Source organism: Oreochromis aureus, linkage group 13 (genome assembly GCF_013358895.1).
Source record: "Oreochromis aureus strain Israel breed Guangdong linkage group 13, ZZ_aureus, whole genome shotgun sequence".
Classification (NCBI taxonomy): domain Eukaryota; kingdom Metazoa; phylum Chordata; class Actinopteri; order Cichliformes; family Cichlidae; genus Oreochromis; species Oreochromis aureus.
This window is the reverse complement of record NC_052954.1, coordinates 28,137,572-28,259,467: the sequence shown is the minus strand read 5'-3', so window position 1 is coordinate 28,259,467 and position 121,896 is coordinate 28,137,572. Positions and strand designations below refer to the sequence as shown.

Genomic DNA, 121,896 nt, shown 5'->3' with positions numbered 1-121,896 from the left:
TTGGTTTCCACCCTCTCAGTCCATCTACAACTTGCCTCACTGTGGACAGTGATGCTCGTTTTACAACAATTTCCAGTGCATGGCAGGCTTGAGCCTTGGATTATTCTTGAACAGCCTAACCAATTTCCTAACTTTCCTCTTATCCTCTCAATTTTAACCCAACTTAAATCTCTTTTCTGTCTTGCATGTTCACCGAGTTTGTTGGACTTTCTCTGTTCTGAGTGTTTTGGTCAATCAGAACGAATGCTGTTGTTTTTTTCTGGCAAAGACCACCACCAGTAGGCAACAGGTGAAGTGTCTTGTCCAAGGACACAACGGCCGAGACTGTCGGAGCTGGGGCTCGAACTGGCAACCTTCCGATTCCAATTTATGTAAACATCTGACCACAACTGGATATTCCATTTCTGTACCACTCTTTGCACGACACCAAGACAAATTCTCTGTTTGTATAAAAACTTGGCAATAAATGTAATTCTGATTATGACCTTCATGCTGATGTATAAATACTCAAAATACCCAGTGCATGTTCTTTGTGCACCACAGGATGAGAGTGGGTTTCTGCTTCTCACTTTCAGAAACGTTTAAAACTAAAATTACACTTCAATAAGATGCAGGCAGCTTCAGCCCGTATCTCTAGTTTCTCTGTCACAGTGCTTACTCATTCATATGCAGCCTGCCTCCCTGCTCCTGAAAAGCCTCTCTCACATTCCTGAGTGGCTGCATGGTAAGTCATCATGGCAGATAAAACAAGCACAGCGACGTGATCCAGGAATAGTTATATTAACTGTGATAATGCCGCAAAGACCGCCGTATTATCTACTTCTTCATTCAGAAGAAGTGAGATATTTACACAGTATTCACATTAACGTGTGAAAACCCAATTTAGACAGAGAAATTACTTCTCTCACCTCCTCATTATGTGTTGGTTTCAAATGACAGATGACTGCGCAGCAATGTCTGACTTTTCGAGTGGACAATAAAGAGTATTTTTTAGACAGGTGGTGTTTTATCAGCCCTGTTTTTCTTGTCTTTTTGTTTGAGTACAAAGACTGGAGGTGGCGAGAAGAAAAAAAACAATACCTGAGGCTTTCTGTCACAAACCAAGATCATTGTTTCGATTTGGCAGTTTTTTTTATTAGTGTTTTAAAGGTGTTGCCATATTGCCATATACATTTTAGAAACATTAAATATTTATATCTGTTTATAATTGGTTGGAGTTTAGATGTTCCCATGTTTGGACTCGAATGAATCGAATGAAAATAGAGATGAAGAAAATTTTAAGCCTAGATTTGGATTTCTAGCTTCCATGAGCAGAGAATAAATTGTTCTGGACGTTGGAGGAGTTCGGACTAGTGTATATAAATACTTGCAAATTACAACTTCAGACCAAATTAAAAGGACTTATGTTTTCATGCTATGAAGCACTCATTGCCAGCGGGAATTTATGCTGTCAAACCAAAGCCAGTGCAGTGCTAAAATCTTTAGATGTGATTACAAGAGGGCGTAAACTCGTCACAGGTTATCATTCTTCATTGATTAAAGCTGATTGACTAAAATACTTGGAAAATAATACAGATGGTGATTAACTTGTGCATTCAAACTGCTTATAGTTTTGTGCATTGACCTTATTTTAAACAGTTTATTGTGCGTATGTTGCATTTATTGCCATTAAAATATTTTCGGGACAGATTCTGGATCTAGTTTTCGCTCAGAGTAAAGATTAAAGTAACAGCGCTGAGAATCAGACCTTTAATTTGAAGTCATCCTTTAAATTCCTGTATCATCCCTCACTGTGCTGCTTTAGCTGATTTGCAGTGACTGAGTAACTGTGCTGGGGATCCCGTCACTGACCACTGGACCTGAACTGTTGGATTAGACGATGACAAACAGACCGTGAGCAGGAGCCCCGAGCCTAATGGGACCTTAGATGACTCTTTTTCTCAAATGTTGCTGGAACACAATAGCCCAGCCTGCAGTGGGTTTTCCACAGTTTTCCACCAAAGGATTCGAGCACACTACAATTTCTTTAAGTCCTCTTAATGACTAAAGTACTTTGCTTTGGCGCTGTGACATAATGAAAGCTTTCTCACTCCTCTCTCTCTCTTTTTCTCTTTCGCTCTCTCTCTCTCTCTCTCTCTCTCTCTGACTGTGTGTGTCTCTCTCACTCACTTACTTCTTTCCCCTCATTCTGCAGAGTGCAGCCAAACAGAGAGCAGCCTTGCTTCTGGTGCTATCTCTTTGGAGCCAGGCGGATGTTGGTAAGCACGTTAGACGCAGAAGCAAAAAAATTCATCAGGGATCTGGGGAGTGAGAGAGTCTGAAGGACTGAAGTAAAGAGGAGTGGAGAGGCAGACTGTCTCCCTCCTTCCCCGTGCTTTTCTTCAGCATCGCTTCACTTCGTCATGGATCTCTGGAGTAAAACAGTCCTGGGAATTAATGCACATGTCGCCCTTATATTATTCAGCTTGTATGGGGCAGTGAAAGCTGGTGAGTAGAATGAGATGTCATGTAAAGTTGTTTTTCAGTTTGCATTAATACAAGTAGCTCATTTGCCTTGGGGTTGGAGTTTTTGAGCTCTCAGAAATTTTGCATTCTGTGTCATCCATAAAAACTAACTTTTCTGTTCTACATGCTTTTTACAAAAACAATATCTGGATTTGGGAAAATGCACTCTAATCTTTTCATTGATTTTGTTTTGGTTAAAAGGAGGCACTGGGAACCAGTGCATGAAGCATGGGAGTGGAAAAAGCAAACAAGAAACAATTTCTTCTCCCAAACCTTATTAAGCAGTTGCCCTTGAGCAAGGCACCTGCTCCAGTGAAGCTGCATACTTTAGAAGCATGAACATTGTGAACCAGGGAAAAATGATAAAATAAGTTGTTGTTTTTTACTTTAATAATTCATCATTTATTTCCTCTTAGTGGCATATAGATATCAAAATGCTCAGAGTGTGATACAGAGAAAAAAGGCCTGTTTGTTTCTGAAAACTGACTAAAAACTTACAATATTCATCTTTTTCTCCCAGTTTGTGTTTTGCAAATTCTTTTGCAGTAAGAGGTTTCTTTTGATTTATTTCTCCCTTTTTTGTTTTAAATCACTTGCCACGTGTTTCTTCTGATTTGGAACTTTTGAAGGATAATTACTGATGATTTAGCAAAGCATAAAATATCAACTGTATGCATGAATCAAAGTATCCCGCCCTCACAAAGTGAAATATATCCCAAAATGCTTGTGTCACATAATCCCACTACACCACTGGGATCCAGATCACACACTGTTTTGATGGAAATGTTAACAGAGGGATCACTTTACATCTGAGTTGTTTGCATGTGCCACACACTGGCGTATCAGTGACAAAGCTGCTAACACAGTGGAATGAAGTGGGTAAATTTCTCCTCTCCTAGAGGTGATGCCGTATTAAACTGTATTTTGAGTCAACATGCCTGAACAAATACGATTTATTAAGCTTTTTAGAAAGCAGCACAGGCTTCATTCAGTGGAGGCAGCATTGGACAGCCAGATAAATGGTAGATATTACTACGTCAGGCATATATTCCCCTTGACAGACAACAGCCGCTGGACACGGAGATGTGCTGATATTATTGACTTTGAAAGAGTGAAAAAAAGAGATAAAGAGATTTCTCTGCCTTGGAGGAAATGGTTTGGACTGAGCAAAGTGCCTATCAGAAACTATAACTAAAACAAAAGAAAATGCAGTGGTCTCTCTCAAATCAATAAGGCATACTTGTAACCCATTTCTGCACTCTCAGAAAGCAAACATACAGTACATCATCCACTTAATAATCTCCAATGCCCAGACCTCTCTCCACATTTTATTTGACTTTGTGTTAGTGCTGAGCCAGTGCCATAGGCAAGGTCTGACTCAAGCTATTTGTCAGAGTGAACAAAGGAGGTAAAACCGTCACAAGAGGGCAGATGCTTCTGTTTCTGCAGCTGGTCACAGTGACCCTGCCGTCCACCCGCTGCTTCTCCCAGAAGTACTGAAGCAGCAATGTTCTTTTGGGAGAAGCAGCAGGTGGATGGCTGGACAAACATTTCTGTGACATGACAATTCAGGCTTCAGACAGGTCTGTGATGGGCAACCGGTTTGCCCTATGAAGACTTCTAATGAAAGAAAAGGCCCAACATCAACAACAGCAGGTGTTCTGATTAGTGAGTGCCAATAAAGATTTCAAGAGAATACATAAATTATCTCAGGTTATAATCAGCTCATTAACGTTGCAGGAAGTACTTTGATATTAGCCATATCCCCATCTTATGAATTCCAAAGGATACCAGTAAAAAAAAGTGGGTGTTAAAGTGTGCCCACATGGGAAGTGTTGTGTGGAACTGGCATGATGACCCAACATGGATGAAGATCAGTGACATTCTATCCCCAACTTTGAGGCGAGCAATTAAAGTAACTAAAATAAGAGCACAAGATACGAGAGATTGACATATGACAGAATAGCATTAAAGGGTTACCTAGGCAACTGGAACCTGGAATGTGCGTTAGTAACTAATTGTCAGCTTCATAGTGATGCAAAAAACTGTAATCGCTACCTGTGTGGTGCAACTTTGTGATGGTTTGCACACATGGAAGCTTTGCTAACAATGCTAACAATGGACATACAAGCACTGGAAATTTAATGTATTAAGAATTAACATAAGTGTCCAGTTTTAACATTCTTAGGGTTTTAGGGCTGTGTACGCTGATGCACATTGACTGAGGAATAGTTTAGAAATTTAAGTCATGTCTCTGGACCAAAGAACCACAATGAAGAACTTTTTTTTCCCTCCAGTGTGTTTCAATCAATTTGTGTTCACAATCTGTTTGTAATTTGCTCCTGATGAACTAAAACAGCTGCTCAGTTGGTGCCTTTGACTGTTTGTACGGTTATTTTCTGCAGATCACAGAAAGCGCAGATGCAATTTAGTGGTGGGATTTGTCCAGGATCACCAAGCTCCCTAATGAAGTCGTGGCTGTAGGAACAGCAAAGTAAAGACAGCTGATAACGAAAGCTCTGAGGAAGAAGGAAAGATGAAGCTGATATAGCTAATATCTCACTAACACTGCACCTAACTGTTAACATCTTATCAGAATCATTCACAGACCAGCGTGACTAGATATCCTGTTCCAAGTCTCCCTAGTCTCACCTGAAGAAAGACAACTGTGGTTCATTTTTGACTACAGATAAAACGACATCTTGTTTGGATGATAAAAGGCCACTTAACTAAATATCTGAAAAATTACTCACCTAAACACATTTTCCTTGTCTCCACAGGCCACTGTAAAATAAAAATGACTCCTCTTCTCGTTACATATGAGGCATGCATTAAATTCACATCCAACTTTCAATAACCGTTTGTTTCTCATTTCAAACCAACAGTCAAAGTGGTTCTTTTTACTCACAGGTTATAAGTCTGCCGTAACCAACGAGAGTGAATTTTTTAACAATGACAGCAAAGGTAACCTTAGAGTGCTTAAGAAAGCCAACCCATGATCCTTCCCTAGAGTATATATAAGAAAATTTTTGAGCAAAAAATTTTCCATTGTATTGCTGCATAATGATGAAGTTATTACTATAGCTATGATCCTACCACGAGTATGCTTTATTTATTTATTTCTCTGTCATCCATAAAATTAAAAGCTTAGGTTCTTTTTCAACCACAGCCTTCCTCCGTAACACCGCGCTTCAAAGACACATTTTTCCACTCCAAAATTGTCCCGCATAGGTTGTGTGAACCTGGCACATCCAGCTGAATGCACAGAACTACTTATCTCCTCCAATTATCTACACAACGTTCCTCCAAATACACATGCTGACAAACACAGACCGCTAATGATGAGACAAAGCGCGCGTCCAGACTGCTGTGTCTGTTCACACAAGACTTTAGAGACAAGTAGACGAAGAGAGAGAAAAACATCCCTCACACCTCTTTTCCGTGTCTAAAGTCCAACATGGGATCATTATCTCTTCACTCAGCTGATTTTGGACTCTGTGAAATGTGTGTTTCACCCAGGGCCTAATGACAGATAATACCACTTCTCTTCCAACCTGTGTGTCTGTGCGTAGGAGCATGTATGCGCTGATGTGTGAAACGTGTGCATCCTCTGACAAGAGGATGTGTGAACATGATGAAAGCAGAGCAAAGGAATGCTAATAAGAGATCTGCCTGTGAATGCACACATGATGGCTAAAAAATGTTTACATAATGCATGAATCACCAGTCTTTCACACATACTAATCACCAAGAAGAGAGGTTTCCAAACTGAAACATATATACGGTACTTAAGTGGCAGTAGGTGCTGCATCTCGTAAAAAGTGTTGTCTTCTTTAAATTCAGTTTCCTTTTATAGTTGATGTTGTGCAGGCACTTGTGGAGATTCTGGGGAAAACACAATAGAACCAAAAAAGTTTCCAATGACCTTATATAGATCACCTTATTTTCAGACAGGGTAAAAAACAAAAAACTGCGGATAGTTCAGCCTAATAAACTTAAACATGTTCAAAGGCACGGAGGCTAAAGCTTACAGAAGACTGACATTAATCTCAAGCATGGATATTATGCCAGTAGAAGAAATAAGGACAATATATGTACATAATTTAAAAAACAAAAGCAAATTGAACTTAAATTGCAGGAGCTGAAACAGTCATATTAAAGTGAAACTGCTATGTGAACCTTCCATGAAGAGTAGAAGTATTTCAGCCACCTTCTATTTTAACACAATAAATTAGCTGCCACACAGGACACGAGGTTCCTGCAGCACTTGATATAGCATACTACTGAGATATTTTTGCTTGGCAATATTGTATCGATACAGGAAAACCAAATATTGCTTTTCTATTAAATAAATTAAAATAACCTGAGGATAGTATGAACAAGAGAACTCATTTCATACATCACCATCTAATCTGCAATCACTCTCAGAGTGAGCTCTGCCAGTCAGGAAGCTGTCATTTCCTTGTTACCTGGAAGCAGGAGGTGAAAATTTACCATTGATGCTTCAGCTAAGCTACCAGTGCTAAAGCTGCTGGCCATAAATGAATAGACTGCTGAGTACTCTCTGCGGGGTTTTACAAATGATTGTTGTTGTTAATATCAGCATAGCAGCAATGTATTCATGTTTAATATACATTTGTTAGCCATTAGAAAATTAGGAAGCTCCATAAATGATGTCAACTGGGTAGTGACCGCATCAGTGAGCTAACTCGAAATTTTGAGTTATTTCCTCAAAATGTCGCCTTGTTTCAAGTTGCACTAATAGTTAGTGTATGAGGATTGACTCACTTTTGGAGCCAGCCTCAAGTGGCCACAAGAGGAAGTACAGTTTGGTCCAGCCCACATTCTCTTCATTTCTTGCTTCCAGGTTGTCTTTTGGTCACAAACAGACTGAAGATGGATTTTCTGACACAGCATATTTATGTGCTGCTAACATATTCTAATGTTCAAATATGAAAAACTGATTTTAACAGAAAACTTTGCAGCAATATCGAGTGTGTGTCTGTTTTTTTAAACACATTTTGGAAAATAAAATCCATTCAGTACTCTCAAGACGATTAAATCTGGTTGAAAATTGCATGAGCTGGGTAAATTAGCACCTGCCACAAGCCAAATTCCGGTAAATTATTTAAGTGGTTAGTATATTCCATTCATAAAATGAAAATCAGAAGTAATTATTTTGTCACTGGATGTTACATTTTCACATTTTATGATGTTAATTTCCCACCCTAGTCCTCAGATAGATGTAAGCTGATGAGTTCCCAGAATGGGTATCAAATAACACCCTGGGATGATGACCAGTACATCATAGGTCCAACACATCAAGATATTGATTAGCAATGTGGCATCACAGCCAGAAGGTCCTGGGTTTGAATCTACAGCCCGGCTGTCCCCCATTGCTGTGAATGTTGACGTTCTCCCTGCGCCTGTGGGGGTGCTGGATAGATACCATGACTTCTTCCTACAGTACAAAGACACAGACATTACATTAACTTTGATGCCAAATTGGCTGTAGGTGTGAATATGAGTGTGAAAGTTCAGCTCAGATTCAAAACTAGGGATTTTTTTTTGAATGAGTTTTAAAGACATTTACACTAGACAAAGTGGTAATTAATGAAATCCTGGATATGTGATTTTCCTTCAAGATTTGATTTCAGACTGTCCATTTCACATAGAATATCCAGATTAAATTTTTACTTTTCACTGTTTTGATATAAACATAAACCTGCAAATTTCATTAGTGAGGAAAGTGTTGTGCATTTCTTTACGCCTTTGATGTGATGGTGATGAATGATTCATGAGACACTGGTTTGTGACAGCAGAGATGAGAAAAGTGAGAGGAAGCTAAGGAGAACCCCTTGTCATATTTCTTCTTTAGTGTCATTTATGAAAATGTGTGTTCGGAGAAGGCGAGTCATGAATGTGAGTTGATGAAGTCAAGGCTACGTTACGGCGACGGCAGCCATCAGAGTAAACTTGGAGCTGTCAGTCAAGAATCAGGATTTATTAACCCAGAGACAAGTAGTTAAGTGATAAAACTGACAGTGCTGTGAGGTCCATCCATCTGAGTTTGTGACACACTGATATTTGCTCAAGGCCAATGCCCCTGAATCTTTGGCTCCCTAAACACACGCTCATTTATCACAGGGTCCTGTCATCACTGTAGATCATGTGTAGCTGGTCCAAGAATCTGTCAAACTCTGCTAAGATCATTCTGTCCGGTCACCGCATTGTTGTGGGTCCTAGTTTGTATAAGAAGAGAACTTCAATTTACTGGTTGAAGATTTAAACCTTGCTGTAAAGAATCACTTGAGCAAAGTGTGATAATCTCAACATACTAGAAGAATAAAGTGATGTTAAACCTAACTCAGGGCCAGATGCATTATTTTCAGATTTCTAAAACTCTCAAGGATCTCAAAAGTTTGATTAGCCAGATTTAAAATCCCATCATTAGCTTTGAGCGGAGTGGCTTCATAGTGTCATGGTTAATACATTCAGCTTACAAGCAAATATTCTTGTAATTCTTGTAAATATTCTCCCAGTAGGGGAGGGATGTGTGTCAGGAAGGCCATCTTGCATCAAATTTGTGTGAAATCAAATATCCAGACTCATCATGTGACATTTAGAACAAGAAAAGGAGATTCAGTGCATTCTTATTTAATTTGGATGTAAAATCAATCTTTGCACAAAAGGTTATTAGACATGTTAATGAAGACAGCAGAAAACAGAAAAGTTCTCATAAGAAGATTGGAAGAGTGTCCGTGAGTACAAATCCTTTCTCCAAGGGCACTGGCTTTGTTTTCTGGACCATGATAGTTTTGTGATATTTTTATATTATAAAGTCTCGCTGAAAACATTGTTGAAGGGTAAATAGGTAGGCCTCCATATTATATTTAAAAAACAAAACAAAAAGAGAAGCTGCTTTTTGTTTGTTTAACTTGCTCTTTGTTAAGCTTGTGGTTAGGATTAGAAAAAAAAGAAATTGGGTTAACCCCAAACAATAACCCCATGTTACAAAGCTCTATTTCTATTCTGCCAAGTCACACCCTGACAACATGACCCCAAAAACAAGATTTTCACAGTTTTTGAGCTTATTCTGTAAAAACACTACCCTTGTACCAACGCAGCTGTGACATTCTGCTCCAAGGCTGAGCTCATGCACTGTATCTCTCTCATTAGCTGATAGACATGTTGTACCTACATGCATTTCTTCATAAAAAATAGAAGGTGGAACTCCTCAGTTACATAAAAGCCTTTCTACAGTACTTCTGGGTCATAATTTATTATTTATAATGTACTGTTATAATACTTCTACTTGTTAGTTTTAATTAGTAAGCATGCAGTATTCCTTCTGTGTTTGGTGTTGTACGTATTTATTCTGCACGTACCGTACATTGTTTACCGGTCATTTATTACACCTGCCCTGACTGTAATGCATTAACTTCAGGTGGATTTAATGGATGTCGCTGACAGCTGAATGTCATCTCTAACATGCATATTTTACGAAGAACAGGGACAACGTAATGTATTCATAATTCAGAAATAATTTAGCTTGCCACATGTATGCTTTGTCATCCTCACATTCCTTTAGACTGCAAATCATCATCTGCAACTTACCACACTCAGAGCTGCCACTGTAATTAGATTAGATGCAGCATCGTGGCAAATGTGAGAGCGGTTGAAATGCCAAGACATAATCTCATATTGAACACCTCGGGATAAAGCTGAGTCAAAGCTAAAAGTTTGAGATGTAAGAGAAATATATATCTGACAAGCAATTTAACGATTCTGTAAATGAGGCTGAAGAAATAGCAGAGAAAGATGAGCGTGCACCTGCAGAGTACTTTTTCAGAAACTTTCTCAGTTCCGTTCATCTTATGTTGCTTCACTATATGATCAGTTTGAGAATAGCATCCCAGCAGCTGGCAGACATTCAAAGACAAAAATCTACACCACACAGCTGAGAAAACTCCTACTGTAACTAATGTGACCCCAAATTATGAATAGGCTAAAACTTGTGCATTTTACATAACAATAATTAGCTGGTGACATAAATATTTCTCACTGATTAAAATCTAGCATCATCTCATTTGAATTGTTTTCATCCTTCCCTCTCATGCATACTAATCCCACTTCCAGAAGCAAGCAGAGAATTGTTTGTAATAATCATAAAATCTGTCAGAGGCACAGGCAGCCATGGTTATAAATGCATCTGTCTGAGATGAGATAATGAGTAGCAAACATTGTTTCATTTAGGAAAAATCATATAAGAATATGATCAGTAACCTAATTCAGTTCAAGTTTAATGTGTAGAAAATAAGATTTCTCAGCAACATTTAAATAATTACAAATACATGCAAAATTGAATTTTTCTTCATAAATAAAAGAAGATATAACAATTATTGTTGCATTAACGTTGCATCCTGTCATGTTGTTTGGTTTTTGGTGTATTTGTTGACTTCTGGTTTCCATGTTTACCTTTTCCTCGTGTCCCTTTTGTTTTTGCTTTTTAGTGTATAGTGTCAGTTGTAGTATTAATTCTAGTTCTGGTGTCACTGCTTGTTACAGCCCGTTTAATTTTAATGATAAAGGTACACTACCCGGTCCCTTTGTCTGGTGCACCTGTTCAGCTGCTGGTGAACGTTCAAACCGAGCATCAAGATGGTTGAAGAAATATGATTTAAGTGACTTTGAATGTGAAATTGTTGCTGGTGCCAGACAGACTGGTTTGAGTATTTCAGAAATTGCTAATGATGCTCTAGAAATGAAAAGATATCCAGTGAGCAGCAGTTCTGAGCCAAAATGCCATGCTGATGCCAAAGATCAGAGCAGAATAGCCAGACTGACAAGCTGATAAGAGGCCAGCATCAACTCAAATAACCACTGTTACAAAGGTGTGCAGAAGATTATCTCTAAATGCACAACATGTCGAACCCTGAAGGGCCACAGCAGCTGCAGAAGACCACAGCGAATGCCACTCCTGTCAACTAAGAAAAGGAAACTAAGGCTATAATGTGCACAGGTCACTAAATTTGGACAGTCGCCACATCTGAATTCAATAGAGCACGTCGCGCTATGGGGATGTGGCAGAACCGGAGATTTGCATCATGGATGCTCAGCCAAGAATTCTGCAGCAAATGTGCAATGCTATCATGTCAATATGAACCAAACTCTCAGAGTAATGTTTCCAGCACCTTGTTGAATCTATGCCATGGAAAGTTAAAGTAGTTATGAAGGCAAAGTTGGGTCCAAACTGGTACTAGCTTTGATTGGTGAGTGTATATTCCAAAGATTCTCCTTGTGCTTGTTCCTTTTGTTGTTGTTTTTCCTGCCTTTGTCTATTCACATGTTTACATTGTGTTCACATGCTTAAAAAATTAAGTGAACCTTCAGACATTGAATCTTATTGAATGAAATTTTAAAGTTTTAAATCTCTACTAACATATATTGTGCACTTTGTTAAGAACAACATGACCAGGAAAAGGTCAGTGGAAACCAAAATAAGCATTAACCCTTTGAGGATTGGTTTAAAAAACATGGGATATACTTAGTTTATCCCAAAAGTAGGAAATGACTTAATATTATCAAGTTTTGAAGTATGTTTTCCCAACACTAGTCTTATATCCTCTCCTGTGTCAGAAGGCCTTACTAAAAATGTGTTTGTGTGTAACGATGAATCCCTGCCAAGTATAAAAGTGCTGATCATTAGTATACCTATGGACTAATCTACTTGTGCATTACTAGTTCAGGAAGCAATACAGTGAGACACAAGAAAGAAATGCTGATGAACGCTGTAAAATAAAATCTTTTGTTGATAGTTCTATAAACTCCTCGGGGTAGAGGCAGTAGCATGAAGCCATAATGAAGTATGGAGTGAAATATGGAGGTTAAGGCAGTTGGTGTAACTGACATATAAGTTATGCACTCAATCTGTTTTTAAAGTACAAATGTACAAAGATCAAATGGCTTCAGGTGTGTAGCAACAGCTTAAGTGAAGTCCACGCTGTCCTGTCTGCACTGTTGTAAATTTAGTGTAAATGTATCTGCTGGTAAAATCCAGTTTTTGGAATTTGCCTCTCGGTTATTTCCTCAGATGGGAAATAGATAATAAAAATGTCATGCTGTGTCAAAAAAGGGTTCCCGTTCACGCATATATCATTAACTAGTAGCTCCCAGTTATTTCAATAAATGATAGACTTAATGTGATGAGCTGAATATTCAGAATTTCAAAAATGCTAAACAGAAACCATCAACAAGCTCTGCCAGCAATGCACTAATGAATTGTTTTTGTTATTTTAGTATGTTCCTTTTGATTTCTATGCCGCACTACGTGAGCAGTTGGGAGTCCAATATTTCGTCAGTAATTGAAGTCTGTGACGTTTTGCATTGTTTTGCCATATTCTGTAACCTTTCCAGCACTGCAGCACCGGCGGTTTCAGTTTTCTGTCACTGCAGATGGGAGGAAAGTTAAACATGTATGCAGAGTATTGCTCTTCTGGTAATCAAAGGATTACGGTCACCAGCACATCTCAAGAAAAGGTCTGTTTCTCACTTGAAAACATTTTCGTAATGTATACAGCTCTCTTGATATGCTGCCAAAATCTTATTGAATCTAAATTTGGTCAGAAAATATGCTTCACCGAGCTGCTACTTTTTTCTTTGCCCTTGGCCTAAATTATATGCGAATGTGGCAGGGATTGTACCTAGGACATGCATGAGCGAACACAAGGTTTTGCAGCAGCATGAAAGACTTCTACCTGTCTTGTTCCCTAAATATTCCTGCAATGAGCACAAAGATACTTCGATATTGTTAGAATTCTGCACCATACACAGGGGTCAGGCCCTCCCACCAGGGGAGGAAGCCACAGTTTCTGCTCAGTGCAGGAGCCCAGTGGAGATTTAATGCGTAGCACATTTCTAGAGAGGACATGAACTACATATTTCTTTTCCTTTTTCTTCTTTGATTTCTCTCTGGTCTCTGTTTTATTTTATTTGTAACCAAGAATTTCCAGAAGCTCATATTTGCATACTAAAGAAAAACATTGTCTCTGTGAACTTATTTTTATCTGTTGCCCTTAAAGAATGCACTGCGAAAATTTCTCAGTGATTGTGGTTCATATTTTTTTAGATTTGAAGACGTGTCTAGGATGAGTGGTGAAACATCTTCCCAAACTCAAAGAACTCTGGTTGGCTTTATTCTACACGTCAACATGGACATGTTATTATGTCCATATCGATATGACACATCCCACAGCTGCCACAGATTTGTCGGCTGCACAACCATAATGCAATTCTCGCAGTCCAGCACATTCTAAAATTGCTCTACTGGTGACAGTGAAAACCATTTGAGTACAGTGAACTCACTCTCATGTTCAAGAAGACAGTTTAAGACAGTCTGAGTTAGATTAAGTGTTATCCTGCTGGGAGCAGAAGATGGGTACACTGTGGTCATAAAGGGATGGACGTGGTTAAGTAACAGTACTCATTAAAACGATACCCAACTGGTACTTAAGTATACCAAGAAAATATTCTCCCCACCATTTTACCACTACAGTGATACATAGATCCATGCTGTTTACACTAAATTCTGATCCTGCCATCTGAACTGATCTGATCAGGCAGCATTTTTCCAAGCATCCAGTTTTGGGGAGCCCGTGTGAATTGTAGCCTCAGTTTCCTGTCAGGAATGCAACCCAGTGTGGTCTTCTGCTGCTGTAGGCCATCTGCTTCAGTGTTTGATGCGTTGTACATTCAAACATGCTTTTTTGCATACGTTGGATACAACAATTATCATTTGATTTTCTGTTGCATTTCTGTCAGTTTGAAGCAGTCTGCGCATTCTCCTCTCACTTCTGGAATCAACAAGTCATTTTCATCCAGAGTATTGCCTCTGACGGGATTCTTTGTAAACCCAAGAGATGGTTGTGTAGGAAAATAACAGCAGTTTCTGAAATACACAGAGCACATCTGTCACAAATAACTATGTCATATTTAAAGTCGTAAAAATCACCTTTCTTTCCTAGATGCTCGGTTTGAACTTCAGTAGGTGGTCTTGAACATGTCTGCATGCCTACATGCTTTGAGCTGCATACAGCCATATGATTGGCTAAGCTGAAATTTGCGTCAGCAAGCAGTGATTGTATTTCTGAAGGTGTTACACGATCAACAGCAACAGCAATGTAACACAGTCTAACACAATACGCAGCCTCAAATCTAGCTCTACTTAACATCAGCATTAAGACATTATGTTTCATTGTTATGTATTTGAAAATAAATCTACTCATGTTGCCTCTTTTAAAAGAAAACAAACATAATGTAATACGCTTCCATTAATATTTTGTAAACTATGACTGGATACTGTGTTTGACAGTGAACTGAGCTACTGACCAGCAGTTTTTGAGTGGATAAGCATCCGTTTCAAACAATACCAGCATGCCAGGGGTGTTTATGACAGGCAGGACTGGAAACATTTTTTTTTAGCATTCAGTCGCAGCTCAGGAGCTATTCGATAGGCAGGTTCCTTTCTCAAGCTAGAGATACATGTTGGAATGAAGGCAGGCAAGTCAGAGCAGAAGAGAGATCTCCCCCATGAGATGCCCCAATCTGCTACCTATATACTAGCAAAAACGTGACATTACGAAGCTTATTTTAAATTAAAACACAACTGAAGACACACTTACTTAATTAGGTCTGTGTGCGCGCGCCATCATTAAAAAATGTGGTCCTGATCCCAACTGTAGTGGGAAGTACCACAAGGATGGATTTAAGTACTCCAACAGGTGTTTAGAAGTCTGTCTCTCTCACTTTGGACAGATTTGTCAATACAAGTAGTCCCTAGGTGCTCACAAATAGAAATATAAACATGGTGATGGGTAATGCTGCCGGTGTGATGTCACTGCAAAATGGTCTCTGGTTGCACATAATTCACAGTGATCCAAAGACTCCACTATTATCTGTATAATAATTTATCATCTAGTAATTCTTCAACATCTGCCCCTAAGCAATGCAAGACAGCCTGGCATCACAAAATCCGAAATAAATAATATGTCAAATGATTAAATGTTATCCCCAGAAATATTTTGCTTTTTCCTTGTATACTTTTGGTATCCTGTGATTTAAAAAAAATGTAAAGGTGAGTGGACAGCTCTCTCTCTCTCGATGTCCTTATGTTACACCAAAACTTTAATAACTCCAATGGCAGTAAAAAAGCACAGGTGTTATTGTTTGTGGTCATGCTACAGAACTCTTACCCTGCTAATGGAAACAACTTCCTGGTGTGTATTACTGAAACACAACCTGTTGTATTTGCAAAAAGCACTTACAATTTCTTGGAGGATTAAACATTCTTTTGGCCTTTTTACAGCTTTATTTGAAAGGGTACATTTAGGTGAACACACTCATGAATGTTTCTGCTATTTCACTGACAGAGTAAAGTGGACTCTATTTGGTGAGACAACACGATGACAGGATGCATGAGAGAATGTGTGTAAAGTTCATTCTTTTGGATATACATTTATTTCATACATGCCATGGGCATGCAGAGCACTGGGAGGGCTTCTCTTTTTATAGCGCTCTCAAAGTCACAGGAGTTTTGAATATAAGAGCTGTCAAGGCTAATGATTCACAATATCACTATTTAGGCTGAGGGCTGTCAAGCTAGCACTCCATTAGTAGCCCTAACACCCAGTCCGCTGAGAGCCTACACTGTCTGCTTCTACATGGTCTTAAAAATATGCTAAGGCTGGAAACCTAAATCTGGAAAAAAATGACCAAAAAAAGCAACATGGAGCAAACAGAATGAGTACCAGAGAATTGTGTGGTCTCTGTTTTATGTCTTAACTGAGCTCCAGTTGAGTAAGCAGTAAGTGTTCAGATCCAGCTTAATTAATTATGCACAATTCTGTGATTGTCTATGCAGCTTCACAGCTAACAATACGAGCTACTGGACCTATAAAATGTTGTGATTGAGTGAGTGCAGACCTAATAGTTAAAGTTAGTTAAACTTAAGTTTTCTTAAGAGAAGCCCTTAAAAGGTATTACAACCAGTAGAATCCAATTTGGAAAAATTACAGCCTCTATCAATCCACAGGTTTAGCTTCATATACATGAGAGTGTGAAACAAGCAGAAGAAGTAGTTCTATTGAGCTTAGTTAGCTTGTGACACTCTGGAGGCAGCTGACAGGTACAAGAAGGACAGTTGGAGTGAGGTTCTTGTAGTACGTGAAGCAAAAACTTGGATGTAGGAGGAGTTTGGCTAGGCCATCACGCAAGACTTTTAGCCAGCATCAAGGAACTTCTGAGAAACCGTCAGGTATCTGCGGAAGGCCAAGCAACCTCCTTTTCAAAGTGTATACAGTGGGGACAGAGTGTTGCTGACCTTAACTGAGGTTATAGTCAGTCGTTGGAAAGAATACTTTAAAGAGTGTGAGAGGAATTGAGGAGATCCTCAAAGTGGAAGCAGAGTAGGGGACGATGGGGATGACTTGCTTATCAGGGTGGCCGAGGTCACTGAAGTAGTCAAAAAGTGACAAAGCTTTGCTTTGGGTTTCTTAAAGCTGACTGACACACGTCTGCAGCATCAGATAGAAGTTAGGGATAGTGCCTCTGTATTGGTGGTCACCCTTTTCAAGAAGTGGAACCAGGAAATGTGGTCCAGTTTCAGAAGCATTGCACTCCTCAGCCTATGGCTTTATCCTGTGCTTTCTGTTGCTAAACGTGCATAGGTGAACTCAGTGAAGGTCTTTAATTCCAACACACAAAAAGCTGCATTTCAAATATGTAAATGAATGAATAACTGGACACTCTGAACAAAATAAATAAGAACAAGGTCTCCAAGTTCTCTTTAAATGGACACGAGAAATTTCAAATATATTTTAAATTACTAAAATGATGACATTCAAGAATGCCTGAAATATCTTGTACTATAATGTTTCATAGGAGTTCGAACAATATATTCAAAGATACTGTTTATTATTATTGCAGTTTTGAATTAATATATCTTTATCACGCATGTTTGCTGGAAATACAACCAACACCTAGTCGTCCTGCATCATCACATACTGCCTATTTGCTTTTAGTCCTTGATGCACTTAATGCAGCAATATGTTTCCTGAGAAATTAAAACAGTTGTGTTTTAAGGCACAAAGTCTGCATTTGGAAGTTAGCACGGTGGTGGGGTTAATGTCCTGTTTGGACGTTTGTGTTGCAAGTTTCTTTTTTTTTTTTCTTTTCTTTTTTACCTAAAACTAGCTAAAACTACTTGGTCAGGTTTAACTTAAATAAATGTTTGAAAAAAAAAAAAAAAAAAAAAAAAAAAAAAAAAAATCAGGAAAGCATGACGTATGATCCATATGTGACTAGTTGGAAGTGAGCTATCCATCCCACTATTCTCGACTACACACTGCCGCTAAAGGACACCTTGTATTCAAAATTAGCTTTGACAGCAACACAGAAATGGAAACCGACTACGTAATAACTTCTCTGCTTAAAGAATCAAATGATTTCTTACTCATGAAAACTTTATTTCTTATATTTGCATAATTTTAGACACACAAAGCCACAAATAGTACATTATTCCTCTCTTTCATATTAATTTCCAACCTTGGCATTCCTGGAAATCTAAATAGGTATTTTGTTTTCTATCAGTTTTGCAGTGTTACATAAGGTAGGCAATGGCACAAACACCCCGGTATGCCTAAACATGTATAAGGTTTTAATTTTCGGTGTTTCACAGAGGGAAGATCTGTTTACACCTTCAAGTCCAGACTATAAGTGTCTTTTTCATATACATTGAAAAGGGATGAAAAATGCAGCTGTCAGCTTCACCTCTCTCAGTTGTTAATTGAAAAGATAGACTAGATGGCACTTTCATTCAGGAAGGGGTGGGGTGCAAAACTAAAAATATATTGCAAAACATCAATTGTCATAGGAACAGGAACCGATCATGTATCGTTTTAAATCAGCAATCCAACTTCAAAAGATTCATTTGTATACAGCTGACTGTAGACAATTGTGGAAGTCCTTTCAAGTATCAAGGAGACATTAGTAGATTTTTATAATTATGCATTCTCTTTAAGTTGTTCCCCTTTATCAGCTGCCAGAAACAGGTGCTTTTGTTTGGAGATGAAGTGCACAGATGCTGATGTGGATCTTTCAGAGCAGAATCTTAAAAAAAAAAAAAAAAAAAAAAAAACCCACACACACAAACCATTTTATGCAAATAATTTTTAAACGGTATAAACACACAAATGCCTATTACGCTTTATCAAAAAGTTCAATTGTATTTAGCTTCCGGTCATTTTTATCCTTTGCATGCCAGTACTTTTGTTTATAATTCAGAGCAATTTGTACTTATTTTTTAATGCTTTACTTTTTACACTGTAAAAATCTCTGTACCGTGTTGTTTAAACACAATTAAAATGATGAAAGAGAAAGCAAAGTCAAACTTTCTGTGTAACTTCCAAGAACAGGCAGAAATCCAATATCAAAGCAGGAAGGCCAAGTCTGATTAAATCTTGACTAAACAAAGCTTAAGATGCTTCATTTATATAATCTCGCCAAGAGATATCTCTCTCCAAGCTCTCTAAGATATTTGGCTCCCGGCCACAAAGATCATCTAGCAGAAGAAGGATTTAGCTGAAGTCCAATCCTCAAGTCACTTCAGTGGATTACTGAACATTTTAGCTTGTTAAATAACTGTTTATCAGACATGAATGCAAAAAACAAAAATTGCATATTTCTTTTCCTCATTGCTTATAACTGGCAAAATGTTGCCTTGAACTTATGCTTGCAGTGGTTATTAAAATGAATGAAAAAATGTAATTATTTATATTCATGTAAACCTTGGAGCCACTGGGAAAGTTCAAAGATGCTGCTGAGTCTGTAAATTGAAAGAAAGGCTAAATGTTGTATTGTATCACACTCAGCATCAATCTAATACAGTCAATAAGAATTAGACAGTATGAGTAGCCTCACCTGACATCACTGATCCACTCCACCGCTGGCCATTATGTTAAATGGATGTGTTTTGTCAGATGGCAAGAACACTACACAGCTAATTTAAAGCCCAATAATCATGAACATTAGGCTCTATTATTGTTAAACATTTGCAACAATGACGAGGTGTATGCCCACCTATTGTTTTAAATTATGTGTTCTCTGTGTCCTGTGATTCTCAGAGGTGTGTCACAGTCCGCTAGTATCCAACCTGCCACCATCATCGTTTAGGAGCTCATCACAGTTATCCAGCAGCCATGGACCCGGCTTTGCCAAGCTGAACCGGAGAGAAGGTGAGTAACAGTAATTACTTCATTTGTCTTGGCTGAGATGTTTTTTGATCAATAAATCAAACTCCATTAGCTTTCCACAGTGATTCCCCTAAGTGTTGTACTTAGGGCACAAGGTAGGCATTACTTTTCATATTAACACTTAATCAGCGAAAGTGTGAAACTGGGATATGAACGACTCTGCAGATTTTAGCTACTTCATCCACTGCTGTGTTTCAGCAACCCATGTACAACTCTCAGTATGAAATTGGAGGGCATAACAAGTAGCTGTTGTTAAGAAGCTAGCTAAACTAAAGTTTAGTTTTTCTACATAGAATAGATTCACAAACACTTTATATTATGGTAAAGAAGCCCCCTAACACCTACAATATTAGAAAGTTAATGCCAATGATTTAACAGTCCTTCATGCACAAGAACAGCGTGATGCTTGAGAGCAAGATAGCTGTGAAATAACCGAGGCTCAAGGAGCAGCAGTCATCTCCCTCCCACACACTGGAGGCTTAGGGGGTAAAGAAAAGAAAGAAAAGCAATGCCTCTGTACAGGACAGAGTAGACAAAAGGTAATGACATGCAGTTGTGGCAGAGACTGCATGCAGAGCTAAAAAAAAAAACAAAAAAACAAAAAAACAAAAAAAAAAACACGGCAGTAGTGGATAAGTGCTCGTTGAGAGTCCCCCGAAGTCTATCGCAGCCTGACCCAGCCCTAACTATAAACTTCATCAAGAAGTTTTAGGCCTAATTTCCTGAACTCAAACTAGGAATGGTTTTCAAAGCAGAAAAGACAAATAGCTAAAAGTTCAGCCTCCCATTTTACTTTTGGAAACTCCAGGACCTGCAAGTAAGCCTGCAGTTTGAGAATGAAGTGTTCTATTATAATGTACTATGACTATATATTATGGGCTGATCATTCAAGAGTTTGAATCCCTTCTACTCACAAATTAAATTTGGCTTTGACATTTAGGAGAAATATGATCTCTCTCCCTCATCCCTGTTAGTACTCTCACTGTGGTTTTTAAACTCAACTGAATAACTTCACTGGGAGCTTTGAGAATAAGCTAATAATAACAAATTATTATGTATAGGCTAGAAGTTAGAAATGAGTGGACTAGAGTATAACCAATGTTGTAAGTGGTGGAAAAGGGACAAAAATTAAGAGGTTTCAAGGCAAAATTTAATAAACAACCTAAACCTAATTTAGCTAGAGTATAGAAGTTCATCACAAATCCAAAAAATAAATATAAACAGCAGAATCAAAAGTCATCCTACACACATGTGGGACGACGACGACAACAAGCAAGGAACACAAACAATCTAACAGAGGTCAGGGGAAGAATATGGCTATTTATACACTAAGTTAATTAGGGCAGAGTGGAAACACCAGGGGAACAAGACACAGCTGAACCAAGTCTGAAAATGAGACATGGGCAAGTACAAGTAAGGAACAAAAGACAAATGACTATCAAAATAAGACGGGAAGTAACATAACATATAAACATGTAACATAGAGACAACAGCTTGATAAGATATAAACATATACAAGCTTGGAATAAACTAAAGCACAAAGGCTTAAATATAACTGAACACTAACAGAAAATAAAATACAAAGTAGTGAGAACTAAAAACTACAAATCCTAAAGACTAAACACAGAATGATGATGGACTTGATGCAAAATAAAAGGAATTCAAAAACCCAAGAATACTAAAGTAAAAATACAAAACAAAGAAAAACAGTAACATAAACTGAACATAAAACTATATGAGACTGAGTTACACATGTATAGGAAACTTCATATATTAGGAATTTAGTATATTCCTCCCCTCTTTTTGAAGAAGTATTTTTAAGTGACATATTTCAATGCTCATATTTCAGTCTGTGCTTTCACCGGTGCCTTCTAGTATAAAAGGAATCCTGTGCTTGCAAGAGTTTTAAAATAGAAGGTGCGGTCCTCTAAAATAGATTCATGGAGCGTTCTCCTATTGTGTCAAAGATATTATATATTTCTTAAGGCTAATAAAAATCAAATAATGGATTTGAATGCTTCTGAAACCTTTTCATATTCCTGTGACTCACCACTGGAACCCCATGATGAAAAATAGAGTGGATGCAATAATTTATTTATTTATTTGATTATTCAAATCAATAACTTTTCCAGCTTATTAAATACTGTTATTTGGCCAGAATTGGGACATGGATGCAAAATGTAACCAGCTATGGAAATCCTTTCCACTCTGACCAAGTGATAACTTTTGTATCCTCCACACACATATGTATAGATTTTATTGTAGATAAACATCGTCATTCTGTGCTTCTTTAATTCCACTGGTGCATTGAGCGAATTTCCTGAACACACCTCAGTGGTAGCTGTCTTTATACCAGATGTATGCACTTCAGAACCCCGGGATCCTGACATCTCATACGCATTTACCAACATTTTGTTGTTTTAAATTAAAGCTTTTCATGACATCATACTCGTCATCTCAGGAAACAGGCTCAAAGGTAACATGCAAGTTTGGTGATGTAGTTAAGCCAAAGAGTGTTACAATAGTTTAACTATTCTATCCCTCCCTCTGCTATACTCACAAGTATTCAAATATAAAATTTATTAGTTTAACATCAATAAATTATTGCTGCATCATTGTCATTTTTTCACTCTCCAGATGACAGATGTTGAGCAGATGTAGAGGGAAACTCTCCTTTGTTTCTGCTGTGATGTTGCAGCAGCGCGTCTCATGGCGCAGCACGCAACATTAAAGACCCATTTCAGCTGGATTCACATCAACTGACACCTTCTGATTTGACTAATCTGCAAAGAGAATATTTTGCAAACAAATTACAAGATAGAGGTCAACAACTGAATGTGTGGCTACGTGGCCACTGGGAAGACTTTTTGGTGTATCATTCACCATCATTTGGCTGCTTTACACTCAAACCAGAGACATAAATCAAAAAGGAAATTTGATGTCTTTGTCTTTGACACAGCTCAGGATGTGAATGATTTTCACCACCTAAAAGACAGCAGGAAGCGCAGCCTGCAGGTTGCTGTTTCCTCGGTGTGTTTGATGGCAAAAGCTGTGAGCAAACACACCCACTGTGTTTCTCCACTTCTGTCAACCTGTTCCGTTTGTTTACGGATCCGAGTTTGATCTGCATAACAGAAGATGTGTTGCTTCTGAAAGAAGATTAACTACATCTGAATAACATCAGTTAGTTTTTCTTTTTTTCCACACGGCTGAAAAAATATCACCAAGGAGATGAAGATGGAATAAAAATGAAACTGAAGCTAATGATGTGGATCAGATTTTGTGCAAACAAGAAACTACCATTTCTAAATGAGAGCACTCATTTTACCTGTACACGTGTACTGTGCCACTCTATGGTACTTAATATAGCTCCACATATTTGATTTGGCAGATTTTTACTCTGGATATCCTTCGTGATGCACCCCCAAGTCAGTGAACTTTCACTTGTTAGGGAAATATGTAAACCACCATAGGGCCTTACTTATATTGATTGGTATATACACATGCACAGACAGATACAGCTGATTTGCATGCAAGGTGTACAATATGTATTAAACATGAGACAGTATGGAGCCACTGAGCTGAGAGGTTTAACTGTTTGCTAATACGAAATCTTGCAGGCTCTACTGTTTAGTATCAGTGAGGATTTAAGTTATTAGCACTTGCTAATAATAAGAAATGCTTCATTTACTTATCTCTTGCACTAACAACTTGGATCATTAAGGTTACAAAGCCTTATTAGTTTTCTGTTTTAGCTTTTATGTGGGTAAGAATCTAAAGCTGAATTGTTATGGATTCCTTAATAGATTGCATTTCGTTTTGAAAGTATTAACACAAAAATGAGAAAGAATCCAAAATGTGTCCATGTTAATAGATTAAATAACCAGAGCTGCTTTTATTTTAAAATCCCAACTGTTCTCCAAAGAAATCAGTGAATAAATCAGCAGCTTCTGTTCATTTACGTCTCCTCCAGCTGCTGCTAACACTCCTCATACTCTACAGTCATTCTCTAAGGAGCCACCTTATTCAGAGTTAATTTACCAGCACATTTAGCAGACTCGTATGGAACAACACAGATGTTTAAGAGAAATGCATTGCTAATTTTGTTTCGAATCACTGCACATCAGTCTTGTTGCACTGTTAACCCCAGCATTAGCCTGTGAGCAACCATGATTAGGTATGCAAATTTTGCCTAAACCTCTAACTGGCCTTCTTCATATCCTAAAGCGGTTATTGTTTCCTTATTTTATTTTATTTTTTTGCTAATTTAATTTAAACATTTGGGAACGAATTATTGGAAAACTAAAATTGAGCTTAGATGTATTTCTTATTTCTATGATTTCTAAAAAATAAATAAATAAAAATGAGCTGAAGGAAACTAACTGTTTAAATATTGGCGGATTTCCCACCATTACTGTTGTTTTTACTGTAATAGTAACAATAGTCATAAGAATGCTAATCTCTTCATACCACCTACCATCATGATATCATGTTTTTTTTCTTCAGTGTCCAGCGTGGACACCAGCAAACGCTGCCACCAGTGAAACTGTCACAGATATTAAACCAAACCTTCACAGTCCCAGGTTCTTGTTTACTTTTTTATTAAATTTTGGTTCTTGTTTAGATTTTACTGTTTGTTTTTTTATGTTTTTCTAAATTCTTAGTGTTTCATTCTCCTCCTTATCATTTCCCAAGTATCCTCTGTTCCTGCCTTTGTTCCTCCCATTAGAGATGCGATCAGAGGAGGCGAGGAAAAGACGCGAAGGGAAAGGAGTCAAAGCAAACAACATGTAACAGAATAAGACCTGTTTGACTTGGATCAATTATTTTAAAGTGATGTCAATTAATTATGATGTTTGATGGAATCAGATCATAAATAGTTTTGTTCATCACCCAACTACATCTCTACTTTATGACATATAATAGTAATAATGACATTTTTTACATTTATGACTACTTTTAATTCATTTCACAACACATGATGAGATATTATACCTTCTTTTGAATATACACAGAAACAGTGAAGGGCTGTCAAAGTCCAATGATATGTTATGAATCATATGAATAAAACCAGTGAGTTGCTAAAAGAGCCCTCGTGGTTTGTTTACAGTAGCGCTCCAGTCTTTGGGTTTGTCTGTCCTGACTTAATTGTTTCTACGTCCCCCATGTGCGTCCCCATGTGCGTCCCCATCTATGTCCCCATGTACATCCCCATGTGCGTCCCCATGTATGTCCTCCATGTGTTTTACACCTGCTTATGTGTCCTGTGTTTGGGTCCTCTCTCTCACACTCAGTACGTTAATTCCGATGTGTTCAACCTGAAAGCTTCAATTGCTACACACAGAAATTACTGCAACATTCAAGTACAGAAAAGATAACTTGCCATTTTTGGATAGGTTTGGTGAGCTGTGATATACAAGATTTGGACAGATAAGCACATCTTGAAAAAAAATAAATAAATCAAGCAGCTGATCAGACAGCCCAATCTTTTCTTTTCTTTTTTCCATTTGTGTTAACTTATGATCGATCAAATGTCCGCAAAGAACAGTACTTTTTAATCTTTAATTAGATCTGTCCAGTTTTTCTCAGCCTGACATAATTTATGCAGTGAGACTGACATGCTTGATGTCTTTTGTCCGTTCCTTGCTTTTCCCCATTTCAATCTTTTCCCTTTTTTCCTCACATAGCAGCAATAATGGGAAAACAGACGTTTGTTAGCTACATGCTGCTAATTGTGAAGCTGTCACTATTGTGGCGATCTGGACATGGCATTGAACACATCTGAACTACCAGATGAGGGTATTCAATCATCTGTCTCTTTGGACAAACATACAGGGTCCAACTTTGAGGTCCGCTTCAAAATCCTAATGTGTAATTGCACTGTAGTTAAGTATAAAAGCTGGAAATCAAAATGATAATATCTCTTTTGGAGGGAAATTGATTCCTCGAAGAACTATCAGATTCTGGTTCCAAAAGGGTTTAGCTGTGTGAAAGTAATATCACTGGCTATGCAAAATCATTTAACTTTTTCTACATTAAATTGGATTTGGGAGGCCTTTAATGTTCTCAGAGAAAATTCTGAAACTTTCTACTCCTTGAGAAGATACAAAGGATTAAGTGAGCAGAGCAGAAGTGATTTTTCTTTAATTTTTGCTTAATACTCAAATTCAAACTTTTAATTCTACTAATACAAAGTGGCTCAGCTGGCTTTAATCACAGACTCAAAAGTTTTTCACAAAAAAACAGACATTGCATTCATATATTTCTATTATCATTGTCTTTCATTATAAAAAGAATTGTGGTGGGAAGATAATGATACTGATGATATTTGGTGATATCTGTATGCATTCTCCTAAATCCACATTTAAGCCTTTCAATTCTGTGTATCACAGTACCTTACTATTCATCACAGGTGATTCTTCGTCAGCTATGAAAAAATGTGATAACCATGTATGTACGATGTTTATTTAGGAAGCTCTATACTGCAAAGACTGCCTGCTTACCTCTGCTTCCTGACTCAATTTAAATACAGTACTTACAATATCAGATCACAGGACACTTTAACATTAGCTGTACCTCTTATTCAAACTGAGCTTGGAAAAGCTGGATTTAAATACTTTGCTGCCTATAAATGGAATGAGCTACAAACAAAACAAAATAAAACACAACAAAAAAACAAAGAAGTATGATGTAACATTCTCTAATCTCTCTAACAACAACAACTAAAACAACTAAAACAATAATAATAATGAACAATAGATTTGTCAGCCAAAAAAACACGTATAATTGAGCACAAGCTGCTTTAACATCAGAATGAATTGTAGCTGTTTTTGATATAATCCTGCTTTCTTTATAAGGACCATTTCCTTTAACCTTCACAAAGTTGTTTGGTGCGTTGAATAATAATTTTTATGCTTTGATTATAATTTGGGATATAAAAAGTGACTGATGCTGCACATTTGAGTGAGATAGTTACAGAGCCCCTGACGTCCAAAAAGACATTTTTTTTTAAATATTATGTGTCCAAGTTGTTATCTTGATAAGATAGTTGTCTTATGAGAACCAATCATCTTATTCAAACTGGGCTTGCTGATTCATCAAATAGCAAATTGTTTTTTTTTTCTTACTAACAAAATATGTTTGAACACTTGTGTACTGTTTATATCCAGAGTTACATTAGATATTGTTTTGTTTTTTACCTTGATGACAGATTTGACTTTTTTATATTATTTTATTTATATATTACTTAATTGCTTTACCCATTATCCTTAGCGTACAAGGACAGCTGTAGGCTGCAGAAGACATTAGTGCAAAATATATAAATAGACATCTGTGAACAGATCCTCTCATAGGTTGTCCCCTGTGTCCACATATGGTCTAAAGATCAGTCATTACAGGGCAGAATAAAACAGCTGTCTATAAAGGACATGATCCTCCCATAGGTTTAATGCTGTGTTGACATTGTTTCTACTAAGGTTTCAGTGGAAACAACTTGTATTCACAGTGACAGTCACATCTATTAGTGCGGCAGATATATATAACAAGGTGTCTGTGAACATGGGAAACAACTCTAGTGTTGTTTGTCTCTTGCGTCTAATTGTGTTAGGTTTTAAATATCTCTTTGTGTTCCTCTACCACTCTGTTAAGGACTCTAAATTACCTTTATTCTGATTAGTGCTATACAAATAAGTTTGACTTGACTTGCCTATGATTACACTTACACTATATGGACAAAAGTACTGGGCCAGGACTCTTAGTCCTTAAATTATCCTACAGGATATATTTGAAATAAAGTGTTAATGACAAAATTGCAAACAACTTAAAAGAAAAACCAGGAAAAAGAGTTATGAACTCTATAAGTAAGGCAGTTAGGTTATGAGCCAAAAAAAATCTGATCTCCTAATGAGGGAGGAGCAGGATTTAGATGAGGAGTAACAACTTATCTCATTTAACAAAAGCATTTGTTTATAGTTTGTATGCAAAAACCATTTTTTTTTGGGGGGGGGGGGTAAAATCTATTGTTATCACCTAATTTCAGTTGAACGTGAGCCAGTACTGCAAACATAAAAATCACCTTTTGGTATTTCAATTATTCACCTGTCAAGCTGTTTGTTTATGTTTCTGCGTGTTTGTCAGTAAAATTATGCAAACATGTCTTTTGTTTGTCCTAAGGAAACATAATGAGGTAGAGGCCAAATAGACAAATGCTGGTGCTTTTATAGCTTTCTTTAACATTTCTGACAGGGAGAAATCATCCTGGGAGGAAGAATTCTTTGATTTTAGCTTGTCTTCACCTTATTATGAGCCTCTGCCATGCACGGAGATAATATGGAGCCCATGAGCTGGGCACGTAATTATTGTGTACTTGAATTGAAATGTCTTAGTTGCAGCTTTTATTATGCAGAGAAAATATTTTAAGCCAGAGATTAAACTCTTTTGACTACTCCAAATTAAACATTAAAGAAAGAAGCTGATAAAGCATTTGCATTTAAGGCGCTTCTACTACAAAAAAAAGTTTGTCTGGTGAAATTAGTTTAGGAAGGACTTGTCCAAATTTGCCTGAATGCTTTTTTGTTCTCGTTAATGATGAAATAGTATTTAAAGCATTCATCAGACATTTTTGTATAGCTGAGTGCTTCTTGATACTATTTAATTGATTGTATTCCCCTTTGGTTTTCTTTTAGTCTTAACTTTCTTGAGAAAAGTTTAAAGGTATTGTACTGTTAAGGTTTAACCATTTTTTTGAAGCTCCAAAAAATATATAATGAGATAGAAAAGTCAACTCTCAATTCTTCCGGTTATTAAGGGTGTTTTTCTTTCCCTCCCCTCTTTCTTTTTCTCTCTGCCCAGGAGCTGGAGGTTGGTCTCCTCTGAGTTCAGACAGATATCAGTGGTTGGAAGTCGACCTGGGTGGGCGGACACGAATCACTGCTGTTGCTACACAAGGCCGCTATGGCAGTTCTGACTGGCAGACAGCCTACCTGCTGATGTTCAGCGACACAGGGCACAACTGGAAACAGTATCGACAGGAAGGCAGTATAGGGGTGAGTTTGTTGTATAGGTCAGAGTCATCGGAGGTAGAGGAAAGTGAGCCTGAAGCGTGACTAAAGAAAACAACATTTTCTGGAAAAATCAAGGAAAGGTGGAAATGTATTAAGGTTTCCATCATCTACACTTATGTGAACATTCTGAGCTGTGGAAATAGAGAAAAAAATCTAAGTCTTCAGGTGTTTGCTATTAATTTACTGCAGAAGGAGAGCATCAAGAGAGATTTAAAATGTGGAAGTCAAACCTCTAGTGTTAAAAACAATAAAAAATCAGGATGGTGTTTCATTTATTTAATGTATTGGGTAAGACCGGTTTTCACTAATGCTAATCAGGAGAAGTTGTTCTATCCATCTATTTATTACCGTCTGGTTATCTGAAGTGGGAACAGCAGGCTAAGCAGGTTATTCCAGACGTCCTGCTTTCTAGGAATGCTTTCCAGTTCCTCCTGAGGGATCCCAAGGTATTCCTCAGCCAGATATATAATCTCTAGAGCAGGTTCTGGGTCTACCTCAGGGTCTGATGGGGCCCTAAGTAAATATCCACAGAAACACCCTCAAACTACTATAGTGTTCATGACCATTATGTTAAAATCTGACACCAACAGCAACACCAGTCTACAAAATCACAGGTAAAATGACCAGAAACCAACAATACACAAGACTATATTTACTGGTTATGAAGTGTTAATACTGTAACTATGAGTTTTATGATCGTTCGCCCTGCTAGCTATACTAACAAGTTGACTGCTTGTGTCACAACTCTAACTCCACGTGCTCAGCTCAGTAGTATCGTCATGTAACAAATGAGTTGTGAATCCGAATGCAGGATGCAGGGCGCAGGGTCTATTGATTAATATTTGATTATTATTGGCTCCACTCACCACTGTCTTACTTTTTTTCCCTCGTCCTCTTTTTTCTGTCACTCCCAGAAGGATAACTCCTCCTTGTTGTCATTACATTAGCTTAAACATGTACACAACTTCGACGGCAGTGAGTGTAGTCAGATGGAGCCCCTTGAGGGAGGTCAAGTCTCTTGTACACGGCCACTGTTGTAGTTTAAAGTTTGTCAGCCCTCGGGGGTCTCCCCACTGACCCGGGGCCCTAACAGTTTCTAGGTTTAACTAGTGGCAAATGGCACCTCTGGGCACATATGACAGATCCTAATTAAATGCCTGAACCATCTCAGCTGGCTTATTTTGACCTCTGACTTATCTGCACTGGAGATGTTGCCCTGAAGCGGGGAAAAAAATAGCATCAGTCTGCTGCCCTGTGGGTTAACCACACACCAAGACAGGAACTAAGGTCAGGTGCAATGTGAGCCAAGCGGGGTGCAGAGGCAGGGGCCTGGGGAGACTGACCTGCTGAATTGCACACTGATTTTGGGGAATTTTGATGTGAAGGGAGTTACTGTTTAAAAGTATAAAACATAAATTATTTATTTTATTGTAAAATGTACTTTTTAATTTTGTATTATTTAAATATGTGTCTTTAGTAAGGTGCCAAGCTTGCATCGCCTCTTCTGACCTGACCAAATTTAGGGGAACCAATTCTAAAAACTCCCCTGCAGTGTTAATTTAGGTGATGCTGCTTTCTCGTCATTGGCAGGCAAACATCCAATGGAGTTAAAGGTTGAGTGGCATTTAAAAGTTTTATATATATAAATTTTTCCCTTGAGCATGTTCCACATTATTTTGTTGAATTGATAAACCAATTTTTCGGGCTGTGGCAAGGACAGAAAAATTTAATATTTTATATTTCCAGTTTTTCTTCTTTTTTTTTTAATACTAAAAAGGAGTCTAGAACCACGTGGAAAGAAACTTTAGTGACAGTGCAATGCCATGGCACTGAAATTGAAGGAGCTAAATGAAATTCAGTTATTGTTACTTTCTTTCATAAACCTCTGTGTTTTTTCTCCTCTAAGTTCTGATTCCTTCTTTGGTGGAAGGAAGACTGGAACAATTATGTTATTATAACAGCATTAATAATTTAGAAACTGTTAAAAAATATATGACCGAGAGTGTGTTTTTAGGTGATCTTGGGCTTACATCCAAATGCATTGTCTTGACTAAAATGCTGGATCTAAAACAGAAATCTGCAGAAAGTAAGCAGCAAAAATATGAAAATATCAGAAGTCAGAAAAGAAGGAAGCTGTTCAGTCAACTTAATAAAAAGGTCACCTTTCCAGGAGTCTGCATTTCATTACTAGTGATATATTTGCTTGGCCAGAAACTGAATATTCACAACTACCTTCCAGTTTATTCAAATGTATAAAATCCAAAGTAATTAGCATCACATTTTCTGATCACTTTCTAAGATCTAACAACTTTTTGCTTTAACCACACCTAGCGGGTAATGATGCCATATTTGCCTTGCAGCAGATGATTTATGAAGAAAAGAATCCCAGCCATGTGGATGATGTGGCGAATAGCTTTTTTTCAAAGATTAGGAGAGTTAAGACTTTCACAGCAAGAGTAAAACTAATGTCAGCTTAATACTCCTTCTGAGGGAGAACAAAAAAGACTTCTCACAGCTTAAAAGCTTGTTGATTTCACACACAGCATAAGTCGGGATAAATCTCTAGCATGTCTCAGAAGTCCTTCCAAAGCTCTGCATATTAGTCAGCCTAGTTTATCACAGCTTTCAGGGTACAGAGTCGACTGCTGAGCAGCTTCATCAGTCACAATTCCTCCAGGACCTCTTTTTCCTTTAAGCTTAGAGGACAGAGTTTGTGAGGCTGAGTGAAGCGCTCATTCTTTAATTTTCGCTCTCATCTTCTCCTCTTTCATGCTTCACATCAGCTGTAAAGGTATAAAAGAGAAGATGGTGTTGGGGATATATACGGGTCTAATTAAGAAATACAAATTCTTTAAGTGTCAATAGAGGTAAATTTAATAGATTTGCATAACATATTTTCATTTCCTTCTGATGCTGCATGAATAGATTCTGAAATAAAGGCTTTTTGTGCTTTAGGCCAATTTTTTCTGTTTCAAAAGAACATTTAGAAACACTACAGGACAAAAGTCAAGTAAAACAGTGTTTTTAAGATGGGGTTATATTGTCTTTTAAACTCTAACATTTTTCTGTTAATGTTAGTGTAGCAGATTTGTCCTGGTCTGTGTTATGGCTCCTGGATGTTCATTGACTTTGTAGTGGTTAAAGTGTTCTGAAACAGCATTCTGGCACCTTCAGTTCACAAGCAATTAAACCTTATACACAGAATAACGCATATTATGATTTAATTAGTTAGTTTTTTGTGTGCTGCAGATTGACAGCATGGAGATTTCTTGCCCAGTAATAAGAAAATAATAACATCCCACAGCCCACTTACACCTTCAACACATCCCTTCTGTTTTCTCTTCCCTTGAATTTGTTCATAGTCAAAGTGTAAATAAAGTTTCGGCCACAATTTAAATGAAACAAATTTTCTTTTTTAAGAGGCAGGTCATTTCGAATGCAATTATTCAAGCAGCTCACATATCATCATATGTAAACATGCATACATTGAGCATTTTTGTGCAGTTTGTCACAAAATGTGTCCTCTATCAAATTCACATTTGTCCTACATAGTTGACACTTTGAGTGTCATCAGTGACGTTTAAAAAAATGGAAACTTAAACTATGCATATATTGTCTTGTTCATTTTAAACTACTTTTTTAAAGCAAGTGTTATCTAAACGTGCTTTGCTGAATTATGTTTGGTACACAGAGGCTGTGGCATTCATGGTCAAATGTTAGGATGTAGATCAAGGGTATTAGATATGAGTCTATATTTAAGGTGATGATGCTCGTTAGAGTCACTCACTGAATTCTGCCTTTTATACCAACTTTAAAGTGTCAAGCAGTTAAAACTCCTTTCATTTCATTGAATTCAGTTGGCTGGACCTCAAAAAACAGTGAATATGAGCTGATCACAACCAGCTGAAAAACCTACTGCAGCTCGCAAAACAAGTTATTATGAAAGTATTTGCTCCCTTTAGATCATTATACATATGTTAATGTAAGATAAAGACAACCTGAGTAATAATTTACTATTATTATTATATAACCAAACCTACCTGGCACTTCAAACAAGGTCAAGAAGTCCAATGCCGTGATTTGAATTAACGGCTAAGCTCACTCTGCACACCCTCCTGTCAGAGCCTCGAGCTAGCGGGGACTGAATGGTTTGTTTAAGGGCTTTCCAGCTGGGCAGATGTCCTCCATGTGAAGGACGTTGCTCACTGAGCCATCCTTTATTTTCTAGCAGAGCTACAATTCTGCTGTTTAGGTTGAGTTTACAGTATTTGCATATTAATTAAAAATAATGATCAGAATAGGTACACAAAGTAACCTTTCAAGTGAAACATTTTAATTGAAAAGCACCAAGAGAGGAAATATTAAGAAAAAGCATAAGCACTTGTATTTTAGGAAAAACAGACTAGGTTCTGCAATTTATAATGGAACTCATTTACTTATTAAAAGTCTTTTACTTATGTCCCTGTTGGGTTCTGGGAGGGAGAAGAAAAGGAAAAACAGTCAGCTAAAGGTTTGGAACATACATAGAGAAATTTTAATGCATCACGACCAAGCTGAACAGCTAAAACAAAACGCAGACAGGCTGTTTTAGGATTGCAGAGGTTAATAAATGTTATTCTCCACGGACCACGTGTTTACCAAAGCATTTAACGCACATAAAACTACAACTACTGCTTCACAAATCTAATTTTCTACCTGATTGAGAAACCATTCACCAGAAACGTGGCCCTATCTCAACAATATTCCCTCCATTAGGAGAAAAATCAAACACATCACTTCTCACAGATACCTTGGGGATAGTAGTTCAGCTTCAATGAAGAGATGAAATGTTCATTTTCTCTAAGAAGTCCTACTACAATAAATGTCCACAGGAGGAAATTTTAGTTATCTTTGTAGTGTCTCACAACCAAAAGATGAGTCGACTGATGCATGAACGCAAAGCCACAAAACCAGCTGTGATTTTATGTGTTTGTTTGTTTTCTTTAAGGCATTTGCAGGTAACAGTAATGCAGACAGTGTGGTTCAGCATAAGCTTCAGCACCAAGTGATCGCTCGCTACGTCCGCCTGATTCCTCTCAACTGGAACCCTAATGGTCGGATTGGACTCAGACTGGAAACCTATGGATGTCCTTACAGTCAGTTTTTGTTTCTCAGTACTTGTTTCCCTACACTTACAGACATTAACTGAAAGCATGACAGTAGATTAGACACTAATTTTGTTTTTGCATGAGGGACAAATTATATAACATTTTGTATTTACTGTATATTCCCATCTGATTGACTTATATTTTGCATATTTTCTTTTTCTTTTTCAGTGTCTCTTTTCATTTTTTGTTATGTTTAGCATCTAATGGGGAGAGGTTTGCATAGCCTTGTGAAAGGGTTGGACATCAATGCATTTGCTAACCAATTCTTAGAATTAAACAATAAATTTCATTGCTTTTACCTTTGGAACCTAATCAAAGATTTTTTCCCCCCCAAAAGGCATAAATAAACCAATGTGTACATAAAACAGGGGATGTAAATGTACCTTGGGGGTTGGTGAAGAGGCGGCAGATCAATGCTGATTACAGTAGAAATGAGCCACAGGTGAAACAGACAGTAGGAGCTCACCAGACACCTGCTGAGAGGAAGTGTGGATGGAGAAGGTTAGGGAGGAGCTATGGCCTTGCCTGGTTCAGCATGGTGTGAAAATATAACCTTGCAGCTTTAATGTTAATGGTGCTAATGCTAATGGGTTTAATTAGACTTTGACATGTTGCTGGCACCGCACAGACAGTTTGTGACTTTTCCACACTATATACCTCACAACTCTGTAACTCTGTGACTGTATGTGATCTCCCACTTTGTAAATAACAAAACTAAGGTCTTTCAGATTTCAAGCCCCAAAGATTCACCCCACATAAGGGCATCTTATATGAGTTTATTCTATTTAAATATTAAAATCTTATATGATTAAAGAATTAATTTTTCAGTTGATTTTTTTAACTGCACTAACTTGAGGGTACACACTTTGGTAACAGTGGTAGTATAGAAGATTTATGTAAAGCATATAATATACCAGCCCTGACAGACAAAGTTTTTGAAGGTATATTTTTTTTCTGGTGCTTTCAGCCTTTCTGTCACTTGTAGAAGTTCACATGCACTGGATCCAATAACTGATGTGTCTGAGTTGGCGTTTCTAATTTGACGCTTCAATAGAGACACTGTAGGCCAGAGATTTGTGTTCTTAAGCAACGCTTTTACCATTAGTGTATAATTTTCTTCAGAGTGACATGAAAGCTGCACAGTGGTCATTAATCTGCTTTCTATAGTCAGACATCATTTGAATATTAGCTTCTCCTTTTATTGATGCTTAAATATTAATTTGCCTCTGGGAAGCGTTTACTTTAATATTTTATATGTATATGAACACTGCAGGTAGAAGATGAAGAATCCAGAATGTATGTTTTGCAAAAGAAAATGCAAAATCTGCAGCATATCAGATGGGATTTCTGGAAAGCAGGGTTGCATAATTAAATATTTAATGAGTGCTATGAATTATGACAATTACAAGCATCTGAATCCAGGGTAACGATTTTGTGTGTGTGTGTCTTTTTAAAGATTCTGACGTGTTGAGTTTCAATGGCCAAAGCAGCCTCCTCTACAGGTTGACTCCCAGGCCGAGGCAGATGTCCAGTGAGAGCATCAGCCTGAAGTTTAAAACCCTGAAGAATTCTGGGATACTGCTTCACGCAGAGGGACAGAATGGGCACAGCCTCACCTTGGAGTTAGAAAAAGGAAAACTTCAGTTGCTCATCAGAAAAGGTACAACTCTGAGGTTTTTATTCATGCAGTGTGGAAACTGCCTGTGCTGCTGTTTTTATTGGACAAACTAAAACAACTAACAAACATTTTGGTGGTGAATTACCAGTAGCTATAAAATGAAAGTTGTTTTGATGTTGCAGCATTTTCTGGTGGATGTATTTCTTGAACGTTGCTTGGTCATCATTGTTGTTAGACAGGGGAGTTTGTGTATATGCATAATCCTACACTCTTAGATGAAAAGAGCAAAGACTTCCCGCTTGAAAGAATAATATAAAAACATGAAAACAAATTTTACTACAAGGGAAACCTTATTTTCAAGGTCAGGACTTATCATTCAAGGTCTAGAATTCTGGCCCACTCAACTTTACAGCACTCGTTGAAGTTTGTGGATTTTCATTTATGCATAGCTTTCTTAAGTTCTCACCACAGAATTTCAGTTGGATTGATGTCTGACTTTGACTAGACCATTGCAACACCTTGATTCGTTTTCTGGGAGCTCCCTCCCCAGACGCCTTAATGCACACTCACTTCCTGGGCCATTTGACCTCAGTAAATCACATGATGGGGTGGGGCTAGTTTTCACAGTGGGTTCACCCAAAACCTTGGCTGATTGTGACCCGCACCCGTTTTCACACCTTGGCTCCTGTGATTAGGTAGAGGATCAACAAGGGGTCCATAACCCTTTCGGGGGTACACTCCTATAGGACTTAAAATCTGGGACCTTCCGCCAGTTGCTCTTAGAACTGAAGAAGGTTCTCGGATGAAAGGTGAAACGTCTTCAAGAAACTTAAAGAAGTCCAGACGCTTTTCTTTCCAAGCTCCTGTAGACTACGATGACCTGGATGACTGAGAACCTTCACAGATATTCTGTTATAGATTTACTAATGTGGTTGGGCTATTGTCATGTTTCATGACCTAGTATCATTCAAGCTTTGTCTGGCAAATGAGAGATGGAATCATGTTTGATTCTAGAGTACTTGGATATTCAGATGAGTTCATGGTCCACTCAATGACTGAAAGAAGCCCAGATCCTGTGACTGCGAAACAAGCCCAAATCATCAACCCTCCACTACCATGTTTGACAGTTGGTATGAGGTGCTGATATGCTGTGTTTGGTTTTCACCAAACCATACTTGTTCAGTCTTTTTCTAATTGCAGTGTTATGATAACTTTAGAGTCTGAGATGTAGTTCGTCAGGCATCTCAAGCATTGTATTTTCTGACTTTGAGGTGAATTTGCTAGGACATCCACTCCTGGGAAGATTTTGGCATTGTGTAGTAACACACACCTGGATGCCAAAACCTCTGCTTTTATGGAGGTGATCACATTTGATGATGATCACTTAGGTGGGCTAGATTAGTAGCACCTGGCTGTTACCTACCCTCCTAATTCCTCTGGAAGCAATAAGGTTGTTTTTTCCATTACTGCACAGAGTCATGAGAAAACTTTCTTTTTCACAATATTTTATTCCATCACACTGCTATTTCAAAGAAGTTTGCTGTGTTACATAATATTAAAAGAACTGTAATATATATATATAGTTTCTAACGAAAAAAATCAAGTAAGAACCAGCTGCCACAAGGTAACCTTTCAATGGTTTATTTTATTGGTTTTTCATTTGGTTGGCAAACTTGCCAGATTATTAATGTTATCCCAGAGATTTTATGGTGGAGAAGAACACATTTATCTATGGTTTATGCTTCTTCAGTTCATCACTACAGGATATGCTGAATTGACATTTACCATGTGTAGTACAGTAATATTTCATAAAAGATATTCCTCCAAGTAATTCTCTGGTTTTAATTAAACGTCTAACCTTTATACTTCTGCTGCGCTTCGTTGAATTTATTTCACTAAACAGGATGTTCATTTTGCTTTTATGTGGATAAAATGAAAATATCATAGATCCTATCGGGGTTCAGTATGTCATCGTAGGGACTTGTTATTATTGTCACTCCCCAATCTCGGCAATGCCTCAATTAAAAACAAAAACCCACTCTGTCCATATTTGATTGGCTAGCTGACTTTTTGGACATGTTTTCTCTCTGGTATTTTACTTTTTGTCATTCCACTCCCTATTTCATTGGCTGCTGTGGTTGGGTTTATCTCTGCCCCTCTGCCCTCTGCACTCAGTCTCTTCTTCTGCCTTAATAGTTCTGCATTAGTAATATATCACCATCCTTTGAATATGTCATTCCAGTTCTCTACTTGCCTTTCTTTTTATGTTTTGTTTTGAAATGGAGTCATTTACCTTCCATTAACTGTGGGACTGTGCTTATTTGTCCTATTCTCTTTCATTATTTTCCTACCTACTTGCCCCCTTCTTCCTATATATGTGCAACCTGAAAGCAGTACTTTTAGGCTGCATATACAACTAACAACTTAAAAATATAAATTTCTGTGAAATTTATAATAAAGTTCCAAAACATAGGTGGTGCAGAGACAACACATTCTTCCACCTGAATTACACTAGTTTCAAAGTCATGCTGACCCATGAGACCTGACTGAAATGTCTAATTTACAACTGTGATTCCTGATTGTACTGCAGTGAAAACAAATTCCTCAGCTTGAACATGATCAACACAGATTGCTTAAATTTGTTGAAGGTTTTTAAAGAACTGTGTGAAAATAGACTGAGTTTATGTTTTTTCACTTTTTGGACATGCAAGCTTGAATGAGTTCATTCAAAAACATTTTTTGCCATGACAGAAATGTCACTGTTGGAATGGTGACAGTAAGGTTAATGATGTAACACGATCTTTTCTTTTTTTCCTTTAAGCTGCTACACAGATATGAGACTTTGTCATGAGTTTCTGGTGGGAGTTGTTGTCAGAAGCAGCTCTCTGTGATTTGTATTTGAATTTTGGCCTAAAGCAAATTTTGTTGCTGAATGTGTTTTTCTTTAAAGAGCATATGAATAAACATCAGTTCATCCAGAATCCATCCTTGATCTGTGGGTTTGTTCCAAGATGCTGAAAAGAATAAATGCAAAAGGCATGCAGCCCACTGAGATAATCACTATGAAAACATTCAAAGAATCAGGTTAAAGTTGACTGAGATGACTGAGCTTTTTGAACGCTGACCTCTTGATCATGACAGCCTTTGAAAAGCAGTTTTTTTACGCCATAGATCAACCTTGGATCAAACCTTGAGTTAATGTAAAAAACTGACAGGAGATTCTTCAAAACACTTCACAGGTAAAGAGAAGAAAGGACAGTGTAGCTTAACTTTCACACAGGGGATGAAACATGCATTTTTGGATGTCCCTCTTTTTCTGCACATATTCACAGAACTGCATGGAGAGAGTTGGCCGTGCTATGTCAGATAAGTTTTGTTCGCTCAGTGAATCACTCTGTGATAATTCAGCCCTTTATCATTCTGTGCACTTCTTTAAAAGTTTAACTTTCCAAATTACAGCAAAGGTAATAACTGACTGATTTGCACCTGTACCAGCATTAGATTGAGAGTTTTATTTGCCCACCTTCACAATGCAGCCTTCAGCAGTACTTAACAGACGATGCTTAGCTCTCGAGCCCAGTTTGAATAAATACGCTGGCTCATTAAAATTCATGTGTTCTTTCCAGAAGCAACCCATTTCATGGTTACTATACATTCATCAAATTCTTGGATTATAGTTCTCAGGGTCATACCTATTTAAGCTTGTAATTAAGCTGAGTTCTCTTTTATTTTGGCTTTTGATTATTTAGTGAAAGCAAATCTTCCAGCAGTCATTCTTCACTGATCTTGTGCCCTCTGGTCAAGTTTCTTTGTTAGGTAAAGAATGAAGACAGTGCTGCTTAAAAAATGTAGCACTTTTCTCTTGTAAAATAAAGAAGCTGCCTACCAGGTATAAAATATAAATATATACATATATATCATGGAAATATTGGAGGTTTTCTACATGTAAAAATAATCCCTTAGGAGACAGGTATAAAATATAAATGCCTTTTTTGCAGAAATATGTAATGTCAAGAAAATGACAGATGAGCAGACAACATCCCCAGAGTTTTCCCTATACCTCCTACAAATACACTGTAGATATTTGCAGTAATAACAAGTAAAGCTGTACTTTCTACCCTTTTTTCAGGCACCACAAAAGAGGGGAAAAAAAGCTCCAAAAAGGACTCCTTCAGGCTTCCCCAAAATAGTGAGGTTTCACTAAACAGAGGGGTCATGTCCCAAGGCTCGTAACTGTACACAACGGTATACATTTAGAGTTGTTGATAGAGTGTGTCTCCTTTACTCCCGTTCATTTGCACAAACAGAGTACAGTTCATTTACTGTCCATGTAGGCACACATGACAAATCAAAATGACAAAATGAGGAGTCTTAGGCGGCACATCAGAATGCCGAACATGTCAAAAGCGACTGGTCGTATTTTACTCCCAACAGGCAGCTGGGAATCGCCTGCATTATTATGAGCACTCAGAGCTTTTTATAGCACATGATGAATTATTACAGGTGTAAAATATTTAAATATTTCCTGTCATTTAGTGGCTGTTCTTCTCGACCCTGCTGCTGGATGCAGGTGATGACTCATTCTGCCAGCTCAGCTGTCACAGTGAATGGTGGGCTGCATGTCATGTTCAATACCGTCTTACAATATTGACTTACCTTGTTATTCTGCTCTGCCTGTATTGACTGATGCGAAGGTGTTGCAGGTTTACTCAGTCTTACGGGGTTGTAAATAAGCTGCTTAGCTTTCATCCAAGAAGCAACATGCTCATGTCAGAAGGAGCCAACTGTGTTTAATTTTACAGCCCACAGCTGAATCATTTCAGTGACACAGAGGCTATGTTTGACTCAGAACTGTAAACTGATTAGCTGTAAGCCCTGTGAGACTTGGATGATCTTGAGTTTGGAGCAGGCCCAAATTTTTTTGGATTTGGTTGCCATGTTTAGAAACTACTGAATATGTTCATTGATCTTCTGGATATTCCATATTACTTATGCTCTAAAGGAGCCAATTCTTTAACAATGTGACAACTTGAGTACATGTCCACTTACTTTACTTTTTGATACATCTCAGAAACAATCCAGCAGTAGAGTATTTCTACTGTAAATTCTTCATATTGTCCTGATTTGCGATGTTTCCTGCTTCCTTTTTTAAAAACTGTAATTTCTTCTTCTTTGCTTACTTTTTTTGCTTGCTTGAGAAACTTTTTCTCCTGGAGCAGCGGCTTGTGTTGTTAGCACATTTAGAGGTTGTTCATTATGCTTGTGTTGACTGATTGCGCACACCGTCTCAATCATTTACTCTAAATAGAATAAAATGAAAATACTGAAACAATTATATCAGTCTGTCATCTATCAGTGCCTTCTAACAAAATTAGATTTAGAGCTGCAGCGAAGTGCTGAAATGCAGAAGTAGACAGCAGATTATGAGGCGGTATTGCCCTGGGTAGCTGTCTGAAATGATTTAAAACAAGGACCTGCTATCTGAAAATTAAAACAGCTTTGAGGAACTTTTCACAGTAAAAATAACATTGGAAAAAATCTTTTTAATTCTGAGGGCATACTCTAAATTAAGATGATGTCATACTGAGAAATTTCCAAAAGTCCATCAGATACTTATACAACAAATATTCCCGAGAAGGATTTTCTGGACAGGAAAAAGCTTTTACGGTGGGATAAAAAATTCAAGAGTTTCAGATCTTTTGCTTATCTTCATGGCTTGTTCGAATAATTTAAAGATGTCATGTGAACTTTTCTGGTAAATAAAAATTATGTATACATTTAACAAATGTGCTGAATGCATTTCCTTGCATTTCCTCATAAAACATTTTTAAAGTTGACTTCTTGCACATTTTGAACTTGTATTGAATTGTTTACCTCCATGTTCTTTTTTCCCCCAAACCATCTGTCTCTCTCTTGCTTTCGGTGCCATGTTGATATAATAATTATAATAAATGTATTTGTCTCTTTGGCACCTGTTACCAGCTGTTTAACACTGGAATATTGTGAAACCATTGGTATGAAGGTGTATTGCATCACTGGTATGTGTGTGCATGAGAGAAGAATAATGTGGACTCAGCTGGCACGAGAGATGATGTTTGTTTTATTAATATTTAACTGAAAGCAGGATTCAGGATTCAAACTCTGGATTTAACAAGGTGGTGGAAACATTATTCAGAGGTTTTGGTCCATATTAACATGATCCCGTATTACAAAGGTCCTTTAATAAATTGAGATCTGGTGACTGTGGAGGCTAGTTGAGTCTGCAGAACTCACAATCATGTTCAAGAAACCAGTTTGAGATGATCTGAGCTTTGTGACAAGGGACAATATCTTACTGGAAGCAGCCATCAGTAGATGGGTACACTTTGGTCATTAAGGATGTACATGATCAGCAACAATATACTCATGTAGGCTGTAGACTTTAAACAATGCTCAATTGGAACTGAGAGGCCTAAAGTATGTAAAATATCCCCCAGACCATTACACCACCACCAGTATGAACCTTTGATACAAGGCAGGACAAGTGCGTGCTTTCACATGTCTTCAACCAGATTCTGACAACATTGGCAACATTTTTCCAATCATCTGTTGTCAGGTTTTGGTGAGCACGTGTGGATTGTAGCCTCAGTTTCATGTTCTTAACTGACAAGAGTGGCATCCAATGTGGTCTTTTTCTGCTGAAGCCAATCTGCTTCAAGGATCGATGTGTTGTGTGTTCAGAGATGCTCTTCTGCATTCCCTGGTTTTGGTTATTTGAGTTGCCTTCCTATGAGCTCGAAGCGGTTTAGCCATTCTCTCGTGACCTCTGGCATCAACAAGGCATTTTCTCCCTGAGAACTACCGATCGCTGGACATTTTCTCTTTTTTGGATGATTCTTTGTAAACCCTAGAGATGCTTCTGCAGACAAATCCCAGTAGATCAGCAGTTTCTGAAATACTCAAACCAGCCTGCCAGGAATAGTGCGACAATATCACATTCAAACTCACCTAAATCATCTTCCCCACTGCGATGCTCATTGTGAGCTTGACCAGGTTGTTTTAACTATGTCTACATGATTACATGCATAGAGTTGCTGCCATGTGATTTGGTGTAATGAGCAGCTGAACAGGTGTAAAGTGGCTTGTGAGTGAATATTTCACCCAAAACATAGAAGTTATTAGTATAGAAAAAAAACAGACTACACCTTTGCTCAGTTTCCCTGTTTCTCTTCATCCTTGTCCAGTGCAGACATCAGTCTGCTGATCAGTGATGACTACTCCCATCTCTTTCTCAGGTCTCTCCCTCTTTTGTGCCAACTATCTGTTTGACAGATCAATTATGATTGATGACTGAACACAGTGAACTTGGCCCCAGTCTGTCTCCCTTTCTCATTCACTCATTCTTTCTTTCCCCACACAGACAAAGTAGTCTCCTTTCAAACAATATCTAATTCATATTTAATGACAGAGTGCATTTAGCTCCCCCATCACTCAGTGAAAGTGCTTCACTCTGCTGACACTTTGGGGAGTAGAAAGAATCAGAAGCATTTCACTGGTCATTTTTTTATACCCATCTACCTCTCTTTCTCTTTTTCTCTACCCCATTTAGTGTTAATTACTGAATGTTTTGCCATCTGCGTTTTCTGGTTCTTTCTGAAATGTAGACCTAGCCTTGGTTTTGTTTCCAAGATATGAACCCTGGCAGAAAACTGTGACACCGTGGCACCACTTCAGAGACCTAGAAAACAGCGGGGAGTTCAAGTTGATGAGAAATTTGAAACTTCATTTCCAGAGAGGAGGAGGAGGAGAAGCGATAGCTCATGCTGTGCGGTTAGAAATAAATATGTCAGAGTCAAATTCTTTCACTACAGAAATCATTTGGAGGAAAAAAGAATTAAAATAAACAGTTTCTACATGGAAAAGATCCTGACAGCCTCCAGAAAGAAAAGTCAGTGATGTAATACTTATCGCCATCGGTAAAGAAAAAGGTTTTAAGATTCAAGCTTTCTCTCTTTTAACCGCTGTTACTACATGATTCTTCGTTTTCCTCCCACGCTCCAGGAAAAAGTTTGTCTCCTGACATCCGGTATCTTGTGACTCTGGGCAGCCTGCTAGATGACCAGCACTGGCATCACGTTGCAGTGGAGCATCACAGCAATCACCTCAAGCTCACAGTGGACAAAAGCACAGAGTGGGTGCACATCTCACCAACATTTGCACATTGGGACCATGATCAGGTATGTATCTGAGGATAGGATGATAACTCATGAAAAGACAGATGGCAGAAAGACACCCACCTCACAGCTGCAGACATTTTAGTTTTACTGTATTTTATTGTATCTGCTTGTTTGTGTGCTCTGTCTCCTGTACAGATGATACTGGGAGCACAGCAGGGCTTCAGCTATAGGTCATTCTATGGCTGTTTGGAAAACCCAGTTTACAATGGCCTGAACCTGGTAGACCTCGCTAAACAAAAAGACCAGCGGGTTACAGTGAAGGTAAACTTGCTCATAGTGTGCTGCTGAAAAAGCTATTTTGTGTATGTTTCACAATGTGTAGCAATGAGTCAAAGTAGAACTACCTAGTTATAAGTTAAAGTACTTGATTTAAACTTTAGAAGAATGGCCTGTATCTGTATAGCGCTTTACTTGGTCCCTATAAGGACCCCAAAGCGCTTTACACATTCAGTCATTCACCCATTCACACACACATTCACACACTCACACACTGGTGATGGCAAGCTACATCGTAGCCACAGCCGCCCTGGGGCGCACTGACAGAGGCGAGGTTGCCGGACACTGGCGTCACCGGGCCCTCTGACCACCACCAGTAGGCAACGGGTGAAGTGTCTTGCCCAAGGACACAATGACAATGACTGTCGGAGCCAGGGCTCGAACCGGCAACCTTCCGATTACAAGTCGAACAGCCAACTCTTGAGCCACGATCGCCCCACGATAGTTACTGACAACCGAATAAACAAATAAATAATTCTTAAAGGGGCGGATGTAAAAATAATGACACAATATTTTCTGTCAGGCATCTGTTATAATAAAAATGACACCTCAGACCAACATCTAGTCAATCTAAACTCCAGGTAAGGTCTGTCCTCTTGATGTTTGCCTGGAGGTCTCTGTCCAGGTGTTTCTTGACTGTCCTTTCTTTCTCTTCCCTTCATTGCATGTTAGAGCTTCTCTGGTGATGCTTGGTAATGGTTTTATGATGATCTTACCTGGCCAGTGGATCTGTAGGATTTTTTATGCAGCTGTTTTTGAATGTCACTGATTTCACACCGTGAGATTTAAACTTTAAAGTTTGACGCAGCAGCACTGTGGAGTTCCAGATGTTGATACACTGATAGCTTTTGAGTCTCTCTCCTTCTGTGAGGGCAGTATCTTCTTCCAACTTGCCAGTCCTGTTTGTCTGGATGGCATCCACCTCCTAGACTCATTACTAGCAGAGTGGTCTTACGTTTATGTCTGTGCTATATACATATTGACAGCATGGGCACATAGTGTATCTCATTTTTCTTGTCCTGTTTTTTAGAGGAAAGTTTGACTTTCTTTTTTTAATAAGATGTTCTCATTAATTCTGGAGGCCCTTCTGCTATCTACACAAATCTCTAACTATTCATAATGTGGAATATTTGTTTATAATGAGCATGGATGCTGAAACTGACTACAAACACACTTTGTAGAGACAATTTTAATGGATGTTGAAATGATGAAGTTGGGTAAAAAAACAAATATTTTGGTAAAAACTGTGGAAAACTACAAATGCAACACATAAGGGAACACACTGGCATTTATATAGTGCCGTTCAAGTCTTTAGTGACCACTCAAAGTACTTATGCCTGCAGGTCACCACGTGCCTCATCACATATATTTATGCAGCACTTTACTTGTTTTATTTACCTTGCGTCCACATCTGCAGTCAATTTAAATTCACCAATTAACCTTGTTTGTTTGTGTGTGTGTGTTTGTGCACATGAAAATGTATGCATGGCTTTTAGATCTCCTCAAGCTACAGCAATACGTACAAGAATACTGACCATCTATAGCTTTCACCTCTTCAGTCTGCATTACTCTTTATTGCTTTAACTACCCCACAAAGAGCTTTTAGATTTGATCAAGTGTCAGTGTGCTCTGTGCTGAACTGAAAATAGAAACCCAGTATTCCCATTGGAGGACGCGGAATGGAATGTATCACAGTTGCTGCCCCAGCGGTGGATTTACTGCAATTACCACTTCTCGAAACTATAAGCCTGCATCTCACTCTCTCGCTATCTGTTTTTGCATCTCCAAACTTCTGCTCCCTGGTGTGACCTTAGAAATCTTTTGGCTGACATTGGTCTTCACTAAGATCTGCCTGTGCTTATATTAAGCCTGGCTATAATCATCATGGTAATGCTCTATGCTTTTTTAAGGAGACTTGCTGATGACATCTTTGTGTATTTGGGTAGCACTAGACAGCCTTGGAACTAATTTATATTCAGACATGATTATTTTCTCATTTCTCATTTCTCTCTATTCATATCTTCTCCTGTCTCCTCTTCTCTTCTCCATCTGTCTCAGGGCAATGTGACCTTTTCATGTTCTGAACCCGTTTTTGTTGCCATGACGTTCACCGGCCCCCAGAGTTTCCTTCGGTTACCAAGAAGGATAGATCAATCTTCACTGGGTATCTCAGTGGGGCTTCAGTTTCGGACATGGAACAAGGCCGGGCTGCTCCTGACCTTTGAACTCCCAAATCGAGAAGGCAGAGTCTGGCTTTACCTGAGCAAAGCCAGAACACATTTACAGATCCACAAGTCTGGCAGGGCACCCCTGGAGCTCAACGCAGGTCAGTCTGACGCCTCAAAATCATATTAAACTCTTTCTCAGGTGCCTCCATCCTGCCTGCACTTACTAACTGGACTAATTTAAAGCCGTAATGTGAAATAGGAGCTTAATGTTAGAAATTCAGTATCAAAAATGGTGATTTAAAATTTCTGTTTTGAGCCCAAAACACTGGAAGGCAGCGAGCTGAGCTGTCAGTCTGACGATTTGGACTCACATCCAAATTTACTGGTCAAGATACAAAATCCTGACCAGCTCCAAAAAGACATTTTTGTAGTTGAAACTGACTCCCGAACATCAGATGTCCAAACTGAACCATAATTAGTCTGTAGTATGAAGTCTGTTCGATGGCTGAGTGTTCAAATGTGAGAATTACACAGGTATTTTTTAGGTATTCTTCTTTCTGCATGCTTGCATGATTTTTCCACGTGTCACCCTTTCATAATAGAAACTATTTCCAGCAGTGAGAATAGAACTGAATGAAACTATGTCCTGTTATAGGCTATGAGACATTTGAGAAAGCGCAAATTATTCTTCTAGCATTGTCAGGAGTTCTTATGTTAAAATAGTTGTAATATCATACAATTAAAGATTCCCGAGCAAGAACCATCTTCTATTTCTTCCATTTACAATGAATTAGAATTGATAATGATATCAAAATAAAAACACTTAGACATATATGTGTGGCTCTTCAGGTTCAGCTCTGAATGATGGTCAGTGGCACTCTGTGGACTTGATATCAGCAGGAGGACGTCTGACCATCACAGTGGATGGTGATGAAGGAGCCAGTGCTCACGCAAGCCCCTCATTTTTAATTACCACAGGAGGTCATATATTCTTTGGTGGTAAGCGAGAAATGAACAATAAAACGTATGCATCATCATTCATCTTTGTCTATATAATCTAATCTTGCATCACAATGCATTCAGTTTAATTTTATTTATATAACGCCAAATCACAACAACAGTTGTGTTGAGGTGCGTGATTTCTCCTGTGTTTCATTTACTGATTGATGTTTTTTTTCTTCTGTTTAGGTTGTCCCGCTGAAGAAAATAGCCAGGAGTGTTTGAACCCCTTCAAAGCTTTCCAGGGCTGCGTGCGTCTACTGACTGTGGACAACCGGCCATTGGACCTGATCAAGGTGCAGCAGAGGCTGATCGGAAACTACAGTCACCTGCAAATCGATATGTGTGGCATTATTGACAGGTAAGACCTAAAGGGGCCGTTTGCGACACTGATTTACGTAAATGCTGTGTATTGGGTATTGCTTTTGTCTGTCTCTCCATTTGTCCAGGAAAAGAAACATATTATTCTATGTAATGCATTTGTTGTATTAACGGGGATTGTCAGAAAAGAGGATTCACCGGCGTTAAAATGTTTGATTTTGTTGTCACGCTTCCTTTGTAAACCTTCTTAATCTCCGTCTGAAGCCTTTTTGTGAAATGGGGTCACATGTGGATTATTAGGCAACAGTGAATATGATACAAACGCAATATGGTGTCAATGTTTCCCGAAATATGTTCTGGCTAAGAAAACGTCATAATTTTTCATGTAGCTTGTCTCTGTTTCAACTGGTATGAGGAAAATAAACCAGGAGGCGTTCACATACACACACCGAAGCAGTTAGCGTTCAGCAGCGTGCTGAATAAACTTTTTTCCAAGTTTCCTGATTGCTGCCTCTTCATTCCTGCTCCTCCAGTGGTTATCTGCGTGGCTGTGCTCTGCATCTGGTGCTGTGCTTTGTATTGACAGTATAACATTTTATAAGGACACCAGCACCGTGTATGCATACATGCTGGGGACTAAAATGCTGTAGCTGAAAAATCCTTTTTTACCGTCTGACAGAATCGATATTTCTGGGATTTCCATATCATAAAATAGTCGAGCAACTGCGGCCACTAATATGTCTATTTTCTCTTTCCATACTGCAGAAAATGTCAAGTCAAGCTCCATCGTGTGAGTTTAATGTTGTGCTGTGTGTGAGCAATAACACATTGCTCTCAGAACATGACATTAGACCTTTTTCCAAATCATTAGAGCCCACTGGTAAATGGCACACATATTACCCACAGAGCAGCTTTTGTTTCAATAAAATGTCAACTTGAAAAATTGATTTACAGTTCTCCAACCCCTCACCTCCAACCCACAGCACACTTTGTTGAAATAAGTGGTGCTTGATTGATCATATGTATACCAAACGTATCAGTGGACTCTCTGGTTTGATTGAAAAATGCATAAAAAAGAATGATAAATGCAAATATTTAAAGTGGTGGAGGAAATACGGAGTGCTGCACCTGGCTTCATGCCAACTTACTTTGAGAAGAAAAGAAGCAAAGAAATTGGGTGTTAAAAAAACAAACTTTACCATCTGACAGGGCTGCTGAGTAAGTCTTTTTCTAACTGCAAATTTCCCCCTGACTCAAAGATTAAAAATACATGCTGCTCTCCCTCCCCTTCTTTTTCACTCACCGCAGTCACAATTTGCTGACCTCATTTCCCCTTCCAAATATATTTACGTACTCATTCACTGCTCTATTCATCCAACCTTCATTCCCTTTGTTGCTCATTCCTCTTCTTCAACACACCCCTAAACTTGAGTTCCCCTTTCCTTTCTGTCCATGTTCTTCCTTTCCTCTCACTGTTTCTGATATTCCGCTTCTTTTCCTCCAGTCATCCGCTTTGCTGTTTTCCATGTTTTACACGGGAAGACTGAGGAGGAAAAAGTTAACAGCAGCACAGTTTTCTCAGACTTGTTCTATGGTGTGTAATTTTGACATGAATTGCTGTAAAAATTCAGGTACTTTTGTCCAGTGATGTATTATTCTTCACATATACAACTGTGTACTGTAAATCTGCAAATTTCCTTTAAATCTCATAATCCTATATTTTCCACTTAGGCCAGGCTTGACTCTCATGCTTGCAGCTGCCTATGCCTCATCCAAGTAAAATCATGATGCATTAGGTGCAATTACTTTATTTAACACACACTCACATTAAAAGGCGTGAAATATTTTAGCAACTTGAGGTGGCATTTGCTCAGCATACTGATGGTTCTGTTTGCAGCCATAAATAGAAGGTTTTGTGATGGTTGTGCTGACTTTAAACATCAATTCTTGTGGATGATTAATCTGGTTTTCCAGCATTTAATTTGTGAGGCCCATACAGCACAAGCAGGGCCTGTTGTGATTTATCCTGTATGAGGGTGTCTTACTCGCCCTCTGGCCTTAAGTGCCACCTTCCTGTGCAGCTGATTTTACTCAGCAATTAGGCCACAGTATTAAAGACCAGGAGGGGGATGCTCCAGCCCTGAGAGCCTGTGAGCTGTGTTTGGCACTGCTTCCTCCCACTCAGTGGAGAGTAGGGTGCTTGCATCATTTTGTCTTTTTGACTTACTCTTTTGTTTGGCAACAAACTTACAGTTTTACTGTGTTCTCCTCTATTTTGATGGAATTGGTGGCTTGTCTGTTTTAGTTTATATACCCCCCTGGACTTTTTAAGGAAACATAACAGTGGATAAGAACAAGGTTTAGCCAGCAGTTGGCTTTCATAGACTTTTAGTGAATAATGATTTGCGTCCTGGGTGGTTATTTTTAAAAAGGTACCATTTATGTAAAGGAAATTGTCACAGAAGCTGAGGTATTGGCATAGGCGTGTTATGTGTGTCATACACACACCTGCACATACAAATAGCAAACCCAACCTTCTAATTTAGTGGTCTATTTCAGTATAACTGGCACCACTCTGCTTTGCTGCCTAATGTTTCAACCCCTCCACCTGTCACTGGGTTTTGTAATATATTTGTTGTTTTTAGATTTTTATATAAGTTGGGTTTTTTGTGTTTCTCTGTGTGTATAGGTTTGTTTTCCCACTGTCTTTATTGACCATCTTTTATGTGAGGAAAGGAGATCATCCCATCCCAGATGTCAAAATGAGGCGCCATCCAACCATTTATTAAAAATATCAACTTAACAAGCAAAGTGGCACACATCATGTAAATATTAATAATAAATCTGTTTTCCATGTGCATAACCTGCTGGTATGTTTTGAATTTTTAACAACAGGCTGTCAAACTCACAGCTGGTGCAGCTGCTGTAATAAAATCTGCTTCTTGTCCAGATGTTCCACTGCATGAAGAGCGTAGAACTATATGAGCTCTCTAAATCAAGTTTATGTGCTAATTGATCAAAGTGTGTTTAAAGTTCACTATAGTTCAGTTTCCTTTACTAATGCCTTGAAAATGATGATGAATTAATTTTCACTTTGAGTCAGATGTGGTAAGTGACCAAAGTGAATTTAACTTTGGTCACAAAACTCCAAACCAAGGAGGAGTAATTGAGTTGGACTACTTTCCAGCAGGAAAACCTATATGTTATCTTTAAAATTCCAACTTTTGTAATGGAATTACAATATATTTTTATGTTGAGGTGAAAAGTTTAAAATAACAGAGTAACGGTAAGATACTTATTTTGTAGTCCATCTTATGAACAGATATTAAGATTCTTAATGCACAGCAAGTCCTTTGTAGTCCTCTGTCACATCTTTCCTTGACTGCATGACCATTTCCATCTAAGCCCAGGAAAAAAGATTAGGAAAAGAGGCCAGAAAGTAATTATATGGATTATTTAACCACATCCCTTCTGTCACCAGCTAGTCTTCCTCATCCATGAATTCCCCTATTTTTGATTCTTGTTTGGCTGCCCATTAGACTTTGTTTTGAGTGAGTGGGGTCGTTACTCAAAATAAGTAATGTATTACACATTACTTCTTATTGGAGATAAATATCTGAATTTCAGGAGCGGGTCCACCCCTCCTAACACGCTCCTTCTGGTTCTCATCTATATATGTTCCCCCAGTTCACCAAGCTGTTCATTCTTGTTTACTTGCCCCACCTTCCCTCTCCTTTTCAATTCTTTAACTTCTTCACTTCTATTTAGTACTTGGGGATCTCGCCAGTCCCTTTTGAGGCCTTCCCCAGACCGCAGCTCAATTCATGTCCAAGCCATTCACCTTTACCTACTAAAGCGCTGTCAAACCTAAAATGAGGATGTGGGCCCAGCTAGTGAACTTTATTATAAATAGATTTATGAAATCCTTCATCCATCCATCCATTCGCTTCCGCTTATCCTTTTCAGGGTCGCGGGGGGTGCTGGAGCCTATTCCAGCTGTTATAGGGTGAGAGGCGGGGTACACCCTGTACAGGTCGCCAGTCTGTCGCAGGGCTAACACACAGGGACAGACAACCATTCGCACTCACATTCACTACCGCATTCACACCTATAGGCAATTTAGGTTTTTCAATTAACCTATCCCCACAAACTGCATGTCTTTAGACTGTGGGAGGAAGCAGGAGTACCCATCCTTTGTCTTCAGTTGCCTTTATTGTTTTTGAGACTAAGCAAACAAGTTTTAATAAGACCCCAGAACTGATGCATTCTCTCCTCTCCCTTTCTCCACCAAACTGGGCATCGAGAGCTACTTGCACTGTTCTCTCATGACGATGGGGTATTTTAAAGCAATTGCCTCACTGAATAACTGATGCATTAAGCTGAAGACCAATAACACAGAATGATGTGTGTCATAAAGCTGTTCATTAAGTACTTCCCCTGCAACAGTGTTACATAGATATGGAGATGTGTGCTTTCTTTCCTGTTTCTCTCTCAGATGTTCCCCCAGCCACTGTGAACATGGAGGCAGCTGCAGTCAGTCATGGAGCACCTTCCACTGTAACTGCTCTGGGACCGGGTACAGCGGAGCCACCTGTCACAGCTGTAAGGCCATGATGCTTTTTTGAGTGGTGTCGTTCAAAGGTCACAGATCTGTATTTCAACTCATGTTTGGGAGTTTCCGTTAATTAGACAGCCTGCTGCTTTAACTTCATTTCCCTTCAGACATTTTTGTGGCAGAAGGTCAAGCAGAGATCTAACTTCTTTCCAGCAGTCATGATTGTAAGCACTCATGGGATAACTCTTAGCACAAAGACAGAGTGATTTAGAGCTCACACAAGAAATAATGAAAGAAATGATACGCAACTCTATTGGAAAATACATCCTTTATAAGCACTTCAATTTAAACCACGAAGCAGTTTCTAAGACGAGCATGTAACATGTGCTTCTTTTGAGCAAATTAATGAATTTCCTTTGCAAAAGCGTTGCTATTTTTTTCTTCTTTTAAGGGCTTTGTAAAGTGCTCTTTTTCAACCATCTAACAAAAGTGAAAATCACTGGATATTTTACAGGACTTCAAGCATGGCTATGCAGTCTTTGTTCAGCAGTGGCAACAGCAGCCTCTGTAAACCATAAGTGGTAATTACAAGTTTCTAGTGCATTAAATTAAATGGTAAATGGACTGGTGCTTGTATAGAGCTTTATGTAGCACTCTTGTAACTGGGCACTCAAATTGCTCTTTACACCCATTCACTACATTCACCCATTCACAGTGTGCTTTATTCCATGCTTTCAAGTGGTTTCAAGCAAGCACAAGAACACAAGATATCATATCCACATCTATTCATCTGCTGCTGAATAACTTTTGTTAATCAAAGTACACCAACCTGTGCACATAGATTTGGGTTTAGAGAATATATCTTCATCTTTTATTGAGGTTTCCATTTGTTTTCATTAATTTGACCAGTATAAACACAGTAAAGTACAATTATAATTCATATTAATATAATAATTACAATTATTAGGCAATGAATCATTTTTTTTGTTGCTTTGCACTAATATAAGAGTTTTAAAAAAGACCAGGAAAATTAAATCAGATATATGGCATAAACTTTATTCAATAAACCTTGAAGATATATAGATAGATACACTCGCAACCATTAGGTGGACCTTTCTTGTCCCTGGTTGGACTTGAAAAAATGTTCTCTAGTCTGATGATTCTCAGTCTTCTATTGTCCAGTCTTGGCGAGCTGTGAATTGTAGCCTCAGTTTCCTGTTCTTCCTCAGTGGCACCCAGTGTGGTCTTCTGCTGCTGTAGCCCATCTGCGTCAAGATGTGACATGCACCTCTGAATGCCTTAGCTCTACTGGTAACTTCCTATCAGCTCAAAGCAGCCTGGCCTTTCTTGTCTGACCTCTGGAATCATCAAGTCATTTTCACCCAGAGAACTACTGCTCACTGGATATTTTCTCATTTTCAGACCATTCTCTCTAAACCCTAGAGAAGGTTGTGTGGGAAAATCATCAGTTTCTGAAATACTCAGATCAGCCCTCTATCGCCAACAATCATGTCATGTTCAAAGTCAGTTAAATCACATTTATTCTCAGTTATAATGTTCTCCATAAATTAAAAAATACTAGTGCATTAAATTAAATAGTAAGTGGGCTGCTGATCTATATAGTATATAGTTAACTTTATGAGATTGTTTTGACCATGTCTACATGCTTACATGCATTGAGTTGGAACCATATGATGAAGTAATTTAACATATGCATTAACCAGCAGTTGCACAGGTGCACCTATTAAAGTGATGAGTGTATTAAATGGGAACAATAATATACTCACTAAAATGTAGCTAAACAGATAATCCAGTGGAGAAGAGTTGGTCCCTCTGCATCTACATTGTGAAAAAATCTTAAGTTACTTGCAATATGTTGAACAAGACCAGATGTTGAAAAACGAAGTGAGCAGCCGCTGTGCAGTTGCATAGACAGAAAAACAAACTTAAATGTCTGCAGTGATGATGATGAGGATGTCTCTCTCTCCTCAGCAATATACGAGCAGTCCTGCGAGGCTTACAAACACAAAGGCAACATTTCGGGGTATTATTACATTGATGTGGACAGCAGCGGACCCATCAAGCCACAGCTGTTATACTGCAACATGACAGGTAGCTGATACACACATCAAAACACACACGCGTCAACATGCCTGGCGCACAATCTCTTCCTCTCTCGCTTTCATCGTGCCTTATTTTCCGTCTTTCAGTCCTGCAGAACATAACATACAAATACACATATAGGTGAAAATTAAAAATTACAAATGCATGCTTTCCCTTATGCGTCTTTCATTGCACCAGAGGATAACACATGGATGGTGATCCACCACAACAACACAGACCTAACGAGAGTCCAGCCGTCACCAGAAGTGAATCAACATGTAGTGCATTTTGAATATGCATCTGATGAGGAGCAGCTAACAGCAATCATAAGCCTATCAGAGCACTGCGAACAGGAAGTTGCTTACCACTGCAGGAAGTCACGCCTACTCACCTCACCAGGTAAAGACCTTGGATGGTCTTTAACACCACATTTATGTATTGTTGTGATGCAGTTTAAACAGGCAGTTGAAGTTATTTTGGACCAAGCATGGGTACTTCAAGACAATAGTTAAGACTCTTGCATTGTGTGTATTGTGTAACACATTGCATGATAACAGGTTTCTGTTTTTTAATAATAATTAATTGTTTTTTATAATTAGAGATGTGATCAACAGAATGTCTGTTTTACCTTTGGCAGCCAGCAATAATAAAAAGTAGGACCTTTTGATTTAAGGCAGCACGGGTCACTGTGGTTAGCACTGTTGCTGCACAGCAAGAAGGTCCTGAGTTCAATTCCACCATCAGGCCAGGGTGTACCCCACCTCTCGCCCTATGACAGCTGGAATAGGCTCCAGCGCCCCCCGCGACCCTAAAAAAGGATAAGTGGAAGACAATGAATGGATGGACCTTTTGATTTAATTTACTACCATATAGTTGTTAAGTGGTATAAAATCATTCAGTATAGCCATGTCTTTTTCTTTTTGTGTTTCTTTTTTTATTGATTGCAATAGTCTACAAAAATGTGTCCCATTATAGAAACATAGCTACCATCTGCAGATCGGTCACTTGATATAAGTGATATGTCTGTGTGTTTCAGAGGGCTCTCCACTCAGCTGGTGGGTAGGAGGCCCAGGTGTGGGACAAATGCACACTCACTGGGGCGGAGCTCCACCAGGGAGCCAGCAATGTGCCTGCAGTCTGCAGGATAACTGTGTGGACTCCAGATATCACTGCAACTGTGATGCTGACAGCAATGAATGGTACTGTATTCACTCATATCAAAAAAAATTATAGTGTGACGTGTTCCGCTATAAAAATAGCTCATAGCCTCACTGCTTTTATAAGTTACCAAATTTGCTGCCAGTGAAGCAGATTTTTGCAAGTAGGTGTGGCAGCTGCAAGAGCATAAATCAACAACATGTATTATCCTTTACAGTGAATCACATTTTATGCTAAAGATAGATATGTCTTTCCCTCCTCTGGTTTGGAGTTTGTTTTTAATAAAAAAATTCTGCTCCTTATTTTTTAGGACTAATGACTCAGGCCTGTTGACCCATAAGGAGACACTCCCGGTTAGATCTCTGGTGCTGGGTGATATCCGGAGACATGGCTCCGAAAGCACCTACAAGGTGGGACCTCTCCGTTGTCATGGAGACAGTAAGTCGAAATCAGAGTGCCAATGTCACTTTGTCACTTTATACATGTTTTTAAAATGATGCCCGTGTGTCATGTCAGAGTTGTAAACTCATTCCTGAACCGTGCTTCATGTTTAAAATGCTTTCATGCATTTTGCAGAAAATGTTTGGAATGCTGCATTTTTTGACAAGGAGACATCATACCTCCACTTTCCTACATTACATGGAGAGCTGAGTGCCGACATCTCCTTCCTGTTTAAAACCACTTCATCATCTGGTGTCTTCCTGGAAAACCTGGGCATCAAAGACTTCATTCGGATTGAACTCAACTGTGAGTAAAGCCTCTCTGGTGAGATGTCTAATCTAGACTTCACTTAGATGTGAGTACAAACTGAGCAGGAAGGATCGTCCTCCGAGTTAAAGTTTCATGTGGTTTTAACTCAGCCGGAGGTGATGGTGTCCATCAACCCTTCAAAAGAAATACTTTACAGCAGCACTGCCATTTATTTCTCCTCCTCTGGGAAATCACAGCATTGTTGTTTTTGATGTTGTTGTTGCAGCCGGCTGCAGTGCATTTCTTTTATAACCACCGGAGCGTGTAGCTCTCTATCACTCTACTTAAAACACTTCATAGCAGTGCTGACCTGAACTACCATGTAAAAGAAACATTTGACCCACCTGCAGTCATTTATATCTGCTGGTGGAAGTCCCCACATACATCCCCGCATGGTCTGTGTGTCATTAGCTGATGTGAACTTGAACTGAGATCATATGATGTGCAGCTATAGATCAGGAGGTAGAGCAGCTTGTCTAGTAATCAGAAAGCGTGTGGTTTGATCATGGATGTCATGGTCGAAGTATCCTCGGGCAAACTACTGAACCCCCAGTGTATCGACTGTGTGTATAGTGTTATTGATAAAGTGTACAGAATAAATTGGTGTATGAATCTATGCTTGAATTGCCTTGTATAGTAAAAAGTGCTTTGAGTGGTGAGTAAGACTACAAAGGACTATAAATGCAAGTCTATATACTTACAAGTCTATTTACTATTGTAGTTCAGCTTGACTGAATTGCTCCAGTTCAAACACTGACGTGTGTGCTATTGTTGCTTTCCTCTTTGTTCCTTTCTTGATGAGGTGCTTCACTTCATGTGATTGCAAAAGAAAACGAATCTACAGCTGTAGCTGGTTTTACCTTAAAAAGAAGTCCATGTAACTATATATGTTTAAGGCTAGCTATCAGATCTGACGCATGATTCAGTGCTTTATCAGTATTTTGCCATAAAGCTACAACTGTTGCACTGTAAGCAAGACAGTATCTGTGGTGTGGAGGTACTGTTACTTTCTTTCCTTTTTTATGTTCTCTTATTTTATTAGTTTCATTTTTTTTTCCAGACTAAGCAACTCAGTTCAACATGCAACATATTTCAGTGAGGATAATTAGAGCTCGAGTAATAAAAATGATGACAGCAACAAAGCAATAAAGGAGAGCCTGTCCTGCTGAAGATAGAATACAGGAAGAGGGAGAGCTAGCATTGAACTGAGATGTGGAATGCTGCTCTCTGAACATCCAGAAAAGGGATTAGAGACTAACGGGCTAATAGAAGGTGGACAAGGAGGTTATTTGGCCAAGGGAATGATGACAGAAATAAGAACAAACTGATTTTGGTAGCATGGGAACTCAGAATTGAGGAAAAGAAGAGAAAAGAATAAGGATCTTTTCAAATATCCTCTTTCCTACTTTCCTACCTGCCTGACGCTCCTTAAAAGCAAACCCTGAAAAGAATTTTAAAATGGCAGACATTTACAGCATATATATTTTTGACATAATTTCTACTTCTGTGAACACCATGAATTGCTTGTACAAGACTGATTCTTTTACTACTTAAGTGATATATTTCTTTATATTACTTAAAGAACTTCCCCAGGATGAGGTTCGTCCTGAGTTCCTAAAGACTCTGGATGTTATAGGGCTGTCTTGGTTGACACAGCTCTACAATGCTGCATCGAGATCAGGGGCGGTACCTCTGGATTGGCAGACCAGGATGGTGGAGACCGAAGGGTGTGTTCCAACTATATGGGAATCACAGGCTCAACCTCCCCAGGAAAGTCTGTGCCAGGGTGCTGGAAAAGAGAGTCCATCTGTTTATCGAACATCAGATTCAGGAGTTGTCGTCCAAGGTTGCAGAACACTGGACCAGCTCTTTACCCTTTCAAGGAAATTTGAGGGTGCATGGGATGTACTTCTGGAGTATGGGGTGTCTGCCCCATTCTTTACAAGAGCTTGGTCCACATAGCTACCAATAAGTCAGACTCATTCTGGTGGGTGTGGACTCCACCAGGGCTGCCCTGGGTGCTGGCCTCTCCCTTAGAGATAGAGTGAGGAGTTCAGTCATCCTGGAGGGGCTCAGAGTAGCCGCTCCACATTGTAAGGAGCCAGTTGAGGTGGTTCGGGCATCTGACAAGGATGCCTCCTGGGCGCCTCCTTAGTGAGGCATATCCCACTTGGAGGAGGCCCCGAGGCAGACCCAGGACATGCTGGAGAGATTATATCTCTTGGCTGGCCTGGAAACACCTTGGTGTTTCCCCAGACAAGCTGGAGGAGGTGGTCAGGGAGAGTGAGGTCTGGGCTTCTCTGTTTAGGCTGCTGCCCCTGTGAAGCGGAAGAAGATGGATGGACATTGACTCTACATCAATAGCTTTGGATTAGCTTGTTTCTGTGAAAACAAACTAGTGCTTTAACTTTCTAGCTGGTTGTCACAACTACAGTACTTCATTTTTATCTTCCAAAGTTGTCAGCAGTTTTATGTGACATGCTTACGAGCTGCTTGGTGTCAGGTTGTGTTTGCATCACTTAGGTGATACATTACTTCAGCCTGAAAATGTTTTTTCTTGTCAGAGTTCCAGTGGTGCTTGTGTGTCAGCTGCCTCTGTTCCTCATCTTTCTTCCACAGATGGTGTACTGTAGTTCTTACAGAGAATGAGGACTTCAGAGTGAGCATGCTGACAAGTAAAAGGGGAAAACAAGAAAGAGTTTAGCAAGATAAAAGATCCTTTGTGGTTCCACTATAAAACAACACAAAGTTTCTGGTGTTCAAAACAAAGGAACATGCTCTACTGGTAATAATTCCTGGCATGCAAACAGATTGATGTGATCAGATTTGGCTATGAAAATGTTGCTCCGTGTCCTTTCTTTCTATTTTCTGGGGGAAAATAAATAAATATGACAGACAGATGACAAATTAAAGGAAACGGCTAAACATCCGACCCTGCAGTAAGTGGATGCAGTGGCTCTATTAAGCTGTGGATAGTGTTTTACTTGCATGGTTTGTGTCTACCTGTCTCTTCAGTTTGAAAGGTTATTGTAAATCAATACAAAATGGCTTTGAGTTGATCACCTTTAACCTGCCCGAGTCAGAGACACCACCAGGAAACTGCTTGGGGCCCCAAGCCAGTGTGGGCCCCCAGTGGGCTGCCAAACTTTAACAGTGGGAGAGAGCTGACTTGACCTGACCCCGCCTGACTCAAATCATTCTGGTTACCGACTGAATGCAATCTTTGAGCCTGAGGGACATACTGTAATAAATAGCATTTGCACAAATCATGGCCCCTAACCAATATTCACAATGTTTTTAGATGGTGTCAAAATTGTTATAACATAACTATGATAAACGCTGATTGTAGAGGCCTCCTGTGAATTGTTGCCTGGGGCCTCAGAGTCTAGAATTACCACTGAACAAAGCGGTCTCCTCCAAGATGGAAATGCTCCCATCCATATGATGTTAGAAAATGATTTGAATCATATGCTATGGTCTTTGCAGTCATCAGAACTCAAGCCACCCGAAAGTCTATTTGAGTTTCTGCAGAGAATCAATACCAAGATGCAGCGAAGGTCTTCTTTTGGCATGTAATAGCTCAATACATTAATAGGATAATTGTTGGGTCTAAACTCAGACCCCGCTGTATCCAGGACTTATTCCCATGAAAGAAAAACAAGGCAACAGCGATCGATCGATTACTTGCGCAAGGGAGGCCTCATCTATGTCCAGCATGGAAATGACCCCGATGATGGCCTCCTCTCGCTGGCTTTTATTGAGAGACAGTTCACACAACAATAGTACCTCCCCTCATAACCCCCCTTGGTTACAAAGACAAGGCACTGTATGTAAATGTATATACAAGAGTGTAGGTGTGTGTGTGTGTGTGTGTGTGTATATGTGTGTGTGTGTGTGTGTGTGTGTTAGACCTCCTGCTGGGCAGGAAGCTTACATCAAAAGAAGCAGATCTTCCAGATAGGATGCATGTGCAATAAAACACTATAGCCCCTCACCCAGAACCTCGAGAATCTGGGGAGGGGGACTGTGAAATTCCTTTCATCCCACAGTTAAACAATATAGAAATGGATGGTAAGCATAAAAATGACAAACATTTAACTATTCACTCTAACAATAATATTTTTTCCTTTACATTTGTTACCCACCATTAATTAGTTAGAGGTTAGACAAACAAAAGCTTAGTCAGTTTAATCATGCAAATAATGAGCATATCTTTGTGTGTGAGCTGCCCTGTGTACAGGGCAACAAGTATCAAACAAGCTGCAGGAAGGTACAGGAGACACAAAAGCGGCTTCTTACGTGTTCTAAAATAAGTCCTCTTTTTCTTTCCTCTCTGATGCAGCCTCCAATGAGGTCCTCTTCTCCTTTGACGTGGGTAATGGTCCATTGGAGGTTTCGGTGAAAGCTGGATCACCGCTGAATGACAACAGGTGGCATCGCATTCAAGCTGAGCGAAACGTTAAAGAGGCGTCGCTTCGCCTCGACGAGCTTCCTGCTGTCACGCAGGAGGCGCCGGCTGATGGGCACATCCACCTGCAGCTGAACAGCCAGTTATTTATAGGTGTGCAATCAATTCAACACTGCTTTCTTTTTAGATCCCAACTAAAACAATACGACATTTGGTTTGCACTCATGTAATTATGATTAGAGATTAAGATTTCTTTCATTTCAGCCCAGGCTTGTAGTTGAAGCTGTCAGATGTTTTTCTCCTTTTATTTCTAAACTTTTTCAAATCGTCTGTTTTCTGCTCGCTTTGTTTCATTTTTCCACTGTGTCCCTTATTTTTACACACAAAACCGCTCTGTGCTTATAGGGTACATTTTCGTTGACCCCCTGGGAGGTTGGTGGATTTCCATTCTCGTCACAGAATATATAATCTTCCACATGACTCCACACTTCCCTCATAGTGCACAAAGAACATATTGCATTGTCTGTTTATTGATCCGCGTTGCCGCTGACCGGTTTAAACAAGTCTACAGTAAAGCAGTTCTTGTTTCTAAACCTTACTTCGATATAAGCTTAATAGACTAATAGAAAATCCCCACAAAGTGATAGAAATTCCCTGGGGATGTGTAGAAAAAAGTCACATTTTTGTGGTCAGTGTCCTTGCAGTAACCTTGGTGGAGTGTTTGAACTCAGTTCATTAGTTAAGGTAGTCATTTCCTGACAGGTCCTGATGAAACTCTTGGCCCTGATACGAACCTCATCAACTCTGCAGCCATGGGAAACTGTTTATCTCATCATAACAGTCTTGAGATTGCCAGTTTGGCAGTCTGAGACAATTATAATGTTGCAGAGCGTGAACTCTGAGGACAGCTGGAGGTTGTGATGTGAGAACTTAGAAAACAATAACTTTTTGAGTTTAAATTCTGCCCTGGAAGGAAAAAAAATATTTTCCTGTCACTGTCAGCCAACCAGACAGGACAAGCAGACTGTCAGAGCGATTGGCAGCTCGCTAACTTTCTAGATAACAACAATCAGCTTGGTGCTGGGTGAGCAGAGCCACAGCCAGTGAAATGTCAATTTCTTGAATTTTTCACCTGCCAGTTTGGGTTTCACTGTGCTTCAATTTAAAAATTCAGTAAGAAACCGATGACAAGTCTTTTTTTCTTGGAGGTGCAGAGTATGTTCTGCCATTAATAATAGAATCAGATCAGTCAGTTTTGCTTAAGAATTTGATAACACAGATTGTTTGTCATTCATGCGTGTCTGTACAGTATGAATACATAAAAATCATATGGGTAGTGTTTTAGATTAAGATAAATTACATCTAGAAAGATAAAGCACTGCAAACATTTCAAATATGTCTCCTAAGTTCCATGGTCCTGCAGCACTTTTATTTCACTGTGAATGATAAATATAGAAAAATAAACTCGTTAAAATAGAGTAACATTCAGTTACATTCATGACTTTGTTAGTTCCAAATGTCTAAATGTTGCATCTCTTTTTCACCTATTCATCAGGTAAATCCTAGACAACCTAAGACCAGGTGGCTAAAAAATGTTCCCACAGACTGCCACAGTTAGAAAAGGTGTTTTCTTTTTTTAATTAGTAATAGATACACCAGCTTTCAAGAAGGGAACCTTTCCGCATGTGCAAGAACAGTATTTTGCTAATTGCTAGATTAGTTTTATGGCAACTGTTTCTGAAACGTAAGGATTTGTGATTTATGCCACTGTGTTTTAAATATATTTTGGGTCTTGGACAAACCTGCAATTTTTAACTTGTTCTCCAGGCAACTGTTAAATGTTTAAACATGACTGGGATTATATTATCTCATGTTGTATCCATTTTGGTGGTTTGCACAGAAACATAAGTAGAATAAAATAGAGAACAGACAAAATTCATTATAGTGTATGCTTTTTTTTTTTCTGTGTGTCTCCTGTGTGTTCAGGAGGCACAGCTTCAAGGCAGAAGGGCTTTCGAGGTTGCATCCGCTCTCTGCAGTTGAATGGTGTCACTCTGGACCTGGAGGAGAGAGCAAAGATCACCCCTGGGGTTCAGGCAGGATGCCCAGGCCATTGTAGCAGCTACGGCTCGCTGTGCCAGAATCAGGGTCGCTGTGTGGAGAGACCCACCAGCTTCTCCTGCGACTGCAGCTCATCCGCTTACACTGGACCTTTTTGCAACAAAGGTACAGAGACTTGGTCTTCAAGCTCAAATATGCATAATGTCAAATTGAAACTTACATTAAAAATCACTTAAAAGGTTAAATTTAGGGTTTAATAATATGTAGCCTTGGGTCACTTTAGCAGTTGTGCAGTTCTTCTTCTTCTTCTTCCTCTATCAAAAGTCACATAATCCAAATTAACACAGGAACGAGTGTTTATATCTTTTGAAATTTTTAAAAACCCAGGCAGCATCTCTTGAGCAACTGTAGTTGCTGACCTCCAACAAAAACACCTTCATATGCGCTACAGTGCAGCACCTGGATGGCCTATAAATAAAACACATATATAGTAATGTCATATATAAGTGAGGTCACACACAGCCGTGCTGGGGCACACTCCACACAACACATTCCTAATCCTGTGGACAACCTTTGGAGATATACTCTACTGTATATACTCAAGGATTAGCTGAGAGGTTTGGTTTGTACATGTAGATGTACGGCGACCAGTGTTGGAGACCAAAGTACAACCAAACGTATTGCTATAATGTGCAATAAACGTGTGCTGTTTTTGCCTTTGAAATAGTAGTTTTAAAGATAAAGATTAAGAGATGCATCACACATGAGGTGCACTTATCGACACTACTGTAATTGACTGTGACATGTTGGCCTTTCTGTTTGTATTTATGAATTAGACAGGAATTATTTGCTAACCTTTACCAAACCGTTTGAGAGTGATTGCAATCAGTGCAAGCTGGACAGCGATAGGAGACAGGTTGCCTCCCAATCAAAAGGCAATCAAAAGTGGTCGCCCAGAGGCTGTGTCACATGCCCAACTTCTGATTAACTATTTGCAACTACTTGTAATCAGTCGGCGAATGTGAAAAAACTCAAGTAAAACTTATTTATAAAATACAAACAAGGTCATAAAGTGCCTAAAATCAAGAGAAAATATAAATAAATAAAATGAATAAATGAACAACACAGTTAGAACATACAAGATGCAAGCTTACCAGCTACCTTTTCTATCACCTGAAAGCTACCAGTTTTTCCTTTAGCAGGTTGCTGTCCTATTTTTGGTTTAGTGTGACTGAGATGTAGTGTACTATCACTTGTGTCTTCATTCTGAAAGGCAAAACTAAGTTTTAAAATCTACTCAAATCCTTTTTAAACTGTGATGGAAAAGGATCAGTACCGCTGCTGACCAACACTGCTGCATGCAGGTGTATTTGATGTGGCATCTGCCTTCAAATCGAAGCCAAAATGCTTCGCATTAATTTTGGCTTGGTACCGGCACTGAGAGTGCAAAAGCTTGCAACCTTAATGGCAGGACTAAAGCCAGCCCAGGCAGGAGGAAAAGATAAGAGCCAAAGGGGAGACGTATTGATGTGGTGAGAGAGGAAGATCAGTTATGTTGACTTCTTAAAGAAGCCAAAAGAAGAGGAGGATTTTAAAATGGAAACCAGAAGCTTTGTGCAGATTTTCAACAGAACATTTCTGACAAATGTTTCATTTTCCGAAAACTGTCAGTAAAGAAACCCCTGCTGGGCATCCTGATGGAGAGATTCTGTCATAACACTAGTGCGTACCCATACTTCTATTTATTTAAGTTATCAGAGAAATATTGAGTCATCACATCGGCACAGTAACACAGCTTTATGTATATTCAGTTATTAACAATCCCAGCTGCGTTGCTTGTTGGAACTCTGCATTTTTATCTACAGTGGAAATCATAACTCTGACATCCGACTCTGTTATAATTAGAGAGCCAGATTTGTTATTGTTTGTTTTTTTTTCACCTGTCAGCTGGTTTCCTGTGGCTGCCTTTTCACCAGCTCACTAATTAGGTGTTGTCAATGAAACAGAGGCACAGCAAATTTAAATATATGAATCATTGATATTGTCTCTTGTGAGATTAGTTGTCAGTATGAAGACATATTATTTATAGCCATGTAAATCATACTATACAGTATCTGCAGAATGATGTGGTTCAGTGAAATGACACAACTGGGATAATGTTTCTGGGGCTTATTTATCAGGTATAATGCGTAAAGAAATCCTTGATGTGAGGAAGAAGAACTACTAGCTAAAATCTAAAAGCTCAAGTAAAATCTTTCACAGCTTGTAAATTAATCATCTACATATTAAAATATAATGCCCGCCACAACTACTGCAAACTGCTGTAACTTCTATGTTTGTAATTCAATTTATCGACTTCCTCCCTACAGAGGTTTCAGCCAGCTTCAAGTCAGAAACATCAGTCACCTATGCCTTCAAGGAGCAGATGGTGAACGAGCTGAACAGGAGCAGCAGCGCCAGCAGCTCCTTCCCCTCCTCCATCTACTCTGACATAACCCTAAAAGCAGAAAACGTGTCCCTGAGCTTCAGGACCAGCCAGAGTCCTGCTCTGCTCCTGTACGTCAGCTCCTACCACAGAGAGTACTTTGCTGTGCTGCTCAGCAAGCCAGGTGAGCACTGAGATCCGCTCTGTATTTTTAATAAGGAAAGTGTTCTTGCATCAAATACTTTGACTTGGCCTTTATAAAATAACCATGACCTTTTGTTGCTTAAATTTATAAGCTGTAACAGTGGTGTAGTAGCATAAGGCAAAAATTGTAGCAACAGTTTCCTGTTCTTAGTTCACAGGAGTGGCACCCAGTATGGTCGTCTGCTGCTGTAGCCCATATGATTCAGGGTTTGAGTTGTTATTTGCGTTACTGTTGCCTTACTATCAGCTCAGTCAGTCTGTCCATTCTCCTCTGACATCAACCAGATGTTTTCAGTATTTACTCTTTTTTAGACTGTCTCTGTAAATCCTAAAGATGATTGTATGGGGAAAATCCCAGTAAATCACCTGCTTCTCATTCAAAGTCATTTAAATCTCTTTCCTTCTCTGTTTTAATGCTCAATTTAATCAAAATGTAGACATGGTCATGGCCAATGGGCCTCCATGTTGCTGTCATGTGATTGGCTGATTGCGTATTTGCCTTAGTGAGCAGTTGAACAGGTATACCTAAAAAAGTGATGAGTGTTACATAAAATGAAAATTTGTTTTTTCAGTCTTATCAAAATAACAGATTTAAATGGATTTCTAAAGCTATTTATTGGGGTTTCTGTAATAGGCATGTAATAGTGAATGACATCAAAATCAAGAATTCAGACAATGAAGGCCTCGTCCATAACTTCAGGTCTTCTCCATTTGTCATCTTTCTTATTTTCTAATACAATGAGTCTTCCTGCCCTCGCTCACCTTCTTTTTCCTATCATCAAGTTCTCCTCTTCTCTATTCCCGTTCACTTCTGTGTTTAATCAACTCACCGTGAGTTCAGCCAGAAAAGTGACAAGAGGGGCCCATCTGAGTTGGAAAGGACAAAGAAGGCTGATAGACCTATTGAAAGTGGGATACCACCTAAATTAGCTGTAAATAGACTGCGAATTGGCTGCTTTAATAACCCAGGAGGAAGCTGATGACCAGCAGGTCACACAGTTGCCATGGTGATCAGGTAGTCAACATGACACGACAATAAACTGAAGCACCCCATTAAAACTCCTGGACAAGCCTTTTCTGGTGAAAAGAGTCTGTGCCAAGACTGCGAGCAGCTTGGTTGATGTGTCGCTGCTGCTGCTGCTGCTGTGCTGTTACTGCACCTGTGTAACATTTTTATCTTTGCTGTAGTTTTAAACAGGAAGATTATGTTTCATCGCATGTCTAAATAAAGGATACGTCTGCTGAAATTCAGCACTTTTCTGATTGTCAATGAAAAAGATGATCAAGCCAATAAATAAACAATCTACCACCATGTTTTGGTCTTTGTAACCAAAGCCTAACACTGGGGCACTCGGGCTCAGAAGGTAAAGTTGGTCCCTGTCTCCTCTTGTCTGCATGTCGAAACGTTCTAGAAAAAAGTACGATATAAAGGTTTGTAAAATGGCATTTTAGTGTGAAAGTGCTTTAAATGGTCAGTAAGGCTAAAAATTATTACATGAACACCAGTCTATGCACCATTACAATTTACACCAATCAATATTTTCGGGTCTTGTTCATGAAGGATGGAAGAGTGGATGGTGCGTTACTCTGCTGTCGTAAAGAGAGGCGAGTGTGAAGTCAAAGCTGATAATTTACTGGTCAATCTATGTTTCTTCCCTCAGCTATGGCCATGAGCTGTGAGTAGAGATGGAAAGAATAAGATCACAGATACAAGTAGCAGAAATGAGCTTTCTCTACAGGGTGCTGGGACTCAGCTTTAGAGCTAAAGTGAGGAGCTTGGTCATCCAGGACAGCTTAAAGTAGAAGCACTAATCCTTGAGGAGCTAGTTGGGGTGATTCGAGTATCTGACTTAGGCACATCCGAGGGGAGCTAACAGGTGTAGACCTCATAGGTTGATCCAGGACACACTGTCATAGTCCCTGGGTCTTGGACCTAGGGTTTTGAGTTTCTAGGATTTGGGGGGTTTCTGGTTTTGTATTTTTAATAATCTTGTATTTTGGTTCTATATTCTGAATTATTTAGTCTTCTTGTTACCTGGTCTTATGATGATTCCTGTTTTCTGTGCCATTAATTCTCTGATTGCCTAGTTATTAGGTTGATTAGGCCCATTTTGATATTCCTATTCTGTCTTCCCAGTCTTGTCTCTGAACTCACTAACACAGTCTTGTGTTAGTGAGTTCCTGTTTTATTTTGGTAGTCTCTTGTCCCATATGCATTCTGTTCAGTTTGACTCCCCCTGTGCCATTAGTTAGATTTTGCTCAGCTCTGTGCCCCAGGTATCTCCACTCTGCCCTCATCTTGCTTTTGTCAGTTACTTTTGTCCTTTGTTGCATTCTCCCTCTTGCGGTGTGCCTCATTTGTAAGCTTCTGATTTCAGCTATGCCTGAGTTATTTTGTCTTTGTCTTCATTTAATGCTGTTGACATGTGATTTTTTTTATTTTTAATAATATTTAATCTATATAAATATTGAAGTGGCATAGCTGTCCAAATAGCCCTAAGTGAAAGGTTTTAATTCGGGTACATTATGCGTGTATCGTTATGTTTAACTGGATAACCTGCGTCTCAACAGGAAACCAGGAAACACGAGACTGAGAATATTATTCATAATAATCTCAATGTTCAGATTTTCTTGTGAATTATGTGCTAATGTTTTTAACTTGTCCAGCTGAAGATCAGAATTAAGAATTAGTAATAAATACTCTAACAAGCTTTAGAGTATATGGAACCACTCTTGCTCATTAATTCTCTTTTTTTTCTACAATGTACAGCTTGTGTATAGAAAGGTAATGGTTATTGAAAATCATGTTATTAAAACCAGTTAAAGTTGTTAAATGTATTAAATGTATTAAAAGATTATATAAAGGGAGAACATGTTGCTATGGAGTCCTCGATTCAGCTTAACAACTTAACACAAAGATCAAAATCTTAAAATTGTCCGCTACAGTTAAAAATTAGTTAAAACTATCCAAAAAGAGTTGTAAATGAGGAGCTAAAAATCTGGCCATCAGTTAAATGGTTTACTAACAGTATAGATTAACACTTTAAATAACAATAGAAAATATAGACAAGCATGTTAACAATGGGAACAAAAAAAGTGACTAAAAATTATGGTCAATAGCCTCGTAGCTGTTAAAGTAGTGGGTAACAGTGAGCAAGCAGTATGGACAGTTGAGACTGGATTTGAGAATTGATAAGCTGAACATCGATCAGATCCAATAGGGTTGAATACAATGTGATTTGGGTCCAGTTCAAAGGGCTTATGTGAGTACACCAGATTGAAAAGATTAAAAGCGCTGCTTTGAAAAGTTGGATTAAACTATAATTGGATCTGTTCTTTGACAGAAAATGTCATCAGCTTCATCCTTTTGGCAGTTTTAGCCCACACCACACACACTGAGATGATTCTGGGACTGTTAACATGCTTTGCACTGTATTTGAATTTTAGTGGAAAAGTCAGCTCGTGAAATTTATCTTACTAATATTCAATGTTCTGTTATGAAGCTAATGCAGTCTTGTAGGCTAACAGCTGTGAGTGAACACAGGTTTTGAAAATCCTGCAGGTTTTTCTGTCGCTGCTGCTGAAGATTTTAGAGCTTAAAGCATTGCATTCAGAAGCTACAATAGTGAAAATTATACTGAATACAGCTTGAATGTGGTGGTATCATTACATAATTTACCATAATTATACTTTTTTCTTACATTAAAACCGTTAGAAGAAAGGGGCTTGTCTGACTGAAATTCCATTTATAAGCCATGTTTCCACTTTTACGCTTATAATTTGTGAAACCAGTTGTTAAATCAGTGAGGCTCCACCTTCACGTTCAACCATTTAATATCAGACTGCTGAAATGAGAGCATTAATACCTCTTATTTCATACCTGTTATTCATTCAAGTACATAAGAGGTAACAGGTGCACTGAAATTTGTGATTCATTCGTGGGATATTTTAGCTACCTGAAAGCTGTAAAAGTGAAAGAGTGAATTTGACTGTCTGTAAACAGACTTATTCTAGTTTAGACCCATCTAGTAAAAGCATGGAAATGCCTTTTCCGCACTTGAATTGGTATTTCTACAGGAAAATGTGTTTTAGACAGCATTTTATAGGCTTTTTTTGGGGGAGTCTCTACATCCATTTGCGGATGATGATAAGGGTGGAAATTAGCCTCAGGCACATACAGATAATATATTTCTAATAGACTGAACAAAAACAATGTGCATGCAAATTTCTGCTTTTTTCCACACAGTGTTAGTTGTGAATCTCTAGAGTTTTATACTTCTGGCACCTGGTGCTGTTAGTGATGGCTGAACCTTTCAACTTCAGTATTTGCTAACTTTTTACCGCCTACAAGCTTAAAGCTGGCTGACAAACTCTGTCTGTGGAGTAATTTCAGTCTTTCAGCTCGGCAATCACCTCCCCTGACTTGTTAATCGTGGTCATTACAGTGTGAACACACTTTATAACTGCCTTTGGCTCACTGCTGTTTCTTCACCTTTAATAAGCACAGTTCAAAAGCCAAACGGGTGTTAAAAGTATTAAATTGTTAAAAAAAAATTATTAGCAGAGCTGAAAATATGAATAATGCATGATTTGAAACTTGGAACAGGTTTCTTTCTCGCCCCATGTTTTTCTGCTGCTCTCACTTTGTCTCCCTTAACTCTTAACCTCTCCCATCGTTGTTCTCATGACCAAATTATTATTAAAGATATGCCAATATTAATAGGAGTAAACTAAAAATAATGTGTTTAAATTTGCAGTGGATGACGGAAAATGTACTTTTGAGAAAGGCCTGATCAGCAACACATCTTCCTACAACCAGTGGTGATCAGTCATTATTCATTTAAAAAAGGTGTGAGGAAAATCTAAATACTTCATGCTGTAGAGAGCCTGGCTTTTCCAAATACTGAATTATTTTGGGATATTTTTTGGATCATTGTTCAGTCGCTAATACCCTTGAAGAACTAGATCTTTTGAATTAATATATTCTTTAATATATTAATGATTATGTAATGAGGCATATATATGGAGAAAATTTGATTGGGTTCATTTTTAATATAAATGGCAAGATGGCTTTTAAAATGCTACAAACGTAAAAGGTTTATGTTTGGAATTAAGTCATGAAGGTTTGAAATTAGGAATTGTACACTCACTGGCTACTTAGTTAGTTTTTATAGTCTTGGGTTGGATCATGATTTGTCTATAGAACTCTCTTAATTCTTCGTGACACCTTTATACTCCATTCTCATGCTAGGTTTGAACTTCAGTAGCAGAACTTCTAAAGCCCCCCTTATTTTAAGCAGAGGCTGGAGGATCCAGAACAAGGACCTCCGGAGCATTTAAAAAGGTTTAATAGAATGAATAACACCAATGTCTAGAGCTGGCAAAAGAGGAGGCACATCAAGTAAATGTGATGAAAATGACAGCAGAGAGTGGACAAGGAGGAAAGTGGAAAAACCTTTGCAGAAGAGAAAAAAATCACTCGAATGTCAAAACCACACTGGTGGCAAAATCAAGGGAAGAGTGAGTGGCACAACCAGATTATATATGCAGCAGGTTGATGAGTGGATGAGACCAGGTATAAACATAACATAAAAAGTTTTGACACATGACTAAAACTGTTTACTGGATGTAGACACTCCCCCACTTTATAATTTGCATCTATATTTGCCATTTCCACCTCAAGTTATTAGACACTGCAATTGAGACATTTCCAGGGAAGAAGTGCAATTTTCATTAACACAGAAGTGGAGGAAAGGAAATGTGAGTTTCCAGAAAGATGGCTCGAATAACTTTCAAAGCAAAAAAGCAACAGAGGACCAAATAAATAATCCTACAATAAAAGCACACCATTATATAACTGAAGCTACTTATAACATTCACAGTAAAGTTAAAAAGGTAAACTGTACATATTGACAGGATATATGGCGACAATAAAAACTGTATTTTTTTAATATAATCAGAGAAAAATGACTTTAGTTATGTAAGGTAATTTTAGACAACATTTTCGTCAACTAGATGCAGGAGCTTTAGAATCTACCTATTCAAAGATGTATTCAATGTTATTCAGTCCTGTCTTTTGTGCCACACAGAAATATAGCAGTTCACTGTGCTGTTGTTAACCACAGATAAGCTAGAGGTGAGGTACAGACTGGACAGCAGCAAAGATGCAGAGATACTGAGGAGCAAAGTGAAGAACCTGGCCGACCGACAGCTGCATGTTGTTACCATCAGTCGACTGGCAGACGTTGTCTCTGTGCAGGTAATACACACGTGCAAACAAAAAGCACTCGACCCGTCTTCTTAGTCAATATTAAACGATAAGCCAGCCTCTGTCAGCAGAAGAAGCAGCAGACGGCAGGGACATGAAACACTCAGATACAATAAAGTGATGCAGTGAAAGATGTGGATGAAATGCACATCTTAAAGTTCCTTTTCTGCACATTCAGCAACACAAATGGTGCTGTACAATGATCATAGGCTTCTACCTATTTCACATTTACAGTTTGTGTTTTTCAGGTAAAACCTCTCTGAAAATCTGTATTTACATTATGTAATTTGTTGTATATACCAAAGTACTCACTAACTATTTAAGTGTTGGCGTTTATTTGAAAGCCCATTTTGAAGGGAAACCTTTTATTTTCTGTCAGATTGACCAGAATCCCAAAGAGGACTTCAACCTGACATCTGGTGTAGAATTCAATGGCATAAGGTCGCTGGTTCTTGGCAGAGTGCACGGTAAGTGAGACAGCAAGGCCTTTCAGGCTGAAGAGCACTCAGACGAAATTATTTTTTCTGCTATATCAGACAATGAGGCTTTCAAAACTTTCCTCACGACGGTTCCCTCACTGGAGGCGGTGTTGTCTAGACTCTATAGGGTACATACAACATAAGGTTTGCTTTCAGTTTTACTGCACAAAATGACAAGAACAAAATGGTAGATTGCAAACTCCATCCAGGCCAGAAACAACTATTCCCTGCTGTTAACATAACACCAACTTTACAACAACTTTACAACTTCATTACATGCTAACCATAGACAGAATACAAAATTAAAGCTGCTGTGACATCAGCCACCGGTTCCTGAAAGACTGAGACGAATGTTTCTGCCGTTGCAATCTTGGTTGCATAGTTTTCTGTTTTTGAGACTTCTACATCATCTGTGTATATTTTCCCCTTCTGAAAAAACTAAATAAATTGCTTAATATATTTTAAAGGAATTTTTTTTTTATATGCCAGATGCAGCAAAATACATTGCAAGTTAAATTATTTTTATACAAATTCATCAGATGGTTCAAAAAAATTTCTATTTTATAAACATTTGAATTTTCTGGCAACTATTTCATCATTCAGGCTTTAAAGGGTTAAAGTTGTGTGTCCCGACTCCAGCCAAGCAGCTAAAGCTTGACTTTCAACAAGTAACAAAACCAGTGACCTCAAATGCACTAAGATTCGTTTCAGGGTCACGTCACAGGCAAAAAGTACAGAGGAGAAAATGAGCCAAAGAACAGAAAAGCTTCATATGTGTCTTCATGCTTTCTTGAGTATTTTTGGACCTTTTTTGTTTTGTTGTTGCTTTTTTGTTGGATTCTCCAGTAACCTTGTTTTTGCTCCCAGACTTTTGTCACCATTATTTGTACTTTTTTTTGTTTTTGTATTAAAACATTTGATCATTCATAACAACTAAATGTACAACATTAGCATCTTTAATAGGTTCACTGATGCCAGTTTTCACCTCATAGCGAAACTGCATCAGTAACCTCATCATTGTCATCTTCTCCTAGTAATTATGAGTGCATTGCAGTGGAGTTAATAGACTTCAGACTATTTGGAGGAGAGAGAACCAGACACTGATTATTTGGTCAATACTCTAAATCAACCACTGCACCTACCACTTTGAAGCAATATTCTTTCAGCGGCTCTTGTTTTCTTATTATCTGCTGGCAGCACTTTAATTTAATTTGTTATGACCAAAGAATTATTTTTCCTTTTTGTTCTTTAGCAGAGTTACAACAGCACTGCTAAAGCAAAATCCCTTTAAAAAAGTAAAGTAATCACCATCCTTTCTGTACATTTTGTAAAACATCACAGTCTGTGTGCTTGTCTTTTCTCTATAGATTCTGAGGGGTTGGATCTGGACTTGGCTCAGATTGCTTCTCTGGGTTTCACTGGATGTCTATCTGCTGTCCTCTTTAACTCCATCAGCCCTCTGAAAGTTGCTCTGCTCCACCCAAAAACTAGTCCTGTTACCGTAACTGGTCCGCTGATCCAGTCCATTTGTGGCTTCACTTCAGCCAACCTCTCTCATGCAACAGAAACCACACACCATCTATCAGGTAAGAGGGTTATTTCCTTGCTTTCTTTATTGGTATTGGAGATTGAAGGAGATTGAAGTGGTGGCAATGATGGTCAAACCAATTGTGTCTCCAACACAGTTTTGTTCTATCCCTCACATGGCTTCAGATCACGCAGAAAGCATTTCAGAAGCAGAGCATGTTGTCTGCATGGGGTCATCTGTTTTAAGAGTTGACTGGATTTTCTCTGCTGTTCCTGTATCTGACTTCCTGCTCTCCTTATCTGATTTGTTCAGCTTGAAATGGCGTACATAAAAAAATAGAGCTGGTGCTATTTTAAGTGACGCAGAGTGGTTTGCTTTGAAATCACTGGCTGATTTCTTTTCTTTTCAGATGCTTTTTATTTTCGTTTCCTCGGACGCTTCAGTTTAGGCATCTGATTCACGCCTCTTTACATTAACACTGCATGTTGCAAAGTGTCAGTTAGATTGCGCATGTGTATGTGGCATCAGGAGATCCTTTAAAAGCATCCATATGGGACGAGTTAAGAGTGACACCACTGCTACTGCCACAGCACAAATGCCAAAGGACACCTGAGACAGCAGCAGTTTTGCCAAATGAGAATGAAAATTAGAAAGGACTGGTGTCTCATAGGCAGAAAAAATATGATTTATTTTAACTTTAGACCATATATGTGTTTAAAAGACTATTAATACGGTTTGAAAATATAATACTGTGTCTCTACCAATGACCAAGATATTTGAATTTCTAAAGCTGCGCTTCCTATTTAATGAGCCATTGCTTCCTCAGTTGTGTTATATGCAGATCTGGAATCACGCATAACGACTAGGTGAAGACAATCTCGACATTTCATGGAGCAATTTCTGCTGGATGATGGTTTTTCTGCATTATTCCTGCTACCAGGACAGTGTCAAACATCAGTTTTTTTTATGTCAGCCTCTACAGATATTCTTTTTACAATTGCAAATGCATGTGTCAGGGAACGGAATTAATTGTAATGACATTATTCTGGTGGTTTGCATAATTAGAACATCATCCAAATAGCTTTGAATATCATCATAAATGCAGTGTCTGGTCTCCCCCTGCAGATTTTCAAATAAACACTGCTACAAAAAAAGAAAAGAAAGAAAAGAAAGATGCCAAACTGCTTACCACTCAGACTTAGCATGTCTCAGGTTTCTGCACAGCGGAGCAATAACAGTCATAGAGGTCATGTGCTATTCTTGTAAAAGTCAGTCTAAACGTATTACAGGAAATTAAGGCATATATTAAAACACACAGATTTGTAGTTAGGGGACAACGCTTGGACATGTCTCATCTGTGAAAGGTGCAGCATCCTCCACACAGGTCAGATAGTGAGTAGTAAACACATCCTCCAATATTTATAATGTTCCTTTACCACACAGCCGCGGGATTATGTTTCCCATCAGACTCAAATAATTAATATTACTGAAATTCATATCATAGGCACTTCTGTGTGGGTGATACCTCTCCAACTTCATGATGAGACCTTTGGGACTCTAATGCTGTTGTGCACTGCAGTAATGGCTAGAAAATGAGGCAATTAATTTGAACCAGGGGTGAGAGTTTGCGTTGTCATATCCTTCCCCTGTGGTCACTCATCTAATCCACTCTCAGTGAAAGTCCCACCGTAGATGATTCCTGTTTCCCCCTCTCTGCACTCTTTTGAGCATGTCTCAATATCTATTTTTCGCCTCACTAATGGCCATCTTTTGCTTCCTTATTTTTCTTTTTCTCTTATCTATTCTCTGTACTTTATTTCATCATCTTTTTTCTGTTCCCCTGTGATCCTTTTGCTGCAAATTCCCTCTTTTCTCTGTCATATTTTCGTTCTCCCTGCACCTTTTCTTCTATGTCTCTGTTCTGCAGGCCAGTCTGGATCAGTGGGAACAGGTCAGCCTTTAGTGAATGCCATCAGGAGTGACTCAGCTCTCATCGGAGGTACTGTGGCAGCAACCTGTTTCAGTGTGGCCCTACCATTATCCTCAATCATGAGACAGAAACTGTGTACAAAGCCAACGGGGATAATGTGATGTCAAGTCAGTTAATAGACAGTTTCAAACTTGTTCTCCTATCACATCTTTTTCCCTTTATTGGAATTCATTTATACCTTTCTTTTGATACACCTCAGTGCAGAGGAACTGGCAGTGAAATGATGATTAAAACTGAACTGCATGTTGTGCAAATGAAAGCCCACAGCTGCCTCTCAAACAGCTTGACTGTGTCTGAATACACAAAGGAAAACATGGCTAATTAGAATACAAATTATGTTCGACTCCAAGTACAATTCCTGTCAGTTTTTGTTATTGCTAACATCAGTGTAGATACCTTCTAATAGCTCAAATTGCCCAGGGAGCCTGGAGAAAATGTGGACCCTGCAGTACTAATGATGGAGCAAAGCAATTTTGTTTTCTGTGTCTGTTGGGCCACTGACCACTCGCCTTTAGATAGGAGTTTTATTTCATAATGTTTTGTTTCCAGTTTGGCTCTCCGGTGATAATTTATCCCAATTGAAAATAAGACAAAAGCACTCAAGTGTAACCAGTTTAGTTTCCTGAATCTGCTTTCATTTTAGAACAGCAGTGAATAGTTTCAGCCTTTTTCAGGCGTTTCCAGAGGTGGTGTGTGTCCTGCATTATGATTTGCATAAAGTAGTCCAGACTGTGGGCACATACCATAAGGCTATAACTGGCTTTATTTCAATATGTAAAGGACTGAGACAGTTGCAGTTATTTTTACAAGAAAAAATGTAAAGATGTATGCAAACTTGAAGAAACTTTTAATTTCAACTTTGACAATTAACAGGTGTCAACAATTCATGATGCATAAAATGTTTTTTCTTTTGATTACATATAGTTCTGACATATTTAGACTGTTGCAGGTATATTTTCAGTGATGTATTATAAAAGAATATCTCACCTCCATGTTACACATATGGCTGGGTGTTTCATTATAGGCTGCTCCTTTTTCTCCCGACTCTCTTTCCTTTATTGACAGCATGTGTACACCGTACATGTGGTTCTAATGAATCACGTAAAGCAAACAAAAGAAAATTATGGCATCCTTAGAACAGGGTGATATGTGCTGTGGCTTTCTGTGGAAGTCTTATGAAAAACAAAAAAACTGAAAGTAAAGTTAAAACAATGTACCAATAAGGCCAATTGAAATTTCCTGAAATGTTCAAAACTCAGTCCAATCCGCAAATTGCTGGCTAGAGAATTTCACGAGTTTTTCATTAGACATGAAGAAAAAACAGAAACATAGATTCAAACAGATTGTCTCTATGAACACTAACTTTTAGGAAAAATGCTAATCTAATAAAGGTCAACGTTGGCTTAATCTAGTGTGATACCTAGAAAACATGAACAAGAGTTTTCATTTTTATCAAAGGCAAAAAATATGCTTTGAATTTCAAAATGACATTTTTAAAACTGTTCCATTAACATTTTTCAGGTGTGACTTTTTATTTTTATGAGTCGAGTCAGAACTTTTTGATTGCACCTCATAGTTGCATACCCCGTAATTGCTTTTTAAAGTAAGGCTGCCGTTGTCGCATACAGTTTGCATGGAAGATGTCGACTTGTTTGCAACCACTAAATTTCAAAAAGTCAAAACACAAACAAAGACAGTGAATGTCTAACCCTAACTGCTGAAATCAACATGTTTCAAAAGGTGTAACTTTGAAGGTGAATGGTCTCCATTTTTGGTCGTGTCTCACTCTTCACAATTTCACCACGGCTTAGAGAGCAGTTGGCAAGTGTTGGCATCTTCAGTATCAGCTGTCGGTGACCATAGCAATCTGCTACCAACTACAGCAACTGTAAAGAGATTTTCAGTGCTGCACTGTCTCTTTGCAGGTAATTTCACATAGCAACAAGAAGGTCAGGAATTTCTCATTTTTCCCTAGCGATGAGTGTTTGCCATGAAGTCTCCAACAATTCTCTAGGTCTATAGAACTGGGGCCCAAGCTGAGAGATGTTCCTATAGGCTGCTTTAAGGCACTTCAGTATCAGCTTTTCAGACTGAGAAGTTACATCCACTCTTTATGTGAAGTCTACAGTTGATGTCGTTAACATAGACTTACATTGCCTCTGCCATACTGTTATAACTTTGTCCATTTATTTGCAGGTGTGATAGCCGTGGTGATCTTTGTGACCGTGTCTGCATTAGCCATAATGGCCCGATTCCTCTACAGGAGGAAATGCACATGTCAGCGGCAGGAAGTAAAAACAGTGAAACCTGAAGACAATCCAGAGTTGCCATTCAGAAGCCGGATCACTTCACAGAACGGTCCCACTGAGAACCAGAAGGAATATTTTATTTAAGTGACGGCACAACTTGCTTCTGACCTGGCAGTGTTGGAGCTGAGGGGACAGACAGAGATAGAGATGCCTTGTCAAGCCTCAGTGCTTTACACAACAAACTGAGCCTGACTACTGGCTCAACAAGACAGGAAGACACAGACAGAACCAGAAACTCATGTTCTTTCATTTTGTTTGCTTTGTTTTTGCTTCTATGGTAGTGTTTTTAAACAGACTCTAAAAATGGTCATTTGTCAATATCATCGGTGGAAAAACTGTACATAGAAAATGATGTAAATGTTACAATTCTGACTTTATATCAACCACTCTTGTGATTATAGAAAGAACAGGACAAGAACAAGAATGATGTTGATAATGAATGTCTGCTGTTTTGTCAGTGAGCTCAGTTCATTTATTTTAATGTTATGTTCATTGTGAACAGATTTTCTTTCCCACCATGAAATATGTTTGTGTTCTCTTTTCTTTAACATTATCTGTTATTCATGCTTCTTTCATTGTTACACAAAGCAAAGCATGACTTGTATTTATTTTCTGAAATCTGTTATCTGAACAAAGGTGGAAAAACCACAGATTGGTACAAGTTGAGGTACTGATTTAACTTCTTTACTCAAGTAAGTAAAAACCAAAAGGCTTTGGTTATGTAAGGACATTACTGACTATTTTGGTTCAATGATAGCGGACTAATGTCTTCATTTTCTCTCACGATGTCACTTTTCTCTATCGCAGACATGTCTTTGCTTTCCACTCATATTCCCTGCATATATGTTTTTCGTCTTTCATCTCTATCACATCTTTTTATATCACGCATGATAAGCACCAGTAATGGATACACCACACTTCATTACTTCCCGCCTCCGGTTCTGAGTAGTAAAGTTACTATGAAGGCATTCCACTTTTTGTCCCAATATCATTTTTTTCCTTTTATCTGAAAGTCAAGTATGAACATGTTTTTTTTTATGTATCAACTGGTGCAGACCAAAGGACTATATGAAAAATGGCTCAAAATATAATATTTATGTTACACAAGTACCTCCAACCCACCCTCTGGCCAAATAAAACCCCCAAAATTGCTCCTATAAGTTTCACCTTCATTGAAAACAACTTGTTTAGGTTAATCAAGGTTTGGGTTAACAACACAAGAAATACATTGCTGTCTTATGTAAAATATTTTGTCATCCCATCACTCCACCCCAATCTCCTCTCTGTGGAAGGTTAGTGAGATTAGAATAACCTCATCTAAATTCTTCAGTTCCTCTCATTGTGTTCATTGCTCTTAGCTGGGAATGGTGTGAAAATTAAATGTAGTGAACCGCTTGCATACACAGTATATGGTCATGTTTTTGCTGAGATCATTGTAAGTTGTCTTTTTCTATGGTGTATTTTAAGCAAGGACTGGATTTCAGTTTTATTGTATTTTCTCTTTTACTTTTCTCTTTTACCGATTCAGCAGCATCTTCGTGTGCAAGTTAAAATTTTTCATTAAAAAAGTGAGTAAATGACCCCTACGATAAACCCGACCTTTGAACTGAGGAGAAGTCGTGGAAGTGTGTTCAGTGATGGCACCAAATGCTTGCAGGGCATGCTGGGAAAAACGACATAGCTTTATCACTCCACTACATGCAGAAACATGCAGACAGGTCTGGAGGATGTGGATGTAATGAGGAACAGAAGACCAAATAATAATGTTGATTAAATGCAAAACCACAGACTAAAGAGGACACTGAATCAGTTTATATAGTGTGAACTCTTTAGTGAATGTCGTGTTGAGTTGTTTTGAAGAGTACTTTTCAAGGTGGTGTTGATAGGTTTGGTTCTCTTCTAGTAGTACTTCACTTCTGAACTATAGCAGCACAATCCTTTTTAATCGTACTGAAGGTTTACTGTGGTGTTAGTGAGTTAGAGTGACCTGCTGTTAGAGTTTAATTTGTACAGCTATTTTAGTAACAAACACAGTTTTTTGTTCGGTGAATTGAAAATAAATGATCTTTTTCTGAAGTGGCTTTATCTTTTCTTTCACTTGAATTATAACCCTGCATTTTTATTGCATTATTAACCTTTTTGTTCTGTTACTGAAGCTGTAATTTTTCCATCACTGACTCCATTAACATGAGCACAGTCTCTGCAAAATGGTACAGAGTAGAGTTGAATCAATGAACATGAGCTTTAGAGCTTGATCAATGAGCGGCTTTTAGTACTTGCAAGACGCTCCATCAATTGAGATTTAGACAGCTAATGTCTGAATCAATTATTTCTCTGTTAAATTAAGTCGAAACAGCAAATTTAATTACCATAAATTTACATCTCTGAATGTTAGGCTCTATAAAAGTTAGGTGGGACTTTTTCTTCACCATGTGACATTTCTAATGGATATGAATATGCATCTGTCTGCAGAGAGGAGATAGCTTCACCGTTTGCTGCTTTGTGATGCATTCAGGTGCAGAAGATGTCAGGCTAATTTATGTCGCTGTGCACCTAGCCTCTCTCCGAACTATAACAATAACACGTGAACACAAAGCTTTGACATGACTGTGCTTCCCACGATTGCTGTCCACCTACTTTGTATGCACTCACACACATACACACACACGCCATGACGATACAGGTGACAGCAGCTGGGTGGTTGTCAGCAGGTATTATTTACAGGGAGAGACACATCGGTGCCTCTAATAACACCTCATTAGGGAGAACAAGAAGAGGACTTGTTGTAATGACACATGCTGCGGCACTCGGAGGGAAACAAATCAGATCATGAGTCAAGATTATTGTCAGTTATTTGAGGTAAAGCAAGTTTTCAGCAACGTGTGGATGCGTCACAAGGCTGATGTTATTCTGATTGTTAAAATTAGATTTAATGATTACCTAATGAGATACTGACACCAAAACTGTGAGTTTTGTTTGGTTTGAGAAATTGTTATCGTCTTTGTAAGCCAATGAAGCAGTTGGAATCTGATTTTCTAAGAAGGCGAGGAAAAAAAACAGAATCGACTATTATTGGATGGTGATGGAAGGACTGTCTAAAAGCTTTTTTTAAGCTTTAATTTAATAGGGACAATGTGGTTTAACACTGTTCCAATACAGAGCATGGAACTGATGTACTGCACAGAGTTTATAAGTATTGCTTTTTTCCAACTGTGGTCCCATATTGGGCTTTTGTATACACAGTAAACAGATAGAGAAGATTTACAGTGTTTAATTACATAAAGCCAAAATACACCATATTTACAAGACCATTGTGATACCAGTCATCTCTGATTGGGGTTTTAGGTTTTGTCAAGTCAAGCAGTTATCTCCTCAGACAAGCTTGGGAAGTACTTAAACTGTAAAAAAACAGTACAATATATATACAGTTTGGATTATTGACAGCCATGTGTAATTTGTAAATCTCATGGGAGTTTACCAATATAAACTCACTTACTTGTGTAAATACCATCATCACTGACTTTGTGTTTGTGTTTCTGCATGCATCGTAAACATGAGGGGAAAAAGGGCGTCCACAATGTGCATGCAGGTTATTGGCACTGTAAGAATCTGCTGTTGACAGACTGGAGATCCTGCTGTGACTCGTGTCAGCTGGTCAGCGCTGTTAAAGAAACCTCGCTGACAGCACGCAGACCTCCTGTGCTTGCACACCAACGGTGAAGTCATCAGGGTCAGCAGCACGCAGGCCACAGGTGGGACTGCTCAGGCGAGACAAATTTTGTGTGTGATGATTTTGTGGCTGAAGAAGTCAACGGGGACACAATGAGACAGGGACCACGAGAATCATAGGAACAGCTGCTTCTTCTTTTTCTTTTTTTAACCCTCCACCACTAGTGACCACAGCAGGGTTTTTAGTCCATCCTCCCTTCTTTTAACTTCTACTTTTCTGAATTGTGTGATTGCAGCACCTGTGGGACAAATCACACGCCATAAATGGCTCTTCCAGGCCATATATCATATCATTTGTGTTTAGTGTTGAATAAAACTGAATTTAATTAAATTGTTTGGATTGGAAAATGTGGTGTATATATGTGTGTATAATCCGTATTACAACTGTTTCTTTGTTTTTTAAACAGAATTACACTGAGCCTGAAGTATTCAAGGAGCTGCAGTTTGTGGGACCTCAGCACTGGCAGTTCAGTTGAATTTGTGGGGAATGACTCACTTTTGGAGCTAGCCTCAAGCGGCTACTATGTAACTACTGGAATAAGTGTAACCACTTTAGTAGCAGTCCCACACGGGATTCACCATGTTCAGTATTAAATTGAAGAGTTTGTATTTGGATGTTTTGCTGATGTCGATGGTGTTTGTTGTCTGTCTCATTTGGCTCTGTCACATTTCTTCCTCAGTCAATGACTTGTTTTTATTGAGAGTTAATTTAAATGGCCCTTCTGAAAGTCTAACAGTCTTTTATGCTTTATAGAAATGGGCCCAAACTGCAATGAGTCTTTGGGGAATATCTGTGAGATTATTTTATTCAAACATCGGAAGCTTAGCTAAACTGAGATAAAACTGAGCTAGGCAGCAATGAAGAATGAATATTCCCAGGGGATGTCGCTAATCTGTAACTCCCAAATAACAGCTCTAGAGGACAGCCTTTAATCAGAGTGTCTGAAGATGTGACTGAGTCCATCTCTTTGTGAATGAAAGCACGAGAGATGCTTTTTTTTAAAAAAACAAAGTGGATTTAGCCACAAAAAATATTACTTAGAAACAGCTGGGGGTTTTTTCAATTCAACAGAATTTTTTTTTAATTAACCTAATATAAATGTGGGGTAAAAGAAATACTTGTTAAGTGTTTTTACTATTTTACTATGTTACTTCAGTTGCATATGTTCAGTTGGTGATGCAGGGAATGCATAAATATGTTTTATGCTGACTGCCAGTAAATATACTGTCTCATGAATTCACAACATTTTCTGTTGCATTACTCACTTATTTGCTATTATCACCACTGTTAAAGTCATTTGTTATTTCTTATTATTTTATTTTCTTATATTCTTCCTATTTCTCTGATCATGTCTCTGACCGGAGTAGGGTGCACTCATTTAGTCAATTTTGTGAGCAAGTCAAATGCTGTGTGAAACACGCCCTTTTGTGTGAACCTGAAAAAGAAACTCTGGGCTAAAGAAAGTTGATGACTACCAATGTGATACAACTTAACCATACTGTAACCAGAGATTTAGCCAGTTAACACAAAGAAAGCCCGGCTTTCTTCATCATGGATGAGATCATTTTTCATTTTGTGAATATATTAACAACATCGTTGTGAACAAAAACAAAACTATTGGTCCTCATCACTGGCTCTGTCCAAATGGTGTAAAATTCTTTGGAGGGGAACTCAAACTTCAGCAATCACACATCTTTGCTGGCCGGGTTCCTGAAATCTTAAATGAATGCATAAAACTTATCTGTGCTTAAACAGATCCATTTGCAAATGCATTATTCATATTCCCAAGGTAACAGCAAACATTTTTCTTACTTCAAAAAACCCCCTTGCTTTTGAGTGGATGAATACATTGGCCTCTTGCAGAGCTGCTGTGCAAGACAGGTCAGGACTAATTAACATTTCTTAAGATCCTGCTCACCTTTGTTTAAAGATGTTTTAAAATACATTTGCAGAGTTAAACAATGCTCATTTTAAATGTCAGTCTATCAGCCTGGAGCTGGTAAAACACCCTATGCAAGATGTTTAGTCATGATTCTTGACCTCAGCATTTCTTTTTAAATTTAAATTTCTTTTAAAATACAAGGTTTAAAACATTTTTTAGTATATTTGCCAAACTTTCTCTCAAGCTTCTCCTTTTTCTCTGTTTTTACAGAGTACAAACTTAAAGTAAACTCTGATTTGTAGATGTAGCTTCACAACAGCATGTTCAAAGCTCATCCAGTTTCACATCGCCTGTGGTAGTAACATAGTGAAATAAAAACTTGGCAAGCAGCTGTAACCAGGTCCAAGTATTTGATCAGCAGCTCTTCAATAAAGAAGCACAGACTGAATTCTGAAAGTAGTAAAAGTTCAGTTTGAGTTTATACTTAAAAAATGTGGTGCAGTCAGTTCGGAGGTGGTAGACCCAACTTTTGACAAGGAGAATGGAGTTCAGTTCTCATCTGACATCAGTATTAAGTTTTGCTTGCAGTTCCTGTTTAAAATTTCCAAAAGTACTTTATGTGGTTAGCAAAAGATCCGGTCTGAGTTCAAATACACTCTTTTTACAAAATATAAAACATTCAGTGGCTTTTGTCCCACAGTGAAATGAAAAGCTGATGCACACAAAGATCTATATTCTAGGCGCTGCCATGTGTCTGTGACTTTTAAAAGTCAGTGCCATGTTGGTCTGTTGGCCCACCCTAAGTGACTTCCTAACTCTGTCAAGTTTATGACTTTTTTACATCACCTTATGCTTAATTTATGTTACTGCAGTTGTGTCTATTTTCATAGATATTACTCTACACAGTGCCTACTACTTTTCATTGCTTTTAATAATCAGTTTCAATTTAATTCTTCACTTCACATTAAATAACACAACCCACTACGTCAAAGCACTTGACAGTGGGAAGGAAAAACTTCCTTTTAACAGACAGAAACCTCGAGCAGAACCAGGCTCAGAGTGGGGCAGCCACCTGGAGATGAGGGGAAAGAGTAGAGACCAAGAGAGACAGGATAAAAGACGAGAAGGGACCCCAAGTTTATTATTACTAATGAGAAATATAGTAGTGATGCACAAACGCAGAGGAAGTCAAAAAGAACTATGTGATGTTTAGGAGCATTTTTTGGATGAACTTGTAATGTTACTAATTATCATTTTATCACTGCCTTCCACAAAAATAGTCAGGGTACCTCTGCACAAGCTTAATTCACTCATCACAAAACCGTCTCACATGACTTTTTTGTAACACCAACTAATTGTGTTATGTGCGCTCAGTGTGTGTCTACATATCACATTTTTGGTCATGCACATATTCATTAAACACCAATCGGAGGTGGAGAGTGACGGTATGTTCGCAAGGGGATGTTCCAGCTCCACCACGGTCACCCACACGCAGTGATTTTCACTCTGCATATAATCGTCTTTGCAGCAGCATCTGTGTTCAAGTTACACCTCTCCATACATATTTATAACCACCCGAGAGACAGCCAGGTTATGTGCTAAGTTTCCTCTCCTCTGCTGTGTAATTATTCAGTCTCAGTGGCTATAATACATCAGTAATGCTGTTTATGGCTCAAGGTCAGGGCCAAATGTCCACAGAGATGAGGCGGTGATGGATTACTGCTTTTCAGAGTCTTGAACTCTGTGGGACAGTGACAGATTTCAGCAAATCAAAAAAGACGTTTTTCTCTGAGTCATTTTATTGACGCCTCAGACCTTTCAAAGTAAAACAACCTAAAAGTTTTGCTGTGTGTGTGCCCTCATTTGCTGCTAAAAGAAATACTTCACCCTCCCCTGTCTTTTACCCAATCTGCTCCATCTAGAAAATCAACAATCTCGTCAATTGTACAGAGAGCTTTAGTCTCTGAGCTCACTGTTTTAGTTTACATGTCCACCTGAAAGCAAACCATGCTAAGCTTTGGCAAACACAGTCTATGGAACCTGTTCTGCTTTTAAGCACCACAAAGCACAAAGATAATGTATAAAGGTTAGCGATAACCCACTCCAGAATAGTGGAGAGCCAAATTAAATCATTCATATATTCACAGCAATCAAAAAAGTGTTGTACACACCATTAGTGCTAATGATCTTGTATGCTGTATGGAAGGGGAAGTATGATTTTCAGCCAGTAACACAAAAGACTGTGATGCTAATGCTAGGTGGCTAACAGGAGGAGAGTGTTTTTCAGTGACTGATGGTATATGGTTCATGGTGCAGGGTGCATTGTGGTGGTGATTGGTGTTTGTGTTGGTTTTAGCATGTGTCTCTTCGCAGACTTCAGCATGATAAACACAGTCAGATTCAGCATGGCGCACTGTTCATGCATTAAATAAAAAAGTTCTCTTTGGTTTCACTGAGCTTCTAGTGCTCATTCTTTTCTTCTTTTTAATTAGGCTAAGTTCTTTATTCTTGAGTCTTTGGTTTTTCATTTGACTTCATGATCAGTCTAGTGATAAAATTGAGTTTTGTAATCGTGTTTTGGTTTATGATTTGATTTTTTTTTCTCTAGAAAGAAGAGGAAAGAAAACAATAGATGGATGTTTTACTTCCCTCAGTGTTCCTGTCTGTCTTGTCTCTTTGTTTTCATGTTCTAATGCAAGTCTTCTTATTTCCATACTCCAAGCAGGTGTCTTTTCTTTGAAGATCAGCCTTGCCATATGTCTAGTATGTGTGCATCTACATGTATTTATCTTTTTCATCTATTAGTATTATTATTAATAATATTAATATTAGATAAATGTTTGCTTGTTTTTTTAATGAGCGCAGGGGGGATTGACACTTTTAATTCTATTGTGCTGGTTACAATGACAATAAAGTTATTCTATTCTATTCTAGTCTATTCTATTTTATATCCTAATTTACCTCCTGTCGTTGTAATCCATGATTTCCTAATTGTTCCCCGTCTCTTAACTGTGTGCACCTGTGCCTAATCGGCTGTCTCCACTTTCCTAATCAGCCCTCTGTGTATATGTAGTCCTGTCTTACCCTTACTCTTTGTTACAGTGTCTCTTGTCTACAGCTGGTTTCTCACTGCTTGCTGCCCTCTGATGGTCTATGACTTTTATACTTTTGTTACTTTCACATTTTGTTTTTTCCTGCATGATAAATAACTTGATTTCACTGCAATCTGCAGTGCCCAGCATTTGGTTCCCTACTCCTGCACTTTACCTCACTAAACCTGTTGGAATTATTTGAAATTATATTTGCCTATGATTTTAAATCACTCTCTCAAAATAGTTTACTCTAATCTGACTAATGTAATCACTGTTGAAATAAAATAATTGGCCTAATGTGTCATTTATACTATGATTGTGACTGCAGTATTTGGATTGCGATGTTGAGGTGAGGCCTAGAGAGAAGGGCGAAGGAGGAGACCAAAACAAAGCAAGATTTAATTGATTTTATTGTCGTGTTTTAGGCACTAGGTTAAAACCTATTTTGTAAAGCACATGTCCATTCCTTGTTTGAGATCTAGGCTTAAAAGCTGAAAATCTTTTACACTAGTTTTCAGATTCGGCATCTGCACCCTTTTTTTTTTTTTTTTTTTTTTTTTGCCTCAAATATTCTCAGACACAGTTCACTGTGCTATTTTGGATTTGTATTTTTTTTTAATACAAGAAAAGAGTTGCCAGTATTTGCAGAGAGTATATTGATCCACCAGCTCTGTTTGCACTCTCAGCTGTAGGAGAGGAAGAACATTGGTCAGTCATCCTTTCTCTATATAGTGACTCATCCAACAAGTAATGTGCAGCATGACAGTCCCTCGTGGGAAAACACCACTCATATGGACACATACATCAACTAAATATATCACAGATTTACTTTCCCAATTCTTAATATGACATATTATGTTTCGTTTCCTAACAAAACGTGGTATGTGAATAAAGTGGGCAATGTAACCAAACTCAATAAGCCAAACAGGACGTGTTGATTGTTCTACCGTTACTAGTCAGACAGGAAACGACACATGAGCAGGCCTCAGATTGCAGGGAGGATTCATATTTTGGTCCACATATCATGGCTGTCTAAGCACTTGTTTGTGGTCTAAAGTAACTGCATTTCATTGTAAGTAATTAGATTGTGTGGTCACATTATAAATAGCTAGGAGTCTCATTTATGCTGCTGTTCCCTCACTTTGAGCAGTTTTGCATTGTCGCTGTTTGATGCTACTTGTGCTTTTGTAGAAATTACCTGCCAATTCTTACTTTCGTGGAAGGCTTCCAAGAAACAGGTGACTTCGTCCTGGAAACAGAGAACACTGTTTGTAACTTTAGCTTGTCACAAGCTTGGATTTATTTCTGTGGTTATCATTTTTTATGTCAACATTGCTTTTAACATCACAGGACATTTGAGCTGTTGGGCAGGTAGCCTTACAGCAGATCTGCTACTCTGGCCGAAAGTACTGCCGCTGTGCTTTTTGCTTTGCCTCCTTTTTAATGCTGTTTTGGATGTCGATGCACCTGGGTACATGTCTTGAAACCTGTCAGGTTTTATAAAACAACAAATATTTACACATATTTGTGTGTTATATGAAAGGCTTTTATTGTTTTTAATATATTAATTTTTGTTTATTTTAGAGCAGTTGGTGTGCAGTTAACAACTTCATAGTACTAATAGTTGCTTTATTTGCTTTAAACAGGACATTAGTTTATTTTTGGTTTTGTTTTGATATTTTTTTTATTGTTAACATGTTAGACTACTGGAAAGAGGCCCTTCTTATAGCTGCTGATCACCACTCTTCTCCTGCCATAGAAAGAATGTATTTGATGGTTTTGGGTATACAAAACATAAGAAAAAACATTCTCAATCCACACTAGCAAGGTGTACCTAATAGTAAAGTCTCTCGTGAGTGTATAAAGTTGTGATGGCGTTATAGTCCACACAAGTTATATAACAGCTGGGTAATTTTTCATTGATTTTGTGTATGCACTACAGGTTTGTGTTAAATCTCCAACTGTTAAGCTGTGTTGTGGCTCTTTTTTTTCTCATGGATGGATATAATTTTTATTTATTTTTATTTAATCGTTACTTTCCAGAGTTTTTAAAAGCACAACTCAGGACTCCACAGGACTAACATGACAGCCACATAGATAACACAAACATAAAAGTGGTGCAGATCAGAGGTAGAAAGTTGCCGGGTTTCCACAGAGGGTGCTTTTTATTGTGGGTTAGTCGTAAAAATAATGCAGTAAAGTTAGACTCAGAAAATTCCGCTGCATCAGAAACAGTTTTTATCAAATTATTTGAAATGGAAACTCATTTTCTTTGCTTGCTGTTCCATACACAAGCGTACCAACACAGAAAATTGCATCTAATAACATCATTTTATTCTCATTTTGATATCTGCACATTGTATATTAAGCGATAACATCTATTCTCAGTACGCAGTTAACACTCCCAAAGTTAAAATTTTCTTGTACTCCACGGATTACACCAATATCCCAGTTGATGGAAAAAAAAAAAAATCAGGCTGCATCATCATTGTTAAACCAAATATTACATTTTCTGCACTGAAAAGAAAATGCAACATCTTCATTTTTGGTCAGAAATGAGTTTTGGACCGTGTTCACTAATGTCTGTGTTAGACACAAGAGGATGAACGATAAACAATAATCTTGCTTGCTCAGTCAACATATTACGTTTTCACATTCTCTACTTTTGGCTCACAGTACAAAAAAAGTCATTTTCAGCTCCACACTGAACCGTTACTACGTCTTCTGTGGAGGTTATATTTTGTTAGCACGACATCTCAAGTGTGAACATTTTAATTAAATTTAGTTGTAAAGTTTATCTGTGGATCAGGAAAGAAGGGATGTTGGTGTGTGAGTGCGCACAGGTTCAATAAATATTCATATGATTTCTGCTGAACTTGTTATTGAAATAAAATTGGTGTGTGTGTGTGTGTGTGTGCGCGCGTGTGTGTGTGTGTGTGTGTGTGTGTGTGTGTGTGTGTGTGTGTGTGTGTGTGTGTGTGTTCTGATTCAGAATTATCCAACAAATTTCTAGTTTCAAGTTTGTTTGCCTTTTTTTAAGCACTGGAATCCAAAACACTTTTTGTGGTTGTTTATTTGAATTAAGAAGCGTTCAAGGTTACTGTATATGTATATATCCTGTGTTGCGTGCCTTAAGGAGCTTTGCTGGTATTAAACTTTATTTTTAAAGCCATGTCATCTGCATCTTTCTGTGTTTTATGTAAATGCTAAGCTGTTTTAAGCAAACGTTTTTATTCCCAGCATGGCAGACATTGCCATTCATCAAAGTCACTGAAATGTCATACGACTACAAGTTTCACCCTTAATATCATATCTATGCCATGGCTATTTGCAGCCCATTCTTTTGTGAAAGCCACTGGCTTTAAACTAGGAAATTTTTAGTGCCAAAACCTGGTCAAACATTAGAAGTAAAAAGCATGTGAAAAATAAGAGAAATGCACAGAAAAGACAGATACCCAACATAAAGGTTTCAGCAAGAATAAGGGAGAAATAAGAGGCAAACAAATCTTCACCATATGCAACACTTCCAACCTTCCAATGCACACTTTAGGTTTCCTGAGGTATAATAGTGCCATTTTAAGGATATAGACTGTGGTGCCCACTGTGGCACGAGGGCACAAAGGAGACTTTTATAACAAGGAGACACAGCATTACTTTGGTCCATAGACAGCTGCAGACACAAAGACAAGCAGGTGTTCTTTGTATAGTACACTTTGTGTGTTGCCAGAAAGAGGCACACCAGGGTCACTGCCATAAAAGGTTTTAGGGGTTAAAACAGGTGACTTGCCATGTCTAAAGATTTTGCATTAAAAAAAGCTCCATGTGCAGGAAGTCTTTTAACTAAATATCAATAAAAGCATTTCTGAAACAAAACAGGCTGTCTTCACTTAAAAGGGTGAAGACTGGGGGTGGTGCAAAGAAACACGACTTACAGCTGACAGACTGAATGGATTTCAAGTCTTTGCTTGAGTTTTGGACCCATTTCAAATGTCATTTGCTTTTGTTTTCGCTCTCTCAGTTTTAGGCACAACAACTAATTGGAAAAACTTTACAGGGGATTTTATTTGCACTTTACTCCTGCTATTACTGCTGTTAGTAAAACTGGTTTGTATTAATAAGCTTTTTTTAAGTTACCTGATAAATAGTGGTTAGTTACAGGTTAACAAGACACACTTGCAAGACAAGTGTCTTTTATTTACAGTGTTTTTCCACCTTCAAGCTTGCACAGCTCTTCAGCTGCCTCTTTCAGCTCAGCACAACACGTGCAGCAGCTCTCCTCAGGTCCCGGCATTCCGACTGAAATAGGGAATGCATGATCAGGTGATGGAGAACAGCTGTGTGGGTCAGCCTCCCCTGACACCACACACTGAACCCACTGCTCCACCCCTCCCCTGCAGCTGAGCCACAAACCACACCCCACCACAACAACGTGTTATTGAGTAGATAATTCTATTTAAAAAGCGCTTCATAACCACAAACATGATTTTGAGGTCCAGTTCAGTTAGTTGAATTAGTGGAGGTGAGGTGATCGGCTCCAGCTGCACACACACAACAATCAAAGCAGTAAAAAAATCATCCACTCTGCAGAAGTTATGAGAAGAATCCACATACACTAACGCCAAGTTAGCCTAGTTCATGGAGGTGGGAGCTACAGTTTTTAGCACATGCTTCATTGTTCATCCCTCAAAGGTTACCACTTGTCGGAGACAGAGTCTCTCTATGTAGACACTGGAAATGAGGCCAGGCTGTTATAGCGCAAACGTGGGTTCCGATTTATCAGCTAACTCTTCCAAAGAAAGTAAAATATTGAATTATTACATTTATTTGGATCTCTTCCAACTACACACATGGTTTCTGATAAGGCTTAGCACGGGAACTCAGGGTAAGGTTACCAGTCTTTATTACAAAAGCCCTCCAACAGATATTCTAAGAACTATGCACGGACAGGAGGTGAAGTCCAAAGAGGGGTTTTCAGTGAAAGGGAAGGAAATGGGTCTAAATGTTGGCCATTATCCCATCAATACTTCTGTGGTTTTCATATGTACTTAGTAATTGCACAACCTCTGCCCCTAGAGAGGAAAATTGCATTAAACAAGCAGGAGAAACATAATAATCCTTGCATACTACCTGCATTTAGTTTTATTCTGGTTTTAAAAACGTCATATTCTGCAGAACAGAATGTTCAGTATGAATAATCTGTGGTGTTTTTTTGTTTGTTTTTTTTACTGTGTGTAGGTGGGCAGAGTAAAGTACTGAATCACTGCAGTGATGTTAAAGAATGAGCAGCTGTTCAGTCGTCAGTATTTGAAGTGTTGAGGTGTCTCTAAAACTTACTCAGCATTCAGTCTGTTGCTGCTCCCTGTGGACTGATGACTGAGAGCTTCCTACTTTGTCAAATCCTCAGACACTGTCAGCATACCACAGTACAGTCCCAGAGGCTCATGGGTAATCTTCAATCCATTGACTCTGTGTAAACACAAGTGTCACGATCTGACTTTTGATTTGTGGACCTCACCAGCAAACACTTCAAACTTTGTTCCTGTCTTGTTTCTGCGACAGCTTGACTTCTTCCTAATCTTCTTCGGTATTCTTTTTATTAAATATTTGAATCAAACACAGCCTGGCTGTTCGTAAAGTAATTATGGGGCATACTGATAAAGAAAATGATAACATAGTTAAGGCTTCTGCTTTAGCTTTAACTATCAAATACTCCTTTGTGTAGGTTTGAAAGGTGAGTTGTATGAGTCATTTCATTTATGATGGCACAATTTATTTTCAGTAGGCGTAAATATAGAGATGTACTTCCAAAGCAGAGGGTTTACAAAAATAAAGTGTGTCCCTAAAATTTTAAAAAAGAGAGAGATGAACTAATAAATGCTAGAATTTAGTGACCAAAGCTGAAGGACCAGACTTCTTGGATTGTCTCTTGGTCCAAATAATCACACACTTGGCCATATTAAGAAAGAACTCAGGCAAACACTATCCACTCCTCAGTTTACTAACTTAGACTGGCTGAGATGAAGCCTAGCAAGCAGCTAGTAGTTATAGCCACCTGTCAGTACAATAGTTTTGCCCTGGTGGTACGAACTATAACCTTTAATAAAATTCAATCAGAAGAGTTCTAAAAAAATCACATGCAGATATTATGAAGAAAGATATTAATTATAGATACAAAAACTGTTTGAAGAAACTGCAGCTTTTTGCACGACTGCATTTTTGTAATTTTTCAACCTGATATATAGCTTAATCTCTTAAAGTTTCAACCTTAAAAAAAGAGAAATCAAAAACTGAGTCATCAACAACTCCAAGCGTGAAGCCAACTTGGATCACAGACACTTTGAAAAACATGTTATTTTTAAATGACCCAATCACCAGGCCAGGGCAAATTCTAAAACATGAAAATTTGCATTTATGATTCTGTCCGATGGCACTCTTTACACGTTGTAAATAACAGTATTTTACAAATGAAACCCTGATTTTACTGAACCTGTTCTGAAAGTTCAGTTACAGCTCTGACAATGGAAATGAAGCACAACCATGTTGCATCTGTTTTAATTACAGTAGCACCAGGTGACCTCCACTCTAAATGTGCCAACCCCCTAACCATGGCAGCAGAATTAGGTTTAATAACAGATGCACACTTTCACTGCTGTAGGAAACTCCAGTGAGGAAAAGGTTAACAAATACAAAGAATTAGTCACATTAGAACGAGGTGACATTTATAACATGCAAAATAGGCTGAATCAGAGGTTTCAGAAAGGTTTGGTTAGGATTCTCTACTACACAACAAACCATGCACATACAAAGAAGCTTGCACATGCAAATATCCATCAGAATAATTTTTCTTGGATAAGTAGATTTTAGTTTAATGTCTGTCTTTTGGGGGGTTTTCAGTTATTTCTAAAAGGGAGGAAGCAGTTTACTGAGAAACTCAGTTACACTCTAAATGATGATCTGTAAATTCCTCAGTCCAGCTGGGGAAAACACTGTACGCTTAATGGTATTCCAGTGAAAACACTGATCCTAAAGATCTAAAATTAGAAGATCTTTAATTGATTGTTATGCCATGTAAAGTTGTTTTCACTAGGTGAAAGTGATTTTATTTTTTTAATAGGCCATTGTATAGGCAATTCTTTTAATATGTAGAAAGAGGGCGAGAGGACAAGAGGCACAGGAACAAGAGAGGCAGCAAAACAGTAGAGTGAGCAGAAATCACAGAGGAATGTAAAGAAAGCTGTGACCAGGAAGCCTTAGCCTTAGGCCGTGGAGTTGTTTGGCATAGAAGAGAGGCCAGATTCAGCAGTAACACTCAACATGCAGCATGAGACAGAGTCAACTCGGCTGCAAAAAGCAGTCTTTCTGTTACTGTTGTGGAAATGGTTTGAGGTTTTTTTTACACAATTTTTTTACAGCTTTTATGTGCTTAAGAGCTTTTAAGTATTTCTATATATTGTATATTTTCATGTAATTTATTTCCTTAACTATTACACTTGTCTGTTTTTCTTGGTCACTATGCTTTTTCGCTGCTCTCCACCAATTTCCCCTGTTAAATAGTCTCTGAGCACTCCTGCTCTTGATCCAAAAGAGAGGTTGGAGCATAGAAATGAGAACAAACAGGAGCAAGAAGGCATTTATAGACATATGAGAGGTAGAGGAATGTATGAGGCTTGGTCCTGCGGCTGAACTTCAGCTAAATTATTTCCAGCAAAAAAGCACAGAGCTATTGTGGTGTTTCTGGGATGATGTGACAACTTAAAAGCAGAAAATGTGCAAAAATCATTATATTTTTAAATTCCAACACCTTCATGATACCAAATTTTGAAGAAAACAGTGAACGTCCTCCTAGCTGGGCTCATGAGCTGGTGTCCAGACTTGGACAGTTCAGGAGCTTCTGGTAAAGACTGCAATTCGGCTTCCATGGGCTGAACACAGTTTCTATGTGACAATCCACTCAGACTGTTGTTAAAATGTGAATCTCTTCAATAGCATTGTATGGTTAAGTAAACTGCATCCATGATATCAAGCTTCGGTGAAAAGAAGCATATTGAAAGCAATTAATGACCTCATGCAACTGCAAAACATGATGGCCACACATTTGTTCTTTTAGTTGTATTTCCCAGATATTAAAACCTTCACAAAATCAGGAGGCTTTCCATTTTCTGGAGCACGTCGACACCAGCTGCAGGAATACGGATTGTGTCGCTTTGCTGTCTGGACTGCAAATGAGTCTGAGCAGCCCAACATGAACCCGTCAAATAATTTAGGACCAAGAACCATCCATACAGAACACAGCAATTAGAATCAAATTAAAGCAAAAATGAGTAGAAATGAGCATGGTTATTTCTTTGAGTCAATGGCAATTAACTTGACAACACTAAATTGGAGCTTAAAACAAACCCTGAGGAATAAATGCTAGAGGCATCATGGCAGCTATGTTTGATAATTTTTACAAAAGTTCTAGTGAAAGTCAATTAGTTGTTTTAGCATGCAGGGAGTAAAGACTCCCAACAAGATGTGCTCAGAAGCATCTAAAGGCTGCTGTTAGCAGTGCTGCAAAGTCTGTGTGACTCACGTCCAATTCGCAGAATTGATCAAGAAACTAATTTGATTAGCAAATTTGGCAGCTGAGGTCATCCATCAGACGCGGGCACTGTTTCAGCTGGCTGCAGTGTCTTCACATCTTTTCTCCTTTTGGCATTCCTCCTTTTCCTCTGAGAGAACAGCGATCAAACACATAATGAATCCCTGATGATCCACACATGCTCGCTGCACACACACACACACACAGACACACGGGCACATGTGCACACAGACTTTGGATGAGCTCCTAAGTCTCTGTAGCTGTTGTCACTTTGTTTTCACCTCACCACTCGCTATAGTGTGTAGGTGTGTGTATGTGTGTGTGTGGTGAAACATATGACAGACATTTGTTTTTAAATATTTAAAAAATGAACCATTTCAGTTTGAACTTTATTTATATAGGGCTAAATCACAACAACAGTTACCTCAAGGCACTTAATACTGTAAGGTAAAGACCTTTTAATAATACAGAGAAAACAGATAACACCCCAACAATTATATGACCCCCCCTATGAGCAAGCACTTAGCAACAGTGCTCAGGGTGGGGCAGCCATTGCCGTGACAGGTTGAGGGTAAGGTGAGTTGAACAGGACAAAAAAAACTATAGAAACTAACTGATTATGCCAGTTATCCTCCATGTCTTTAGAGGATGGGAGAAAGTCAGTGGGTTCAAACCCAGGACCTCCTTGCTGTCAGGAAAAAGTGCAGTTTACATGATCATTATTGTCCAAATTTATAATAAACATTAGTGTCACCAAGTCATGCCACAGGCTCCATTCTGGTCCTGAGAGGTGACATTGAATAATGGCCAGAAAAGTGTTTTACAGAATATGACTTTTCCTGAGTGAAGTGAAATGGACTGGCATTTATGTAGCACTTTTCTAGTTTTGCTGATAATTCATGACACTTAACACTGCAACACGCATTTGGCTTTTTCATACATATATTCATTCAACACTTTCTTAAATTTAAGTGCTTTATTCAACTTAAATTAGGAGCTCTGGCACATTTTGAATAACCTTTTAATTTATCATGCTTTTGTTTGACTTGGGGGGAATCTGGTGGAACATGTAAACATTAATGACCCCACTGAGAGTCTTAAACCGAGAATCGCTGTGTGTGCCCAACTGTGCCATCATGCCCAGAATTGATCTTTGACATCTAGCATAAAAGCTGCTCTTTATTAAGCATTTTGACATTTTTATTGTTTTTGTTTGTTTTTATATTCTGAAGAAAGTGACCTACCTGAGGTCACAGAGACCTTAACCATTGACTCTAACTTCCAAAATCTAGTCAGTTCTTCCTCGAGGTCAAGCATGTCTTTGCCAAATTTGAAAAAAAAATTCCCAGCGTTGTTTAAGAAAGCTCACATTTGTGGAAAAAACTGGGAAGGCACGGCTGTTGCTCGTGGATATTATTGTCTCCAATTGTTTTGTTTTATTTGTTTGACGCTGTGTTTTTTCCCAACTTTCCCATTGTGTAGTGCACATGAACAACATTACTAAGAGACACTCTGTCTCCAAACACTGTTGATCTATTTCTAATGACTTCCAAAGGGCATGACACTATTACACAAAGAAAATGCCTAAAGCTGATTTTTCTCAGGAAACATTCTGTGTGCAACACTCACTAATCGACAACAGATGCCAAAATGGGACTATTGGGCTACAAATGCACATTTATTTACAAAATATGCACCAGACTCATAATATCACAGAGGTCTGATACATAATCCCATAAGTCAGGGAGTAACAAGAGTTTGTTTGTTGTTTAAAATTGCTGCCTTTCTCCGCTGTAGCCTTGCTGCTGTTCTCTGCACTATAATCACTTCTTAACCTTCTCTGTGGTGTTGATTCTTGGAACCTTTTTGCTGGATCGTGACAGCATGTTGGCATGTTGATACACCTCTCCTGTTTGGAGAGGAGAGTGGGTTTCTTTTTCTGTTTTGTTTTGTTTTTTTGTTTTAGTGCCAAAAGATGAAGAACAAACCCCACTTGTATCACAATGTGCAAATAAAGCAGCACCCTTCGTCTTCCACCTGCTGTTGTTCATTAGGTTGGTCCTGACATTGTGTTTTAAGTGTTATTTGTTTTTTTTGTCTGTTCTTTTCATCAGTTTGGAAACTTTTCCCTTAAACGTTTTTATATCCTGCTGCCGTTTGGTTTTACTACGTCTCTTCCGAAATAGGAGTTTTATCAGTGATAGCAGAGATATCTAAACAACCTCTGCATGTTCCATGGGGATTTCTAAACCTGCACTTATTCCAGTGTTGAATACTCAAGAGTCAATTTTAAATCTTTAATCTCAGGTTTATTTGGCCCAAGTCAACAAACATGCTAACATTTCAGCCTTGTGCTCCTCATAGGACATGAGAGAAAATGAAGGTCAGGAGGCTGGCTTATGTGGTCACATTCACTTTCTGAAAAAAACAAATGTAACTCTGACTGAGGTTACAAGTCTGTGGTGAATATATGTGTCTATAGAGGAACTGTTTTAACTAAAAATCCTCATCAATTGGGCCAATCGCTGTCAAAGTTGTGATTCACTCTCTGTGACAGTAACATTTATAGATTTCACTATTTACTGGAGAAGTTAGACTGGCTGGGAATCTGTTTGACTTCATGATTGTGTTTGTCTCTGGCATGTTCCCTGTGTGAATTGTTTTTGGGGGTTTTTATGCTGTAAATTTTTTTTGTTTGAGTCCTCCTCTGTAACAGTGTCACAGTTTCTCGTAGACCGGGACAAAACATTGAGTCAGAGGCAAGACAAGGTGGTAACTTAGAAAACAAAGCATGTGTTTATGAGCAGGTCACTTGTATAATGTATGCATGGAGGAGTTAATGACTGAATGAAATCATGCTTTAACTGAAATGGTCAAAGTCTGGGAGCCAGTGTTAGACAGTGCTTGTGTGGCCCAGATCACTGGGCACAGGTGTAGCTCACTGCAGAATAAAGCACAAAAAACAAAACAGCAACAACTCGTCCCCAGATGGATGCAGACTGATGCGTGTGGATCTCTGGCTCTTTCTGTGAGATTATCTTGAATTCATGTGCTTTTATTAAGCATGTTCTTTACAAAACTGAGACTGGTCTACTTTCTCATGATGTTTTGCTTAAGTGCTATCTTTTTACCTTTTGGTATTCAACACGAAACTGCAAGATTTTGGCTTAGATTCACAAAGAAGTATGCTCTTTTGTCTTTGCTATTTAAACAAGAATGTATTTGTTTACATAACTGCGCTGCTTTGGTATGTTTGCTATGCTGTATATCAATTTCATATGGCATGTATTTTATTTTTCAGCATTTTGCTCCAACTGTTTATATCAATCAATATAAACTAAACATAGAGAGACGTGAGAGACACATTTGTTAAAGAAATGTGTTAAACTCATTGCTTGAGTTCTTTCTCTTTGACCGATTCTGATTCTGCAGTTGTTGTCTTTGCTATGTACAGTAGAAGCTGTGGCATGTTGTTCCTCCTGTGGGGATATTAGTAAGGGAAAGACTGATTGCTGATTGCAGTAATGCGGTCATAGAAAGTCTCTGGGAAAACAGAGGGTTTCCTTTCTCTGAAGTTTATCTAGAAGGCAAACGCAGCACTTTTTACAGCTTCTGTAGCTGTTAGTCAGGCTTATGTGAGGTTGTGCTTCACAACTAACGTACACATAAATATTCAAAGAACGTGTTGTGTGGACACAAACAAATTCCTACACATACTGATAACATTTGTTTTCATTAGTCTTGTTTGAAACTGAATATTAAAAATACTTGGACTTACCTTTACAATTTTTCCCTCCTGTTTCTTTTTCTTTCCTCATTATCTCGTCACCATCTACAGTATATCTACACAGGCTTCTTTAAGTATTAATCTAACCCATTGGATCTATGTTCCATGTGTTTTTCTTTGTGCTACTCATTATTCTCTTTGGGGCTTAGATCTGGCTCGTGTGCCAGCCTGCCACTCATCGGCTGCCTGGCAGCTATCTCATCACCTCACCAGCCCACTCACCTCTGCCAATCCAGTCTCTCTCCATGCTCTGTCACCAGCCAGCCTCAAGCTTCAGTACTTCCAAGACTCGCTTTTTACAATAAAACATTTAAAACTGACTCCTGGTCTGTTAGAGTCCATTTGATGCCTGTTAACATTTTGCCTGTTATTTTATGTATAACCTTTGTCTTTTGAACAAGGCCCAGTACAAACCAGAGTGAGAGATCAAAGCCAGATTAAGAAAAACCTAAACCTTAATCCTTTTTCTAAGGGATTCTGATGGTTTCCTTTTGAGCGGGAGGCTCACTGCAGAAAAACACAAAGTCAGTGAATCCTATGCTGAAAAATTATTATGCTGATGTGAGTGGCTCCAGAATCACGATGACCTTCAAGAGGTCACTGAATGTTTTGACAAGTATAAATGATGTGGCTGTCATGGTCCTTGGTCTTGAACCTAGAGTTGAGTTTTGGACTTTTAAATTCCAGTTTATTTAGTATTCTCTGTTTGATTCTTAATCTCTTTACAGGTTACATTTTCATGTACGTCCATTAATATTTTAAATCTTACTTGTTAATTCTAGTTTTGGGCTATATTAGAGGTTAGCTGACCCTGCAGCTGTTCCCCCATTTTAACCCCATGTGTCAAGTTCTCCTGTTACTCATTTTCTCTCTTGCATTTGCATTTAGGTTTATTTCTTGTCATTGTCTTTATTTCTTTTACCTGTGTCTCGTTTCCCCAGCTGTGTCTTATGACCCTGTTATCTTGGCATTTGTGTGAACCACTTTTCTACCATTAAAAAGTGCATTTTGACTTTATTTTTCCCTGTTTTGGACTCATTTGGACTTTCATTTTGTTCCTTATTTTCTAAATACCTTGACAATGGCATTCAGTGTCACCAGATCTCTCAGCAGATCTCATTAAACACCTGCTGGTTATTTTGGGCACTAAGGTGATAAATTATCTTCTCAAAAATATTACACTTTCAGCTGCATAACCTGAGAATTTGGAAAGCCAAGACATTTCTTTCATCGTTAAGGTTATGTGATAATTATGCTTGTGCTGAGTGTGTTGTTCAGAGACAAAATAAAGATATTTAAAACATAAATGGCACAGCAAATGTATTTCACTTACAATGATGACAAATAACGTTGACGTGTGGCTAATAACCAAACTTTAGGAGCAAGTCTCACCAAAGTCTGAAAGAATGACATTATACCCGCAGGCTAATGAGCACTGACTCTTCTGTGTGCATCTGATGCATAAATGAATCATAAACTTAACCGAATATGTTTCTGACAGCTGTGAAAGTCATGTTGGCATTCCCTTTTTTCAGGATTTCTTAAGAAAGGAAGCTGTGATGAGACGGACGGGACAGACAGTAAAGGTCCGTCTTTGTCTACCTTGACAGCTCTCATCTCCCTCTTTCTCTGTCATCCTGTCTGCCACTTTTTCTCTGTACTCTTGAATCTCTTTCTTGTTGTTTCACTGCAGAGATTCCCTGCTGATGATTCAGCCTCTTGGTTCACGTTATTTATCTTTCCTTTGTTCTACAGCTGAGATCAAGCTGCAATCCTCCGTTTGTTCTGTCCTGTCTGTGTGTGCATTCTTTGGAATACTTTTTTTTTTTCCAGATTTCCTTCTTTCAATAAAATTCAAGTTGTAATTGCACATATGATTCAGCCCATTTTCTTCTGCTTCTCACCTTAAGACATTGGTGCAGTGGTTATCACTGATGTCTCATTTTATTGGACTTGCCAGGTCAGTTTGGGCAATTATGTGTAGAATTCTCCCTGTGCTTGCAGGGATTCTCTCTAGGTACTCCCCTTCCTCCCATAGTTAATGTTGATTCTAAATTGTCCATAGATGTGATATTTGCAATGCATCACACTACCAATCTGTAAAAATGTGCAGACTCCTACTTCCATGAGGACAGCTTGGCCCCAGCCCAAAGTGTATGAATGGCCTAAATCACTTCGCTAAAACTTGAATGGACTGGCATTCATCTAACACTTTTCTAGTCTTTCTACCTCAAATATTCAAACTGGTTCTTTTTAAAATGGGTATTTGATCCGATAAAAAAGCAAATGTCCACGGCTCCAACCACCCAACTACTGGCACTGAAAATATAGAGGAAAAAATCCATGAAACTCAACTAGTGGATGTTACATCTGAGGAATAAGTGCAGTTTGTAAAGGTATTTATTTGAAAAAATTTGCATAATTTTACTTGAGGAAATATGAGTATGATTAAATATAAAATGCCTGTTTTAAGAAGTGTGAAAATAATCCAATATATTGCAACAATACAATGATGTCATTTAGAAGTAGCATTTTTAAAACAGAATATTTAACATTTTGTGAGGTCTGAAGTACTGATTCCGATGTCCAGTTTTTTGAGAGGTTTTTTTGTTATGTACAGGCTAAAATATACTCATGTACCAACATAAATCCAGTCTACTCAAATTAATGTTCCTGAGACCTTGTAGGTGGTGTTGTTTTTTTTAATCTGTATTCCAGTAATATACTCAAATATCCTAATTTTTATGCCTAGTGGCCTTCATTTGGACTAATTTCAAAGGGATATGGACAATGACTTTCTAATTCTACAAATGGAATGTTGCTTCTGTTTATGAAAGCTTAAGCAGTGCCAAAGTGCTTTAAACCTGCTGGGTGAGTTGTGAAAGACCTGGGGATTAACCTATTCTACATTCATACAGTAGTGACTTGTCAGACAAATCCACCCCTCCCTGGTGACAAACAAAATGACAAACCTAAAAATTTTAAACTGGATTTCATCCATTAGTCGGTGACATGAAGCTGGCTGGAGGCATGAAAGTATCATCAAAGATATTTAATAATTTATCAGTTATGTCCAAAGAAAAGGCACAAGCTAACAGGTAAAAAAAAAAACACTCCATTGACAGGGAGAACAGGGAATTTTCAGGAGAGCTAAACAGAAACAAGATAAACCACAGAAATAAACCAAAATACAAGGAAAACTCGAGCCTAAACTCAACAAAACCATGAACCATGAACCAACCACATTGGGTTGTTGCATTCAGGCTTCTGACCTAAACTAGCTCTGGTAAACTAGACTACTCGAAAAACAAAGGCAAAAATACTGCCAGTAACTCCCAACTCAACCTATACTTAATAAACAAAGACTTAAAAGCAACAGAGAGAGAAAGTCAGTGGTGATGGAGGCAAGGGAGAAGGAGAGAGTGACCAAGAAGCCAGCTGGCGACTACAATGCTCTGCCATCTCTGGGTTTGTGTTCATACAGCGAGCCTTCGTCAATCAATCAGCACTGAGAATATATCAGAGACGTGAGAGAGAGGTTAGGGTGGTCATACAAACACAACAAGATGACTGGACCAGTGCATTGAGGTTGCATTTAATAGCATTAAATAGAATTAAACTCCTGCCTTTCTCAATCCACTGTGATGAGGGTGCACACAGCTGAAGTTAGGTGTATTATAGTGTTGATCAGTGGAAGTGTCTTTCTGACCTGTAAAATCTCTGTATCTGATATATCCTTGTGGCTCCATGGTGCAGTGGTTAACACATTCACCAAGCTATTGTACTCCTAGTGCTGGTCCCAAATCTCAATAAATGGGAAGGCTGTGTCAGAAAGAGCATGTGTCAAATAAAACCACCAGATCCAAGGGAGCAGCCAAAACAGCTTTCGTCACGTCTGATGGCTGTTACAGGTAATATATGTTAGTTATCCCTGGCCCTGTTCGGCTATAATTTGACATCTTTATTCTGCAGGGTCCATTTGCTATATACAAATTTGACCTTTGGCCTCTCTCAAGCTATCATCATTATTACAAACTATAACTATGAACCTTTCCCTACCATAGAGCTGCCAAAATGACAAATGTGTGGATGTCCAAGCTGACATGAAGTATATACAGATACTCTGAATAACCTCCAGGGCTCCTTATCTGTAAGCACTGACCATCTGTCTCATCCTGAAGCCGCTCAGCCTGTCAGTCAAATACAAAGTGATGCAAAATGGGAAAAATCCAAATATTAATGCAGATGATCAAAAATTCTTTTCTCTCTTCTTGGGCTTTTGTGACTGAAATGTTTCCACGGAGTGCTGCGATAGATTGGCCTTAATTACCAGCTTACTGTTTAAGTAAGAGTTGTGGGGAACTCATGATTAGATGCTCTAGACACAGACATTAAAAGACAATGTTTCCTTTTGTTACCATTTGCAGTAGCCAATCTTGTTCTGTCAGCCCAACGTAAAAAACACACCATGATTATTCACAAGGAAAACAAAAAGCACTTTTTAGATGCAAATACATGTTGATAAAGACATCAGATTCACAAGGCCTATTGTTTGGTGTCATCTTGATAAAGAAGACTGTGGGGAAAAAAGAAAGTTTTGCAATGCTAACACACTCAGATTCTAAAGACATGCAGAGTAACTTCAAAATGCACACAGGGATACGAGCAGAGTCTCTAGAACCGCCATCCACAGCTTATTTTTCCACAAAACGTGAAGCAAAGAAAAGATTATTATATCTTAGCAAATCTCTTCATTCGACCTCAGATGCTTCGGGTCAGTGGTGGAAATTGTTTTTGTGGCCACAGAGAAACAGAAATAAAACCTGAGCTCAGAAGTTTGTAGAGAAGGTCTCTGCTTTACTATCAGGCACTAATTGGTTTTGCTGCCTGAGGGGAGGTGATGGTAAGCTGAGGCGGCAAAGGGCCAGACAGCTGGAGCCACAACCAAAGCTGGAGGTGATTGACAGCTCTGCGGCTTGGAGAGTCATCTGCAGGATGGGTGTTGTGTCCAGATGGAAAATGAGTCAGAAATGTGTCCTGAATGATGGTACAACGTGGAGCTATTCAACAGTGTGTACAAAACTAATAATTGTGTGTGTTCTTGGGAAAATTCCAGGGTGATCCCATTCAATGTCTTTTTTGTAAAGAGATGAAGATTAAGTCTCCACTGTTATAAGTGAAGTATTGTGAAAAACACGCATCCCATTAATCTACTTTGTAACCCATTTTCTCAGATGTCATGACTTTTATGACACTTTTGAAAAGATGACAGCTAAACGGATACGCTCACTATATGTTTGATATAGCGTGAATGAGCAGACCGTGAGCTGGCGTTTGTCATAGGAAACCACTAGAAACAAAACATGTCCACTTGTCTTTGTGAGAAGCACTTTTAGACCATCAGAGGGATGAGTTCTTTCACACCCCTTCAAAAGCCAGTTTTAGGTTTAAGACTTGACAGCAAGGTAAGGGTTTGGCATACAATCAGATGTGTAATTGTTAGTAGCATGTTGGGCACAGTCGGTGTACACTTCATCACTGGATACAAAAACATGGCCAGTTTAACCTCATCTGCAGTCACTGTTTAGTAAAACTGAGCAGAGCATGAAATGCAAGTTTTACAACCCATGAAATGAGACCAAGGCACTAACCACAAAACCAAACACAAATTGGTGTGTTCAAAATCCCTGTTTCTGTACTCTTACTTTATGTAAGCACAGAAACTGAAAGTATAAGTGATGAGTTGTTGTTTACCGTAAAATTTAACAGCTTCAAAAAAAAAAAAGAACATAGGAAATATCATCGCTTTCTGTTAGAAACTGTTGAGGTTTCACAAACAATTGTAAATACATATTGATGTGCTTTCACTCTCTGCACCTTCATAGTCTGGCGCTTCCACATATTTATGTTTCATTTGTATTGACATTATTATGATGATGAATTCTGTAGAATCAATTATTTAGATTTATGAGCCAGTGCATTAAAAGAGCAAAGAAGCAGAAGTATTCATTTCTTGTGAAAAGCACACTTTCTGGTGAAGCCGATAAGATATCTGAGGCTTTACTGACATCTTGTGGGATGTCATGCCTTTGGCCCAACATTGCCTGCAATGATAACAGGAGGCTATATTGACCAAGAACACCACATGTGCACTGGGTTGGACAGGTTTCATAAAGACAAATTTTATGAAGTTCCAAAGCCAAAATGTGATCTAAAACGTATTTAAATTTAACACATCAAAGCTGATGATAAAATGAAATGTTTAGAGATGTCATGTGATAGATGGAATTTGCAGATAAGATCGGCGCTCTAATTTCTGAATGCTGTTGTAACAGGCCCCTACTGAGCTGACTGCCAACAGTACCTGAAAGACAGTAGGTGATGTGTTTTCCTATCTCGCTTCTGCCAAGTCTCTTTTTTTTTTTTTTTTTTTTTTTTTTTTTTTTTACACATTCAATTGTTCCAAATGCATTTTAAAGTTACCAATGTCATTACAGTTGCTCAGAGGTAATAGTTACACTCTTTTTTCACATAGGTTGACAGGACAACTCTCCACAAACATGGCAGAACTAAGAGAATTAATATGACAACTATGGACAATTATTCTGCATGCACACAAAACAGCCTGCGTGAACTCGTTAGCTTACTTCTATGTAAAGGATGCATGCTATGCAAAAGTTTAGAGAAAAGACAAACACGATTGGCACACCTAACATTTGTGCTTCACTTGGCATGTCAGTTATATGACCTGCATGTGAAAATTAAGGCCCTTATTTAGCAAAGTTACACATGAAAAACTTACACAGGACACAAAATGTATCACATAATATGACCACACATTACAATGTGTTACTACTGTTCATAGCAATGAGTTTTACAGTGTATTTTAAACAATACTACCATAAAACAAGGCTTTTTTCTTTCAAATAAAATAAAGTCCCTTACTTAGTGACAGTATCTGATTTGAGAAACTTTGCAAAAAGAGTAAAAATTCAACCTTAGAGCAGTACAAGACAGATTAACGAAACCTCCACCTGCATACAATCATTGCAGTGAAAAACAGTACGAGAGCTCAAATACTGTTACTATTTATGGGACAGGGCCCGTGTCCTTCTCGTAATTATTCAGTCGAGCTCGGGATAATTTCCTTGGGTAGATTCCTCAATGCTGTATGTAATGCTCTCATCACAGACAAATCACAAACAATGAACCATGTTTACCCGCTTGTTGCTGCGCTGTGGCTTCTGTCAAAGCAGACATCACTGACTGTTACCACAGTGGCATAAATCACACATGGGGAGTAGTGTAATTTTTATCTTTTAGTCAGCCTTCCGGTTAGAGTGGTCTACCGAAAATCCATGAGCACAATTAGTCTAGTCTAACTGTGCAGACTAGCCAAATGTCAAATAAACCCCAGAGGCTAAAAATCCCCAGCAGAAACAAAGAAAATAAAAAAGAAAGTCCAAGAGAGCCGATCCTTACCCTGAGGCTATGGATCCAACTTGTTGACCTTCCTTTTCATGTCACCAGCTGGTCACCTTGGAAACCTGCTGAGTTTATGGATAAATTCTTTCATCAAATCATTAATTTAGTTCACAAACTTTTCCTTTCTCAACAAAATACAAGATACATACAAAAATGACTCATACAGAAACAATCTGTGGTAAAGTCACAGTTGCTTTTATTGCCTCTCAAATGAAATGCTCTTTCACCCCTTGCACACACAAAACTGGTTTGCAACCACTGTCCAGTTCACTCACAGATGGTGAGACAATAAGTATAGTCCAACATCTGCTAATCAGTACTGAACCTGGAGCCTTTTAGAATAACTCTAACACTGAGTACAGTGCTTCTGGAGGCAAAGTTTTTAGGGGAATTTTGACCCCTTAAAAAATTAAGAAAAGGGTTATTCTTTCAGTTCTGCCATTCTACATGGATTCTATAAATAACACCCATAAAAAGAAACAATCTGTAAATCCATTCACTTTAGCAGATTCAATCCAATGCCTGAAAAGGTCTTGAACTTCAGAGGATTCAGAAGATTTACTTTGTGGAAAGTCAAGACTCACGATAAGGCACTTCAGAACAACATAAAACCTTTTTTTTTTTTTTTTCTCTTGTATTTCCTCTTCCAAGGAAGCTAAACAGACTTACTGTGATTGCAAAGACTACATCTCCTTTTGGGGGGGGATTACATGTCATGTGCTTTCCCATTTACTGCAGGTTCAGCCCTGCCTGTGCTCTCTAGAGTCACCTTTCACCACAAGTGATCTGACAGCAATTGTGGCAATTTATTGTAAATGAAACATTTCAATGAAGTGGTTTGCATGATAACTACCGAGAAGTGACATAGTGGTCTGTGAAAGAGCATAAGGCACTTGACTCGGTGATATGTTTGTTTGTGTGAGGACACATTGTGAGAGAAAAAATAGTCATAGAAATATGGATTCTGTGGTTCATAGAAACCACTGAAACTTTTACACAAGTTATGCTTGCTCAGTAAGTCAGAATATCTGTTTGCAGCTGTCGTGTCTTATCAGATTTCCCGTAAATCAAAAGGCATACATGTTTGGGGGAAAAGCATGTATCTTAAAATTCAAGGAAGCTGGTATTTCAGTCGAGATTACAAAAACCACAAAGTGGTGGTAACTTCAGGCAGACTTTGCAGACAGATTTGCATAAAAACATCTATTGTCAATGAGATTTTTGTTTCCAGATGAGTACATATGTTGGTTACAATGTTTAAGGGGTCCATGGGAGACATATAGTGCAAGCATATCTTCATTCTATTTACTCATGTGGCTACACACCTTTTAATTGTCTCATTAAACCCTGCTGCAGGTATGACACTATAACATAGTCAATTACAGTTTTTCTCAGTCGCTTTGGTGCGTTTCTCAGAACACCATTAACATTTGCACAGCAGTTAGTGCATTTCCCAAAACAATTAGTGCAAACTGCAAAACCTAGTGGATAGCCTGCAAAAGCACGTCACATGCACAGAATTGATTATCCATACCGCAAAAGCAAGTATCCATGTCAATGAAACTGCCAGTGCCATCAAAATGAAAAGTCTTGACACCATCTTTATGAACAAGATAGTCAAATGGCATTGTCATGTTTCCACTATGACAGTTTATAATTTCAGTGTTTCCCATTGCAAAAACAATTGGTGACACCTGAAAATGCTGACGACAGCACTATGGCCTACCTGTACAGCCATCTGAAATGTGCAGTGAAGTCACTGTAGATGTTATGGGAGTCTTGGGAGTAACTGAGACACTGAATACGTACGTTTCACATTTCCATTGTGTAGAAGTGTTTGTAATCCTACAGAATTGTGCAAAAGAAAAATATGCTACAGTCACTTGTTCACTGTAGAATACATGTAAACATAAAATCACCCATTTGGTAGAGCTGTGCACTAATGTGAACAATAAACAGCACATGCAACAGTACAGTAAATCATTCTGGCACATCCAGACGTTCCTGTCTGTCTGGCCACATATTTTCATCTACATCACAACAGATGTTATCCCTCGCAATGCAGCGAGGAAAGTATCTCCTGGAGTGGCGAATCCACCCTCTGCAGGACTCTGCTGTGATGTCATCACAAGCTGCATCCATAGCTGCTAGCAGGGTCATTTGGGTATGTGGATGCCTGTCATATACCTTCCACCTCCAAGAAGAGAAAAACTCCTCAATTGGATTTAGGAATGGAGTGTAAGGAGGAAGAAACTCCATAAGCATCCTATCGTGTGCTGCAAACCACTGCCTGACTACACCAGAGTGATGGAAGCTAACATTATCCCAAACCACTACATACATTGTCCAATTGTCACCAGGATCATCCCTTTCATTTAGATTCAGTATGCACCTCATGCCAATCCTGTCTGTTGGTTTACATTATATATATACTTGTAGAGTAGGGGATACTGTAACGCGATTCACCTATGACTGGGTAGAAGAGGCTTTTCATTGGTTGCAAGTAAGAGTAACACACACCAATTTTCATTAGTGTGAGATAAGGTTCACCTGAGAAAAGTAATTTATGGAGATTTTCATGGAAACTCCTTAAAAATAGGGTTTTCAAAATGGGTGTACAAATTGTTTGACAAGATGTTCAACAATTTTGAGTGCACTGACACAAGCAATGAAATGAAGACTATTAATTGTATGGACAATGACTATTCAGCCGGTACAAGTATAAATAATTGTGACATTCATGATGAAAGCAAGGAGATAGTGACCATTCTTTAGATATTTGTACTTACTCAACTGCTTCATGTCCAAAGGCATTTGACTTTGGACGAAATGAACATGAAACCGCCACAAGGTTGTGCCAAAACGACTACATGTTGTGGAGGTTGAACTAACTGTTGTGCAAAGTTTAATTCTGTTGTGAGAAATGCACCAAAGCAACTGAGAAAAACTGTAATTCACACCTGAGTAAGTAGTTATTGTTGGCACGTGTTGGCACACACACACACACACACACACACACACACACACACACACACACACACACACACACACACCTATAAGATTTTTATCATACATAGTAAAATACATTTAATCACTACCCTTGTAGTGATAAGGACTTACGTGTTAAAGGTGACTCAGACGATTGCTCATTCTTGCAATTGTGCAGTAATAATTAACATGTAGCTTAGGGTGCACACACACAAAAAAGCAAACACACACTGATTCAGCAACTGTAGCAATTTGGTCTGTTTTTCCAAGAAGTCTGAAGTTTTCCAGTAACTGCGTCACATCAGTGTTCTTCAGCATCAAGTTGACTCCACACTTGCAGTTTGTTCCAGCAAAGCCAGTTGCAATATTTAAGTTTGTTTAAAAAACACAAATCCTTACAACAAAGAAAGGTTTGTTTTAGCCTTTTTTTATACCATTGTGCATTGTGTACTAGAAGTGTGTTGCTACATTGCACAACAGGAAAGTACTATTTTTAAACCACTGAACAGTCACTTTAGTGTTAAACCAAAGATAAGGACCCGCATAAGATGCACTTCTACACTTACTAAAGGTACTTAGTGTTAAAAGCCAAGAGCAACTATTTCTAATCCTTTTGTTAAGATTTGGACAATTTAAACTGAGCACCTGAGACAAAGAGATAGAAGGAGTGCATTAATTTACGATTATGTTGTGGTTTGGGGTGTGGTTACAGGAAGACAAGAAGCATGCCTGAGTTATGGGGGTCAGATCTAAAAAGTTGCTGGACTGGTTTAGTCTGACGTCGAGGTGGCTGTAGCTCAGGTGGTAGAGTAGTTCACCAACCTTCTGTCTGCTCCGGTCTGTATGTATGCCAAGTATCCTTGGGCAAGATACTGACCCCATGGTTACTAATCCAATGCATCCATTGGAGTATGAATGCATGTGAATGTTAGATAGGAAGCAATGTGAATGTGCGTGAATGGTTGTCTAAAGCGCTTTGAGTGCTCAGATAAAGTAGAAAAGCGCTTTATAAGAACAGTCTGTTTACATCAGACTTGCTTAGACGTGATAACAGCTTGCTAAAATATTTCTACTCATTCATGTAGGTTTAGAAAGAAGACATTTGTTCAATACAGCACAACACAAAGATGACTCCAAACACACTTTGTAGCTTCAAAGTACACACAAACTATAAGGTGAATGATGAGTCACCCAGGCATTACATAGAGCCAAATGCTGTGGGCACCTTCTTTGTCTGTTTGTTAATCTGATGCCATGACAACAGTTTATGACAGTTTAGCAATATGAGGTTATTTTCTGTTTCTTTTTATCTAAATCAATTGCTTGTTCACAGCTGTTGTTCTCATTTATGTCACTTTTGATGTGTAGCTTGACACCCTACAGAAACCATTTTGACATTCCAATTTGACTGAGAGGCCACTGATGTTACTGATATGTCAGTATTTCATTTGAGTCTGCAAACTAAGCTTTACAATTCCCATTGAAAACAAAACCACCAAGGTCAAGGTCAAGGTAGGTCAAGGTAACTTTATTTATACCCATGGGCAAGGTAAATTTGCTTTACAGAAAAATGATAGCATTTGGCATCCCTTCAAAAACACACATACCTAATAAACCTCACTGTAGCACATATATAGTAATTTAATATTTCGAATGAAAAACAAAAACAGTTCTTATTTAATTCAGTGATAGCAACAGGGACAAAGCTATTTTTATAACGCTTTGTCCTGCATCTTTGAAATAGAAACCTCCGTCCTGAGGAAAGAAGCTGAAATTCACCCCTTAGAGGATGGGAACCATTTTTAAGGATTGATAAAGCCATCCTCCTTACCTGCTTAGAGTACAGGGAGGCTAAACAAGACTGTGGCTCACCTATCAGACGACTGGACCATCTCACTATCTGATTTAGAGAGCTTTTCTCTGTGACAGAGGTCTGACCAAACCATGCCACCAAACAAAAGGATAAAACAGACTCAATAAAAGAACGATAAAACAAAGTTAAAATTCTTTGGTCAATGTGGAAATGAGCAAGTTTCCTAAGGCAATAAAGGTGCTGGTGACCCTTTTTACAAACTGATTTGCAATTCTGATCAAAGTTCAGTTTTTCATTGATTATGGTCCCAGTATATTTATATGATTGTACTTGCTCTATTTTCTGACCTTTAATTAAAGTGACTGCGTGCCCATTTTGTTGTTTCCTAAAATCAACAACCATATCTTTTGTTTTACATATGTTCAGCTGGAGATAAGACTCCTCACACCACTGAACAAAGTCATCAATGACTGGACCGTGGTTAGTTTCACCCTCTTTCAGTAAGCTGACAATAACTGAGTAATCTCCATATTTAATGATGGCCCTGTTTTCATATCTGCTCTGACGCATGTTTGTATAGAGAATGAATAATAAGGGCGATAGGACGCACCCTTGAGGAGAACCTGTGGAGGAGAACACTGGGTCAGACAGAACCCCATTTATTCTCACTCTTTGTGACCTGTCAGTTAAAAAATCTAGAATCCAGCCCACCAGGTTTTTCCTGATTTCAAACTGTTCTAAAAGTCTTTTAATTAAAATATGGGGCTATATTGTATTAAAAGCCGAAGAAAAGTCAATGAAAAGAAGTCTTGCAAAAGTCCCTTTACTCTGTCTCTCTAAGAGAGACAGAGATTAATAACAAGTACGATTCAATGCAGAGAGGTCTCACAGTGAGTGAAAAAGGTGACTGAAAAGGAAAAACTCAATCCATCATGGGAGCAGGATTTTGAATTCAATTCTGGATTTGACAGGGAGACAATGAAAGGAAGCCAAAACAGGAGAAATATGCTCTCTCTTTCTAGTCCCTGTCAGGACTCTTGCTGCAGCATTTTGGATTAACTGAAGGCTTTTCATGGAGTTTTTAGGACTTCCTGATAATAAAGAATTAAAGTAATCCAGCCTGGAAGTAATAAATGCATGAACTAGTTTTTCAGCGTCACTCTGAGACAGGATATTTCTAATTTTAGAGATGTTGCGCAAGTGGAAGAAAGCAGTCCTACATATTTCTCAATAACATAACATTCAGCACATTTCAGTTAATGTTCCATCTCAGAAAATACTGTGTTTCTTACACAGGAGGTGATCTAAAAAACACATATTTAAACACATTATATTCTTTAATATTCTTTTTTAAAAACAATACATTATGGTTGTGGCTGTTTTGTCGAAGGCTCTACTGCATGTCAGTGTAGTATGTGAGGGGCAGCAGGAGTTCTCTCTAAAGTATATCATTGCTGGCTGTGGCTTGCTAACATCAAATTCAGTTTAGGTTTATCTTGCTGATAAGCCTAATAGATCCTCTTTTGCCTTCAGAAATGTCTTAATTCTTCATGGCATAGATTCAACAAGGCCCTGGAAGCCTCTCTTATATTTTTATAGTATCAACTCCCAAGGGGAAAGGATTCAATAGAAGCAAACTTCCAGTTTGCAGACACATAATCAAAAAAAAAGGTGTTTACTTCACACCCTTATACAACCTCCTTCTATTTTTAAGACAATCAAAATGGAATTTACCTAAAGGTCATATGAACCATTCATGTAGTTTTTTTTACACAACTTCACTTCTTGTCTGATGCCATGGCAATGCTTTAAAACAATGCTAGTGACATAAAGTGAGTTACTGTAAGTGGAGCATTTAGAAGAAGTGATTGGAATATACTTTCTCCCCGTTCAGGGTCTGGAGTCCTGCATGGCAATAAGGAAGGAAGGAAGGAAAAGACTTAAGGAACTAAACTGCACTAGAGATGTACCTGTACCTGGCTGTGCATAATCTAACCCTCTTAGCCACTTCTTCATTAAATCTAACACAAGTGACTCTGAAAAAACTTCCTACACTGAAAAAAAGGCCATGTTGGATTTACTTGATTCAATAGTGGACATCGGTTGCACACAAATGTTTTGCTTTGGCAGAAACTTAAACAATTGAGTTCAATCAACACAACTTTTTCATATTCAATAAACCTGTACATTTTGTGTTCATAAAACGCGATTGAAACATGTTTAGATGAAGTAAGTTGAGCTCTTGGAATATTTTAATCCTTCACAATTTTGTCATTTTATTTCAACACGATTCAATAACTTTTACCCCAATACTACTTGGTCACTTAAATACTACATGTTCTCTTCATATTATGTAATGTTCAACAAAGTCTAGATCCTGGTTACCATAAAAAGTGAATGGATCTAAACAACTACCATCCTCCTATCTTTATCCTGGTTGCAGGGGGGCTGGGAAATAACCCTGAAGTGATAGGTTACAAGGCAGGGTACACCCTGGACAACTCATAAGTTTATCACAAACAACCATTTGCACTTACATTGACAGGTAATTTAGAATCACCAATTAACCTAACTCTAACAACTGCATGACTTTTAACTGTGGGAAGAAACCAGAATACCCAGAGAGAAACCAGTGCAAACTAGCCAGATTGTGTATTTGAACCCAGGATCTTCTTACTGTGAAGCAACAGCACTAACCACCATGCCACCAATCCAGACTTAACAAAAGCAGGAAAGCTATGATTTAAAGGCTTGATGCAGAATTTTTTTGTACGTTTTTGTCCTTGACAGGTTAAACCACAGTAAATAGCAATAGCTTACACGTGGTGTGTGTGTAATTGTCTGCCTCTTATAACTACAGTGATTTTCCTGCAGTTTGACATCTCGTGCGATCTTGTGAATTTCATGAGTTCAGCAACTAACCACTCTTACTAGATTGTATCATGTCATCTCAACAAGGACAAATTAAGTTGTTGAATTTCATACAGATCCTTCATGATTTAATTACGTTTATAGAAACATGATATTATTGTGTTTAAATTACAAGTTAGACTTTTTTAATGTAACAACCACCCAATTTGCTCGATTTGACTGAGATGGATGCCTTCCTGAAACCACGATCCAAAGCGTACGGGACTGAAAGTTATTGACTTACTTCACTCGAACATGATATGAACAATTTAATCTAGCCTCTCTGCATATCATGTAGTTTCTACACTATATAGTTACACTTAACTTTAAAGCATGAGGCACTTATGTTAAATACACGCAAGATGTTTACGTAAATCCAAGAGTTGGCCAATCCCTTTTTTTCAGTGTCAATTTAAACAGCCGCTCATGTTGTCTTCCTTATTAAAATTGTGGTTGTATTTTGGAGGCATGTACAGTATGTGAAAGGAAGTTGCAACCATTATTATTTAAGAATGTCTGTGGCTGTTTTTGTGAGTAACATCTTTTTACCCTCATGAGTCATAGCTTCTTTTTTTCTGTTCATGCGTAACATTTTTTGTCACATGTATGCTTTAACTAAAGACTGGTCCTTTACTGCTTCACAACTCTTTCTTAAAAAGCCCAAAGAGTTTATAGTAACTTAAATCAGGCTCAATATCATGTTATAACTCTTAGTTTGTTTATCTTAATGTTGAAATCTAAGATCAGTGTAAGTGTGGCTTAGTTCAGTTTTAATTCAGTTTTATCTGCATAGTCCCAATTCAAAACCCAGCAATGTTATAGAGAACCCCCACAGGAAAGCATTTGACAACAGTGGGAAATCTGCAGTGACTGGCCCTCAGGGCCTAAATGGAAAGAAAAAAACAGAAACAAGAACACAATATGAAGTGTGAGAAAGAGTAAGGTATGATAAGCAGAAGTGAAAGAAGAAAAAAAATGGCAGAGAAGTGATGACAGCGCAGGTCGTAAGTACAGCCTCGCTGATTGCCGTCAATGGATATCAAGTGAGCAGCACAGGTGAAGAATCAAGGCTCCACCCACGAGGCAGACACAGGAGGGCACAGGAAGGCAGTGGAAAAACACCAGGTGCTCACCTGGATCATGACACCAATACAATACAATTTAACTAAACCCTCTAAGATACCTTATAAAAATGGGAAGTGAAACAGACAGAATGTCCTCTGTGTCGTCTCCCTGATGATCTTTTTTCCTGGAACTCAGAGAGCTTTTCCCAGGAAAAGCACTTTTGTGATTTCTTCACTTAGAATTTCCTTTGTCAAAAAAATAGTAATATCATGCAGTGGCGCAGCTCTCCACTGATGAGGGTAATCTGGCTCCCTTGTTGAGCTCCAGCCAAAGTTTTGTGATAAATTCACTACAGTTGCTGCTGCATGTCATCTTACTGAACATCTTAGCAACTTTAAGGTTAAGTGCAATGTTTTCATTCTGAATAGGTTGGAAAAAAAAGAATGACAATTTTGATAAAAGTTGGGTATAGTTATTTTTCGTCTGTCATGCCTGTTTCATTCATTTCGGAAGTACTGTCCCCGCATAGCTACCTTTTTAGTGTCCCCACCTGTGGACATATACACAGAATGCCCATTGAATAATGCAGCCCAGGTCTCACGGCAGCCCGAGCAACATACAAAAGGGATGATTTTGGGGTCAGTTCATGCAGCAAGACTTGAAGTTTGAAGTCTAATTTAAAAGTCAATCTGCAGCCATGCTCCCTTCAGGCATAATAAAATGTCCAAAAATGGAGTACACCAAAAAGTGACCCGTGTCAGAAACCTGTCACTTTAACCAACTGATTATTCTAATCCTTTTGCAAAGCCACTGACTAAAAAGGGCTTGTCTAAGACTCTCAGAGGTGTTGATTGTTATGCTGCCAGTTTGAAATATTTCAGAGTCCTTACTTTTACTTCTGAACTACACATAAACTCAACCTGAGCTACAGGTGAGTCATTTTTCCAGAACCTCAAAAATGATCACCAGGCTTTTTCCAGGGAAGTCAAATGTCATGTTTGTTTTTTTTTTTAAAGTCAGGAGCATAAGTCATTTTAGTGACACATCTAACTACAGTTGTTTTGAGTAACTTTGCATAACTTCCTTTTCAGCTTGTTTGTTTTGAGGTTCGAGGACATGGCAGCTGTCCATAACATGCTGCTGACAAGGTAATTTAGTGTAACTGAAGCATTTCGGAGAATTGATGTGAACATGAAGAGGAAGCGTACTGTGGCAGGACCCTATGACACCATACCCTCACTGAAAATTAGACTGAGCTCGTGTATAACATACAAAGGGATCTGAAATTGCAGCGCTTCCATTTGAAAAGTTGCCAAAAATGAACTGATCTCAAATAATCACTTAGTGAGTTAATGTATTTTACTCAGCAGTGTTTACCATTTCCTGAAGCTGCCATGTGATATTGTGTGGTGTGTCTTTGAGAATGCTTCTTAAACTAAAGTCTCATGGGCCTGTCTGCCTTCACGCACATATGAACTTGAACATCCCCGAATGTTGTTTTGTTTTTTTGTTTCTGCCTGTTTACTTTGTCGTTGTGGGTTGTTTTCAGGGAATATTGTGATTTATTATGCCTGTCAGGCTTTTCCAAAAATTTAATTTGTCCTTATTTATATCATGACCGCTTCTGTTAATGACAGAATGGAGGGTGGAGTGGGCTGCTTTTAACCATGTAAAGCACTTTGTGCTACAGTTTGTTTTGTATGAAAAGTGCTTTATAAATAAAGATTGATTGATTGATTGATTGATTGATTGATTGATTGATTTAATGCCAGTTACCACAACAATGAGTGAAGACTGCCTTACAGAACCACTAATGTAGCTGTAAAAGCTTAGGTGCAGTAGATTATTTCATTATTATGATAACCTTTTCAATTTAGAGCCAATCCATAGATGTGTAAACATACTCAAGATGACCTGCTGAAGCTGAAACGCAGCATCAGAATGGGTGAAGAAGGGCAGGTTAAGTGACTTTGAATACGGGATGGCTGTTGGTGCCAGACATGCTGGTCTGAGTATTGCTGAACTACCGGGATTTTCCCGCACAGCTGAAACATACACAGATTCTAGGTATGAGCAACCGTCTCAGCTGTAGGCAAAAGATGACAACCAAAATAATTGTAAAATATATTTCATTAGTACAATCATAAAATAATGAAGGACAAAACAGTTCAGTGTACCACTTGCAACAGGGATAAAACATACATTCCAAGGCCAGAGCAAATCAGGTACTCTTTACATGTTGATTGCTTTAACTAGGATCAGCAGTTGTCCTCCAACACCCACCCCCTGTAAGTAGAAGGCTGATAATCATTCTGGCCTCAGCAACCCACTCTTCCAAGTGAACCCCATACTGTGGGAACTGACCAATCAATGTGTGATCTCCTAGCTTTGAAATGTTGAGGGAAAAAGAAAAATAATTCCTTTGTTTATATAAAACTCTCTTCTGGAACAAATGATGTAGGAACAAAACCAAGACAGGGATTTTAGATCATGCTGCCATGTGGGTTAAAGCTGGTAAACTGGAGGACTCATCTTCTAGCTGGTTGCAGACAAACACTGAAGATGTAAAAGCGCCATGATAAAGACGGTGATAAGTGTACTCCAGCGGTGAGAAGGTGTACCTACAAAAGCAAAGAAAAAAAAATTGAGTTTGTTATTAATTTGATGTGAATTTAACATCAATTTGACAGTTAATTGTTTTCCCTAAGATCTAAGATGTGCAATTCATGCATCATTTAAGTCTAAAGTAAATCGTGTTGTCCACTCAAATTAGCCTTGTAACATTTTAGGAAATACACATATTCACTATTGTGAACCGACTGATACTTCCTAACCAAACTTTTCATCTAACTCTAAACAAAAAGGGTATTTTCATGCATTTGATTTCTTAAGATGGTGAAGATTTCCCTCAAGGTGCTGCATGTTCTTAACACACACAGTTTTTTACCGTCCTTCATCTTTATAAGATCATACACCTAATTTAAAATGTCAGATTTCTTTCTGTTTAAATGTCAGAAACATTCAACCTGTTGTGACATGCTGTCACCTGAATCCACCCATCTGCTTCTTGTTTGACTAACACTCATTTTACCACTGACACACGTCACACGTTAAGAGTAGCGGCAATAAACAATATCCGGGAGGCAGGTTTACTGAAAGTGAAATCATACACTGTTAATTTACACCTTTGTTTATTTACAAATGAATAGCTGAGCTGATCTGGCAGAAAGTCTATTAATGTCCCAGATGTTGATACTATAAACTGTACTGTAACTAGAGACAAGAGTTTATGCCAACAAAGACAGGATGTAGAAGACATAATGCTGAACTGAAATTAGTCACCTTGGTGAGTATTTTTTAACCTTTTAAACAGCTAGTTATGAATGAAAAGAGAACTGGAGACGCATGGAGACACTGTGCATAACCAACCAATAACAGGGACTCTGAATGTGCAGGAAGGTGTGAAGTGTCATTAAAAGCAGTTTTTATCTCATATTGGTCTGAACATGAGTGTGAAAGGCTGTCAGGCAACCTCTGACCCTGAATTGAATAAGTGGAGGAAGATGGATGGGTCTCTTGTAAACTTTTCACACCTGTTTAAAGATGCAACTCATTTCTAATTCGAAACCTAACTGCAATATAATTTCCTGTAAGTAAGTCGGCTGGATGGTTTTATACCTTCACTCTTCTGAGGGTTAGAAGTTACACTGCAGCCAGCTGTAAACATAAGATATTCTTGCATTAGAAAACATTTTATATCAATGGTAATAAACATTTACATGTCTAGAAAATCAGGTAGACATATACTCACTGAAACAACTGGTTGTGTGTTGTATGCCCTTAGCAGAAAAGCAGAAAGAGAAATGGAGTAAGCTTTTAGTTGTCTAGAATTAAATCTAATTATATTTATAAATTAAATTCATAGCTTTTAGTTTCAGAAATTGTGCTAAAATACCACATGAAAAGTCAATTCTGTTTTTTGAGGACGTCTGCATTAAATTCTTCCATGTGTTTCTCAGCATGCAGTACAAATGGTAACAGTGTAACACCTCAGAGACGCAGGCACGACTGTAGTTGACCTGCTTCAAACATGCACGGGTGAGAAGAGTCCTGATACTACTGTTTGCCACCAGGCCAGTCACCTTCTCCTTATTATTCACCAGCACATGACCCTGAAAGCAACATATGACAAAATCACAACACTAATTAAATATTAATAACATTAGTTGCTTCTTTTCTTTTCCTATTGTGTCTGTAATGACCAACATCTGCATGTTTTATGTTATGCCTTTCTAACAGAGGCAGAATCCCGGTAGCATAAGTGAAAGTAGTAAAGAAACTCTGGCATGTTGAACCTACAGTACTATTCATCCAGGAGTAGATACATGTGGTTGCCTGGAAATCTGGAACAGTGTAAAGGGTCCCATAAGCATCTTCAGTAACACTGCAGTTGATGTCCCGTCCACGGCAAAGAACCATCAATGCAGCTGCTAAGAAAAAACAAGAAGACGGGAAGCATGTTTTTTGGTCAGACTCATCACTGCAATGTTATACCTGGAATAAAAACACAACTGTGTGCATGCCTCCACACCCACACACCTGTGTGACAGAACAATGTTACCTACAGCTGATCATCACAGTTCTTGGACAAGAATGATGGAGAAGCCCAAAGGGCCCACCAAACTTAAAAAATCATCTGCTGGGTATAATTTATCAAAAATACACATTAGGTACTCATGGCCATTGATCAGTGTTCTTTGATCAGTGGGTTTTGGTCAGTGATTGTTGATCAATGGTCATGGGAATTTGCATAATTATGATTAAGGAACTGACCTCACAGCCCATTGTTCCTTCAGTGGGCTGGTTTCAGTCATTATGCAAATGTACTGTTTATAAGGTTTGGGGAAACCTGCAGTCAGCTGAGACTGAAGAAGTCACTTGGATGAGTGACGAAACGTTTCTCCCACAAAACGCTACGTCCAGATGAACAGATTCAACTTTTGGAGACACATTAGGGAAAAGTTTATATAGTATTTCACGAGCTAGGAGGACATCCTCATGTCAATTTGACAGCATTTCTAGAATATAATGGCAGATGGCATAAACATTAACTGAGGCTTTGGGGAAGGAGAGTGTACGAGGCGTTGTCCCGATCCTGAAATTCAAATAAATGATCTCCAATTTAGTTAAATAAAATATATTTCTTAGTCTTCTTAATTTTTCTTGATTTACTAATGGTCAAAATACTTTTTTTTATTTTCCTGTGAGTTAAAAGTTGTTTAGTCTGTTGTTAATTTTCTTGCTTGGGGGTGGATGGGTGGAGAACTCTTGGACTAAGACCAAGAAACTCAGTTACATAACTTTGGATAGCATCATATCTGTAAGGTAGTGCGTGGGGAAGTGATGGCTCGTTTCTGTGCGGGGGAGGTCTTTTATCCAGCTAGGACAAAAGCTATTATTCCAGGTAACAAACAGACTGGCATCATGTCCTTCCCCATCCACTGCAACTTCAGATCACTGAAACTTCGCCCACTGAAACTTCAAGTCAGCAGTTCCTGTTCAACCTTCTGTTTGTCCACAGTACTTAACAATAACAAACATCTGATAAGCACATTACACGTTTATGCAGTTTACCATCCATCCTCTGGAGCCTAGCTCAGCTTCCATGGGGCAGACACACCCTGGACACATCCGCAGGTCCCATGACTAACATAGAAAACCACTCACATTCACAACGCTTTCTCCCACTGAAACGCTAGGTGTAGATGAACAGAATCAACCTTTTGGGATTAATGCAATTTTATTTATATAGCACCAAAAATAATGACAACAGTCGCTTTATATTGTGCCTTAAAGAGTCTATAATAACACAGAAAAACATGCGAACTCCACAAAGAAAGGCCCGGCTAGATGGAGGATTCGAACCCAGAACCGTCTCGCTGTTAGGCAATATATTAATCTACTTACCGGTACCAGTGACAAGCAGAAAAACTTGGGTGTGCTTCATTCTTGCGGTGATACTCGCACTGCTGTATCGGAGTCCTTTCCCCAAGTCCGATTTAATATGCTGGTTGTTTGGGGGGTTTTGCCTCTAATTTATCCAAGTGTTCTGCCCGCTCGGTGAGGAGGTGCTTCTCCACAGACAGCTAACTGTGAAAATGAAAGCGGCACTCCTCGTCTGAAACAGTGAGAGGGGGTGGTGGACCAGGTCGGCTGGATAGAACTCACTTTCCCACGAATCACTGAGCATGCATGCATGTTTTTTGTTTTTTTAAAACGTCAAAGGATATGCCATCTAATAGAGATGAAAATGAAACTGATAAACACTGTTTTTTTGTTTGTTTGTTTTTGTTTTGTTTTGTTTTGTTTACTTTTTTCCACTTTGCGGGGAGTAAGTGCGCCTTCCATTTGCGAGGTGCGCCTCCTCCTTGCTGCTTGCCACACAGGGAGGAGTGGGCGGCAAGGATTCTCTGGCTGGCTCTAACGGCATCTGATAACCAGCTCGTAAAATAAAACAAAATAAAAATAAACCAAACACAAAAAACAAGACATTATGATACAGACTTATAATGTGCACCGACGTGTTTTCTAAATTCTATAACGCGCATATACACGAAAAGTGAGCGAGAGAGCCCTCTGTGCGCCTGCTTGCTGCTGAGCTGCTGTGCTGTGCTGAAGTTTCTCACGCAACCGAAAGGAGAGGAGAG

General features: G+C 38.5%; 1 protein-coding gene across 1 annotated transcript; it reads left to right on the top strand.

Annotated features, from left to right (window-relative positions):
* Nucleotides 1-2,215: 2,215 nt before the first annotated feature.
* On the top strand, nucleotides 2,216-79,896 carry LOC116323537 (contactin-associated protein-like 4). The gene is made up of 24 exons (XM_039621616.1): nucleotides 2,216-2,487; nucleotides 19,683-19,793; nucleotides 28,662-28,855; nucleotides 33,861-34,008; nucleotides 35,477-35,680; nucleotides 43,679-43,854; nucleotides 43,990-44,115; nucleotides 46,189-46,456; nucleotides 47,148-47,297; nucleotides 47,487-47,658; nucleotides 52,114-52,220; nucleotides 54,166-54,285; nucleotides 54,475-54,675; nucleotides 55,313-55,475; nucleotides 55,745-55,872; nucleotides 56,011-56,181; nucleotides 60,527-60,745; nucleotides 62,579-62,818; nucleotides 65,023-65,262; nucleotides 71,408-71,541; nucleotides 71,930-72,017; nucleotides 73,397-73,615; nucleotides 75,485-75,556; nucleotides 77,744-79,896. Exons 1-24 carry the CDS (start codon nucleotides 2,403-2,405, stop codon nucleotides 77,938-77,940), a joined length of 3,933 nt encoding a protein of 1,310 aa, XP_039477550.1. The 5' UTR covers nucleotides 2,216-2,402; the 3' UTR covers nucleotides 77,941-79,896.
* The last annotated feature ends 42,000 nt before the right edge of the window (nucleotides 79,897-121,896 follow it).

Bases quoted from the DNA above. Each gene is read 5' to 3' on its own strand.
- LOC116323537 (XM_039621616.1), top strand. From the start codon at position 2,403: ATGGATCTCTGGAGTAAAACAGTCCTGGGAATTAATGCACATGTCGCC. The intron at 35,681-43,678 runs GTACAACTCTGA...CCCACGCTCCAG, and splicing joins TCAGTTGCTCATCAGAAAAG to GAAAAAGTTTGTCTCCTGAC. The intron at 55,476-55,744 runs GTACTGTATTCA...CTTATTTTTTAG, and splicing joins GATGCTGACAGCAATGAATG to GACTAATGACTCAGGCCTGT.